Source organism: Dendrobates tinctorius, unplaced genomic scaffold (genome assembly GCF_039654945.1).
Source record: "Dendrobates tinctorius isolate UK_male_01 unplaced genomic scaffold, ASM3965494v1 ptg000070l, whole genome shotgun sequence".
NCBI classification, from domain to species: domain Eukaryota; kingdom Metazoa; phylum Chordata; class Amphibia; order Anura; family Dendrobatidae; genus Dendrobates; species Dendrobates tinctorius.
In genome coordinates this window covers 62,734,217-62,841,279 of record NW_027361738.1, presented here as the reverse complement: position 1 = coordinate 62,841,279, position 107,063 = coordinate 62,734,217, and the positions used below count along the sequence as shown (strand labels likewise).

Sequence of the window (107,063 nt, the reverse complement as noted above, 5' to 3'; positions counted from 1 at the left end):
GGGGAGTTTCTGTTAAAATACCATTCCAACTCCATCCAAGAGGGCTTATAATCAGTAGACCACCAATACAGGCATTGCTTTATTAAATTGGAAAAATAATAGGCTGATATATTGGGAAGGCCCATACCACCGCGTAACTTGTGCTTACTGTATATAATTGATTAGTAGCTATTCTAGCTTTCTTGTTGCTCCAAACAAAGAGATTGAGATGTACTTGCAAACTAGTCAAATAGGATGTAGAAATGAATAATGACAGGGACCTAAAGACATAGAGGATCTTGCGAAGAATAATAGATTTAACAATTAGGGACATTCCCCACCAAGACAATTCCTTGTCTTCATAAAATTTAAGTTCTTTAGAAATAGAGGAGAAAAGAGTATACAAATTATAGGGAATCAGAGAACTAATGTTTCTAGAACATTTTAGGCCTAAATACACATTATCCCTCTCCACCCATCCCCAAGGGGAAATACTTTTGATAGTTTGAATTTGAGAACTAGTAAGATGAAAATGAAGAATTTTTGACTTAAAATCGTTTATTTTAAAATGCGAAAATGCTGAAGATTTGTGAAGAAGGGTTTGCAAATGTTTAATGGAACTATATGGATTAGTAAGGGTTAGCAGAACATCATCTGCATATAAACTAATTTTAAATTCTTTACGGTTAGTGCTAACACCCTCTATGGAGGGATCATCTCTAATGGGCAAAAGGCTCAATGGCTAAGGGACAAAGTAACGGGGAAAGAGGGCAACCCTGACAAGTACCATTAGAGATCCTAAATGGGGAAGAAAAATGTTTATTAACATAAATTTTAGCCTGAGGGTCATAATATAGGGCCATAATTTTAGTTATAATAGTCAAATCAAAACCAAATTTTTGAAGAAAACATTTGAGGAAAGTCCAATTTAAACGAACAAAATCTTTTTCTGCCTCTAGGAAGATTAGGGTGGAGCTGATTTTCTGTGAATTAATTTAATAATATTTATTAGCCTTCTCGTACCCTCATTGGATTGCCTGTGTTTAATGAAACCAATCTGATCAGTTGAAATCAATTTGGGTAAAATAAGATTAAGTCTATTAGCTAAGGCTTTAGAATATATTTTGAGATCAGTATTAATTAGGGAAATTGGTCGATAATTAATTGATTGGTCAGGATTTGAATTAGGCTTGGGAATAAGGATAATTGCAGCTTCCAAATTTTCTTTAGGGAATGAGCCAATAGATGCAGGGGCATTAAAAATATGAGTCAAGTGGGGAACTAGAATGTCACTAAATGATTTATAGTAATTATTATTATACCCATCTGGGCCAGGGACTTTATATGATTGCAGTTGTTTTATTGCTTTATCAATTTTATCCTCAGTAAAAGGGGTAGCCAGAAGGTCTGAATCTATAGCATCAATTTTTGGAAGATTAATAGAAGCTAAGAAGTTATGAATAGATTGCATGTCGGGAATGGGAAGAGAGGGATCAGGGCGTAAATTATATAATTGAGTAAAATATTTAGTAAATTCATTAGCTATATCCTGTGGGTGGGTCAAAGAAATTCCAGTAGAGGTACTAATTTTGTCAATTTTGTTACGGATTCTGAGCTTTTTAATTCTATTAAACATAAATCGGGTTGCCTTGTTTAAAGACGAATAATATTTAAATTTAGACTGCTTCACCGCAGAGTCATAAAACGAGAATATAGTGGCCTTTAATTCATTTCTAAGGTTTGATAATTCGTCCACTTTTTTTTGCAAGGGGTGATACTATTGGTTGATAATAATTCTGGTTCTTTTCCTTTAATCAGGGCTTGCAAATGTTTTATTTTTTGTCTATTAAAATTTTTAATCCTTGAGGAGATTTGAATTAGGGATCCATGAAGAACCGCTTTGTGCGCGTTCCACTGGAGGAAAGGTTTTGAAGGGTCAAATATATTTTCATTAAAATGGTGTTTAAGAGTCTGGGAGATTTCTTCATGATAATTAGGATTTTGGAAAATAGAGGAATTACATTTCCAAAGAGATTAGTTATGGACATAGTGGCCCTCTGTCAATTTGGCTATTACAGGGGCATGATCTGAAATAGACCTATGTCCTATAGATATCGAGGAGAATCTAGGAAGGGAGAATACATCTGGTAATATCAAACCAATTCAGGAGGCCGAGAGGTGAGAATCAGAAAAATATGAATACTCCTTCGAGGTAGAGTTTAAACACTTAAAGATGTCATAATAAAGTTTATGTTTAAAGATCCAATTACCGACAGAGGTGGATTTGAGTCTATTTGAGGAAGATGAATCAAGAAAATTATCAGGGACCGTATTGAAATCTCCCAAGATTAAAAGAATACTTTTTTTAATTAAATCAATTTTTTTCATTAATTTGTCGAAGAATTTGATTTGGCCCTTAATGGGAACTTAAACATTCACAATTGTATAAGTTTGTGAATTTAAGGTACAAATTAGAACATGAAAATGACCATTTGGATCAATCAATTCCTCCAAAGGTTCATATGATAAGGAATCCCTGACCAAAGTAATAACACCTGCTTTTTTGGAGGGGTTGGAAAATTTGAAACTATGGGGACAATTTTTCAGGGTAAAGGTAGGGTGATTATTTAGCTTAAATTTAGTTTCTTGCAGCAAACCACATCTGCAAAGGATTTTTTAATTTTTCTTTGAATGGAAAAACGTTTATGTGTGCTGTTGAGGCCCCTCATATTGTAGGTAAATAGGTTAATCACCATTATAGGAAAAAAGGTGGAGTAAGTAAACTATCGCCGGCTGGAGAAACTAACAAGATAAAACAAACTGCTAACAAAAACAAATAAAGAGTACTATAGAAAGTAAACTATAGACCACTAGAACACGAGAGTGAAACCAATACAATGGCTCTCCTACTTGCACACGGGGAAAGTCCATGAGGTGCAAGACTAAGGAGACCCTCTCAAGTTAAAATAACAAATGCCTAAAGTTCCTGTTACGCATAGCGACACACCAGCGATTCCGACAACGATACGACCTGGTAAGGATCGCTGGTACGTCGCTACACGGTCACTAGTAAGCTGTCAAAGAGGCAGATCTATTCAACGACACAGCAATGATACAGCGATCCATATAACAACCTCGGCGGTCGTTGGGACCTTGTCACACAGCAGCTATTCTGATGACTCACGCCTGCGTCCCTGAGTTCTGAGTCGCCAACGAGGTCGCTCATATGCAGCAAACACAGCGATGCATGCTGGCCAGCGGGACGCCAACGATCAAAAACTGGCCTAGGACATTCGAGCATGATCAGCGATATCCAGCGGGGGGCTGGTCGCCGCTATGTGTCACACGTAGCGAGATCGCTGGCGAGGTCGCTGTTGCGTCACAATATCTGTGATGTTTCAGCGATCTCATTAACGATCTCGTTATGTGAGATGGGGCCTTAACTCTATTTCAATCATAGAGTAAACAAGTAAATACCAGAAATACAATACAGTACTGTTAGGCGTCGGATTTCTGTGTTTACTCTGCAGGGATCCAGACCCTCACATTCTGCAGTCTCCTGCTGTTTATCTACTGCAGAGGAGATTGCCTTGCCGCAAATCTCTCCTGAGGCTAAGTCCTTCTGTCCTCCTACTGAGCATGCTCATGGGACGATCTCCCATTGGAGATCGGGAGTCGTGCTCATGTCCTGCTCCAGATCTCATTGGTCCCTCTCAGAGATCTGGAAGCTTGCAGAAGGTCCCGGCTGCTATAAAAGGCGCGCATGGCTGTTCCGCCATGCGCTAGTATAGTCTTACTTGCTGCTGTGTGTATGAGGACGGATGTATGATTCTGGTGAATGACTTATTATAAAACGCCTTCCCTCTGATATTACGTATGTGGTTAGGGGCTGAGTCTAGGATCTGCGCCAGCACTCCTCTGCTGCAACATCCACAGCTGCTAGCGTCCGACATTGCGCTTGCGTCTTAGCTTTGTCGTTTAGCGGCAGTGTCAACGCCGCGCTGCAGTAGCAGCCCTCCTTAGCGTCAGCAGCTGTGACGCCGCACACACGTTAGGTCTAGACGGAAGTAGTGCCGCCGTCTTGGGCTACTCCTGTGACCTAATACTGTGTGTGTATTTATACTGAGTACTGTGACCTCAAGAGGCTCAGTCTTTTGTGTTTGTATTTATTTGGCATTCCTGTGACTTAACAGAGATTGTTCTGCGCACCTGGGTGACGCTTAACCCTGTGCGCATCACCGCCATATTGCTCCTGCCACCACTTAGCAGCGGTTATATCACTGACTGCACGGTGGACCCCGAGCGGCGAACGCAATTTATTATTATTTTTATTTAGTGCGTTCCACTGTTCCTAACACAGTACAATATAGTATCTTTATCTATTATATAGAATAAAATACCCAGATAGTCCCTTCATGATATGGCGTATCAGATTCAAGTGACATGGTGTGAACCTATAGGTGTAGAGGTATGTATATGATACAGTGCTGTGCAAATTAGTTGGGACAAAGCATTTTTTTAAGTAAAATCGTAAGTTGGTTACCAGTCAGTGATTCAAACCAGTTTTAACTGCTTTGAACAGGCACTCACACCTGTTCAAAGCAGTTAGGCTATGTGCCCATGGTGCGTGTTAAAACGCACACCAAAAACCGGACTCCTTCCCAGAAATCGCACGTTTTTTTCCCTCGCGATTTCACCGCGATTTTACCGCGATTATGATCGCGATTTTCGTGTGCGATATTCAAGCACTTTCGCTTGGAAAGTGATTGACAGGTTGGTCACACTCGTCAAACATAGTGTTTGACAAGTGTGACCAGGTTTTTACTATTGAGGCCGCCTATGCGGCATCAATAGTAAAAGATAGAATGTTAAAAAAAATAAAAAAATCGGTGTATATTTACCTTCCGGCGTCCCGCGCTGCATTCCCGGCCTAAGCGTTCCCAGTAATGCCTTGCGAGACCTGTGATGACGTAGTCTCGCGTTGCTATAGCGATCTGGCGAGACCGCTAGAGTCACGCGAGACTACGTCATTACTGGACCGTGCCGCAAGGCATTACTGGGAACGCTTAGGCCGGGAATGCAGCGCGGGACGCCGGAAGGTAAATATACCCCGATTTTTTATTTTTTATTCTTTTTTTTACAGGGGTATGGTACCCAGGGCCTGGAGGACAGTCTCCTCTCCTCCACACCGTGGGTACCAACCGCACATGAGACGCTTAACTTCCCGCATGGTGGACATAGCCACATGCGGGAAGTAAGCGATTCTCATGCATTCCTATGGGTGCGGAATCGCGGCAATTCTTTGCGATTCCGCACAAAAGAATGAGCATGCTGCGATTTTTTCCGCGATGCGATTCCGCCGCGGAAAAAAGCGCAGCATTAGCACAGCATGTGCGGAATGCCATAGGAATGCATGGGGGGCATTCTGTACACGATTTTTAAACGTTTTCGCACCGAAAATCGTGGCAAAAATGCTTAAAAATCGCTACGTGGGCACACAGCCTTAAAACTGGTTTGAATCACTGACTGGTAACCAACTTACGATTTTACTTAAAAAAATGCTTTGTCACAACTAATTTGCACAGCACTGTACCATGGAATTTCAAGAAATTGAGACCATCTTCAGGAGCAAAAAGAATTGTAGTTGTACCCTTAAAATTTAAAATAAGCTTTAGAGGGAAACCCCACTTATAAGGGATTTCTTTATCTCTCAGTACGGAAGTGAGCGCCTTGAATTGCAAATAGTTTGAGATGTTGGTAGGGTTCTGGGAATCCCTTTTTTATTTTAACCAAATTTTGTATCCTTTCCTTGATATGGTAGAAGTGTATTCTTATTATCACATCTCTAGGTAATTCTTTAGGGACAGATGGGGTTTAGGAAGTCGGTGTATGTGATCTATGATTAGATCGGCCTCAGAAAGATTTGGGATCATTTTTCTAAATATTCCTTTAACGCCCTTCTGACATCAGACGTACTATCCCGTCCATGGGACCCGGGCCTCTATGCCCATGGACGGGATAGTACATCTAGCACGATCAGCTGCGCTCACGGGGGGAGCGCAGCTGATCGCGGCCGGGTGTCAGCTGATTATCACAGCTGACACCCGGCACTATGTGTCAGGGGCGGTCACGGACTGCCCCCGACATGTTAACCCCTTGCACACCGGGATCACAGTGTACTGGGGGTTAAAGGGAAGCATCGGCAGGGAGGGGGCTCCCTCCGTGCTTCCCTGAGCCCCCCACAACAGCGCAATGTGCAGCGCTGCTGCGGGGGGGGCTCCATCTCTGCAGGGAGCTGGCTTCCTCAGTGCCTGCAAAAAGCAGGCATGAGGAAGTCTGCGTCTATGCCTGTGACAGATCGCTGTGATGTGACAGATCAGCGATCTGTCACAGGACAGTGATGTCCCCCCTGGGACAACATAATAAAGTTAAAAAAAAAAAAGTGTAAAAATAATTTTAAAAAAAATCACTAAATAAATTAAAAAAATATATATATATATTCCCTAATAAATTCATTTTTTGGACATAAAAAAAACAAAAACAATAAAAGTATACATATTTGGTATTGCCGCGTCCGTAACGACCCGCCCTATAAAACTGTCCCATTAGTTAACCCCTTTAGCGAACCCCTTAAAAAATAAAAGTAAAAAACGAAGCAAAAATATTGATTTATTATCATACGCTGAACAAAAAGTGCAATAACGCGCGATCAAAAAGACACATATAAATATCCATGGTACCACTGAAAACGTCGTCTTGTCCTGCAAAAAACGAGCCGCCATACAGCATCATCAGTGAAAAAAAATAAAAAGTTATAGCTCGCAGAATAAAGCGATGCAAAAATAATTATTTTTTATATAAAATTGTTTTCATTGCATAAAAACGCCAAAACATAAAAAAAAGATATAAATGAGGTATCACTGTAACCATACTGACCCGAAGAATAAAACCGCCTTATCAATTTTACTGCACGCGGAATGGTGTAAACGCACCCTCCAAAAGAAATTCTTGAAATGCTGGTTTTTGTTCATTCTGCGTCCCAAAAATTGGAATAAAAAGTGATCAAAAAATGTCACGTGCTCAAACACGATACTAATAAAAGCGTCAACTCGTCCCACAAAAAATAAGACCTCACATGACTCTGTGGGTCAAAATACGGAAAAATTATAGGTCTCAAAATGTGGTGATGCAAAAAATATTTTTACAATAAAAAGCGTCTTTTAGCGTGCGACAGCTGCCAAATATGAAAACCCGCCATAAATAGTAAATCAAACCCCCCGTTATCACCCCCTTAGTTAGGGAAAAATGAGGGCTAGGGTTAGGGCTAGGGTTAGGGCTAGGGCTGAGATTAGGGTTAGGGGTGTGTTGGGGTTAGGGTTGGAGTTAGAAATGGGGGGTTTCCACTGTTTGGGCACATCAGGTGCTCTCCAAACGCAACATGGCGTCTGATCTCAATTCCAGCCAATTCTGCGTTGAAAAAGTCAAATGGTGTTCCTTCCATTCCAACCTCTGCCATGCCCCCAAACAGTGGTTTACCCCCACATATGGGGTATCAGCCTACTCAGGACAAATTGCAAAACAACTTTTGGGGTCCAATTTCTCCTGTTACCCTTAGGAAAATAAAAAATTGGGGGCAAAAATATCATTTTTGTGGAAAAAAATATGATTTTTTTATTTTCACGCCCAGACGTTATAAACTTTTGTGAGGCACATGGGGGTTCAAAGTGCTCACCACACATCTAGATAAGCTCCGTGGGGGGGTCTAGTTTCCAAAATGTGGTCACTTGTGGGGAATTTCAACAGTTTAGGCACATCAGAGGCTCTCCAAATGTGACATGACACCCGCAGACCATTCCATCAAAGTCTGCATTCCAAAACGTCACTACTCTTCCGAGCCCTGACGTGTGCCCATACAGTAGTTTTCTCCCACATATGGGGTATCAGCGGACTCAAGACAAATTGGACAACAACTGTTGTGGTCCAATTTCTCCTGTTACCCTTGGGAAAATAAAAAAATTGGGGACTAAAAGATCATGTTTGTGGAAAAAATATGATTTTTTCATTTTCACGCCCGGGCATTATAAACTTCTGTGAAGCACTGGGGGGTTCAAAGTGCTCAATACACATCTAGATAAGTTCCATGGGGGGGGTCTAGTTACCAAAATGGGGTCACTTGTGGGGAGTTTCAACAATTTAGGCACATCAGAGGCTCTCCAAACGCGTCATGACACCCGCAAACCATTCCATCAAAGTCTGCATTCCAAAACGTCACTACTTCCCTTCCGAGCCCCAACATGTGCCCATACAGTAGTTTTCTCCCACATTTGGGGTATCAGCGGACTCAGGACAAATTGAACAACAACTTTTGTGGTCCAATTTCTCCTGTTACCCTTGGGAAAATAAAAAAATTGGGGACTAAAAGATCATGTTTGTGGAAAAAATATGATTTTTTTATTTTCATGCCCGGGCGTTATAAGCTTCTATGAAGCACTGGGGGGTTCAAAGTGCTCACCACACATCTAGATAAGTTCCTTAGGGGATCTAGTTTCCAAAATGGGGTCACTTGTTGGGGGTTTCCACTGTTTAGGTACATCAGGAGCTCTCCAAAGCAACATGACACCAGCAGACCATTCCATCAAAGTCTGCATTCCAAAACGTCACTACTTCCCTTCCGAGCCCCAAAGTGTGCCCATACAGTAGTTTTCTCCCACATATGGGGTATCAGGGTACTCAGGACATATTGTACAACAACTTTTGGGGTCCAATTTCTCCTGTTACCCTTGGGAAAATAAAAAAATTGGGGACTAAAAGATCATGTTCGTGGAAAAAATATGATTTTTTATGATTTTCATGTCTGGGCGTTATAAGCTTCTATGAAGCACTGGGAGGGGGTTCCAAGTGCTCACCACACATGTAGATAAGTTCCTTAGGGGGTGTAGTTTCCAAAATGGTGTCATTTGTGGGGGGTTTTCACTGTTTAGGCACATCAGGGGCTTTCCAAATGCGGCATGGCGTCCAATCCCAATTCCAGCCAAAAAAGTCAAATGGCGCTGCTTCCCTTCCGAGCTCTGCTATGCGACCAAATAGTGGTTTACCACCACATATGGAGTATCAGCGTACTCAGGACAAATTGCACAATAACTTTTGGGGTCCTGTTACCCTTGGAAAAATAAAAATTGAGGGTGAAAAGATCATTTTTGTGGAAAAAATGTGATTTTTTAAATTGTACGGCTGGACGTTATAAACTTCTGTGAAGCTCTTGGGGGTTCAAAGTTCTCACCACACATCTAGAAAAGTTCCGTGGGGGTCTAGTTTCCAAAATGGTGTCATTTGTGGGGGGTGTCCACTGTTTTGGTCCATCAGGGGCTTTCCAAAAGCGACATGGTGTCCGATCTCAATTCCAGCCAAAAAAGTCAAATGGCACTGCTTCCCTTCCGAGCTCTGCCATGCGCCCAAATAGTCGTTTACACCAACATATGGGGTATCAGCGTACTCAGGACAAATTGCACAATAACTTTTAGGGTCCTGTTACCCTTGGGAAAATAAAAATTGGGGGTGAAAAGATCATTTTTGTGGAAAAAATATGATTTTTTAATTGTACGGCTGTACGTTATAAACTTCTGTGAAGCCCTTGTGAGTTCAAAGTTCTCACCACATATCTAGATGAGTTCCTTGGGGGGTCTAGTTTCCAAAATGGGGTCACTTGTGGGGGTTTCCACTGTTTAGGTACATCAGGGGCTCTCCAAACGTGACATGGCGTCCGATCTGAATTCCAGCCAATTTTGCATTGAAAAAGTCAAATGGCGCACATTCCCTTCTGAGCTCTGCCATGCCCCGAAACAGTGGTTCCCCCCCACATATCAGGTATCAGCATACTCAGGACAAATTGCACAATAACTTTTGCAGTCTAATTTCTCCTGTTACCCTTGGTAAAATAAAAAAAAATTGGATCTGAAGTAATTTTTTTGTGAAAAAAAGTTAAATGTTCATTTTTTTAAAGCATTCAAAAAAATTTTGTGAAGCACCTGAAGGGTTAATAAATTTATTGAATGTGGTTTTGAGCACCTTGAGGGGTGCAGTTTTTAGAATGGTGTCACTTTTGGGGATTTTCTATCATATAGACCCCTCAAAGTGACTTCAAATGTGATGTGGTCCGTAAAAATAAAATGGTGTTGCAAAAATGAGAAATCGCTGGTTAACTTTTAACCCTTATAACTTCCTAACAAAAAAAAATTTTGGTTCCAAAATTGTGCTGATGTAAAGTAAACATGTGGGAAATGTTGCTTATTAAGTTTTTTGTGTGCCATATCTCTGTGATTTAAGGGAATAAAAATTTGCCAAATTTCCATTTTTTTCACAAATAAACGCAAGTGAATGAATGAAATTTTACCACTAACATGAAGTACAAAATACGTCGCGAGAAAACATTGTCAGAATCACCAAGATCCATGGAAGCGTTTCAGAGTTATTACCTCATAAAGGGACACTGGTCAGAATTGTAAAAATTGGCCCAGTGTCAGTATCTAGTCCTGGAATCTGTTTCTCTTGCCCTTAAACTTGCCCTTAGTTAACATGGATCTTGATGTTTTCACGTCGGCCATCTTGCTTCCTGCCAAAGCTGTATATAAAGCCAGCACCTGCTCTGATTCATTGCTTGTGTATTATGTATTGGACTTTGTGCCTCTGCAGTCCCAAGCCTGGACTTACTATCCCTGTTGGTCCTCTCTTAACGGCGGAGTCCTCTGCCAACCTGCACGTCTGGATCCCTGCCTGCTGACCGAGTGATTGCTGAACACTTGACTTCAGGAACCTCTGCCTGACTACACCTGCGGTGAAGTAAGAACTCCAGCCAGCTAGTGTGTTCCTCTGCCCTGCAAGAGTCTGGGTCTTGTGCACTCATTGCTCAGTGACTTTACATGCTGTGTCGCAGAGTATCAGCTCTGCTATTACCATTTATCATATCGACTGAACATTTATCTGGACTTATATGCTATATTGCATTCAGATCATTAATACAATATTGCTTGCGCAACCCACTGTGTCTGCAGTCTCTTTGACCTAGCCACTGGTGTCCAGTTGTATCCACTAGTATCGTGACACCCGGTCATGAACGTGCAAACCACCCTTGGGGGTAAAGGGGTTAACAAAATCTGGGAGTCTAATGGGAGAAATATCCTCAGGTATGCCTCTAATTTTGATGTGGTTTTGGCGAGACCTATCCTCCAAATCTGCCAATTTGAGTTTTAATTGCTGTATTTCTGACCTGGAATCAGTTTTTTCCTTCAGAATCAATGCACTCCTCTTTTCCAACTCTCCTATTTTGACTTCATGGTTGCCTAACCGAGAATTGAAAATTTCAAAAGTCTCCTGAAAGATTTTTGTCTGTTTGTCCATATCAACTCGCAATCTGGCGCTAATCTTATCAGTGATCTTATTCATACATGCCTCGAGTGAATCTATGTCATGAAAGTCATAGGAAGATGGGGAAGGCACAGATGATTCCTCAGTCCTTGGTTTGGATTTTTTTTGGACTGGGATTAGGGGAGTAGTTATTAAAATCTTCTTCCGAAGAATTATTTATGGAGGACTGAGTTCCTCCCCAACCCGAGTGACCCTTCCTCTTTGAAGAAGAAAGGTCCATGGAATCTGTATGAGTGAATTAGGAAGAATGATCTTCCAAGCAGACATTATGCATAGATGAGGAAGGAGTTAGGGCCTTGACAGAGGACTGCAAGTGATCTCTATTTATAGGAGACCGAGATTTGACTGGGCTTAACAAGTTAGTAGAGTCCTGTGAAGAACCACAAGAAGTCTTGAGTTCCTTATTTTGACTTTGAAACTTAGAAGTTACCTGAAGATTTGGTATTAGGTAGTTTTGAATTGAGATGACTCAATTTGTCAGATAGTCTTATAAAAAGCTGAGAAGTGTGAAAACAGTAAAATCAACCAAGCAAGAAAATCACACTAATAAATATGATAAATATGAGAAACACTCTATAAATTTTACTAAAGCAGAATTAACCTATAATAACAACCAATGTCCAGTTGGAGTGAGATCTGCTCCACGCAATTATAAATTTAATGCAAAACCCCAACTTTCCAGTTATTAAATAGATCAATAAAGCAATAGAACCAGGTATAGCCAATAAAGATCTACATAGAAAGCTGTAGATATGTTCAAAGGACGTTCTGCAACTCTCCAAGCCCTTGCCAGATACTTATCAACACTTAAAGAGTTAACTGTAGCCCAATTGCCAAGGGAAGGGCTGAGGAAGCAAGCATTGTCGACCGCGATGCAATGCGCATGCGCAGAAGATCCTGGACCACAGGCAACAGCAGAGCTCCCCGAGTCACAAGCAAGAATCCTCCTAGGAGATAGGAGCGTCACACCAGAAAGGTAAGCAAGAAAGTAGCAATAAGGTATTTGCTTTAGGCTATGTGCACACGCTGCGGATTCACCTGCGGATTTTTCCGTGCGGATCCGCAGGTAAAACTGCAGGTAAAGTGACCTGTGGTTTTTCTGCAGATTGGCCAGTGGTTTTCCCTGCGGTTTGACACCTGGACAATGGAATAGGAGTCAAACCGCAACGGAATCCGCAGAAAGAATTGACATGCTGCGGATTTCAAACGGCAGCTTTTCTGCAGGGAAAAATCCACAGCATGTGCACTGCGGATTTGAAATACCATTGACTAACATGATACTGTACTATGTCTGCAGAACTGCTGCGGATCCGCAGAGGCTGATCCGCAGCAGAATCCGCAGCGTGTGCACATACCCTTACAGGGATTACAGGAGGAATCCACTACTGCAGTATCAACTATGAAAGAGTTCGGGTGATGTACAAATGAGCAGCATCAGCCCGGATACAACCCACCGCTGTTAAAATAAATAAATGGACTGCGATGCAGTTATATACTGTATATCAGGAAAAGAGCAGTATAAAAGCAATCAGAGAGCAGCAAACACAATATTGAGTGTAACCATAAAAACCTATAAATATTTGAACAAAATAATGAGCGTGAGCGCTCTATCAGGAAGGCGAGGGACATGCGCACGCGCAGAAGAATCCGCTCTCAGGAAACTGAAATAGGTTATATATGACTGTATATTGTGTTATCAAACTAAACAATTGCACATTAAAGGTGCCAAAAGGGTTTCTATATTAAAATCAAATGAGGTGAGGATTGTTAGTTGTAGCGCCGTGTCACCGCTATTACCCCCAGAGACTCGGGTGTTATGAATGAGTCACCGTAGGAGGCAAAAACAGAAATACTAGCTAAGTCCAGAAAACCAGAGAAGTTGGCAGCTATCGGATTGCAGACCCCTGAACCTAACAACAACAACTAGCAGTAGCCGTGGGGGATTCCTACGGTGCCCTAGACCCCTCGATCACAGCCGGAGAACTACATAGCCTAAAGACAGAAAGGGAAATCTAAACTGCCCCAGAGCAGACCCCAAAGCAATAGGCAGCCCCCAACATATAATGACGGTGAAGCAAGATGAAAAAACACTCACACAGACAGAAAGATAGGCTGAGCAAATGATGGGGCCCAAGCTAACTAAATAGGACAAAATAGAAAAGCTGCTGTCTGCAATCCGCCAAAACCCTCTCAAAAACAAGAGCCAACAGACTGATAGGGAAAAAATCCCTAAAAACGCTAGGCTTCAAAAAGACTATATCAGTACTCAGGTATTTTCTGAAGACAGAGCAAAAAGGAATTCAGCTCACCCAGCAGGGGAAGGCAGAAATCCAGAAAAACAAGGCAAAACAAAACCAAAACACAAATGCAAAAAACAGAGCAGAAAACTTAGCTTTTGAAGAGCAGGAATCAGACTGGTCTCCAAGAATCCCTCAGAGAAATCACCCGCAAGGCAGAAGGGTGTCAGCTGCCTTATATCCAGTCAGCAATTCCAGTCACCCAGTCATCATCATTCTGCTCAGGTGCTTTGTAATCAGCCTTACTACCTTCCTTCACCAGAAGAGGGTGTTCATCAGACCTCAATGGTGAAGGGGAAAATGAACTCACAACAGTACCTCCCCGTTGAGGAGGGGTCACCGAACCCTCATCCACGCCACCAGGGCGATCAAGGTGAGCCCGATGAAAGGCATGCACCAATCTTTTGGCATGAATATCAGAGGCAGAGAATTATCCTCCTGACCATAACCCTTCCGCTTAACCAAATACTGGAGTCTCCGTCTAGCCAGATGGGAATCCAGTATCTTCTCTACCTCATATTCCATGTTACCTTCAACTAATACAGGGTCCGGAGGTGCCACCCTCAGGAACAACTGGTTCAAAAAACCTCTTCAACAAGGACTTATGAAACACATTATGAATTTTAAATGTGACAGGAAGAGCCAAACGAAAAGAGACCGGATTAATAATCTCCAAAATCTTGTAAGGTCCAATGAATCTAGGCTTAAACTTAGGAGAAGCCACCTTCATAGCGATATTTTTTGATGATAACCAAACCATATCACCAACCTTAAACTGGGGACCAATGGTCCTATGTCGGTTGGAAAACCACTGGGCCTTTTCCTGGGAGAGAGATAACTTATCCACCACTTGGTCCCAGATCTGGTGCATTCTCTCCACCACAGTGTCAACACCTGGGCAGGCAGAAGGCTCCACCTGCCCTGAAGAAAATCGAGGATGAAACCCAAAGTTACAAAAAAAAGGTGACATCAAAGTGGCAGAACTAGCTCTATTATTTATAGCAAATTCGGCCAAGGGCAAAAATGAAACCCAATCATCCTGATCAGCGGAATTAAAACATCTCAAATACGACTCCAAGGTCTGGTTTGTTCTCGCCGTCTGCCCATTGGTCTGAGGGTGAAAAGCAGAGGAGAAGGACAACTGAATTCCCATCTTGGAACAGAAAGTCCTCCAAAATGTAGACACAAACTGAACTCCTCTGTCAGATACAATGTTCTCAGGAATCCCGTGCAAGCGAACCACCTGTTGCAAAAACAGGGGCACCAACTCAGAGGAAGATGGCAACTTAGGGAGTGGTACAAGATGAACCATCTTAGAGAACCTATCACAAATCACCCAAATAACAGTCATTCTCTGAGAGACAGGCATATCAGAGATGAAATCCATTGAAATATGGGTCCATGGCCTCCTGGGGACCGGCAAAGGCATCAACAACCCACTAGAGCGAGAACAAGGTTTAGACCGGGAGCAAGTCCCACAGGACTGCACAAAATTCCTGACATCACGAGACAAGGTGGGCCACCAAAAAGACCGAGTCACCAGATCTCTAGTACCAAAAATACCTGGATGACCAGCCAATGCAGAGCAATGAACTTCAGACATCACTCTCTTCTTCCACTGGTCAGGAACATACAGCTTTCCACTGGGACAATGCTCAGGTTTGTCCTCCTGGAACTCTTCCAGAGCACGTCTCAAATCGGGCGAGATGGCAGAAAGAACTACCACTTCGCCTAAGATGGTAGCAGGCTTGGTCACCACAGGAGAATCAGCAAAGAAGCTCCTAGAGAGGGCGTCTGCCTTGACATTCTTAGTGCCAGGAAGAAAAGAGACCACAAAATCAAAACGTGTAAAAAACAAGGCCCACCTAGCCTGTCTAGGGTTCAAGCGTTTGGCCGACTCCAGGTAAATCAAATTCTTGTGGTCAGTGAGGACCACGACTTGATATTTAGCTCCCTCCAACCAATGTCTCCACTCCTCAAATGCCCATTTCATGGCTAACAGTTCCCGATTCCCCTCATCATAGTTACGTTCAGATGGAGAGAACTTTCGGGAAAAGAAAGCACAGGGATTCATTTTAGATGTTACAGGATCCTTTTGGGACAAAACAGCTCCTGCACCAATCTCAGAAGCGTCCACCTCTACCTGGAACGGGAGTGAGACATCAGGTTGCCGCAAAACCGGGGCAGAAGTGAATCTTCGCTTCAGCTCCTGAAAGGAAGAAACAGCCTCCGGAGACCAATTCAACACATCAGCACCCTTCTTAGTCAGATCAGTCAATGGCTTGGCCATACTAGAAAATTTTGCTATAAATTTCCGATAAAAATTAGCAAACCCCAAAAACTTCTGGAGGGCCTTCAAAGAAGTGGGCTGAACCCAATCATAAATGGCCTGTACCTTGGCCGGGTCCATTTCAATAGTTGACGGAGACAAAATGAATCCCAAAAATGAAATCCTCTGCACCCCAAAAAGGCATTTCGATCCTTTGACATACAGGGAATTCTCCCTCAAGATCCGGAACACAATCCGAACATGTTCCACATGAGAATCCCAATCCTTGGAGAAGATCAAAATATCATCCAGATAGATAATCAAAAATGTATCCACAAAGTCTCGGAAAATGTCGTTCATGAAGCACTGGAAGACAGAAGGGGCATTAGTGAGCCCAAAAGGCATCACCAGGTACTCAAAATGTCCCTCCGGAGTATTAAACGCCGTCTTCCATTCATCCCCATGCTTAATGCGGATAAGATTATACGCCCCCCTGAGGTCAAGCTTGGTAAACCAACAAGCACCTTTAACTCTGGAGAATATATCCGAAATAAGGGGTAACGGATACTGATATTTAATAGTAATTTTGTTGAGGGCACGATAATCAACACAAGGCCTTAATGAACCATCCTTTTTGGCCACAAAAACAAAACCGGCACCTAAGGGTGAAGAGGATGGTCTAATATGACCCTTCTCCAACGCCTCCTTAATATAGGATCGCATAGCCTCGTGCCTCGGGTACAGATAAATTGAAGAGCCGACCCTTGGGAAATTTACACCCCGGGCTCAGTTCAATTGCACAGTCATAACTCCTATGAGGAGGCAAAGACGCAGACTCATTCTCACTAAATACATCATAAAAGTCCGCCAAATAGTCAGGAACATCATGCGACTGGAGAAAACAGGAGCGTCAATAAGGGCACACCGACAACCCCAACTCACCACAGATAAAGATTTCCAATCCAAAACTGGATTATGAATTTGCAACCAGGGAAACCCCAGAACAATGGTATCATGTAAATTATGCAACACCAGAAATCTGCAATTTTCTTGATGGTCTGGGGTGACCCGCATTACCACCTGGGTCCAAAACTGAGGTTTATTTTTCGCCAAAGGAGTAGCATCAATTCCCCTCAAAGGGATAGGCGTCCGCAGAGGTGTCATCGGAAATCCACAACGTTTAGCAAAATCCAAGTCCATTAGGTTCAGGGCTGCTCCCGAATCCTCAAAAGCCTTGGCGGAAAATGTGGACAGGGAGCAGATCAGAGTAATTGCCAGAAGAAACTTAGGTTGAACACCACCCACAGAAAATGTGTATGCAAAACGTTTCTCTCGTTTAGGACAGACAGAAATAATATGCGAGGCATCTCCACAAAAAAAACACAGATTACTACTAGAGTTGAGCGACTTTTGGTTTTTCAGGGTCGCGTTTCGTTTCTTGAAACCCGACTTTTCCAAAAGTCGGGTCGAGCAAGATCGTCCGATTATAGGGAAAAGTCGGGGTCGTCCCGAAACACGAAACCCAATGTAAGTCAATGGGGAATAAAAGTCGGCAGTGAGAGGAGGACAGGAAACACACCTACAGTGCCCATTTGAATGCCAAAAGCATCAATTCTTCTTACTTAAGCTTGTCAACCTTAATTAACTTCATAATACAAGTTACGCACTGAAAAATGGGGGTTATTTGGCTAAAGTTGTGGGGGGGGGAGGGCTGGCTGCAGGTTTTCATGTGCCCTGGGCGAAAGAGCGCCCCTTTAACACATACCACAACTCATCATGCTCCGATACGGCAGATAAATAGCGGTATAGTACAATGAAAAATACCTCACTTTTTACATCTCATGACGAGGCCCATCTATTTCTCCATATAGAATCATTGGTCCCATATAATGTTTGAAACAGTATATGATGAGCTCCACATAATGCTACAGTATATGTTGGTCCCCATGGATGAAGCTCCACTGTCTTATGGGCCCAAATAATGCTCCAAACATAATGGGCCCCATTTCTAATGCTCTAGTGTATAATGGGCCCTGTAAATGCTGCTCCAGTGTCTGATGTCCACCTTTGGAATGTTCCAGTGTATGGTGGGCCCCATCTATCATTCTCCAGAGTATAGTGCTCCCCAAAAATTGCTGTCCCAACATTGAAAACAATCAAATAAGTCTCCTCGCAAGGGAATCCCTGTACTTGTCTGGACAGGTGCTGTAGCTTGCTTAACAGCTCGCCAGCCGTTCTCACGCCCAGTATGGATTGCACGTGATTGCACAAAGGTTAGAAAGGGTACCGTATCCCTGGATAACATGTATGGATAGCGTACACATTCAAAATATATGTCTCAGGAGGCAGGCTCAGACGGTGTTAGGCCCAGTATGGATTGCACGTGATTGCACAAAGGTTAGAAAGGGTACCGTATCCCCGGATAACATGTATGGATAGCGTACACATTCAAAATATATGTATCAGGAGGCAGGCTCAGACGGTGTTAGGCCCAGTATGGATTGCACGTGATTGCACAAAGGTTAGAAAGGGTACCGTATCCCCGGATAACATGTATGGATAGCGTACACATTCAAAATATATGTCTCAGGAGGCAGGCTCAGACGGTGTTAGGCCCAGTATGGATTGCACGTGATTGCACAAAGGTTAGAAAGGGTACCGTATCCCTGGATAACATGTATGGATAGCGTACACATTCAAAATATATGTCTCAGGAGGCAGGCTCAGACGGTGTCAGGCCCAGTATGGATTGCACGTGATTGCACAAAGGTTAGAAAGGGTATCGTATCCCTGGATAACATGTATGGATAGCGTACACATTCAAAATATATGTCTCAGGAGGCAGGCTCAGACGGTGTCAGGCACAGTATGGATTGCACGTGATTGCACAAAGGTTAGAAAGGGTACCGTATCCCCGGATAACATGTATGGATAGCGTACACATTCAAAATATATGTCTCAGGAGGCAGGCTCAGACGGTGTTAGGCCCAGTATGGATTGCACGTGATTGCACAAAGGTTAGAAAGGGTACCGTATCCCCGGATAACATGTATGGATAGCGTACACATTCAAAATATATGTCTCAGGAGGCAGGCTCAGACGGTGTTAGGCCCAGTATGGATTGCACGTGATTGCACAAAGGTTAGAAAGGGTACCGTATCCCCGGATAACATGTATGGATAGCGTACACATTCAAAATATATGTCTCAGGAGGCAGGCTCAGACGGTGTTAGGCCCAGTATGGATTGCACGTGATTGCACAAAGGTTAGAAAGGGTACCGTATCCCTGGATAACATGTATGGATAGCGTACACATTCAAAATATATGTCTCAGGAGGCAGGCTCAGACGGTGTCAGGCACAGTATGGATTGCACGTGATTGCACAAAGGTTAGAAAGGGTACCGTATCCCTGGATAACATGTATGGATAGCGTACACATTCAAAATATATGTCTCAGGAGGCAGGCTCAGACGGTGTCAGGCACAGTATGGATTGCACGTGATTGCACAAAGGTTAGAAAGGGTACCGTATCCCCGGATAACATGTATGGATAGCGTACACATTCAAAATATATGTCTCAGGAGGCAGGCTCAGACGGTGTCAGGCACAGTATGGATTTGACGGCCCAGATTACACAGAGGAGGAGCAGGGAGAGGTAAAGATTGCAAATGCTGGGGCCCTGCCCAAGCAAGGGGGGCCCACTCGTGGGCGTCGGTACTGGCACTGGGCCCCTCATAGTACAGCGGTGTGTCTGACGGCGGGTGTGCACCACCACCGTCAGAGACACTTGATTGCACTATGAGGGACCCTGTGCCAGTGCCCGCGCCCAAGAGTCGGCCTACCCACCTGTCCAGGGCAACGGCACTCGCACGGTGTCGTGCGGTAGGTGGTGACCCCGGCCATGGGGGGGGAGGCAGCACAGTTAGGGAGTTTTAGAAAGTGGCATATGTTGATGTTGGACATTCAGCTGATGCAAAAGGCGAAATAGGTGAAGTACCAGGAAGAGGTGGACCAAAGCAAGCCATTTTTCTGTCACCTTATGTGTCATCAGGGGAAGGTGGGACAAAATCCTTGGAAACCCATGCGTGGTTCATTTTAATGAAGGTTAGATCATCCACATTTTGGGTTGACAGACGGGTCCTTTTTTCTGTCAGGATTGATCCAGCTGCACTGAAGACTCTTTCCGATAGCACACTTGCAGCTGGGCAAGCGAGCTCCTGTAAGGCATATTGGGCCAATTCAGGCCAGGTGTCCAGTTTAGCGGCCCAATAGTCAAAGGGGAATGACCTGTGTGGGAGAACATCGATATGGGAGGAAAAGTAGTTTGTAACCATAGTTGACAACTGCTGTCTCCTGTCACTTTCCATCGATGCAGTATTACCAGTTGTGTGAGCGGTATTTGAAAAATCAGTCCACAACATTGTCATGAAACCCCTGTCTCCAACGCCACTTCTGCTGTGTGCACCACAAACACCTCTGCCAAGCTGCCCCCGGCCCGTACGGCTCGTGTGAGAACCATCACCGATGCTGTGTGCTGGGAATGCCTCAAGCAACCGATTTACCAGAGTTGCTTGTTTATTAGCCAATATTAGGTCAAGGTTCTCCTGTGGCATGATGTTTTGTAATTTGCCTTTATAGCGTGGATCCAGGATGCTGGCCAACCAGTAGTCGTCATCGTTCATCATTTTGGCGGGGGTCCCTTTTTAGGATCCGCAAGGCATAATCTGACATGTGGGCCAATGTTCCCGGTGTCAATGATGCACTGCGAGTGCTGGGTGGAGGAGCACTTTCTGGCAAATCCACATCCCTCCAGTCACGCACAAACCCTGTACCAGACCTTGCCACGCCAACATTTTCACTTGCCCCACGAGATGCATCCTCCTCCCCTAAGTAATCATCCCCATCATCCTCCTCCTCCTCCTCTTCTTCCTCCACCTCGTCCAGGAGAGGTCCCTGAGCAGACAATGGCTGAATGTCATCAAGGATTCCCTCCTCCTCTTCCTCCTCATCAACATTGGCTGCAGACGCCTGCTCCTTAAGGTGCGTCAAAGTTTGCATGAGCAGACGCATAAGTGGGATGCTCATGCTTAGGATGGCGTCGTCTGCGCTTACCAGCCGTGTGCATTCCTCAAAACACTGAAGGACTTTACAAAGGTCTTTCAGCTTCGACCACTGCACGCCTGTCAACTCCATGTCTGCTCTCAAAGTGCCTGGCCGTGTATCCTCCCACAAATGCATTATGGCCTGCCTCTGCTCGCACAGCCGCTCCACCATGTGCAGGGTGGAGTTCCACCTTGTTGCAATGTCGATAATGAGGCGGTGGTTGGGAAGGTGGAGCAATCGCTGCAGCTTCTGCATACGAACGGTGTGTACAGGCGACCGGTGGATGTGCGCGCACAGTCTTCGCACCTTCTGGAGCAGGGCTGTTAACTCCAGATAATTTTTGAGGAAGCACTGCACCACCAGGTTCAAGGTGTGAGCCAAGCAAGGTATGTGGCTGAGTTTTGAAAGGGCTATGGCTGCCACAAAATTACGGCCGTTATCACTAACTACCTTGCCTGCCTCAAGATGTACACTGCCCAGCCATGACTCAGTTTGTCGCTTCAAGTACTCGGCCAGCACCTCGGCGGTGTGTCTGTCGCCCAAACACATCATCTGCAACACTGCCTGCTGACGCTTTCCACTAGCTGCTCGATAGGGGGACACATCGTGTGCAACAGTGGCAGCTGCAGATGGAGTGCTCGTGCAGGAGGAGGAGGAGGAGGAGGAGGGTCGAACGCCTACAGCCAACTGTTTCCTATACCGTGGGCTAGGCAGCACTGTCCCACCACCGCTGTCCCCTGTGGACCCTGCATCCACCACATTAACCCAGTGCGCAGTGATGGACACGTAATGGCCCTGGCCATGCCGACTGGACCATGCATCAGTTGTGAGGTGCACCTTTCCGCTCACTGACTGCTTGAGTGCATGGACAATGCGGTCTTTCACATGATGGTGGAGGGCTGGGATGGCTTTGCGAGAGAAGAAGTGGCGACTGGGTAGGTCATAGCGTGGTACTGCATAGGCCATGAGTTCGCGGAAAGCTGTGCTTTCCACCAACCGAAAGGGCATCATCTCAAACGAGATTAGTTTGGCAATGTGGGCGTTCAAACCCAGTGTACGCGGATGAGAGACTGAGTACTTTCTTGACCTACTCATAGTGTCTGGGAGGGTGAGCTGGACTTGAGAGCTGCATATGGTGGAAGTAGCAGTGGACAGGGCGGACTGAGAGAGGGTTGATGATGGTGATGGAGTTGGTGTTCTTTCTGATGGCCTAGAATCAGTCTTTCGTTGATATAACAGTGGGATTCCCTGACTGCTGTGGTCTTGCAACGACACCTCAACATTTGCTGCTGTGCTAACCGGTGGGCTTACAGTGGGGGAAACAATGTAGCGTTGCTGACTACCTTCGTTGTGATCAGTTGCACATGTGGCACTTGAGGTTTGGTGTTGTGTCCACGCTTGCAAGTGCATGCTGGTTAAATGTCTAAGCATGCAACTGGTATTCAAATTTTTCAGATTTTTCCCTCGGCTAAAGGTCTTTGCGCACTTCTTACAGATAACCTTGGCCTGATCATGAGGATTTTGTTCAAAAAAGTGCCACACTGCACTCTTCCTACTTTGGCAGACATTTTGCGGCCTAGCACGCTGTGATCTTTTGACCCTCTGGACAAGCTGTCCAGCAACTCTTTTGATGTTTGGAACCTGTCTTTGGAGTGCTCCGGGCCTGCCAGATAACAGCTGTTGCGATGTCGATGTCTGCTGTGGATGCTCCTCATCTGAGCTATTGGAAGCAGCACCCTCTTCCCCCAATGGATGCCAATCTGGGTCAACAACTGGGTCATCCATCACCTCCTCTTCTATGTCATGTGCACCTTTCTCTGTGTCACCGTGTATGGTGGTATAGTGTGCGGGAAGGGGCACCTGAGTCTCATCAGGGTCAAAATCTGGCTCTGTACACTGCGAGGACAATGTAGTGCTGAGTGAATGTACCAGCAGAATCATCCATCAGCGGCTGTGCATCAGTGCACTCCATGTCAGATTCATCTTGGCCTGGGTAATTCACCATTTCACTTGATAATCCAGGCATGGTATGTGAAAACAGCTCCATGGAGTAATCAGTAGTATGGCCTGCGTCATCCTTCAATCTTGGTTGGGGTGAAGGACACAAGGAAAGGTGTGGTTCATGAACATGAGCCTCCAATGACGACTCAGTGCTTTTACTTTTTACAACTGAAGAAGAGGAGGCGATAGAGCTGGAGGCTGAGTCAGCAATGTAAGACAAAACTTTTTCCTGATGCTCTGCCTTTAAAAGCGGTTTGCCAACTCCTAGAAAACTAAGCGTTCGAGGCCTTATGTAGACAGCCGATGACGCAGGGTCAGCACCTCCTGCATTCGGTCCTATTTTGCTCTTGCCACTACCATCAGATCCACCACCAACACCATCATTACCAGCTGCCAACCCCCGCCCAATTCCACGGCCTCTTCCACCAGCCTTCCTCATTTTTGGTAGAAATGTAGACAAAATCCAACAAACTATATAGTAATGTAAAACAAGGTACAAGGTGTCTATAGGACAGGGGAGATTTAGAATTTCTGCACACACTTGTGGACAGTGGACACTTTTGGATTGTGTGAGGCCCACTGATATCTGAGCGCTATGTGACAGGCTCGATGGCACAGCTGCCTGTGACCAAAGTGACGAGAGGATAATGGAGATTTTGAATCTCTGCGCACACTTTTGGACACTGGACACTTGTGGATTGTGTGAGGCCCACTGATATCTGAGCGCTATGTGACACGCTCGATGGCACAGCTGCCTGTGACCAAAGTGACGAAAGGATAATGGAGATTTTGAATCTCTGCGCACACTTTTGGACACTGGACACTTGTGGATTGTGTGAGGCCCACTGATATCTGAGCGCTATGTGACACGCTCGATGGCACAGCTGCCTGTGACCAAAGTGACGAAAGGATAATGGAGATTTTGAATCTCTGCGCACACTTTTGGACACTGGACACTTGTGGATTGTGTGAGGCCCACTGATATCTGAGCGCTATGTGACACGCTCGATGGCACAGCTGCCTGTGACCAAAGTGACGAGAGGATAATGGAGATTTTGAATCTCTGCGCACACTTTTGGACACTGGACACTTGTGGATTGTGTGAGGCCCACTGATATCTGAGCGCTATGTGACACGCTCGATGGCACAGCTGCCTGTGACCAAAGTGACGAGAGGATAATGGAGATTTTGAATCTCTGCGCACACTTTTGGACACTGGACACTTGTGGATTGTGTGAGGCCCACTGATATCTGAGCGCTATGTGACAGGCTCGATGGCACAGCTGCCTGTGACCAAAGTGACGAAAGGATAATGGAGATTTTGAATCTCTGCGCACACTTTTGGACACTGGACACTTGTGGATTGTGTGAGGCCCACTGATATCTGAGCGCTATGTGACAGGCTCGATGGCACAGCTGCCTGTGACAAAAGTGACGAGAGGATAATAGAGATTTTGAATCTCTGCGCACACTTTTGGACACTGGACACTTGTGGATTGTGTGAGGCCCACTGATATCTGAGCGCTATGTGACAGGCTCGATGGCACAGCTGTGACCAAAGTGACGAGAGGATAATGGAGATTTTGAATCTCTGCGCACACTTTTGGACACTGGACACTTGTGGATTGTGTGAGGCCCACTGATATCTGAGCGCTATGTGACACGCTCGATGGCACAGCTGCCTGTGACCAAAGTGACGAGAGGATAATGGAGATTTTGAATCTCTGCGCACACTTTTGGACACTGGACACTTGTGGATTGTGTGAGGCCCACTGATATCTGAGCGCTTTGTGACAGGCTCGATGGCACAGCTGCCTGTGACCAAAGTGACGAGAGGATAATGGAGATTTTGAATCTCTGCGCACACTTTTGGACACTGGACACTTGTGGATTGTGTGAGGCCCACTGATATCTGAGCGCTATGTGACACGCTCGATGGCACAGCTGCCTGTGACCAAAGTGACGAGAGGATAATGGAGATTTTGAATCTCTGCGCACACTTTTGGACACTGGACACTTGTGGATTGTGTGAGGCCCACTGATATCTGAGCGCTATGTGACACGCTCGATGGCACAGCTGCCTGTGACCAAAGTGACGAGAGGATAATGGAGATTTTGAATCTCTGCGCACACTTTTGGACACTGGACACTTGTGGATTGTGTGAGGCCCACTGATATCTGAGCGCTATGTGACACGCTCGATGGCACAGCTGCCTGTGACCAAAGTGACGAGAGGATAATGGAGATTTTGAATCTCTGCGCACACTTTTGGACACTGGACACTTGTGGATTGTGTGAGGCCCACTGATATCTGAGCGCTATGTGACAGGCTCGATGGCACAGCTGCCTGTGACCAAAGTGACGAGAGGATAATGGAGATTTTGAATCTCTGCGCACACTTTTGGACACTGGACACTTGTGGATTGTGTGAGGCCCACTGATATCTGAGCGCTATGTGACACGCTCGATGGCACAGCTGCCTGTGACCAAAGTGACGAGAGGATAATGGAGATTTTGAATCTCTGCGCACACTTTTGGACACTGGACACTTGTGGATTGTGTGAGGCCCACTGATATCTGAGCGCTATGTGACACGCTCGATGGCACAGCTGCCTGTGACCAAAGTGACGAGAGGATAATGGAGATTTTGAATCTCTGCGCACACTTTTGGACACTGGACACTTGTGGATTGTGTGAGGCCCACTGATATCTGAGCGCTATGTGACACGCTCGATGGCACAGCTGCCTGTGACCAAAGTGACGAGAGGATAATGGAGATTTTGAATCTCTGCGCACACTTTTGGACACTGGACACTTGTGGATTGTGTGAGGCCCACTGATATCTGAGCGCTATGTGACACGCTCGATGGCACAGCTGCCTGTGACCAAAGTGACGAGAGGATAATGGAGATTTTGAATCTCTGCGCACACTTTTGGACACTGGACACTTGTGGATTGTGTGAGGCCCACTGATATCTGAGCGCTATGTGACACGCTCGATGGCACAGCTGCCTGTGACCAAAGTGACGAGAGGATAATGGAGATTTTGAATCTCTGCGCACACTTTTGGACACTGGACACTTGTGGATTGTGTGAGGCCCACTGATATCTGAGCGCTATGTGACACGCTCGATGGCACAGCTGCCTGTGACCAAAGTGACGAGAGGATAATGGAGATTTTGAATCTCTGCGCACACTTTTGGACACTGGACACTTGTGGATTGTGTGAGGCCCACTGATATCTGAGCGCTATGTGACACGCTCGATGGCACAGCTGCCTGTGACCAAAGTGACGAGAGGATAATGGAGATTTTGAATCTCTGCGCACACTTTTGGACACTGGACACTTGTGGATTGTGTGAGGCCCACTGATATCTGAGCGCTATGTGACACGCTCGATGGCACAGCTGCCTGTGACCAAAGTGACGAGAGGATAATGGAGATTTTGAATCTCTGCGCACACTTTTGGACACTGGACACTTGTGGATTGTGTGAGGCCCACTGATATCTGAGCGCTATGTGACAGGCTCGATGGCACAGCTGCCTGTGACCAAAGTGACGATAGGATAATGGAGATTTTGAATCTCTGCGCACACTTTTGGACACTGGACACTTGTGGATTGTGTGAGGCCCACTGATATCTGAGCGCTATGTGACACGCTCGATGGCACAGCTGCCTGTGACCAAAGTGACGAGAGGATAATGGAGATTTTGAATCTCTGCGCACACTTTTGGACACTGGACACTTGTGGATTGTGTGAGGCCCACTGATATCTGAGCGCTATGTGACACGCTCGATGGCACAGCTGCCTGTGACCAAAGTGACGAGAGGATAATGGAGATTTTGAATCTCTGCGCACACTTTTGGACACTGGACACTTGTGGATTGTGTGAGGCCCACTGATATCTGAGCGCTATGTGACACGCTCGATGGCACAGCTGCCTGTGACCAAAGTGACGAGAGGATAATGGAGATTTTGAATCTCTGCGCACACTTTTGGACACTGGACACTTGTGGATTGTGTGAGGCCCACTGATATCTGATCGCTATGTGACAGGCTCGATGGCACAGCTGCCTGTGACCAAAGTGACGAGAGGATAATGGAGATTTTGAATCTCTGCGCACACTTTTGGACACTGGACACTTGTGGATTGTGTGAGGCCCACTGATATCTGAGCGCTATGTGACACGCTCGATGGCACAGCTGCCTGTGACCAAAGTGACGAGAGGATAATGGAGATTTTGAATCTCTGCGCACACTTTTGGACACTGGACACTTGTGGATTGTGTGAGGCCCACTGATATCTGAGCGCTATGTGACACGCTCGATGGCACAGCTGCCTGTGACCAAAGTGACGAGAGGATAATGGAGATTTTGAATCTCTGCGCACACTTTTGGACACTGGACACTTGTGGATTGTGTGAGGCCCACTGATATCTGAGCGCTATGTGACACGCTCGATGGCACAGCTGCCTGTGACCAAAGTGATGAGAGGATAATGGAGATTTTGAATCTCTGCGCACACTTTTGGACACTGGACACTTGTGGATTGTGTGAGGCCCACTGATATCTGAGCGCTATGTGACACGCTCGATGGCACAGCTGCCTGTGACCAAAGTGACGAGAGGATAATGGAGATTTTGAATCTCTGCGCACACTTTTGGACACTGGACACTTGTGGATTGTGTGAGGCCCACTGATATCTGAGCGCTATGTGACAGGCTCGATGGCACAGCTGTGACAAAAGTGACTAGAGGATAAGGGAGATTGGATTGCTTTTAAAAAAGCAGTTTGCGGAGCAGTGGGTAAACAGCAATGCCAGCGTGTCAGGAAGCCTTAAAAGGCAGCCCAACAACCAACACCACTGATACACCACAATATAGCCTCCCCTTGCACTGCACACACAGTGACTTGTGTGTTGTGCAGGCCAAATCGCTAGCAGCAGAAGCAGTTTTTTTGTCTTCTTCCCTGCCTAACGCTCTCCCTACAGAATCAGCAGCAACCTCTCCCTATACTAAGATCGGCAGAAGTAAGATGGCGGTCGGCGTGCACGCCCTTTTATACCCCCTGTGACGCCCACCAAAGCAAGCCAATCACTTGCATGCCCTTCTGAAAGATGGTGGTGACCCGTGCCTAGGTCATCACGTTGCCCACAGTGTCCGTGGATCCTGATTGGCTGAAAAAGAGCGCAAAACAAACTTTTGAAACGCGACTTTGTCGCGTAAGTTGCCGACCTCGTGGCCGACCTCATCCTAGGGTCGGGTTTCGTTTCATGAAACCCGACTTTGCCAAAAGTCGGCGACTTTTGAATTTTTTCGACCCGTTTCGCTCAACTCTACTTACTACGCCTTCTGAACTCCTGACGTTGCTCCCTGGACAAAACTCTATCACATTGCATAGGTTCAGACACTTGTTCAACAGGTGGCAACACCTCTCGTGCAGTCCTGCGTTCACGTAAACGCCGATCAACCTGAATGGCTAATGACATAGAATCGTCAAGACCAGAGGGAACAGGAAATCCCACCATAGTATCTTTTATGGCTTCTGACAAACCCTTCCGAAAGAGAGCTGCCAAGGCATTATCATTCCAGGTAGTAAGGACCACCCACTTTCGGAATTTTTGACAGTACAATTCTGCAGAATCTCGACCCTGGCTCAATGCCAACAGGGTCTTTTCAGCTGATTAATAGCATTAGGTTCGTCATACAACAACCCCAAAGCTTGAAAAAATGCGTTCACATTAGACAGAATAGGATCATCTGGTTTCAAAGAAAACGCCCAATCCTGGGGATCGCCACGCAGCAAAGAGATGACAATTTTAACCTGCTGCGTGGAGCTCCCTGACGAGTTAGGCTTCAAGGCAAAAAATAATTTACAATTATTTTTGAAATTCAAAAATTTAGACCGATCCCCAAAAAACACATCAGGAGTAGGGATCTTTGGTTAAGCAGCATGTGAATGAGCAAGGTAGGTGGAAATTCCCTGCACTTCCGCAGCGAGCTGCTCCACACGATCAGACAATTGCTTTATCTCCATTGAAAGAAAAAAAATTCCCCCTACGGCCTCAGAGATATAGAGGAAAAAATATACATACTTTTTTTTTTTTTACAATTCTTTCCTGCTATTGAGTACCCTAGGATCTGCGGTATGGCGGGTGATTCTGTTATGAATGAGTCACCGTAAGAGGCAAAAACAGAAATACTAGCTAAGTCCAGAAAACCAGAGACGTTGGCAGCTATCGAATTGCAGACCCCTGAACCTAACAAAAACAACTAGCAGTAGCCGTGGGGGGTTCCTACGGTGCCCTAGACCCCTCGATCACAGCCGGAGAACTACATAGCCTAAAGACAGAAAGGGAAATCTAAACTGCCCCAGAGCAGACCCCAAAGCAATAGGCAGCCCCCAACATATAATGACGGTGAAGCAAGATGAAAAAACACTCACACAGACAGAAAGATAGGCTGAGCAAATGATGGGGCCCAAGCTAACTAAATAGGACAGAATAGAAAAGCTGCTGTCTGCAATCCGCCAAAACCCTCTCAAAAACAAGAGCCAACAGACTCATAGGGAAAAAAGCCCTGAAGACGATAGGCTTCAAAAAGACTATATCAGTACTCAGGTATTTTCTGAAGACAGAGCAAAAAGGAATTCAGCTCACCCAGCAGGGAAAGGCAGAAATCCAGAAAAACAAGGCAAAACAAAACCAAAACACAAATGCAAAAAACAGAGCAGAAAACTTAGCTTTTGAAGAGCAGGAATCAGACTGGTCTCCAAGAATCCCTCAGAGAAATCACCCGCAAGGCAGAAGGGTGTCGGCTGCCTTATATCCAGACAGCAATTCCAGTCACCCAGTCATCATCATTCTGCTCAGGTGCTTTGTAATCAGCCTCACTACCTTCCTTCACCAGAAGAGGGAGTTCATCAGACCTCAATGGTGAAGGGGAAAATGAACTCACAACACTCGGGGTTGTCAGCCAGACAACCACGCAGGCGCAGAGATGAGGAAATGGCCACACCAAGTCCAAGTCACCGGGGAAACACAGCAAACTGAGAATTATGACAGAAAGACGATTGTACAATATAATCCTTAAGTCATAGGCAACTAAACATATCCAGAACCTAGCACTCACTTGCGCTGCGCTAATTGAATATATAAAATATTATAATGAATGGAAGCGCTTTACAAGGAAGGAGAGGGACCTGCACATGCGCAGAAGAGACAGCCGCCAAGGTACTAAAATAGCCTTCTAATACCTATATATTATTTATATATTACTTAGCTAGACAATATAAGTCCATAGTGAAGATGCCAAAAAGGTTTACTGTATATTTGGGCGCAACAAAGCACTTTATTGATGAAGTTGAATCAAGCCTATTACCTGCAGAGCCTCGGAGTTGTCAGCCAGTTATCCATGCAGGCGCAGAGATGAGGAAATTGTCGCACCGATTCCAATCCACCGAAAAAGCACATTAAATTGATCCAAAGTTGCATAGGTAGAATTTACGTCAGCAAGACAAACTCACAATATAATTTTTATGTTCCAGGTGTTGAAATATGTCCGGCTCTCAGCATCCACTTGCGGTGAATCAAAAGCGCCAAATACAGCATAAGGGCAATGAAATTGAATTGATGAAGGCTCCTCCAGAGGCCCATGCTTTACAAAAATCTATTACCACCTCAAGCGATATCAAAAGGAGGCCAGCCAAGACATCAGGTGAAACTCTTCCGTTATAGAAAACGACAATGTCACAATCGAGGCACTAATATCTCACCTCTGACTGTCAGTAAATTCTGTCACCAAGTAGGAGATAAATAATAATTGTAAATTTCTTCTTCTGAATAAACTTGAACCAAAATTACAATAGTCTTAAGAGTTTAAACATTAAATTAACGAAGTTAGTGAAATTAAGTCTGTCAGAAAAAAGAAAAATGGACTTCAGGCCGACGGCCTATTCTCTGTGTAACAACCATTAACAAGTCCTGACAGAAAAAATTCCTCAAAAAGGGAAATATTGTCCCAAAAATTATAGTAGAGCAAGTAAATAATGTCTTTTAATAGATATGAGGAAAAATTGAGGTCAAAGGCAACGATTTTAGTTGATTTTAAGAGAGTCACCTCAGAGCACCGCAGACGTGCGGCCTACTCCATCGCTGTCCTAAGCCACGCCCCCATAATAGGCATCTTCTGGCATCTAAAGTATGCAACCTTTCTTCTTTATAATTCTTATGATTAGAACAAAATTATCGCAACACTATCTCATGTGACCTATGGAATCTGGAAACTACTTTAGAGAGATAACCTGGGTCTAATTATCTAATCCTCCAGAACCTGGGTAAGGCCGGGGTCACATTGCATTATGGCTGTCCGTTAGATGGACTGCGTTACACTGTGGCATAACGCAGTGTAACGCAGTCCGTTAACGCTGCCATTGACTCCCCATTATCTGGCGCATTGCAATGCAAGCCGTAAAGCGGAATGCGTTCACGATGTGCCGTCATTCTGTGATGGAGCCTCGGATGCGGGCTGCAGCATCTGAGGCTCCGTCACCGCTAGCACAGATGAATCATCAGCGCTAGCGAGTATAGCATAACGCGATCGCGTTATGCTATACCGCTAATGCAGCCTGTCAATGCTATGTGTTGAACGGGCTGGTTAAACGCAATGTGAACCTAGCCTAAATGGGGGATCCTCTTACGAGACCTTGATGTTACTTACACTGAGAGCCGATGTCAAGGCTACTAACAGGGCTGTTTTCAGGGAGATTATTTTTGCTGAAACTGAATCTAAAGGTTTGAAGGGCGATTCTGTTAATGACATCAGAACTAAATTTAAGTCCCAATGGGGAGCCCTTGAAGAAGGGCAGGTCTGGACTTAGTACCTGCTTTTATAAATCTAAAGACCCACTTGTCACTTGCCAGGTCACATTTACACAATGCACCTAAAGCTGAAACCTGAACTTTATAGCTCCCTCAGTGACCTGCCCCCTAGTTTGCATAATAAATATACTAATGTGTGTATTTGGAAAAAATATGTCACTTCATCAAAATAGTGGCGCCTGCGCACTATCACTTGTCGGTTAGTGCCTATTATCATGCGCTGTTGAAAAGAAACAAAAATCACCATCAAAATGGTGCCGTTGGCTGCGTCTGCGCATTAGCATCTATTACGTTCTGATAATTGCTACTGTGCAAGCACCTCCACCGGCTCCTAGTTGCTGCAGACAAAATGAAATTACACTACATCAAAATGGCGCCTGTGCATTGGCATCTATCGCATACCAATAGATCCTACTGTGCATGCGTTGCCTCCGGTGCCATTTTGTTGTAGTGTAAATCTTTTTAGCTGCAGCGACAAGGGGTGGGTGGAGGCGCTTGCGCAGTAGCATCTTACGGTACGCGACAGATGCTAATGCGGTGGCGCAGTCCACGGTGCCATTTTGATGTAGTGTAGTTTAGTTTTGTCTGCAGCAACTAAGAGACAGCGGAGGCGCTTGCTTAGTAGCATGCATTAGCACCACTCCCGGCTGTAAACTATTTAACTCCTTCAGATTGATTGCGACGTGGGACTTGACTGGCGGATAGGTATGGGATATTGTTGCTTTTTTATTTTGGATTTTTTTTACAGGAGAACAAGGGCTTCAATTGGATTGGGAGTTAAATAAAGATGGCAAAATATGTGTTTATTTATTTCATTAAAAGTCTTTATTCTTAATGTGTGTGTGGTTTTTTTTAACCCTTTCAGACTAGTGGATTAATAATGGATAGGTGTCTTATTGACACCTCTCCATCATTAAACAGGCTTAAAGTCACCTTACAATAGCAAGGTGACATTAACCCCTTATTACCCCATATGCCACCTGCTACAGGGCAATGGGAAGAGAGAGGATAAGTGCCAGAATTGGCACATCTTACAGATGTGCCTTTTCTGGGCTGGCTGGGGGCAGATTTTTTTTAGCTGGGGGGGGACAATAACCTTGGTCCCTCTCTAGGCTATTAATATCTACTCTCAGTCACTGGCTTTCCCTCTCTGGCGGAAAAAATTGCGCGGAAGCCCACGCCAGTTTTTTCTCTGAATTAATCTTTAATTTAACACCTACAGCTCCAAAATTTTACACACACACACTACTAACATTATTAGTGAGGGACGTATATACCGTAAATCTAACGGATATGCAATGGTTTACTTGATGTAAACCATGTCCTATATCCTGTCGGGTTCTATAATGATTTTACAGATGCCGACAATTGAATTATCCCCTATTCTGCTATCTATTTCTCTATGGAATATATATATATATATATATATCTATATTGTGGTGTAATGACCACTGTGTCCACGAGGGGGCGCTGTGTGGATGTCCCAAGAGTGTGAGTGGTTGAAGAGCCATTATGTATCTCAAGGTGGGTGACCTTGAGATAGAGACATATGTATGTTTATGAATGCTATTGTAAAGTATATATGTCTGTGTGAAGGACCTGTGGTGAGGTCATAGTCATGTGACCCGGTGGGCGTGGCTATGGACCATATAATGTGGCCAGGTTAGGTCACATGGAGTGAATGCTGGGACCTGATTGGTCCAGTTTGGAAGGTCCCGTGAGGAGAAGGATCTCCTCACTAACAGCAGCCTGTGGAGCGGCTGTGTGTGTAATGGCGGCCAGTATCTGAGAGTCCCTGAGGAGTGAGTGGACTTCTGCGGCCTGGAGAAACAGCCATATGGGAACCCTGACGTGGGTGAGATAACTCTGGGGCTAAATAGCCTGTATAATGGACGCTCTCCTGTAATGCTGTGTATATTGCTGCTGGAGGTTTATGAAGGATGAATAAACCTCATAGACTATGATTTGTTGGAAAATCCTGTGCCGGATGTGTTTTTCGATCGCTGCAAGCGAGAACCCCTTACTTACATGACAGCGCTACCTCACATATGGTGGAGAAAGCAAAGGGCAATATTGTAGCCTTGTTGCTAGGGGCAACGGAAAAGGACTGCAGATTCGGTTGCTGGGGGCAACGCTGAGCCAGGAGGGCTGACGGTCTTAAAGCCATGTGATGTGCTGACAGGAGTCAGTGGCAAAGACTTATAGGATACCTCTGCGGTAGAGAGGTCCGAGAACCTGCGCGGCCAGCAGGTGCCGGTCGGGAAAGAAGGGGAAAAAAAAAGTGTTTTACTGACCTGGGTCAGTGGTAAAGACTGTGTTCCTGGAGGGTTCAGTGAGCAAGGTCCTGGAGGGTCAGTGTTGGGAAGAGCCCTGGAGCACATGGTAGGACCTTGGACCTGGTGAGGCTTAAGTGTTGGGCAGTCTCAGGCCGAGACGGAAGTCCTGAATAGCACCCGCTGAGCCCCTGGACCTGGTGAGGCCGGTGTGTGGGGAGACCCTGGGAGGAGGGTCGCTCCCTGAATCTCACCCGGTGCGCCCTGTGTGTTGGACGGTCTCAGGTGGAGACAGGAGCGTCCTGAATAGCGCACAGTCAGGACACGTGAGTTTTTTTTGTGGTGTGTTTTTTTTTCTTTTTTCTCGACTCAGCCTGCGGTGGCTCAGTGGGAGTCAAGAAGGTGACAAGCGGCTTGATGTGGCTCAGTGGGGTCACGAAGGTGACAAGCGGCTTCCGGTGGATCGGCGGGTCCATGAAGACGGCGCAGCAGGAGCTGCAGTGACTCCAGCCGCTGTGTGTGTGAACAGCAGCCGGTGGTGCCAGTGATCGGTGACAGCAGGAGCTGTGGTGGTGCCAACAAGGACTTGTCTGGTATCGTGAGAGACATAAACTGTGTGGTGTGAACTGTGGTCTGAGAAGACCGGTATAACAGACATGGGGAGATCCCGAAAGGGGGTGGAGTCCCAAAAGGGGGCGGTGACCCAAATTGGGGTGGTAGCCCAAAAGGGGGTGGAGTCCCAAATGGGGGTGGTAACCAAAAAAGAGGTGGAGTCCCAGAAGGGGGCGGTGACCCAAATTGGCGTGGTAACCCAAAAAGGGGTAGAGTCCCGGGAGGGGGCGGCAACCCAAAGTGGGGTGGTGGTCCAGAAAGGGGCCAAGTTTGAAGAAGTGACAGCACTGGGTGACTCAGTGGGTATGTCTGGGAAACTGCAGTGTACGTGTATGTCGTTTCCAGAATGTGGGATATACTTTCCGGAGCATGACGGGCCGCAAGTGTGTACAGTGATGCTGCACCGGGAAGGAATCTCGGGACGGTTGGACTCCAAGAGTCAGGTGACTCTGATAGGAACTCCTCTCACTTTCTGTCTGACCGAGAAAATGGCCCAGGTTCGCTGTAAACATGGGGTCACGGTGAACTATATGCTAGACAGAGTGGTGTTTGAGGGGCCTGGAGGCAGTGAGTGCCAAGGTGGCAGGATACCACCAGACTTGGTGTATACCTTGGAGGGCGGCCGGGACTTTGTCATGTTGGATGACCTATGGTACGAGGAGGGAGACGTTCCTATAGTTGGGCTAACAGATATTAAGACGGTGACGTTCCTGACGGGGAGAGGTCAGAGGTGGAAGTGACTGGGAAAAGGGGTATGTCAGCCCAACGGACGGACCTGACATCTCGTGACAAAACTGACGCTGACCTGGTGGGTAAGACGGCGGAAGTAGTCACACGGTTAGTGAGTAACTGGAGGGATGACTTAATCTCTGGGGGTGACTGTGGCTCTGAGAAAGAAAGGGAGCACAGAATAGAAGGGCTAGAGAAAGAAGTCTCTGAGCTCAAAGGCCACATGGTAACGTGGCAAGGACTGAATAAGGCCCTCAGAGAGGAGGTGGATGAATGTGTCAAACAAGAAAGAGGCCTGAGACAAACAGCTGAGCACAGAGTGGATGAGCTGGAGAAGGAAGTCTCTGAGCTCAGGGGTCACCTGTCAGCGTGTCAAACTATGAACAAAGCTATAGTGAAGGATATGGAGGTGCTCAGAGAGGCCCAAGAGAAGCATCAACAGGAGATTCTCAGGAGAGAGGATGAGCGTCGCTACCTGGCAGAGGAGCGAGATAAAGTTCTGCAAGAACTCAGTGGAGTAGTAAAAGGTCTTCTGTGGGAGAAGAAGTGGATGGGCGAAGATGTACAGCGGCCGTCCCCGACTGATAGCAAGGCAGAACTGACAAAGCCCATCTTGGAAAAGGGTCCTGAAGACTGTAAATTTCAGGAAGATGGTGAGCCAAGAGCTGCACAAGACAGTCATCCGGTCATGACAGATATCTTGAGGGAAGTGTCCGTGGGGAACCCAGAGCCATCTGTCCAGGATGAGAGCAAGTCCACGACCTTCAAGGTTGTAATTGATGTACCAGAAGACATGCAAGAAGCCTGTGCTGAGGAAGGTGTGCATGAGGCTTTCAAAGAGGCGGTCAAAGTGTGTAAGGTGCACTGGGCACCTGAGACTCGGCAGTTGGTGATAGTATCAGCTAGGGAAAACACATCAAACCGAGTAGCTGTCCTGAAAGAGATGCATTTGCAGTGTCTACGTGTCAAACAATTGGTTAGGCGGAGTAATATGAAGGCTGCTCGACGCCTAGAGATAGCAAGAGAGGCTATGGATCGGTTGGGTTTGAGGAAAGATGTGGTTCCGGTACCCAAAGCTCTGATTGGGAGAATCATTGGAAGGTGATGCAGGACCTTGTGAATGTCTCCGGTGTGGTGAGGGTGAGGATCCCTCCTGACGACGAAGACCAGGTGTCTGGTGAAGTGGGAAGGATTCCCATGATGGTGGTTGGCTCCATGGAAAGCCTGAGGAACTTTCAATTGCTCTTGGAGTATAGAGTGGGGTACCTGCAAGAGATTGAACAGTTGAAGCTGGACCGCCAGCGGATTAATAAAGAAGTGCGGAATACCAGGTGGCGGACGCCTTCATACCAAGATGTAAGGACCCCAGGGGTACCGCCAAGAAGTGACATGGCAGATGGCCGAAGAATGTCAGCGAGTGGCAATTCGACAGACCGTACGAGGTTGAAGGGCTGTAGTTCCTGTGAGACGTTGACTGAGTCAGACTCGTGCCAGACAGCAGGATCGACTAAGACTTATGACCGCACCAACCGAGAGAGACGGTCAATGAGAGAAAGATCAGGTGACAAGGGGCACTGTAACAGTGTGGTGACTAAACAGTGTCTGATGATGCAGACAGACCGTGACTGGAGGGTCAAAGACAATGACCGGTATTATGACCGCTGGGGGCGGGGGAGGCCTAATGTAGAGATGAGGCCGTATGACAAATGGAGACAGTTCTCTCGACCTGTGGGGCAAGGTGCAATACGTGCCCGGTCTCGAGACCCTGGTGTGATGTTGTGTGTTCAACCCCACAAGTTTGAACATAGGGGGGAGGTATGTGGTGTAATGACCACTGTGTCCACGAGGGGGCGCTGTGTGGATGTCCCAAGAGTGTGAGTGGTTGAAGAGCCATTATGTATCTCAAGGTGGGTGACCTTGAGATAGAGACATATGTATGTTTATGAATGCTATTGTAAGGTATATATGTCTGTGTGAAGGACCTGTGGTGAGGTCATAGTCATGTGACCCGGTGGGCGTGGCTATGGACCATATAATGTGGCCAGGTTAGGTCACATGGAGTGAATGCTGGGACCTGATTGGTCCAGTTTGGAAGGTCCCGTGAGGAGAAGGATCTCCTCACTAACAGCAGCCTGTGGAGCGGCTGTGTGTGTAATGGCGGCCAGTATCTGAGAGTCCCTGAGGAGTGAGTGGACTTCTGCGGCCTGGAGAAACAGCCATATGGGAACCCTGACGTGGGTGAGATAACCCTGGGGCTAAATAGCCTGTATAATGGACGCTCTCCTGTAATGCTGTGTATATTGCTGCTGGAGGTTTATGAAGGATGAATAAACCTCATAGACTATGATTTGTTGGAAAATCCTGTGCCGGATGTGTTTTTCGATCGCTGCAAGCGAGAACCCCTTACTTACATGACAGCACTACCTCACAATATATATACCTATGCTATGTGCATACATGTATTCTATCTATTCTATTTTAACCTGTCAGTGTGAATTTACAGTATAGCGCACTGAATTGCTGGCATTTCTAAAGGACACCGGTGTGTATTTCTCGCAAGTCACACACATGGTCCGTGTGTAATCCGTTTTTTTCTCGCATCCATAGACTTGCATTGGCGAGTCTCAGGCATAATATGGAGCAAATAGCAGCATGCTGTGATTTCACCCGCACGTATAATAAGGGCGAGAAAAAAATGGATGATGGCAGCTGCCCCATAGATTAACATTGGTCCGAGCGCTATGCGATTTTCTGTATTTCTCTATAGTGTGACTCCAGCCTTAAGATAAGTATATGTTGTTTTTTTTTTTTTACATTTATTATAGGAGACAAGGGCATTGGGGATTTGGTGTTAAGTGAGTATAAGGCTATGTGCCCACGTTGCTTTTTTGATGCAGAATATTCCTGAGCGGAAACGCACACCCCCTTCCCGCATGCGTTTTATGATGCGCTTTTGTAAGAGTTTTTGACGCTTTTGTTAAGCATTTTAGCATGCGTTTTCCTATGCGGTTTTGCAATACAACTGTATGTATGCGGAAACAGGAGCGTTTCTGCAAAATAAATGAACATGCTGCGTTTTTTTCCGCTAAGCATTTCCACAGCGGAAAAAAACGCACCATTAGCACAACATGTGCAGATTCAATTATGACAGCACGGGATGCTTTTCTTAAGCGTTTCAGCGGCAGAATCGCGCAACGTGGGCACACAGCCTAATGTGGTTTTTATTTGAATATGTATTTACATATTTTACGGTGTTTTTTTTTTAAAGTTTGAGCACAGGTGCCAGCTGCCGAGAGACTACGTCCCCCATCAATGGCTCCTGCTATCACTGTTATCAGAGACAGCTGACGTAACCTGATGGGAGCAGTATTTTCTTAATCATGATTAAGACCCACAGGTCGAAACGCGTTGATCATTAACGTCATTGAGCCAGTGTGTGTATCGTGCTGGACATTATTTAAATGGAATTTTAACCATTGTTTGCATTAAAAGTTAAATTTTATCCTTTGAATATTCGCTGGACGTTATTCTTCATTACTGACACCACCATCATTGCCCATTCCACCAAGTCCATCATTTTCTTCTCCCCCACCATCCCCATCCTTTCCCATTTCACCACTTGCATCAGTTCCTCCTCCCCCCACCAACCCCATATCATTGCCCTCTGCATCACCCCATCATTGCTTTCTCCCCATTACCCCCATCATTGCCTTCTCCTCCACCTACACAGACACACACAGCACCATTCACCTCTCTGCACATTCCCCCCGCAGCGCTACACATGCACACACACATACCACCACTCATCGCTACACACAACACACACATACATACAACAAAACACACACAGCACCTCTCTGCACAGCTCTCCCACAGTTGAAGCATCACTGTCCCAGCAGCTTCCTCTCTCTGGCACAACCGCGCTGAATGATGACGTCATCCAGCCGCGCTGTGTCAGAGACAGGAAGCAGGACGGATCCCTGCAGCTCCACTGCCATTTTCTCTTGTAGGCATCGGAGCTGCAGGGATCACTCCCTGCCCGCCGCACGAGGGCAATCTGGCCAGGGACCCCCCAATGCCTCGGGGCCGGATACACAGGCCAGATTGACCTCACAATTAGCCACCCTGCAGGGCCCCCCTCCACCTCCGGGCCCCGGTGCAGCCGCACAGGCTGTACATGCAGTATGTCCACCCATCAGTGGCGTAGCGTGGGGGGGCGGTCCGCCCCAGGCGGCACGTGTGTGGGGGTGGCGTGGCAGCAGCAGCAAGTCCTCTCCTCTGTGGCCTGTGGGAGAACAGCGCGGACTCCGCGGAGGCGCACAGTGCAGGCGCTTTAAAATTCTTCTACTACCTGGCTTGCTGGACTGGAGCCTCGGCTGCTGTCCACTCCTGAGCCGTTGCTGGGCGGCGGGCGCACTCAGAGACCCGTCCGCTCCTGGAGGAGGTGTTCGCGCTGAGCCAGTGACGCAGCAGGACTCAGAGCGGATCCCGGGACACAGGAGCCGGTGAGTGAGGGGGACGGCGGGAAGCGCTGCCGGGTTGCCCTTGATATCTGTGAGGGGAGGACGAGGGAAGACACGTGATCTGCCTGCGGTCTGCCACACACACCGCCCGGTCAACCCTGACAGCCTCAGGCCTTGAGTCCTGGAGTCTGACAATGCTGAAGTTGGTTTCTTATTCGGCTATTTTTTATTTTTTTCAGGTTTCTCAATAAAAATAAAAGTATATAATAAATATGCAATCATGTGTCCTTTTGTGAATACACTTAAAAACAGATAAAAAAAAAATTAGAAGACTGGCACAAAAATGGGCATCAAAGTGGGCACTGAGGTATGGTATTGAAGGGGTTAAATGGCTTTGTGCCACTGATCTGACACCTGATTTACATACCTACTGATGCCCCACATCACGTTCATGTTAATCCAGCCTGGCACAAATGGGTTATGGGCATCAGACCTGGCATCAAAGTGGGCAATTTGCCCATTTTCACAGATTTGAATAAGTAACAGCTATTTTGAAGGGGTTAAATAGCTTTGGGCCACTGATCTAACACCTGAACTGGCATCAAAGTTCTGATGCCCAGAACCCATTTGTGCCAGGCTGGAGTGACATGAATTTCATGTGGGGCATCACTAGGTATGTATATCAGGTTACGATCAGTGGCCCAAAGCCGTTTAACCCCTTAAATTTAGCTGTTACTTATTCACATGTGTGAAAATTGGTTCTCTGCCCACTTTGATGGCAGTTTTGATGCCCATAACCCATTTGTGCCAGGCTGGATTAACATGAACGTGATGTGTGGCATCACAAGGTATGTAAATCAGGTGTCAGATCAGTGGCACAAAGCCATTTAACCCCTTCAATACCATACCTCAGTGCCCACTTTGATGCCCATTTTTGTGCCAGCCTTCTAATTTTTTTTATCTGTTTTTAAGTGTATTCACAAAAGGACACATGATTGCATATTATTATATACTTAGAATGTTTTATTTTTATTGAAAAACCTGAAAAAAACAGAAAATAAAAAATAGCCGAATAAGAAACTGAACGAATAAGAAACCAACTTCAGCATCGTTGGAGATTGGCGTCTTCTACTACTCCAGCTGTAATGTAGACTGTAGTCAGTGCTGGATACAAACGCCTCCATCAAGAGCAGATATTAGCGTCCTAAAAAAATGCCACAACTTTTCAACTGCTCTGGCCTCCACCAGTCACGTACGTGGCGGCGGCACGCCTGTCATATTCGCCAGTCATGTAAGCCATCATATATGCCAGTCATGTCATGTAATGTAAGCCAGTCATGTAATGTACGCCAGTCATGTCATGTAAGCCAGTCATGTAAGCCAGTCATGAGTCATGTCATGTACGCAAGTCATGTAATGTAAGCCAGTCATGTCATGTAAGGCCTCTTTCACACATCAGGTTTTCGCCGTCAGGCGCGATCCGGCGCTTTTGACAGAAACCGGATCCGGCGAAATGCAATGCCGGATCCGGTTTCCCCCCCATTGACTTGCATTTGCGCCGGATCGCGCCGGATGGCCATGCGTCTCATCCGGTTTTCGCCGGATCCGGCAATGTGTCGCGATCCGGCGTCTGGAAAAAACGTCTACTGTAACGTTTTTTGTCTCCGGCGAAAAAGCCGGACACGCCGGATCCGGCGCGTCCGGCTTTTTCACACAATGAAAGCCTATGAGCGCCGCAATGCGCCGGATCCGGTTTTTTGGTCTGAGCATGCTCAGTAGCTCTGCCCACAAGACATATATAAAAGCAAGACAGTGGGACCCACAGCCACACCCAACATGCCACCCAAGACAGCAACCAGGCGCAGGAGACATCTGCAGCAGCACCATCAGCACCACCCCAATTGGAGCAGCATGCTGAACAACGGGAGGGGAGTCCAGCAGCAGATGAGAGACGGTAATTATCAAATCACCCATTCCTCCAAACTAGGGCTATTGAATATCAAGATATTCATTGGCCCTTTGTTTCTCTTTATTCAACAGCCGCCCAATAGATGCAGCAGCAGCAATGGCAGCAGCTGGAACACCACCCACAGGCATGGAGTGTGGCCACCAGGAAGACAGCACATCATCTTCTGGGAGCCCTCCCTCGCATCGTCAGCGTTTGACGGTAAGTTTTTATTTCCAAAATCCATCTTCTCTGTAATATATGTCTATTCATGGCCTTTTATTTCAAAACAGGAATCACAAGATGAAGAGGAGCTCCCAGAAGAAGAAGGAAGGGGTGGACAGACACCTGGAGTGGGCTCACAATTGGTAAGTTTTTTGCATCAAACGCAGAAACACAACATCACACTACACACAACACATAGAAAACAATGTTCTGCAGACCACACACAGCAAACAAATGCCTACATCCAAAGACATAACATTTTTTGTTTTCTTCTCTAGTCTTCCCAATCTGGTGCTTGGCCAAGAGGTCCTCGCAGTGCCTCCCAGGGTCGTCGGCGACAGCAACGCGGCGGTCACCAGCGTGTAAGTATAAATATTTTTGCTTTGTTTTTTTGCACTTTTTATTTCATTTCTTTTGTGGAGGCTAATTATGTTATTTTTGTCTTTTTCTTTAACAGCCTTCACAGCGTGCTCCCGACTCTGACGGTGAGGATGGAGGGATTGATGTGGACCGCCTCATCGATCTCGTCAGAGAAAGGGAGCCGCTCTGGAATATGGCTGACCGCCGCCACGCTGACCTGATCGTTACCCGACGACTCTGGGAGGAAATCTGTTCGCTCCTTGTGGGCCGCTGGGAGGACCTCGATGTTCGGGCCCAGATTACAGAGCGTAAGTATATACAGTACCGGTTGCTTGATTTAAACCAGTGTTTCCCGAACTCCAGTCCTCGTGGTCCCCACGGATCATGTGTTCAGGATTTCTATTTACTATGGAAACCCTGAAAACATGACCCCTGGGGACCATGAGGACTGGAGTTTGGGAAACACTGATGTTGTATACTAACCACTCCTTTCTCGTTTCAGGGAACAGAATTGTGAATCGGTGGCGGTCTGTGAGAGATCGTTTCAAGAAGGAGTTCAATAAAGAGATGCGGGCCCCGAGTGGATCTGGAGGACGCAGGAGCAAGTACAAGTACGCAGAAGCCCTGTCGTTCCTCCGGGAAACAATGGTCACCAGAAGGTAAATATTACACACCACATGTGAAAAAAAATGTTAGATGTAAAAATTTTTTTCAGCCAGGGCCATACCATGTCAGTATTTTAATTATTTTTTTTTTTCTCTTTATTCCACAGCACGGTGAGCAGCACTCGGGAGCCGGCACGATTGGACCCTTCTGAGGCGATCCCTGAGGAGACCGGCACCGAGGGACACTTCGACCGCCCCGGTACATCTGCACCTTCCCAGCCTTCCAACACATTCGACCCATCTGTCCCATCCACCAGCACAGGAGCATCGTGGCCGCCTACATTACATGAAGCTGCTGGTGAGGAGATCGCTTTCCCTTTACCCCACCCTTCTGCCCCTGCCACCTCTAGTACACCTGCGGGTACTGGGCGGCAGCAGCAGAGGGGTCAGGAAAAGACTTATGCGCCAGAGTTCTTGCATCTGAATGCATCTTTCCAGAACTGTCTAAAAGTCTTGTCAGAGCAAATCTTCGCAGGCTATCAGCAGATCAACTCCAGCATTCTGGAGGTGAAGACACTTCTGCAAACCATGCATTCAGAAGCAAGATCTTCGCCAAACCACACCTTTTTCAGGTCTGTTGTGGAGCGCATGGAAACGCTCTCTCCTGCCCAGCAGATGCATGTAATGCATTCATGCCACGCTGCTCTCCAGCAAGTTACCTCCCAATCTCCTCCTCCTCCCACCACAGTAGTTCCTCCACCTGCACCCCCTCCAGCCACTTTCCATCCTCCCCCTCCTATTACATCTACACCCCCTCCAGCCACTTTCCATCCTCCCCCTCCTATTACATACCATCCACCTCCAGCCACTTTCCATCCTCCCCCTCCTATTACATACCATCCACCTCCCCAGCACCATCCACCTCCCCAGCACCATCCACCTCCCCAGCACCAGCAACCTCACCAGTACCAGCAACCTCCCCAGTACCAGACATCTCCCCACTTCCAGCAACCTGCCCCGTACCAGACATCTCCCCACTTCCAGCAACCTGCCCCGTACCAGACATCTCCCCACTTCCAGCAACCTGCCCCGTACCAAACTCCTTCCCCATACAACTTGCCATCAACATCATCTGCTCCTACAGTCCCTGCCCAACCCTCCACTCCACCACCCACCACCTCTTCTGCTTCCCACATGTCCACCCATTCTGTAGTTTTTTCCACACCTTCACCTCTAACTGTTCCTTCCCCACCACAATCCCAGTCCTCTCTCCACACTCCCAGTGTCGAAGTGTCCCGCAGCCCCTACAGCAGTATTTCCACCACACACTACACAGAATTATAATGTGTGTATTTAAATAAAAATGACCAGTTTTATGGTTTCAGTTTTATAGTTTCAAATTTTTATTAAACATGTTTATTAAAATTTTAAAAAAGTTTACTAAAAAAAACATTTTTCAATAAAAGTTAAATTATTTTACACTGGTTGTCTGTCATTTCTTTCTGCGGCGAAAAAGGTTAAATACAGGGTATTTAAAAGGTGAAATGGTATTCAAAACTAGGTATATAACTGTGGGTAAATTTTAGCTTTTTGCCACAGTTGTGTTCCTGGTTGTGTTTGAAGCAAAGTATTTCACCTAAAAAGTTGTGTTTATTGTTGGTGATTTCCTAACAATGTACACAACTTTTGTTAAAAGGTGAAATACTTTGCATAAAACACAACCAGGTACACACCTGTGGCCTAAAGCTAAAAATAGAGACCATGACAAGATAGCCAACTTTGGTTGGCAAAGGTATATACTGTTGGTACAGAAGGTACACAAGTTTGGTTGGGCACAAATCTTTCACACTCTGTCATCCTGCCAGTGTACTCTGCCTTGAGGTGACATAAAGTATAGTGCAAAATTGTCCCTCATTACTGAAACCGTCACAGAACTTCTAGTGGTAATGTCATGGTAATCTTGCAAGGTGGTTTCTTCAGAGGTGTCCTCAATGGAAATGGGTTCCTTGCAGATAACAAAATTGTGGAGTACCACGCACGCTTTGATCACCTCGTCCACAGTTTCTGTCTTGAGGTTGATCGCAGTCAATAGGACCCGCCATTTGGCTGTCAGAATACCAAAGGTACATTCAACCATTCTTCTTGCTCTTGTGAGGCGGTAATTAAAAATGCGTTTTGGTCTTGTCAATCCTCTGCTAGAGTACGGTTTCAAAAGGTGTTCTGACAGCTGGAAGGCTTCATCCCCTACACAGACAAATGGCATAGGTGGACCAGATGTTTGCGGCAGCAGTCTAGGTGGTGGGAACTGGAAGGTGTTTCCATACAGTTTACGCCCCATGGCAGAAAGTTTGAAAACTTGAGAGTCATTGGAGCGGCCATAGGCCCCAATATCAACCGCAATAAATTTGTATTCCGCGTCAGCGATGGCCATGAGGACAATTGAAAAATATTTCTTGTAATTGAAATATTCCGATCCAGCTGGCTTTACAATGCGGATATGTTTCCCGTCCACAGCGCCCAAGCAGTTTGGAAACTGACATATCTGTTGAAACTTGTCAGCAATTTCAATCCACCTCTCTGTTGTGGGCTCTGGTAAAAACTCTTCAGCTAAGGAGTCCCACAGTGCACGGCATGTGTACTTCACAATTCCAGATATGGTGGAAATCCCGAGTCTGTACTGGAAATGCAGTGACGAAAGGGATTCTCCAGTTGCAAGAAATCTGTGGGGAATTAACAAACAATAAATTAGTTTTAAATCACAGCATTACATACCAAAACTGAGCTATAACACTTGGAGATACAAATTACCACCAACAAGATTGCAGTGAAAGTGTGCTCTGATGCGATCACATCCAATAAATGTGGCTTACCTTAAAGTCACCATCAGACGCTCTGCGGGTGAAACTGAGAAGCGGCAATAGGTGTCCGCTTTTCTTATGAGGTGTGCAATGCGCTCCACCAAGTAATCAAAATTCTCCATTTTCATCCTAACATATCCAAAAAATTTATCCGTGTTTCGTCGAAGGTCCATGCATAGTGTAGAATAGACCCCACGCGTCATTCTCTTGGCTGTGATGGGGTGGATCCACAAACGTCGTCTACGATGCCTGATGCGCTGCTGTCTCGCTCTCTCCTTCTCCAGAACAATCACCCTCAAACGATTTGCCTCCGCTGTAAAATCCGCCAAATTCTTCAAAATATTTCCAATGACAACATCCATCTTCGCCAGTAACTTGCTCTTCTCTCCAACCTGCACTTTCTCCTCTACAACCTGTCAAAGAAGGGCTGTAGGAACACGCTATATATAGTTTTCCAGTAGCCAATCCCGTTCGGAAGGCCACAAGGGTCAATTTTAAAAACCGGATCCGGCGTAATCCGTCGAAAAACGGATAGAAAAACGGATGAACCGGATGAGACGGATCCGGTTTTGTCTGTCAAGAAAAAGACGGATCCGGCAGAAAACCGGATCCGTCACATCCGGTTTTACTAAACATTTGACGGATCCGGCGTTCCGGCACGACGACGGATCGCGCCTGACGCCGAAAACCTGATGTGTGAAAGTAGCCTTAGCCAGTCATGTCATGTCATGTAAGCCAGTCATATCATGTACGCCAGTCATGTCATGTACGCCAGTCATATCATGTACGCCAGTCATGTCATGTACGCCAGTCATGTAAGCCAGTCATGTATGACAATCATGTATGCCAGAAGTACGCCAGTCATGTGGGCCCATCATGAAAGACAGTCATGAAAGACAGACATGTATGCCAGTCATTTACGCCAGTCATGTGTACGAATCATTTATGTCAGTCTTGTAAGCCAGTCATGTACGCAAGTCATGGAGGGCACCAGTGAGCCTTATATAGAAGCTATATACACCTGTATACACCTGGAAGCCACCTATCGAAACTATATACAAGTATACACCCCTGAGAACACCTATATATGCTATATACCCCTATATACTCACCTGGGAGCCACCTATAGAAGCTATATACACACCTGGCAGTAGTCTACTTGGGAGTCAGCTATAGCAACGACCAAAGGGGCGGCAAATTTTTCGACCGCCCCGGGCGCCACAAACAGTTGCTACGCCACTGCCACCCATGTGCACAACACTTCAGGATTCTCACCGAATTACCCAGCATAAGGCTTCCATAGCGTTTTTGGCCAATATCCACACGGAAAAACCGCTGCGAAAACGCACCAAAAAGCACCGTGTGAACACAGCCTTATTGTTTGGTACAATGAGCACTGTTTATATGTGTAATTTTGTTATATTGGTGTGAGGGTATTGGCGGGAAAGGTCAGGAAGGTTTCAAAAGGTAGAGTATAGTATGTGGTGTTTTTGTTTTCACAAAGGCTTCTTTATAAATCCTAATAAAGTAGCAAGACTGATTATAAAATAAATTCAGTAAATCCACTGCGTTTTGTATGAGGGGAGCCACGCGTTTCCCTTCCCCCTCTCCGCCTGTGAGCGGCGCCCCTCTTCACAGTCACACTGCCATCTCCATAGCAGCGCAGGCTTTATACCTGGCCTGCCCTGCGTGCACCGTGCGCCACCTAGCGCCAAACACGAGCAAGGGCACTGTTCCCGGAAGCGATGACTCCGGGTTCTAAGCCGCAGCAGCGACGCGGAGTCAGTGACGCAGCTGCCGTGACGTGAGCGCGCACGCAAGGGGGAGGAGAACTCCGGAAGTTCTTTGGCCGGGAGCGCGCTTCCGTCAGCTGTTCTTGTGCGGACTCCTGTTTCTCGTGGACGCTCACAGGGTAAAGAGTGCGGCGGGAGCGCGCAGTGTTGTGCTGTGCAGAGCCGGAGCGGCGGAGGCCCCAGGATGGAGGAAGATATACTGACCACCCTGAAGATCCTGATCATCGGGGAGAGCGGGGTGGGCAAGTCCAGGTGAGGAGAGGCGTCACAGGGGGTCAGCGAGGACTGGGGCCTGGTCACTGGGACATCTGTCAGCGGTGTGCGCGCGCGCACTGCTTAGCTGCAGGGGGACTACAAGTCCCAGACTGCCAAAGTACGCTGGAGTTGTAGTTCCCCAAGTTGTACTTTCTTGATTTTGCAGGTACCAGCACTCTGTGCCCCTCAGTTTATTGGCGGAGGGGGGGGGAATGATTTAATTAGGTATTAATACCAGGATGCAGCAGAGCTGGATGTCTTATTTGCCCCTGTGGCGATGGCCAGAGACCTAGCAATGCGTTTATTCCACCTGCAGTCCTATGTAAATACCCCTCTTAGCTGAATTTTCATTGTAGGAAGTGACATCATCATTTGCTGCCCTTGCTCCGCCCCCGGGCCCGGACTCCTTGCGGCCACCCCTTCACACGCATACCCCACCCGGACTCCTTTCGGCCACCCCTTCACACGCATACCCCACCCGGGCTCCTTGCGGCCACCCCTTCACACGCATACCCCACCCGGGCTCCTTGCGGCCACCCCTTCACACGCATACCCCACCCGGGCTCCTTGCGGCCACCCCTTCACACGCACACTCCCACCCGGGCTCCTTGTCTCTTTGTGGCCACCCCTTCACGCACACCCCACCCGCCCGGGCTCCTTGCGGCCACCCTTTCATGCACACTCCCACCCGGGCTCCTTGCGGCCACCCCTTCACGCACACTCCCACCCGGACTCCTTGTCTCTTTGTGGCCACCCCTTCCAGCACACTCCCACCCGCCCGGGCTCCTTGCGGCCACCCCTTCCAGCACACTCCCACCCGCCCGGGCTCCTTGCGGCCACCCCTTCCAGCACACTCCCACCCGGGCTCCTTGCGGCCACCCCTTCCAGCACACTCCCACCCGGGCTCCTTGCGGCCACCCCTTCCAGCACACTCCCACCCGGGCTCCTTGCGGCCACCCCTTCCAGCACACATACCCCACCCGGGCTCCTTGCGGCCACCCCTTCCAGCACACATACCCCACCCGCCCAGGCTCTTTACGGCCACCCCTTTCTCGCACACTCCCACCCGGGCTCCTTGCGGCCACCCCTTCCAGCACACTCCCACCCGGGCTCCTTGCGGCCACCCCTTCCTGCACACTCCCACCCGGGCTCCTTGCGGCCACCCCTTCCTGCACACTCCCACCCGGGCTCCTTGCGGCCACCCCTTCCTGCACACTCCCACCCGGGCTCCTTGCGGCCACCCCTTCCAGCACACATACCCCACCCGGGCTCCTTGCGGCCACCCCTTCCAGCACACATACCCCACCCGCCCAGGCTCTTTACGGCCACCCCTTTCTCGCACACTCCCACCCGGGCTCCTTGCGGCCACCCCTTCATGCACACTCCCACCCGGGCTCCTTGCGGCCACCCCTTCACACACATACCCCACCCGCCCGGGCTCCTTGCGGCCACCCCTTTCTCGCGCACTCCCACCCGGGCTCCTTGCGGCCACCCCTTTCTCGCGCACTCCCACCCGGGCTCCTTGCGGCCACCCCTTTCTCGCGCACTCCCACCCGGGCTCCTTGCGGCCACCCCTTTCTCGCGCACTCCCACCCGGGCTCCTTGCGGCCACCCCTTCACACACATACCCCACCCGCCCGGGCTCTTTACGGCCACCCCTTTCTCGCGCACTCCCACCCGGGCTCCTTGCGGCCACCTCTTCACGCACACTCCCACCCGGGCTCCTTGCGGCCAACCCTTCACACTCCCCTGCCCGGGCCCCTTGGATGAAAATTGGATCAGCGGACAGATGAAAAAACGTTCTGTTTTTTTTCTTGTACACAGAAATAACTTATCATGTGAATGAGACCCCCCCCCCCAGACATAAGATTACTGATGTCCCCACCATTACCATATGCCTTTATGGGAAAGCTGGCGTGAGCACATGGTGGGAGAGACATAATCAGCCAGCAGACACCGGCCAGTGCTTCTTTCAGGAGCACAAACAATAGGATGAGGTCACCATAGAATTTATATTTTCAAGTTTGGGATAAGGTGTTATCTGAGCATGCTCGGGTGCTAACCGAGTGTCTTTGGCGAGTTCGAAAAATATATCCGAGTCATCGCACCTGCATGTCTTGCCGCTGTTTGCTCAGATAACACCTCATCCAAGCACGTTCGCTCATCACTAATATCCATTATTTCTTCTTCTGTGTTCAGAATGGGGAGAAGGGAGTAAATATGTGAGACATTTCCAGCATCAATTCATAAGAACAAAGGATCGGGCATGAAATCCAACATGTCTGATGGCGCCAATCCTACCGAAATTTCCAGGTTTCTTGCACCTATTTAGGGTAATAGACCGGCCTCCTAGAAGATTCATCATTTGTGAAGGGTCCAGGGTACTTGACATGGTGGGAACATGGGCTCCGTGCCCTTTATACTATTGTGATAGTATTATCTTGGTAAGATCATTCATTGCAGTGTTCTGTAAATTTGTCCCAACTTACATGGGAGATGCGGCGTCAGTGCCCCCACCGGCCCTCACATCTTGCGCCCCCACCGGCCCTCACATCTTGCGTACAATGGCCTCCTTTGGATGTCTGTGTTTTCCGTTCATGTCCTTTCCGTGTTTTTCACAGAACATGTACTCGCTAGAGCTTATAGCTTTTATTTGGAATTCCATTGTCTGAAACACATGGTGTGTCCCCACCAAAAATGGTGACTTGTCTCTTTGATCTAAGTTTGCTCATTGGAGCAGGAGTTTTTTATACAAGAAAATCAGTCCTATAATGGTAAAGACAGACCTACTCATCAAAAGGAATTAATCGAAGATACCAACGAGGCCGGAGGAGGTGGCCATTGACTGATCCTTGTGAAGCAAAGCATTAGGTGGAAGCCATCAATATTGAGCACTGTAATCTTTGCTTTTCTCTCCATCTATAGCTCTCGGCCCAATACCCATTCGGGTGACGGCGATTCCTCCTGCTCCTTCTTCTACACGTCTATGCGCACAGGTATTCTGAATGGGGGGAGTTCACCTGCGGTCAGGGGTGTGCGACAGCGACATTCTTGGGAGCAAAAGGGTCAGCGTGTTAAAATGAAATGGACGAATCCTTCTTTCCTGCCATCTGGGTTTCTGCCAGATTCACAGGTCAATGTTTGGTCAGTACTAGTGATGAGCGAACGTGCTCTGATGAGGTGTTATCCGGGCATGCTCGTGTGCTAACCGGCGTGCTCGAAATATGTTTGAGTCTCAGTGCCTGCATATCTCACTGCTGTCCGACAGCCGCAACACATGCGGGGATTACCTGTTTGTTAGCCAATCCCTGCATGTGTTGCTTTGCTGTTGAACAGCTGCGAGACATGCAGCCGCGGGGACTCGAATATATTTATCGAGCACGCCGAAGACGCTGTTTTAGCACCCGAGCATGCTCAGATAACACCTCATCACAGCGCGTTCGCTCATCACTAGTCGGTATTTTGCATCACTGTATGCCAAAACCAGGCGTGGAACTAACCAATGAAAAGTATAATTTAAAGACTGACACCTGTTCTGCTTTGGAGACGCTCCTGTTTTTGACATATAAATACTGATCAACAATACTAATGTGTGAATAAAGCCTTAGGGAGAGTCCAGAGGCCTCCATTACACATTAGGTGATGAAATCTCCCGGTGTAGCAGCGTTGATCTAGAGTGCTTCTGGGGGGAACCTGAAGGTTGTCACTCCACCAGTCAAACTTTGGGGGCCCATTATATAAGCCTTCAGTGGAAGCCCCCATTAATCTGCGCTTGTCTATATTGTGCACAGTGCAGTTGATGAAAAGTGAGAAGCATAATTCCACGTAGTCAGTGCAGCCACTAGATATCACAGGATGGATTTGTGCCGCCTTGTAGGTATCCTCAATGAGTTCTTTATAGATGAAGTTTTCAGCCTCCTTGTATCTTTTTTCTTTGTATCTCTTGGTGCGGCTACTTGTGGTTCAGGCTGCCGAGTGCTGATGTGGGGGTCCGGTATCTCACATCTTGGCAGCGGTGGGAGTCTATTACTAGGAACCTTCACAGCCTGGTATGAATAGACTCTCTGGATAGCGACTGTTAGCAGTGATTACTTGGTATGTGATCCACCATGTGACGGCGATGTCACACATACAGCTGTCTGGCACATGTCATTACTAGTGTCTACAGAATCATACCTGCTGGGAATAAACCCTGCAAGGGGGGCCAGGCGATTCACAAAGCTACGAGTATAAGGGAGGGTAGTCGTGAAACTCCTGTAATCTTGCATCCAGCAATGCATAAGGTCATTTACCTTTTGGCTTTTTTTCTGGAGCGTGTATCAGCCAGCCTTGTGACCCTCACATGACCATGAATGGGTGGGATCCTAGTGCTGATCTCATGGGTTCCTTACCGCTGTCTGCCGGTGCGTGAGACCCCCATCTGTGAGCCACAGCGGGGAGACTGGTTGGCACCTGGATGGATTTAGCCTTGTAAAGGGCATCAAGGGAATAACCTTTAAATTATCAAAACTTATTGGGCAACATACCAATATCTTCTCCTTGTGCGCCTGGTGGCAGCCATGATTTAGCCGAGAGTCCCGCACTACTTAGTCACCTGCCAATCTTCTTGGAGAATTCTCTTTACGGAAGTATATAATCCCTAATAACAGTTAACCTATAAAAGGACGTGATAATTAGTATTATTTCCGAGCGGTCGGATCCAGCCGCTCACCGTGAGTCTCTCTCGTCTTTTATAAGGAGCCTACAAGCTGTGATTTCCATTGTAGTCTATAGTTAGTGGCCTCCAATGCTTATATACTGTAATCCCCGTTTCCAGCCTCGGCTGTTACTATTACAGAGCTCAGTGTCTCTTCTTCTGACACCTTTGTACTGCATTTGCAGAGAAAAGTTCATCTAGATCCGTCTGTCCTTTCACCGCACATCTGGCATATTATTCCAAAGTGCGATCTATATATATATATAAATTGCCAGCACGGCCGAGGTGGCGCAATAGTCTGCGATTACAGTGAATTCTCCCTGCACGTTGTCATGTTCAGTCCTATAAATGGCAGGGCAGAGGCCGATGCGGCTCACTCGCTTGTTTCCAAACCTTCCATAGCCTTAAGGCTGTGTTCACACACAGCGTTTTTTAGCGGTATTTTAGCGTTTTTTTCCAATAAAACAGCTAAAAATAAGCTTCCCATTAATTTCTATGCATTTTGCACTTTTTGTGCTCCCTGCGCCCCGGTCTCTGCAGCACTGGCGCCACAAGGGACCCTCCACAGGGCCCCAGTCACATATATGGCCCCACCGCCAGCCCTCCTTTCATTCTGGGGGGGTCTGGTTTAAATCCGACCCCCCCCCCCGCGGACGACCGCGCCGTCCTGGAGCCCTGCTGGGCAGGAGACCTCAAATTTAGGCCGCGGCTTCGGCCTAGCCGAAGTCGCCGCCCCATTCCCGCCCCCCGGATGACGAAAATGACACTGCAGTGTCATAGAAGGGGTGGATCGAGGCAGGAGGGGCGCGCTTTTACATGGCCCAGCGCGCCCTTTTCCAGCTCTCCGCCCCCTGTACCGCTCTCCTGCCCTTTAGCGAGCAAACTTGCTTCTGTTACAGCCAAATATTTTAACTCCTTTGTCCAGATTTTTTTTTTTTCGAGTTCATATAGCCTCTTCAGCGAGGTAGGGATCAGGGACTCTAGTGCCACTTGATGCAATCCTAAAAGTTAAAATTTTACCATTTGGGGGGCAAGGGTCATGAATGTGTGATTGTGTCATTCCCTTTACAATACGCTGCAATCACTATCAAGTCTCCTGTGAAGCCCAGCCATAGACTTGGCTTCATAGATGTACGAATACAGCAGCCATGGGAGCCTTCAGTGAACCCTGGCTACCCATACAACACATCAATGACCCCCTTCCTCCTCTCGTGGTCATGACTTACTAAATGCTGCTCAATCACAATTGACAGCGGCATCTTAATGGTTAATTTTCTGTGTTCGGCGCTAGATCCCAAACCTGCTCCATGCAGTAAATGTGGGTTAGGGCTCAGCTGACGGCTCCACGTTGTTTTGCTAAATGAATCTCTTTATATTGGCCTATAATATTCTCATCATGTCTCTTGTTTTCCAGCCTTCTGCTGAGGTTTACAGATGATACATTTGACCCTGAACTTGCTGCTACCATTGGTGAGTATCTGCTTTGTAACCGTTCATTTGGAAACATCACTAGCCTTGTCCATAATCTTTAGAGTAGCTTCTGTCCCTTCAGATACTGGATGTAAAGGGGTTATCCATTATCAGACATCCCCTTCTTAAAGGGAACCTGTCTCCAGGGTTGACCGACACGAGATTAGACCACCACCTTTCAGCACTGGCATATAGTCCCCCTCAGTGGTGGTCTTATCGCAGTCAAACCTGGTGACAGGTTTGCTTTAATAGCACAAGTTTACTGAACAAAAATGAAAGTTTCATACGTACGTGCCAGACTGGCGCCACTGTCCTCCCAGTTTGGCACGCAGTCTCCTGATGCATTGTGTCGTGTAACTACTCCTGCCAATAAGCAGCCGCTAATCAGCGGCAACCTGCTCCGTTCCATCAGTAAAGGTGTATAACATAGTCATCTCTACAACTTAGTCCAGTTTAACACGTCCATGAAACGCTTACAGCAGTCAGATCGCAATAACTGACTAAACCGCTGGGTTTCCGGGCCAGAGATTTTTTATCTCCTAGTCTTATATAGAACGCTTGGCTCAGGAGACTCGATGGGTGGGCTGGCTATTGAGATCCATACACAATATACTTCATCTACAGGTAACCTGACATGTAAAAAAAAAAAAAAAATCACCATTAATATGCTCATATGGAGTGAATGTGCAGGTTAATAATGTTAAGGCGCTAGCACTGAAAGCCCCACTGCCAGTAAGAATTGAACTTTATTCCTGGCAGCAGCCCTGGGCTGTCAGTCATAGGGCCGGGTGTGTATTTCTATGCACTTCTATGTCTGAAAGTCCGAGGCTGCCTGGGGGGGATACATTTCCTCCCGGCAGTGGGGCTCTCGATGTGGGCACCAGGCAACTTCAGAACTCTATTGACTTGCAGGTTGATAGTGTTTATTTTTACATGACCGATTCCTTTTAAAAAAGATGTCCTGATATCTGGATATTGACGCCCCTCCCGGCAGCGCCACTCTTTGATTTGGTTGTGACATAGGAGTGAGCAGCATGTCATCAAACACCTGTATGAAAGGGGCTGGCTGACTTTCTCATTTCAATAGCTCAGTCAGCCTTCTCTCTGTCTATACAACAGCTATGACAGAGAGAGGGGCTAGATTAGCTATTGGAATGGGAAAGCCATCCCCCTTCTTACACAGGACTGACGGCTCTGCTGCAGACATCTTGAGATTTGGGCCGCTGTGTGTGTAAGGTATTTTTTTTACCGTTTGACAACACTTTTAAGATGCTTATCTGCATTAACTAATTGGGGCTCACAATCCTTGATGCGATATATGCAAATTTACCCATCCTAGCCAATCAATTGGTAGCAGATGCCGGTGCACACTTTTGTTCTTTCAGACTCTTTCAGAAATGGAAGGTGCTGCGGTGTCGACCTTCCGGGTCTGATTAGTCTTTGCACACACAACATCTTCATCCTCTTCTGTTCCTCCGCAGGCTGATGTCATCCCTCGCAGCGATGCATGACCTGACTTGTCCCTTAATAAGATAGCAGCAGTTTAACCATTTATTGTACAGAAGACTCTATACCTTTTCACGTGCAGTAGATCAAGTGACTGATTTGTTTTTCAGGTGTCGACTTCAAGGTGAAAACCATTTCTGTGGACGGTAACAAGGCAAAGCTTGCTATATGGGTACGTATGAGAGCACCCGCAATGTTATCTACACGGCCCTCATATGTAGGCAGTACAGCGATGACAGGCATACTGTGTACATCTTGTCTAGATGTGCCTGGATGACATATTTTGTGGTCAGGCTCCTGAGACCTCATTCCTCTGCGGTTAGTACAAGGCTGGGTGTGCCACACGCCATCCTACATTGGTATCAGACACTGTTGATAGTTGCAAATTGTAGTAATGAATCCTACTAACATGTTACACCTAAAAATTACTAGTAGGCTTTTTACATGGAACACGGCTGCCATACAAAGCACGCTAAGTAACATCGGACGTCATCATGCACTGCACTGTTAACTTCGCATTTCCTTGGGCACATCTTTATCTTGAGGGTCGATGCCCATTTTTGCTTCACATGTAGTGAAAACTGCACAATGAGTACAGGAGCCGTGCAAGCAGAGCAGAGTCTTGTGTGCGGGATGGCTAGCACAGATATTTGTTCTCGTAGGGGACTGAAACGTGTTGGATCCTGGATCAATGATGTTCTACTTTCACTTAATGATAAACTGGTTTACTTTGTCGCCTTATTGGGGGACACAGAACCATGGGTGTTATGCTGCTGTCCACTAGGAGGCGACACTATGCATAATCTGAAAAAGATTAACTTTGGCTCCTCCTCTGCAGTATACACCCCTGGACGGCGTCAGCCTTCTCCAGTTTTTGCTTAGTGTCGCAGGAGGCACACCTAAGTTTTTTTTTTTTTTTTGTTTTTTTTGTTTTTTTTTTACACTCCGTCTTTTTCCTGGATTTTTTTCCGAAGGACTACAGATGAAGAAAAGAGGGTCTCCAGCGAGACTCCCGGCATGGCTACCTCCTCGGTCCCCTATTAGGGGTACCCGGTCGAGGTGGCTATTCCCCATGTCGCTCCCTCACCAGTCCCTCGGGTACTGGTTCGAGGTCGAGACCCCCCTCCTTCCTCAGTTCCGTCCGGCTCTGGGTCGAGGTCGAGGCGACGATGAAGCCCCCTGACGGTGACAGCAGCACCCTCCCTAATCCCCCCTCTGGGGGTATTAGGTTGACACCGCAGGTAGGGCCTGTACCAGGCACCAGGGACCCCAGTCCACCTGTGGGCTCCTTTTGGGACCAGGGGAGGTGCAGAGAGGCACGGCACTTATCAGAGACCGGGCTCCCTGCGCCCCGGTCTCTGCAGCACTGGCGCCACAAGGGACCCTCCACAGGGCCCCAGTCACATATATGGCCCCATCGCCAGCCCTCCTTTCATTCTGGGGGGGTCTGGTTTAAATCCGACCCCCCCCCGCGGACGACCGCGCCGTCCTGGAGCCCTGCTGGGCAGGAGACCTCAAATTTAGTCCGCGGCTTTGGCCTAGCCGAAGTCGCCGCCCCATTCCGCCCCCCGGCCCGCCCCCCGGATGACGAAAATGACACTGCAGTGTCATAGAAGGGGCGGATCGAGGCAGGAGGGGCGCGCTTTTACATGGCCCAGCGCGCCCTTTTCCAGCTCTCCGCTCCCTTCCCTCTCCACCTCAGAATCCGGTGGCCATCTTGCTGCACCTGGAAGAACGCAGCACAGCAGTCTCCGGGGGGCACAGGACGTGGGATTTATCAGCGCTGGACCTAAGGGGGAGCACCGGTGGGGTAAGATCACAGCTGGGTCCTTGGTACTCAGCTGTGAATTGCTATACCATATAGCGCTCTCCTCCTTTCCTCTGCGTAGATACCCCTGTAGGGCCTCCACTAATCAGCCTAGGTACTATGTCGGGCTCAAGGAAAAGAACCAGGCAAGACTGCTTTTATGCAGTCTGCACAGCCTGCAAGGCCACTCTCCCCAGCGGCAGCACGTACCCGCACTGCCGGGACTGTACCCAAAAAACAGGATCAGAACCCCAAGAAGTCCCTACCAACGCTTCTGCGACCGCTACTGCGCCGGAATGGGCGACTCAGATGTCAGTCTATGACACAGTCTATAGATAACCTGACCTCCACATTACTGCAGGCTCTGCAGGGTCATGTCTCGGCTATGAACGTTACCCAGCAAAGGGACGTCCGGTCTCCTGATCAGGGCGCTTCCGACAGTTCGAGGCGTAAGCGGACCCACAGGTCGCGTTCAGCTGCGTCCTCACATAGCAATAGGTCTTCCCCCTCCAGGGAAAGACACAGTGGCCTCAGGTCACCGAGGCCGTCCCCTGATAGAGAAGGACAATGCGGATCTCCACAACGATCCCAGACCACGGGAAACCTCCGCTCTAGTTCGCCCGCTAGGGAGCTCCTTAGCGATGCGCAGGACTCAGAGGGCATATGTGACTCCAATTCAGATAACGAAACAGAGAACGCTTTGCTCCCTTGTCCCCCTAGCAATACTGCGATAGTTGAGGATATCGTCTCTTCCATCCTTCGGGTGCTGGACATTTCAGATCCAACCCCGGAAGCACCAGAACACAAGATTTCCTTTGAAAGTGTTCAGAAACCATCGAAGGTCTTCCCTAATCACCCGGAATTTCAAAAAATCATTTCTAAGCATTTTTCGCAGCCTGAGAAAAAATTCGCCAATCGCAAGTATTTGGAAGCAAAATACCCCTTTCCACAGAAAGACACCAAGGATTGGACAGATCCTCCTGAAGTGGACCCTCCAGTCTCTAGGCTGGCAGCACAAACGCTTCTCTCGCTGCCGGACAGTTCAACCCTCAAGGACATGGCAGACAGACAAGTCGAACGCATGGCTCGTTCAATCTTTGAAGCGGCAGGTGCCTCTTTGGCTCCCGCATTTGCTTCAGTTTGGGCAGCCAAGGCCATCATGGCTTGGGCTGCTCTATTGCAAAAGGGCCTTCAAGCTTCAAATCCTCAGCTGGCGGACCAGGCGGTGCAAATTGCAGTGGTGGCAGATTACATGGTCCTTGCAGCGTTGGACTCTGCAAGAGGAATAGCGGGAATAGCATCAAACGCCATTACAATCCGGCGTATTCTCTGGCTAAGAGAATGGAAAGCGGATGCGGCCTCAAAAAAGTCCCTAACAAATCTCCCGTACTTCAGTGGCCGTCTTTTCGGTGAAAAGTTGGATACAATGATATCCAATGCTACCGGGGGCAAAAGTACTTCCCTCCCTCAACTAAGACCAAAACGCACGTTTAAAAGGCGTAATCAATCTCGTTTCCGATCCTTTCGGAATTCTTCGGGCTGGTCTGTCTCACACCCAGCACAAAACCGTAATCGTTCCCCCCCGCAGGGACAACACACGTGCGGCACAGAGGCCGGACAGGAACTGGCAAGCCAGGCAAAACCTAAAGGAGGAAAACCTCAGACTTTTCCCTCGTCCTGACTCATGCCCTCTGGAAGACACCCCACTTGTAGGCGGACGACTGCTACTCTTTCAGCACGTCTGGCTGCCTATTACAGAAGTACATAACCATAGTAAGGATAACAATCCCATTAAAGTAGATATAAATATACCAATCCTTTACTATAAAAGTAGAAAAATAGGATTAAATAGAGGATATCTATACAAGGATAATCGCAAAATGGATTAAATCACGGAGAAAAAACAAGCGATCAAAGAAATCCAAACAACTAAATATGTATGAAACATATAAAAGTTTATTCAGAAAAAAACAGGGAAACAGGGCAGGAAATTGAGTCATGAATTGACCATGGCAGCGTGCAAGCGACCAATTAGGGTAAGCATGGAGTGAAGAGACCTAATAGGAACATCAATACAAGGCATATAACTAGATGACATGATTAAAACCAAAAAATGCCAGTTCCTAGAAAAAGTAGTAGTGCAGCCAAACAGGACAAGTACATAAATATAAATTATAAACAAATGTCCAATGACAAACTTATTACCTGTTATGGTTGTGTATAGCGGTCCTCTCCAGCATACCCCCCCCCCCCCAACGCACGTTTCGGCAAATGGCCTTTCTCAAGGGGTACAGGGGAAAGAGGAAGTAAGGGGTATTTAAGACAGAGTCAACCAATCAGTCCAAAGGTCATACCCATGTGATCAATCACCAATAGTGCGAGTGTATCAAGGTTCCACCCAACCATAGCGTCCATTGTCATGGCTACAAGCCGTCAAACCTCTAAAAACAGACTCTTCATATGGGTGTTAGTAAACAGGCTATCTAGGGTAAGGAGCCAGCAAATAAGTAAACACCTCCAAATTAGATCTCTTTAATAAAAATCGCTGCTGACATAAGTAGAAACTACCGTTTTTGTATTTAGCAACGTATCATGATCTATGCGTCGTCCAATGGAAATAACATCATCATTGGTGGAATCACGTGAGTCACCCTGGCTCACAACTTGCACCCAATCCGGTGCAAGTGACGATATCGGCAGCGCTGGTCACATGACCATCATCTCGCTGCCGGGGCTCCTCCCCTATTTACATCACCACGCCGATGCGTCCACCAATGATGACGCAAACGTTGCCCCGACAACCAAGGCAGTGGGCGGCGGCGGCAACGGCGGCGTCATCATTGTAACTGCCCACAATGAGGTGTCAAAGGACGCCAAAGCTCCTACCTAGCTACAACAGCCACGACGACGCGTCCACTCATAATGACGCAGGCGTCACCCCAGCAACCAAGACAGCGGGCGGCGGCGGCATCAATGTGACGTCACCATGGTGACTGGCCACAGTGGGAGATGCCGAGAGGCGTCCGATGTGAAGGAGACAGCGGTGCGCATGCGTACAGAGAGAGCGTCAGTCAATGGCATAGAAGTATAACAGACATAATCCTAAAAAGGGCAATATAGAAAATACACAAATTAATAGCCTGCAAAGATAGTCCTTGTATAGATATCCTCTATTTAATCCTATTTTTCTACTTTTATAGTAAAGGATTGGTATATTTATATCTACTTTAATGGGATTGTTATCCTTACTATGGTTATGTACTAATTTTACTGTGTTATGCACAGGTTCTTTTGGTGTTTTGGATATGGATTTCCGAGCTAAAGAAAAGGCCTGGCTCGGACAAATAGACCAGGTATTTGGGACAGGTGGAGTCGAGTCACAGCCACCTGTGGATCAAACACTCGATAGCCAAATTCTTGAAATTGAGAAACTGTTACTAAAACGGACGAGGATATGGTGGAATAGGGCCTTCCTTGAGAAATATGTTTCATATAACATTATTCCCAGGGGTCTGAGAGTAAGGGTTACCCCCTCATTCCCAATCGATGATGACGATTTTATCAGTCGATGGGAAGAAGCATATGGTGTTTGCTCCTCTGTTTTCTTGAAGCTACTAATTGAATGGAATTCCAAGCTTATTGTAGCCTTGGATAAATCGATTGATGAGGCTGAACGTAATTTCAAAGCATTATGTCCATCTGAGAAGGTCGTTGAATATGAATCTCGTATTGAGAAAAATCTTGACACTTGTGTCAAAAAAATAAATGAAATACAGGCCTCTAAATTACATCGTGATACTAAAGATTTTGCAAATAAGAGTGTCTATTTTTGGAGAAAATTTAATACCAAAGCCCCCAAAATGCATGGAGTATCTTCAGTGAGTTCCCTTTCCTCTATGAGTGATTCTTCAGAATGGTCTACTTCATCGATAACTACACGATCTGGAGCAAGATCTAAGAGAGTGAGAGACGTGAATTTCCACCCTTACAAGCGGATGAAATTCAGGTCACCTGAACGTACTAATAACAACAATAAGGTAATTAACCTGAGCTCTCACATTTTAACTGATTCTGATCTTTCACTGTTGAGTAGGGGACTCACTTTTTCTCCAAAGTCTCATTTTAATGCATTTGTGGCTATAAAAGATTTACATCTTTTTGCTAGATCTTTGATCTTCAAGAGACATTTTTTCAATCCAGATTTGCAAAATCTTTTTCCCACAGAAGAGGAGCAAGTAGCCCTGCAGGATCTTGAGGATCTTTCCATCGAACATACAACTGGAGAGGGAGGTAAGATTCCTCAATCCATCAGAACGAAATCTAAAAAATTTCCTCCCTTAGCGACATGTGCAGCTATTGACCTTTTTGTTCAGGTTGTTACGAAGGACTTTATGAATATTCCTGGGGGTGTAGGCAGGGATAATCTTAGCCGAGAAGAACGCATGAGATTGGACGTCCTGAGGGGGCTCCCTGATATTGTGTTAAAGCCAGCTGATAAAGGGGGCAACGTGGTAATATGGCCTAAGTCCCTTTATGAGAAGGAGGCATTTAGACAACTAAACAACAAGACATGCTATAAGCGTTTGACGTTTAACCCCCTTGCATCATTTATGTTACAGCTGAATAAAATCCTCAATACAGCTGTACAAAATAGGGCTATCACCAAGGAACTGGCCCTTGCTATGCAGGTACAGGAACCTGCCATTGCAACATTTTATTTATTACCTAAAATACACAAGTGTCTCGAGGCCCCCCCCCCCCCGGTCGTCCAATTATTTCCGGCTCTGGCAATTATTTAGAAAGAGTCAATCGTTGGATTGACTCTAAATTACAGCCCCTCGTTGAAAGTCTGCCCTCCTTCTTACTTGATACCGGTGAATTTCTCAGGAGGGTTGATGGCCTCCATATTGGGAGTGACAATATGCTGGTGACAGGTGACATTGAGTCCCTTTACACCAGCATAAGGCATACCGATGGGTTGGCTGCTACCAGATATTTCCTAAATATGTCAAACTTACCTATAGAAATTATCTCCCTGGTCATTGAATTGCTCGAGTTTTCCCTGACTCATAATTTCTTTACGTTCATGGGGTCCTTCTACCTACAGCTCCAGGGGACAGCAATGGGGGCATCTTTTGCCCCATCGTATGCAAACCTATTCCTGGGGCTGTGGGAGAGGGACCTCCCCCTGTCTGACCAGTGTCAGTCGATGGACCACATCCCCTTTTGGGTGCGGTACATCGACGACATTTTTCTGGTCTGGCAGGGGAATGAGCTTCAGCTATCAACATTTATGGAGGGAATCAACTCGAACAATATGAATATTCATATCACATACCAACATGATTTGACCAGGGTGAGTTTCTTGGATGTTAATGTCTGGAAAGACTCTGATAATACACTGCAGACAGGAATATTTAGGAAGGAAACTTCTTCTAACGTGTTACTTCATGCCTCCTCTGCTCACCCTAAATCATTGATTAACTCTATTCCTATAGGGCAGTTCCTGCGGCTACACAGGATCTGCTCTAATGATCAGGATTTTTCAGTCCAAGCCCAGGACCTCTCGGAGAGGTTCCTTGAGAGAGGCTACAGTAGGAGATCTATCAAGAGAGCCTTTAACCGTGCAAGATGGTCTACACGTCAGTCATTACTATATAAGAAGAGGGAAATTAAAACTGACAATAAGATCAGATTTATTACAAACTATCATGCACAATTTGCAAGAATGAGAGGTTGTCTCCAAAGAGCTTGGCCCATTCTCCAGACAGACCCTATTCTTAACCAATTTATTTCATCAAAACCAAGTGTTACTATCCGCCGATCAAGGAATCTTAAGGATTATCTCGTCCATAGTCATTACCAACCTGAACCTAAACAGAATTTTCTTAGTTTGGTTCGTCCTGGGTGTGGCTGTGCTCCTTGTGGCCGCTGTGTCGCTTGTCCCAATGTCGAGCGAACGGACACGTTCTTCAATTCTTCAGGGACTCGGACATTCAATATTCGTAACCGCATATTATGTACCTCACGGTATGTTATTTATTTTGCGTTATGTCCGTGTAACCGGATTTATATAGGTATGACTACGCGGCAATTGAAGACACGTGTCCATGGCTGTTGTAGCTAGGTAGGAGCTTTGGCGTCCTTTGACACCTCCTCATTGTGGGCAGTTACAATGATGACGTTGCCGCCGCCGCCCACTGCCTTGGTTGTCGGGGCAACGTTTGCGTCATCATTGGTGGACGCGTCGGCGTGGTGATGTAAATAGGGGAGGAGCCCCGGCAGCGAGATGATGGTCATGTGACCAGCGCTGCCGATATCGTCACTTGCACCGGATTGGGTGCAAGTTGTGAGCCAGGGTGACTCACGTGATTCCACCAATGATGATGTTATTTCCATTGGACGACGCATAGATCATGATACGTTGCTAAATACAAAAACGGTAGTTTCTACTTATGTCAGCAGCGATTTTTATTAAAGAGATCTAATTTGGAGGTGTTTACTTATTTGCTGGCTCCTTACCCTAGATAGCCTGTTTACTAACACCCATATGAAGAGTCTGTTTTTAGAGGTTTGACGGCTTGTAGCCATGACAATGGACGCTATGGTTGGGTGGAACCTTGATACACTCGCACTATTGGTGATTGATCACATGGGTATGACCTTTGGACTGATTGGTTGACTCTGTCTTAAATACCCCTTACTTCCTCTTTCCCCTGTACCCCTTGAGAAAGGCCATTTGCCGAAACGTGCGTTGGGGGGGGGGGGGTATGCTGGAGAGGACCGCTATACACAACCATGACAGGTAATAAGTTTGTCATTGGACATTTGTTTATAATTTATATTTATGTACTTGTCCTGTTTGGCTGCACTACTACTTTTTCTAGGAACTGGCATTTTTTGGTTTTAATCATGTCATCTAGTTATATGCCTTGTATTGATGTTCCTATTAGGTCTCTTCACTCCATGCTTACCCTAATTGGTCGCTTGCACGCTGCCATGGTCAATTCATGACTCCATTCCCTGCCCTGTTTCCCTGTTTTTTTCTGAATAAACTTTTATATGTTTCATACATATTTAGTTGTTTGGATTTCTTTGATCGCTTGTTTTTTCTCCGTGATTTAATGCCTATTACAGAAGACAAGTGGGTCAAGGAAATAGTGTCTTCAGGATACAAAATTGAGTTTACTACCAGCCCACCGCACAGGTTTTTTCCCTCTGTCCCTCCAAAATCCCCGCTCAAAGCTCAGGCCTTCCGTCAAGCGGTTTCTTCCCTCCTGCAAGCAGGAGTCATAGTGCCAGTCCCAGCAGAAGAGCCCTTCAAGGGTTCTACTCCAACCTGTTCGTGGTGCCCAAGAAGGGAGGCAGCGTCCGACCCATACTAGACCTCAAGCAACTCAACAAGTACGTTCGAGTTCGTCACTTCCGCATGGAATCCCGGTCAATCGTTGAGTCTATGGAAAAAGGAGAATATCTTGCCTCCATAGACATACAGGACGCATACCTGCATATACCGATTGCTCCCGCCCATCAGAGGTTTCTCAGATTCGCAATCAACCAAGACCATTACCAGTTTGTGGCCCTCCCGATCGGTCTGGCCACGGCCCCCAGAACATTTACAAAGGTCATGGCAGCTACCATGGATGTTCTGCACTCCAGAGGCATAGTAGTCGTTCCATACCTGGATGACCTTCTCATCAAGGCCCCCACCCTCAAGGACTGCGAGGTCAACGTCTCGATCACAATCGACACTCTGACGCGCCTGGGATGGTTAGTCAATTTACGGAAGTCCTCGACTACCCCGAGTCAGTCTCTGACCTTCCTGGGGATGCTATTCAACACCTCCAAGGGTCTGGTGATCCTCCCGAGGGACAAGGCACTGGCTCTCCGTCTGGGAGTTCACACACTCTTCCGCAAGTCCCCCAGATCTCTCCGGTATGCCATGAGAGTACTTGGCAGGATGGCAGCAGCAATGGAGGCGGTACCATTTGCCCAGTTTCACTTCAGACCCCTTCAACTGGCCATCCTCAAGTCCTGGGACAGGAATCCGTTCTCCCTCGACAGGGAGTTCCGGTTATCAGCAAACACCTGGAGGTCCCTGCACTGGTGGCTCAAGCCAACCTCGCTTGCAAGGGGAAAATCCTTTCTGTCCGGTCAATGGAAGGTTTTGACCACCGACGCAAGCCTTATGGGTTGGGGCGCGGTGCACCTACATCACAGAGCGCAAGGCAGGTGGTCACCAAGGGAATCGACCATGCCCATCAACATCCTGGAAATTCGGGCCATCTTCCTGGCGTTGAAAGCCTTCCATCACTTGCTGGCAGACTCTCATATCAGAGTACAGTCGGACAATGCCACGGCAGTGGCATACGTGAACCATCAAGGCGGCACCCGCAGCATCCAGGCGATGACCGAAGTAACGCGTATCCTACAATGGGCGGAGGATGCAAGGTCGGTACTCTCCGCGGTCCACATTCCGGGTGTGGACAACTGGGAAGCCGACTATCTCAGCCGACAAGGAATGGTCTCGGGGGGAATGGTCTCTCCATCCCGAAGTCTTCGGTCAGATCTGTCATCGTTGGGGGACCCCGGACGTGAATCTGATGGCATCCCATCTCAATGCCAAGGTTCCCAATTTCATGGCCAGGACGCGCGATTCGCGATCGCTCGGAGCAGATGCCCTGGTTCAGGACTGGACCCAGTTCCAGCTTCTGTACATTTTTCCACCCCTCCCCCTGATCTCCAGAGTCCTGAGGAAGATCAAACAAGAGGGTGTTCCCACCATTCTGATCGCTCCAGACTGGCCCAGGCGTACATGGTACGCCGACGTCGTGCAACTCACAGCAGACGCTCCCTGGTGTCTCCCCACACGTCCCGACCTCCTGTCACAAGGCCCGTTCTTCCACCAGAACTCAGGGGCTCTCAATTTGACGGCGTGGCCATTGAGACCTGGGTTTTGACCAAAGCAGGTTTTTCACCGGACGTTGTTAAAACCATGATCAGGGCTCGAAAGCCAACTTCAGCCAGGATTTACTATAGTACCTGGAAGGTTTTCTTCACATGGTGCGACTCTCGTGGGCAGATTCCACTTCCCTATTCTCTTCCAAAGGTCCTCGGGTTCCTTCAGTCAGGCCTGGACGCCGGGCTATCCCTGGGCTCGCTGAAGAGCCAGGTGTCAGCGCTTTCAGTGCTCTTTCAGAGGCGTATTGCTAACAAGCCGCAAGTGAAGACTTTTCTCCAAGGGGTTTCCCGATTGGTTCCCCCCTACAAACGTCCGTTGGAGACATGGGACCTCAACCTGGTCTTGACAGCACTACAGTCACCTCCTTTTGAACCCCTTAGGGTGGTCTCACTCCGCTTTCTATCACAGAAAGTGGTTTTCCTGGTGGCAATCACCTCGCTATGCAGGGTGTCTGAACTTTCAGCTCTTTCCTGCAGACAACCCTTCCTGGTTTTTCATCAGGACAAGGTGGTTCTCCGTACAGTACCATCCTTCCTTCCAAAGGTCGTGTCCAGCTTCCACCTCAATGAGGAAATATCACTACCGTCTCTTTGCCCGGCTCCCGTTCATAGGGTAGAGAAGGCTCTGCATACGCTTGACCTTGTCAGGGCATTGCGTATTTACGTGTCTAGGACTGCTCCCTTCCGGAAGTCTGATTCACTTTTCCTTCTTCCAGAAGGCGTTCGCAAGGGCCTACCGGCTTCCAAAGCCACCCTTGCTAGGTGGATCAAGTCCACCATTCAAGAGGCTTACCGCCTCAACAATTCTCCCCTTCCGGCCGGTATCACGGCACACTCTACGCGGGCGGTAGGGGCCTCTTGGGCCATTCGGCATCAAGCCTCAGCACATCAAGTGTGTAAGGCAGCCACTTGAACTAGCCTGCACACATTTACAAAACACTACAGAGTGCATACCCAGTCCTCAGCGGATGCGAGCCTGGGTAGACGGGTCCTGCAGGCGGCAGTACCCCAAGTCTAGGGGACTGTCAGCACAATATTCGTCCACTGCTTCCCACCCAGGGACTGCTTTAGGACGTCCCACGGTTCTGTGTCCCCCAATAAGACGACAGAGTAAAGGAGATTTTTGTGTACTCACAGTAAAATCTCTTTCTCTTAGCCTTTAATTGGGGGACACAGCTCCCACCCTGTAGCCCTTGCGGGCCGTTGTTACGGTTGGGTTCTCATATTGTTGTTTGAGCCTGTTTATAGTAGCCTTTTTTTTTTACAGGCATTGTTATGTTTCTGGTATATTCCTCCTAATGCTTTTGCACAAAACTGGAGAAGGCTGACGCCGTCCAGGGGTGTATACTGCAGAGGAGGAGCCAAAGTTAATCTTTTTCAGATTATGCATAGTGTCGCCTCCTAGTGGACAGCAGCATAACACCCACGGTTCTGTGTCCCCCAATTAAAGGCTAAGAGAAAGAGATTTTACGGTGAGTACACAAAAATCTCCTTATTTAGAGGAAACCTCTGTCTTCTGTACCGAAACATTGCTTACAGGAAGAGACGGAGGCAGCACTATCAAAGTCTATATTCTTTAGGGACACAATACTATCTATCACTACATAATTTATAGTTGGAGGCAGTAGTATATGGGACTACTTCATTTACAGGTAGAGCAGTGTTTCTGACTCTAGCTGTGCCTAAACCATTTACATGGAGAGGCCTGTCTTCTTGTATCTCTTTTAAAGTGATGTTGGCATAGATAGTACTTTTTCCTGGTTTCTCCCGGTGAATGATGTAGGCATGTATAGTATTGCCTCTCTCTCTCTCCCCATACATTGCAAAGACATATGCAGCACTGACCTTTTTTTTTTTTTTTTTTTTCCGTTTTTCTTTCTCTTTGTAAATGATCTATGCACAGATAGTACTGCCTCCCTCTTTTTCCTTGTAAGTTATGTAGGAATAGATATTATCTCCCTGTAAAGGATGTAGTCATAGATAGTAGAGCATGTCTGACTCTTTTTATATGGTAAGTGATGTTGGCGCTGACATTACTGCCTCCCTGTTTCCCCCCTGAAAATTATGTAGATACAGATGGTTCACCCTGTAAATGACGTGAGCTTAGATGGTAATGCTTTCCTATTTATGCATATATTGTTTACAGGGAGTGGTGGAGGCAGTACTATCTGCCCACATCCTTTTTCAGGGAGGCACCACTGTATGTGCCTATATTATCAATAGGGACAGGATAGCAATTACTATAGGTGCGTCATTTATAGTGAGGCAGTACTATCTATTTCTAGAGAACTACCAGGGAGAAAGACAGACGCAGTGCTATTTCTTTTTAAATTAATGGGATAGACTAGGCAATGTTTTGTTTGTGCCTGTATAATTTACAAATGGATAGGAAGACAGTACTACCTATACCTACATCATATACAGGGAGAGATGGAGCCAGTCCTATGCATGCTTACATAAGTCTCACAAGATGTCTAACCTCCGATCCACACAGGGAAAGAAATCAAACAATAGATGTCTATAAATTGTCTAATAATGAGAAATGACACAGAGAAAAAGTCTTGAACACTCTTTCTAAAATTTAATATTTCATACAAAAGACTTCACTGTTAGTATGGTATTTTGGAGGTGATATGCAGAGCCTTTTGGCCCCCAAACATGGTGTGTATTATTTCATAGAATTCAATTTTGGTCTCATCTGACCAGACTTTATACTCCCAGTATTTTCCAGGCTTGTCTAAATGTGAGCAAGCTTTAAACGTGCTTGAACATGCTTTTTGTTCAGCAATGGAGTCTTGCATGGTGAGCGTCCATACAGGCCATGGAGGTTGAGTGCATTACTTACAATTGTTTCAAAGAAAACTATCTGCTGGTTCCAGGTTTTTCTGTAGCTCTCCGCATATGGTCCTTGTCTCTTATACAACTCTTCTGATAATCCTTTTCACTCCTCTCTCTGAAATCTTGTGGGAAGCACCTGGTCAAGGCTGGTTTATGGTGAAATGATATTCTTTCTATTTTTGGATTATGGTCCCAGCAGTGATCACTGGAGCCTTCAGTAGTTTAGAAATTCTCCTCTAAAAAATGCCATAAGTATGTTTTGCAACAATTAGGCTGCAAAGGTCTTGAGACAGCTCACTAGTTTTACCCATATTTTTACCCAAATGTTTCTTGTGACTCCTTGGTAATGAGACACTTATTTCTAGGCCATCAGTTGAACCAGCTGATAATATTTTTCACTAAGTGACAGTATTGCCTTCTAATTTATGATAGATTTCAGCTGGTGTCATCACTGTCCATGTATTTGTGTACCCCTTTTTTCATTTGTTCAATACTTTTTCCCTGTGCCATTTCTCATTATTAAGAAATGTAATCCACCGCACACTGAAACTTGATACTTTGCAAAAATAGGTAAATTTTTATTCAAAGACATCCAGTCTGGACAAAAAGTGCCAAAATTTCAATCACAGTATATACAGATTGGTTATCCAGTTAGCTACCCAACATTTCGATCCTCCCAGATCTTACTCATGGGGTACTTAGTAGCAGAAGTGTCAGTATACGGCACTTGAAAGAGAGAGTAGGCCCCCTTAAGGTAGTCCCAGGTGCTGTTGTGTAAGTTTGCGACTGTAGACAGGTTACATCTGTTGCTGCATGTTGTTCTAAACCTTGGAAGTCCCTCCAGAATCAATTAGAAGCTGCGGTTGCAGTCATATGGTATTTTACACCTTGGAATTGTCTCCAGAATCAAGCAGTGTCACTGGCACATCCGGGGACACAGGGCGAGGAGCGGGAGCACCGCCCTTACCCCAGTCTCTTATCTGCCCCCCCGGTAACCTCCCAGGTCTGCTGGCAGAGACGGCCACAATTACACTTACTCTGCCCCTGCTGAATGTACAAGGTTTGCCGCTGAAGACGATTAATACCTACACAGTGGATTTGAGCAGCCCCTTACATGCATTTCTTTGTGACAACTATGTTGGGACCAATTCCTCTTGTCCTTCCGGTTCAAAATACTGTATAACTGCCACCGCAGCTTCTGCTTGATTCTGGAGAAAATTCCAAGGTGTAAAATACCATATGACTGCCACCCCAGCTTCTATTTGATTCTGGAGGGACTTCCAAGGTTTAGAACAACATGCAGCAACAGATGTAACCTGTCTACAGTCGCAAACTTACACAACAGCACCTGGGACTACCTTAAGGGGGCCTACTTTCTTTCAAGTGCCGTATACTGACACTTCCGCTACTAAGTACCCCATGAGTAAGATCCGGGAGGATCGAAATGTTGGGTAGCTAACTGGATAACCAATCTGTATATAATGTTATTGAAATTTTGGCACTTTTTGTCCAGACTGGATGTCTTTGAATAAAAATTTACCTATTTTTGCAAAGTATCAAGCTTCAGTGTGCGGTGGATTACATTTCTTACTTGTATCTGGGGCCTCCACGGTCCAATCCACCAGCACCTAACCCCTTCAAATGACCTGAGTGCACACCATTTTTCTATTATTTCTCATTATTACACGCCACATAATTTCTGGACATATATGTTTTGATTTCTTTGCCCGTGTGGATTTCAGTGGGTTGTTACTGACATCTTGTAAGAATTTCATGTCAATACCGCATTTAGAAATATATTTACTTCGAATATTGGTGACGTATTCATTACTTATTTCACCCACTGTAATTTACCTCGTCAAGGGATACAGTTCTATCTATTGCTACATTATTTACAGGGATGACAGGGAAGCAATACTATTTATACTTGCAAGTCTACTTATGAGACAGTACTGCCTACTTAATTTACTGGGAAAGCCAAGCAGGCAGTAATATCTGTGCATAGATCCTTTACAAAGCGACACAAGGCTAGTATTATCTATGCCTTTATAATTTAGAGAGAGATGGAGGTAGATACAGGTGCTTCTCACAAACTTAGAATATCGTTAGAAAGTTAATTTATTTCAGTGCTTCAATACTAAAAAGTGAAACTCCTATATTATACTAGCTGAAGAGCCCGGCGCTGCCCAGGCATAGTAACTAACTACGATTAGTTATATAAAAATTATATGTATGTGTGTGTATGTATATGTAGAGCCACTCCGCATAGCCACATTCACTCTAAAATCCCACATCATCCCGTCAGCGAGAGCTGCCGGACTACTACCCCTAATATCCCACATCATCCTGTCACCCAGAGCCACCGGACTACTACCCCTAATATCCCACATCATCCCATCAGCCAGAGTCACCAGACAACTACCACCAATATCCCACATAATCCCGTCACAGCCGCCGGGCTACTACCCCCTAATATCCCACATCATCTCGTCAGCCAGAGCCACCGGACTACTACCCCTAATATCCCACATCATTCCGTCAGCCAGAGCCACCGGACTACTACCCCTAATATCCCACATCATCCCATCAGCCTGGGGTCAGAACCAGAGTGCTGAGTGGAACAGTCCTAACTTCCATACCGGGGATCCCTTTGAGAGGCCTGGCGTCATAATCGGAGCGCTGAGTGGATTTGCCCTGACTTCCATGCAGGAGATCCCTTTAAGAGAGCCTGGAGTCAGTACCAAAGCGCAGAGTGGATTTGCCCTAACTTCCATGCAGGAAATCCCTTTTAAGGCTGGTTTCACATTAGCGCTTTTGTGCGCAGCGCAACATGCGCAATAATAACGCATGCAAAAACAACGCATCATGCATTTTTGCATGCATTTGCGTTTTTTAGGCGCATTCGTTCTTTATGGGTAAACCCAGTGTCTACACATTTTACGACAAAAGCGCATGTTCATCAAAACGAAAGCGTGCGCATTTCCATGCGCACGCCTGCATTCACATAGACTGTAATGTTAAAGATAGGGGCGCATGTGCATGGATGCGCCGCAAAAGCTGCGCACAAGAACGATAATGTGAAACCAGCCTAAGAGAGCCTGGGGTCAGTACCAAAGTGCAGAGTGGATTTGCCCTAACTTCCATGCCAGTGATCCCTTTAAGAGACCCTGGGGTCAGAACCACAGAGCTGAGTGGAACGGTCCTATCTTCCATACTGGGGATCCCTGTAAGAGCTGCCTGGGGTCTAAACCAAAGTGCTGGATGGATTTACTCTGACTTCCATACCAATGATCCCTATAAGAGGGAAGATGTGCCTATAGTATGGAGGATGTGTGACGTGTATATGGGCACGGGAGGGGGGATTCATTTCTGTCATGTGCTCTCTGCTCCTTTCTGGGGGGCAGACAATGGCTGGGAGCTTATGTTCCCAGGGATGCAAGATTTCTTCCCACCATGTCAGTGTCTGCTGAGGTGTTGTCAAATGGGAAAACTTGCTCATAGCAACCAATCACAGCTCGGCTTCTTTTGAACAGCTCTGGTGAAATGAAAGATGCTTCGTGATTAGTTGGTGATACACACATACATACATTCAGTTTTATATAGATAGTCATTACACACAGAGTGATCTATTTCACATGTTTATTTCTGTTAATGTTGATGATTATGGCTTACAGCCAATGAAAAACTAAAATTCACTATCACAGTAAGTTAGAATAATTAACAAAAAACACCAGCAAGTGCTTCCAAAGTGTTTAAAAAGGTCCCTTAGGGTGATTTCACATTAGCGCTTTTGTGCGCAGCGCATGCAAACAAACGCATCATGCGTTTGCGTTTTTTAGGCGCATTCGTTCTTTATGGGTAAACCCAGTGTCTACACATTTTTCGGCGCACCCAAAAATGGAACATGTTGCGTCTGGAGTGCAAAGGCGCACACAACTAAAAAACGCATGCGCACGAAAACACATACGAATGTGTGCAAACGCAAGACCATGCGCCCCCATGTTAAAGATAGGGGCACATGCACATGGATGTGCCGCAAACGCTGCGCACAAGAACGCTAATGTGAAACCACCCTTAGTCTTTCAGTAGCTCCACAATCATGGGGAAGACTGCTGACTAGACATGTCCAGAAGGCAGTCATTGACACACTCCACAAGGAGGGTAAGCCACAAAAGGTCATTGCTAAAGAAGCCGGCTGTTCACAGAGTGCTGTATACAAGCATATTAATGGAAGGCTGAGGGGAAGGAAAAAGTGTGGTAGAAAAAGGTGCACAAGCAACCAGGATAACCGCAGTCTTGAAAGGATTAAGAAAAGGCCATTCAAAAATTTGGGGAGATTCACAAGAAGTGGACTGCTGCTGGAGTCATTGCTTCAAGAGCCACCACACACAGACGTATCCAGGACATGGGCTGCAAGTGTCACATTCCTTGTGTCAGCCACTCATGACCAATAGACAACGCCAGAAGCATCTTACCTGGGCCAAGGAGGAAAAGAACTGGACTGTTGCTCAGTGGTCCAAAGTGTTGTTTTCAGATGAAAGTAAATTTTGCATTTCATTTGGAAATCAAGGTCCCAGAGTCTGGAGGAAGAGTGGAGAGACCACAATCCAAGCTGCTGGAGGTCTAGTGTGAAGTTTCCACAATCAGTGATGGTTTGGGGAGCCATGTCATCTGCTGGTGTAGGTCCACTGTGTTGTATCAAGACCAAAGTCAGTGCAGTCATCTACCAGGAAATTTTAGAGCACTTCATGCTTTTCTCTGCCGACAAGCATAACACCTCAGCAGTGCCACAAGCTGATCGCCTCCATTCCACACCGCATTGATGCAAAAGGAGCCCCGACCAAGTACTGAGTGCATTTACTGAACATACATTTCAATAGCCCAACATTTCAGATTTTAAAATCATTTTTCAAGCTGGTGTTATAAAGTATTCTAATTTACGGAGATAATGACTTTTGGGTTTTCATTGGCTGTAAGCCTTAATCATCAACATTAACAGAAATAAACACGTGAAATAGATCACTCTGTTTGTAATGACTCTATAATATACGAGTTTCACTTTTTGTATTGAGGAACTGAAATAAATGAACATTTTGATGATCTAATTTTGTGAGAAGCACCTGTATGTAGAATCTGGCATTTTAGAAGACTCAATTTGGGGAGAGAGAGATGGAGGCAGTACTGTATATACCTACAGTGCTTACACGGCTGAAACAAGTAAACAGTACTATCTGTGCCTACATCAGTTTTAAGAGGCAGACAGGAAGGCAGTACCATCAGTTCCTAAATCATTTACAGGGAGAACTGGAGTCAGTTCTGTGTGTGCGTATGGAACTTAAACATGTGCTGCAACATCTCATTACGCAGAAAGTGATCGAATGCAAATCCCCTCCCCCCCAGGAATAAAGATGCTTAAATGCTATTGCAAATAGAACATTGTTATTTTTCTGGAGCAAACGGTTTCCTGTTGACCCAAGTCCACACTTCAGGAGATCAGGAATGATTTCTGAAGCATCCCCTCTGCTATGCAGGCTCCCTGCACCGATGTCCGCGATGGGCTCTGTAGTGGATAGCGCTAATTTGGAACCCAGGAATACATTTCTGGTTGGCCGGGTCTTTACAGCCTGTATAAGTCTTAAATCCACATGGCAAAACCAACTGTAGTTTAATAAATCTTTTCTGTCGTGTAAGAAAATGGACCTTTTTTTTTTTTTTTTTTTTTTTTTTTTTTTTTAAGAAAATATTTCAGACTAATTAAAATAGTGTAACTGTATCTGGTGAAGTACATTGCACTCTAACTACTGTGTAAAATCTAAAGCCAGGAATTACTATTTTATTGTAGAAGTAAAATAACTTTCCGAGCATGACCCCCATAAAGTAGTTAAAAAAAAATTAAGTTGTGCGGTCGGTTCACATCGAGATTTAGACTGGAACTGTACTCTGAAAAACTTATGACATGTCATAGAGGCCAATGAGAAGTTTTGGTATGTGGGCGTTCTGATACTGAGATCTACCCTCTACCCCTCTATTAATAATTAAGGGGGACACATTCATTTAGCTTACAGCTGCTCTTCTCTAAAAAAAAAAAAAAAAAAAACTTTCTCTCAAAACATCTAAAATATCTCTGAAGTGTGATAAGTTTTCTTAAAGGGAACCTGTCAGATTTCCGCACCCCCAACTGATCTAATCTGTGTTAGGTTGATGTAATGCAGATTAAATCTGGACCTCTTGTGACTTTTCAATCTTTTATTCTATTCCTGAGTAATCGCTTTGTCGCTGCTATAAAGCTCTCCGGCCTCTCCCTCTTTTGCCACCGCTGTCCTCTGGTCACTGAGTGACCTGCGTTAACCTCTGGAGATCTCGCACATGCGCTGTCATTCCCTGGGGCAGCGCATGCACAGTCAAGTCCTCATGAGGTTTTGAGAGTCGGTCTATGAATACCCACGTGCACAATCTTCAGCGAGGGATGAAGACAATGGAGTCTAATGGGCCCTGATGTAAGATTTCGACTGGGCCCTCCACCCCCAACTATCCTGATATATATCCCCCCATCCTTGACCCCATCCTGGTATACAGCTCTGGCAAAAATTAAAAGGCCACTTCCAAATGTTCAGTTTGTCTGATTTTTCTCTTTATAGGTATTTTTGAGTAAAATGTAAATTGTTCTTTTAGTCTTTAAACTTCTGACAACATATCTCCGAATTTCCAAGCAATCATTTTTTTTCTGAAAAGGAGAAATGAACAAAATTAAAAAAACCCCAGTGCTTTCAGACCTCAAATAATGCAAAGAAAACAAGTTCATAATCATTTAGACACAACAATACTAATGTTTTAACTCTGGAAGAGTTCAGAAATCAATATTTTGTGGAATAACCATGATTTTTAGTCACAGCTGTCATGCGTCTTGGCGTGCTTGCCACCAGTCTTTGCTTCTGGCACAAAAATGTAAGCAGTTCTTCTTTGTTTGATGGCTTGTGACTATCCATCATCCTCTTGATTACATTCCAGAGGTTTTCAATGGGGTTCAGGTCTGGAGAATGGGCTGCTCATGACAGGGATTTGATGTGGTGGTCTCTTAATTTTTGCCAGAGCTGTATATACTAGCTATTAATTGGGCCCGTTCTACGCCTGGGTGGCGAGCATTTTATATTAGTACATTTTTCTTTCTCCTTCTTTCTCTTTTTTTTTTTTTTTTTTTTCCTTTCTTTTTTTTTTCTTTTTCCCTCTCTTTCTTTTTTCCCTCTTTCTTTCTTTTTTCCCCAACCCCCGTGAAGCTGCTGCTACAACTGACATCCTGTAGATAATGATGCCGTAGTGCGGCATGCGCCTGAGGCTTTGGACAGGAGGACACCTCTCCGGTTATATTACAGATTCCCATCACCTATGAGACCCATGCCTTCCTTGCCTTCTGTGCTGTGGATTGGAGCTGAAGACCACGATGCTGTTTCCAACCTACAGAGAGGATCCTGCAGGTGTGGTTTATACTTTCCCCAGCGCCCCCGCCTGCCACTTCGGTGGTCCTTTCGGAGAAGAACAAAAGCGAGACATGGAACTAACAGATGAAGGCGTTATCAACACTAGAGTACATTGGGAATGGTGACCAAACATCAGAAGTGTACAATCAGAGTTAACCCCTGGGGGTGTGGGTCGTACATATTGTATGTGAGTGGGTAATGATGAGAGTATGGGACATTAGTTGCTTTGACCACAATGGTTTTTTTACAGTTGGCTTGATGCAGTTTCGATTCTCTGGTTTTGTGTGTGGCTTCTCTTTGGTTTGCGTTCTTTTTTTTGCCCACAGGGTGGTGCTATAGCACAGCGTATTTCGGGCTCTGTACACGTCTCCGTGTCACCATGTAACATGTGGTTTGTCTGCAGGACACTGCCGGACAGGAGCGGTTCAGAACACTAACTCCCAGCTACTACAGAGGTGCACAAGGAGTTATATTGGGTAAGCGTATTACTAAATGTTACTGTTAGATTTACTGTCCAAATTATAGAATTTTGGGAGGAGAGTTGAGCCTTCTCCTGGATCAGTCCAGCATCATCTATGGCCGCAGTGGTCACCTCCAAACTGTATAAGAATATGCTGCTAAAATGCTGGAATATATCGGTAATTTTGTGTCTAGCATTCAGATATGTCCTCATTATTTAACTTCATGAATAAAAGCTTAAAAATCAGAATTATAATCAAGATTCCTTTTAAAGAAATTATTTTTGTTTAATATAACTGACAGATTGCCTTCATGAAAGAATCTGATTTCTGCATACTGAAATCTTCGTTCACATGCAGTTTTATCATGGATACCTTACGTTCAGCTGCTTTCACATTAGCGTTTGGAGGCGCAGCAGACGCTCGCTGTGAAGCTCCGCACCCCTGCCGTGCCTCCTCCGGTCAGCTCCGCCTATGGGCGCATGCCGCTGAATGTGACCTGCATACCCTGTCATTAGCATTGGGTACACAGGCCGTGCGCAGGTATGCTTTTGCTGCTGCATGCGTCCTTTTGACGGTGCGGCGACCTGCGCCAAATGCAACGTGTTGCATTTTTGTGCTGCCGCCGCACCGTCAAAAGGACGCTTGCGGCGGCAAAAGCATACCTGCACACGGCCTGTGTACCCAATGCTAAAGATAGGGTACGCAGGCCACATGTAGCTGCATACGCCCATAGGCAGAGCTGACCGGAGGAGGCGCGGGGGGCGGAGCTTCACGGCAAGCATCCGCTGCGCCTCCAAACGCTAATGTGAAACCAGCCTTCTGTCTGATGCTACCTACAAGACTACACAATGAGGCTGATTTTTTTTGCAATCTTTCTAAATTTGAGACCGTGCAAAATGAGGATTGACAGATTTATCACTAGAGAATTCTGGCAAATTTTCAGACTATCTAATCTTTTTGTTTTGTGTTTTTTTTACGTTTACTTCGTTCCAGAAATGTGCATCAAAATTTTGGTGAATTTTTTGGTGCACAGTGTCACAGTTTAGGCTTGCCCTTTTTCCAATAAATCACACCCCTTTCCCGTGAGGCTATGCGCCATGTCAGGGTGCTAAAAGTGTCTAAAACTCAATAAATATAGTGCAAGTCATAGATTTTGATCAGATTTCTGCCTCATTTAGCTCAATAAATCTCTCTACAGAGTCAAGGAATAGATTAAACGATTAGTATGTATAATCCATATTTGTCTGCAATAAAATACACTGTTAATACTTTATATACCGTATGATTATAAATTGACTTGCTTTGATGTTTACCCGTTTTTGTCTTTTAGTATATGATGTCACGAGAAGAGACACGTTTGTGAAGCTGGACAACTGGTTAAACGAGCTGGAGACATATTGCACAAGAAATGACATAGTAAAAATGCTCGTTGGAAACAAGATAGACAAGGTAATGCGTGAGGCCGATATAAAATTCTGCAAAACGTAGCTATTTATACAAAGTCTCACCCAGAGATTTGCTTCAAATGTAGAACACCACAAAAATAATGTGCTGGATATTAGTAATAAAAATTGTAAAGGTCTTACCCAAGATGAGCACAATCTGGCTCAGTTTGCGCCATAGGACTAGTGGGGATGTGACAACTGGGGTACTGAATGTCATGGAATGAGTCTGAATGGAAGTGTATCCTAAGGCTACTTTCACACATCAGGTTTTCGGCGTCAGGCGCGATCCGGCGTCGTGCCGGAATGCCGGATCCAGCAAATGTTTTGTAAAACCTGAAGTGCCGGATCCGGTTTTCTGCCGGATCCGTCTTGTTCTTGACAGACAAAACCGGATCCGGTTCATCCGTTTTTCTATCCGTTTTTCTATCCGTTTTTCGACGGATTACGCCGGATCCGGTTTTTAAAATTGACCCTTGTGGCCTTCCGAACGGGATTGGCTACTGGAAAACTAGATATAGCATGTTCCTACAGCCCTTCTTTGACAGGTTGTAGAGAAGAAAGTGCAGGTTGGAGAGAAGAGCAAGTTACTGGCGAAGATGGATGTTGTCATTGGAAATATTACCACTAGAAGTTCTGTGACGGTTTCAGGGACAATTTTCCACTATACTTTATGTCACCTCAAGGCAGAGTACACTGGGATGACAGAGTGTGAAAGATTTGTGCCCTAAACTTGTGTACCTTCTGGACCAACAGTATATACCTTTGCCAACCAAAGTTGGCTATCTTGTCATGGTCTTACTATTTTTAGCTTTAGGCCACAGGTGTGTACCTGGTTGTGTTTTATGCAAAGTATTTCACCTTTTAACAAAAGTTGTGTACATTGTTAGGAAATCACCAACAATAAACACAACTTTTTAGGTGAAATACTTTGCTTCAAACACAACCAGGAACACAACTGTGGCAAAAAGCTAAAATTTACCCACAGTTATATACCTGGTTTTGAATACCTTTTTACCTTTGAAATACCCTGTATTTAACCTTTTTTTAAAACATAGTTCGCCGCAGAAAGAAATGACAGACAACCATTGTGAAACGAATTTAACTTTTATTTAAATTTTTTTTTTTTTTTATGTTTTTAAAGTGCAAAAAACTTTTTTAATAAACGTTTTAAACCCAATGGGCATTTTTATTACAACAAAAAAACATTACAAATCTGTGTACTGTGGGGTGGAAATACTGCTGGAGGGGCTGCGGGACACTTCGACACTGGGTGTGTGGAGAGAGGACTGGGATCGTGGTGGGGAAGGAACAGTTAGAGGTGAAGGTGTGGAAAAAGCTACAGAATGGGTGGACATGTGGGAGGCAGAAGAGGTGGTGGGCGGTGGAGTGGAGGGTTGGGCTGCGACTGTAGGAGCAGATGATGTTGTATGGGGAAGGAGTTTGGTACGGGGAAGGAGTTTGGGACGGGACAGGTTGCTGGAAGTGGGGAGATGTCTGGTACTGGTGAGGTTGCTGGTATGTAATAGGAGGGGGAGGATGGAAAGTGGCTGGAGGGGGTGCAGATGTAATAGGAGGGGGAGGATGGAAAGTGGCTGGAGGGGGTGCAGGTGGAGGAACTACAGTGGTGGGAGGTGGAGGTTGGGAGGGGTAACCTGCTGTAGAGCACCGTGGCACGAATGCATTACATGCATCTGCTGGGTAGGAGATAGTGTTGCCATGCGCTCCACAACAGACCTGAAAAAGGTGTGGTTTGGCGAAGATCTTGCTTCTGAATGCATGGTTTGCAGAAGTGTCTTCACCTCCAGAATGCTGGAGTTGATCTGCTGAAAGCCTGCGGCGATTTGCTCTGACAAGACTTTGAGACAGTTCTGGAAAGATGCATTCAGATGCAATAACTCTTGCGCATAACTCTTTTCCTGACCCCTCTGCCGCTGCCGCCCAGTACCCGCAGGTGTACTAGAGGCGGCAGGGGCAGAAGGGTGGGGTAAAGGGAAAGCGATCTCCTCACCAGCAGCTTCATGTAATGTAGGCGGCCACGATGCTCCTGTGCTGGTGGATGGGACAGATGGGTCGAATGTGTGGGATGGCTGGGAAGGTGCAGATGTACCGGGGCGGTCGAAGTGTCCCTCGGTGCCGGTCTCCTCAGGGATCGCCTCAGAAGGGTCCAATCGTGCAGGCTCCCGAGTGCTGCTCACCGTGCTGTGTAATAAAGAGAAAAAAAAAACAATTAAAATGCTGACATGGTATGGCCCTGGCTGAAAAAAAAAAGTTACATCTAACATTTTTTTCACATGTGGTGTGTAATATTTACCTTCTGGTGAGCATTGTTTCCCGGAGGAACGACAGGGCTTGTGCGTACTTGTACTTGCTCCTGCGTCCTCCAGATCCACTCGGGGCCCGCATCTCTTTATTGAACTCCTTCTTGAAACGATCCCTCACAGACCGCCACCGATTCACAATTCTGTTCCCTGAAACGAGAAAGGACAAAGTGGTTAGTATACAACATCAGTGTTTCCCAAACTCCAGTCCTCATGGTCCCCAGGGGTCATGTTTTCAGGATTTCCATAGTAAATAGAAATCCTGAACACATGATCCGTGGGGACCACGAGGACTGGAGTTCGGGAAACACTGGTTTACATCAAGCAACCGTTACTGTATATACTTACGCTCTTTAATCTGGGCCCGAGCTTCGAGGTCCTCCCAGCGGCCCACAAGGAGAGAACAGATTTCCTCCCAGAGTCGTCGGGTAATGATCAGGTCAGCGTGGCGGCGGTCAGCCATATTCCAGAGCGGCTCCCTTTCTCTGACGAGATCGATGAGGCGGTCCACATCAATCCCTCCATCCTCACCGTCAGAGTCGGGAGCACGCTGTGAAGGCTGTTAAAGAAAAAGACAAAAATAACATAATTAGCAAAAGAAATGAAATAAAAAGTGCAAAAAAACAAAGCAAAAATATTTATACTTACACGCTGGTGACCGCCGCGTTGCTGTCGCCGACGACCCTGGGAGGCACTGCGAGGACCTCTTGGCCGAGCACCAGATTGGGAAGACTAGAGAAGAAAACAAAAAATGTTATGTCTTTGGATGTAGGCATTTGTTTGCTGTGTGTGGTCTGCAGAACATTGTTTTCTATGTGTTGTGTGTAGTGTGATGTTGTGTTTCTGCGTTTGATGCAAAAAACTTACCAATTATTATTATTATTATTATTATTATTATTTATTGTTATAGCGCCATTTATTCCATGGCGCTTTACATGTGAGGGGGGTATACATAAAAACAAGTACAATAGTCTTAAACAATACAAGTCATAACTGGTACAGGAGGAGAGAGGACCCTGCCCGCGAGGGCTCACAATCTTCAAGGGATGGGTGATAATACAGTAGGCGAGGGTAGAGCTGGTCGTGCAGCGGTTTGGTCGATCGGTGGTTACTGCAGGTTATAGGCTTGTCGGAAGAGGTGGGTCTTCAGGCTCTTTTTGAAGGTTTTGATGGTAGGTGAGAGTCTGAAATGTTGTGGTAGAGAGTTCCAGAGTAGGGGAGATGCGCGAGAGAAATCTTGTATGCGATTGTGGGAAGAGGAGATAAGAGGGGAGTAGAGAAGGAGATCTTGTGAGGATCGGAGGTTGCGTGCAGGAAAGTACCGGGAGACGAGGTCACAGATGTATGGAGGAGACAAGTTGTGGATGGCTTTGTATGTCATGGTTAGGGTTTTGTAATGGAGTCTCTGGGCAATTGGGAGCCAGTGAAGGGATTGACAGAGGGGAGAAGCTGGGGAATAGCGGGGGGACAGGTGGATTAGTCGGGCAGCAGAGTTTAGAATAGATTGGAGGGGTGCGAGAGTGTTTGAGGGGAGGCCGCAGAGCATGAGGTTGCAGTAGTCAAGGCGAGAGATGATGAGGGCATGGACTAGGGTTTTTGCAGATTCTTGGGTGAGGAATGAACGGATGCGTGAAATATTTTTGAGTTGAAGTCGGCAGGAAGTGGAAAGGGTTTGGATATGTGGTTTGAAGGAGAGATCAGCATCAAGGATTACTCCGAGGCAGCGAGCTTGTGGGACTGGGGAGAGTGGGCAGTCATTTACTGTAATTGATAGGTTCGTAGGGGGGGTCACGTGAGATGGGGGAAAGATGATGAATTCTGTTTTGTCCATGTTGAGTTTCAGATATCTAGTGGAGAAGAAGGATGAAATAGTGGACAGACATTGAGGGATTCTGGTTAGTAGGGAGGTGATATCTGGTCCAGAGATGTAGATCTGTGTGTCATCAGCATAAAGATGATACTGAAAGCCATGAGATTCTATGAGCTGTCCCAGGCCAAAGGTGTAAATAGAGAACAGCAGGGGCCCTAGGACTGAACCTTGTGGGACTCCGACAGATAGGGGGCGAGGTGAGGAGGTGGTGTGTGAGTGGGAGACGCTGAATGTCCGGTCTGTTAGGTATGATGAGATCCAGGAGAGGGCCAAGTCTGTGATGCCGAGGGATGAGAGGGTCTGTAATAATAGGGAATGGTCCACTGTGTCAAAGGCAGCCGACAGGTCCAGGAGGAGGAGGACAGAGTAGTGTCGCTTGCTCTTGGCAGTTAAGAGGTCATTGGTGACCTTAGTAAGGGCAGTTTCAGTGGAGTGGTGTGACCGGAAGCCAGATTGTAAGCGGTCGAAGAGGGAGCAAGAAGAGAGATGGGAGGACAGTTCAAGGTAGACGTGTTGTTCCAGTAGCTTGGAGGCGTATGGGAGAAGTGATATAGGGCGATAGCTAGATACAGAGGATGGGTCAAGAGAGGGCTTTTTGAGGATAGGTGTGATGGAGGCATGTTTAAAGCTTGAGGGGAAAACACCAGTTGTTAGTGATAGGTTGAAGAGATGGGTTAGGGTTGGGATGAAGACTGTGGTGAGGTTTGGGATGAAGTGGGATGGGATCGGGTCGAGTGCACAGGTGGTGAGATGTGATCTTGAGAGTAGAGTGGAGAGTCGATCTTCTGTAATGGTGGAGAAGTTGGTTTTGAAGGTGGAGGGCTGGGAAGTCGGGAGGAAGGGCTCTGGGGGTTGTTGACCAAAACTGTCCCTGATGTTATCAATTTTCTGCTTGAAAAATGAGGCAAAGTCTTCAGCTGAGATGAGTGGGGAGGGAGGAGGTGCTGGGGGGCGGAGGAGAGAATTGAAGGTGTTGAATAACTGTTTAGGGTTGTGAGACAGGGAGGATATGAGAGATGAGAAGTAGGTTTGTTTAGCTGTGGCGAGTGTGGTCTTGAAAGTAGTGAGGGACTGTTTGAATGCGATGAAATGCTCGTTGGAGTGGGATCTTTTCCATCTGCGCTCAGCAGCCCTGGAAGCTCGCCTCAGCTCTTTGGTCAGGCTGGTGTGCCAGGGCTGTCTGTTGATTTTGCGAGTTTTGGTATGTGTAAGTGGGGCAGCGGATTCCAAAGCTACAGCTATTGTGGTGTTATATAGAGCGGCAGCGTCATCCGCATTGTGTAAGGAACTTATATCTGTAAGAGGGAGGAGGGATTCGGAGAATGAGTGTAGGTCAAGGTGTTTAAGATTCCTGCGAGGGTGTGAAAGTTTGTGGGGTGGGGATTGTAGACATGGAGTGAAGAGGGAAGAGAATGTGAGCAGGTTGTGGTCAGAGAGAGGAAGAGGTGAGTTAGAGAGGTTAGATAGGGAGCAGAGGCGGGTGAAGATGAGGTCCAGTGTGTGGCCATCTTTGTGGGTGGCTGTAGAAGACCATTGAGTGAGGCCGAAGGAGGAAGTGAGAGATAGAAGTTTAGTGGCAGCTGAGAGGGAAGTGTCAATGGGGATGTTGAAGTCGCCCATGATGATAGTAGGGATGTCCGCGGAAAGGAAATGAAGTAACCAGGTGGTGAAGTGGTCAAAGAAGGTGGTGGCTGGCCCTGGGGGGCGGTAGATGACAGCCAGTTGGAGGTTGGAGGGGGAGTAGATGCGCACAGAGTGCACCTCAAAGGAAGGGAGGGTAACAGAGGGTGGCAGTGGGATTGGGGTGAAGGAGCAGGTATCTGACAGGAGAAAACCAACTCCTCCACCATGTTTGCTGCTGGGGCGGGGGGTGTGAGAAAGGTGGAAGCCGCCATACGAAAGTGCAGCAGGAGAGGCTGTGTCAGAAGGGGTGAGCCAGGTTTCGGTGATGGCGAGGAAGGAGAGTTTGGTAGTAACGAAAAGATCATGGATGTAGGAAAGCTTGTTGCAGACAGAGCGAGCGTTCCACAGAGCTCCTGTTAGTGGGACTGGGGAAGCGGGGGCTGGGTGAATGGGTATAAGGTTGGAGAGGTTACGGAAGGTTGTGATAGAGCGTGGATGGGAGGTAGAAATGACTGTGGGAATGTGGTGAGGAGGACCAGGATTTGGAGAGATATCACCAGCAGTGAGAAGGAGCAGAGAAAGTGTTAGCAGGTGGGAGCAGGAGAGGGCATGAGGGGGCTGTCTGTGTTTGGAGACAGAGGATTGTATGTTAAGGAACAGTTTTGAGGCGGAGGTGAGGTGGATGGGGAGGATTGAAGAAGAGATGAACAGTTCCTTACTAGGAGTAGGGATTAGGGGAATTAGCAGAAAGTGAAGGATTATTGGGGTGAAAGTGAAAACAAACAGAAACATTGTTTACAGTGACTGTGTCCAGTTACCTTCAGTTCCATTCTGGTTTTAATTCTTAAATTAATCTTCACACTTCTAGCACACACTTATAGCAATCACAATGCAGACTGAAGTCTATGCAGACTTGTACTCTGCAATATATGTACAACTAAGTGCAGTCAGGTGTGAAGCAGAGAGGAGTGGTCTCTGCTCATCTTGGCCAGACAATTAAGAGTGGACCAGATGTATATGATCAAGCCAGAGTAAACAAGGTCGTAAATAACACTGGGGTAAGCTGGGGTTAGCTGAAAGGCATACCATGTGAATGCTAGGTGCAGAGGCAAGTCTATGTGCAAAGCTGGGTGACGCACTGTGTGTCCTTCATAGACAGACAGCAGGAGAGCAGGAGAGCTGGGTGGATGGACATACCATGTGAATGCTAGGTGCAGAGGCAAGTCTATGTGCAAAGCTGGGTGACGCACTGTGTGTCCTTCATAGACAGACAGCAGGAGAGCAGGAGAGCTGGGTGGATGGACAGCACACACAGCACAATTGTGAGCCCACTCCAGGTGTCTGTCCACCCCTTCCTTCTTCTTATGGGAGCTCCTCTTCATCTTGTGATTCCTGTTTTGAAATAAAAGGCAATGAATAGACATATATTACAGAGATGATGGATTTTGGAAATAAAAACTTACCGTCAAACGCTGACGATGCGAGGGAGGGCTCCCAGAAGATGATGTGCTGTCCTGTTGATGGCCAGACTCCATGGCTGTGGTTATTGCTGCTGCCAGTGATGCCATTTCTGCTGCTGCTGCATCTCTTTGGCGGCTGTTGAATAAAGAGAAACAAAGGGCCAATGAATATCTTGATATTCCATGGCCCTAGTTTGGAGGAATGGGGGATTTGATAATTACCGTCTCTCATCTGCTTCTGGACTCCCCTCCCGTTCAGCATGCTGCTCCATTTGGGGTGTTGCTGATGGTGCTGCTGCTGCAGATGTCTGCTGCCTTCTCCTGCTCCTGGTTCTTGGCTTGGGTGGCATGTTGGGTGTGGCTGAGGGTCCCATTGTCTTGCTTTTATATATCTCCTGTGGGCAGAGCTACTGAGCATGCTCAGACCAAAAAAACCGGATCCGGCTTTCGCCGGATCCGGCGCATTGCGGCGCTCATAGGCTTTCATTGTGTGAAAAAGTCGGACGCGCCGGATCCGGCGTGTCCGGCTTTTTCGCCGGAGACAAAAAACGTTACAGTAGACGTTTTTTCCAGACGCCGGATCGCGACACATTGCGACACATTGCCGGATCCGGCGAAAACCGGATGAAACGCATGGCCATCCGGCGCGATCCGGCGCAAATGCAAGTCAATGGGGGGGAAACCGGATCCGGCATTGCATTTCGCCGGATCCGGTTTCTGTCAAAAGCGCCGGATCGCACCTGACGGCGAAAACCTGATGTGTGAAAGAGGCCTAAGTATACTTCCAGATAAATGCAAAAAAAAACCCTTTTTTTGCCATTATCAAAAACTCAAAATATTTAACTCTTTGAATACCATACGTGAAGATGATGTCATAATGTCACATCCCCAGCAATCGGCTGTTATCGGCTCTGGCGACATTCGATGGTGAGCAGAATACCACATCCCCGTATGCTGTGTAGTGACCTCTGCCGGGTCCTGCCAATCAATTCCGATTTACTTCAGTAGGAGATGATCCGCAGTTCCCCAAAGCAGCAACTACCCTACAAGCATGTCTGAGTGGTTCTGGCTCCGTTCACTGCTTATATTCAACCAGAGCTACCAACAGTTGATCAGTGGGGGTGGCAGATGTTGATGATCTATCTTCAGGATGGCTCATTAATATACATACCGCATGTTGTGAGGTTTTGTTTTTGTTTTTTTTTTTTAAGGACCTCTCGTGCTCAAAATAAAAACTAGATAACGTAAAAATCCTTGAGATTTGCGACTCTTCTGCTTTGTGCTACATTAACAACTGCAGAGACGTTCACATTTGTTGCTTTTGGAGTGCACTATCTGAAATCTCTGCTTTGCAGTCCAACTGGGGGTTTCTTCAGTCTTTGGGGACATGCGCTTTCACTCCCTCCCAGACACTGCCAATCACAGCTCAGCAGCATCTGAGACTGCAGTGGCAGGGAGGGAGGGGTTAAAGGGCACGCCCAACAAGAAGACTCCAAAGAAACGCTCTGTTGTGCTTCAAAGCGGAGATTTCACATAGTGTGCTTCTGAAGAAACAAGTGTGAATATCTCTGCAATGGAGTAAAATGCATACATATAAAAAATACAGCGTAAAAAGGAAAAGCGCAGTAGAATCAGGAGACTTCAGGAACTTTTCTTTACAATGTATTTAACGCAATTTTTATTTTTTTTTTATTTTACTGTTTTCTTTCTGCAGGATAACCGAGAAGTCGACCGAAATGAAGGTCTCAAGTTTGCACGAAAGCATTCAATGTTGTTCATAGGTATGAAAAGTGTGATATTTCTTATGTTGAACCAGCTTTTACCTTCTCTCAGCCTTAAACACTCGGTCTTCATAGTGCTTGGTTTATACTGTAAAGTCTGAGATCATTTTTATGATTAACAGCCTGCGTTGTGATCTCGTGTCCCCCTTACTGGAGGCTGCAATTTTTCTGCGTTTTGAATCTTAGTTGATGGGGGGGGGATTAGTTCTTTGTGAGAAACAATGCCCTGGTTCCTATTCAGACACATTAACAAATTAATAAGCTTGTAATTTTAGATCTAGGAATGATGTGTTCATACATGGTAGAAGATTACAATATATCCTAACAGCTAAATTCTATAAAGAAAGAAAACCTGACAAAAGATGTACATTCACGTTTCAACCCTGAGCGAGGGTCTTCCATCAGGTGTTATAAACAAGGGTTAAACGTCCTGTTTATTGTTGCGTATAAAAGCAGCGTAATGCCAGCCCGTGTGGTTGGTGGGAGAACTGGGTTCGACAGAAACCTTCCAGTAGTTTTTGGACCAGTTGGGCTTTACTGTTCCTGGTATCTGATTCATCCTCTGCTCCTGAGATCTTGGACTCTAAAACCTTTAAGTCATGGACGAGACAGGAAACAGTCTCTGTCTGAGACCGCAGCGTCTCGCTCTTCATTTGATGTTCTCTGCCGCTTTATTTAACCACATCTTAGAAGAGAAGCAATATGGTATTGATTGTGCTTGTACAACATGCGAATAACTGGTTACACGTATCGCTGCCTACAGCTCCTCCGAGACATTACTTGTATCTCTCCCCATAATAGATTTGACACAATGTAGCTTCACCTGTTCCAAAAATGGAATCATTTCCTGATGATCTGATATCCTTTTGCCCTTGAGCTGTGCTGGCTCGGTACACAGCTCCACGCCGAGTTAAGGATCCGCTCCACGTCTGTTGTGGTGGCCTCGATTATTGGTCAATAGCTGGGATTCATTTCCTATGAGTAACGCCATGTTGCTTTTTTATGTACAGTCTTTTGTTAAAGTATCTTGCCAATGCAAGATGCTGTCTTCCATTAACTTTTATTTTCTTGGGTGATGGTTGTGACTGGCGCTTCTGCCCGGCAGCTCTAGGGCTGATGTCCAACATCTGCCTAAGGTTTGCATGCACGGACCTTGTTCTTTTAGGCTTCCTCCAGGTTCTACAACCTCCTCCTCCTTCAATCTGAATATATGATTTGGCTAAGAAAGAAAAGGTATGGAATATTGTAAGTGACTACAACATTTCAGTTTGGAAGCAAAACCCAAACACTGTAGCCACTTGACTTTAACCACCATCATCCGTTAATTAGTCATGTTTAATGGTTATCTATAAGTCTCTAAATCATTCCATTAGAGCTTCCATTAACCCCCTAAATGGTTCTTCAGCCTTGAGGTACAAGTGTGTGGTTACTCTTTTTTGACTGCAGACTTGTGGATTCATACATTTGCGCTGGCTTTGAGGATTCTATGGTGCCGGCCCTGTGACCGCAGTAATGTGTTTTACCTACTTACTATCTAATCGACTGGATCTGACCTCGTTCAATATACTGGCATTGAACCAGGCCACACACGTCTAGTCTGCATGTATCATCATGTTAGCAAATCGCAAACTTGTCACATGTCTGGAGTTCCTTGCAGTGCGTAATTGTGTGGGTTCACAAGTCTGTAGTCACATAGTAGTCTTAGTGAGGATTGGCATAGAATAAGGACCTGGAAAGCGAGAAATGCCTTAACGTGGCTTCCAGGTACACATAACTTGGCCATTTTATGCGCTAAACTTTCTCAATTTTTCATACTCCTAATGCAGTAATGCAATTCATTATTCATATTTCATGTTTGCATGGTTTGGCGCTACAGTGTGCTTCCTTTTTTGCTTGAATGTATGAGTTGGTGACTCTAGGTTAAGCACCTGTTCACACTATGCTTATGCTTGGCTGTGACGGTCAGTTTTAGAAATTTGTAGTCACATAGTGACTGCAGACTTGTAGCCTAAGGCCGGACAACGCCTTCGACTCAAAATGATATATAGGTACTTGCGAGGGTGACTGTGTGTGAAGTGCTGAGCTTCCTCAACACACGGCTGATGTTGGCTAAATTAAATAAAATAAAAACTTTACAGGTCTCAGAAAATGTCGACACAATCATATTTTATTTTTTATTTTAGTAGCTTCATGTACCCCGTAAAAAAAAAAAATCTCTGTGCACGTTTGGTTTCGCATAATCGTACTAACAGGAAGGATCGTGTTGCCAAGCCATTTTTACCTTATGACTTTGTAATAATTTATATTATTTTTTCGTCCAAATTGGAATTTTTTTTTTTTTTTTTATTTTCGAGTACATTTTGTGGTAAAATGAATGGTTGTGTTCTAAACTACAGCTCGTCCTGCAAAACAACAAGCCCTTATAGGGCTTTGAGAATGGAAACTAAAAGTTATGACTTTTTTTTTTATTAAAGAAGATGAGAAAAATTTCAAACATCAAAACAAAAATGTTCCTCTCTGTAAAATGATAATGATGCAGACAATATTCATTTTTGCACTTTAGTTTTTTCCATCCCTTTAAAGAGCCTTTTTCTTTTTTTATTTTACTTTTGTGTGGAGACCTGTAGCTTTTATTGGTGCCACTTAGACGGACATGACATTTTAATTGCAGTTTATATTTGGAGCTGCTTGACTGAAAAATGCCATTATTTTTTTTTTTGTGTCTTCGGATCTTTTTTTCTATACGTCATTTACCTTATGGGTTAAATGTTATAGGAATCCAGGATGAGTGCAATTGGGGACCTTCAGTAGGTCTCCAGCTGATGTGATAATCCTTCAGTAGCCCATTGGGTCAGGGGGTCGATGGTGGGTGTGGAAGGAGCAAAAGGCACCCAAACCACTTTGAACAACTGGGTCAGACATGGTGCCGGCTCTGTTATAAAAGCCGGCACCTGCCCTTAATGGAGTGGGTACAACTCCAGAGCCTGCTCTATATACGCACACCTGGCATGGGTGGTACATGCATGCTGCTTGTCAGGAAGGGGTCATATGGGCTTATTGTGTATTATGTACAGGGTGGGCCATGTATATGGATACACCTAAATTAAATGGGAATGGTTGGTGATATCAACTTTGTTTGTGGCACATTAGTATATGGGAGGGACAAAACTTTTCAAGATGGGTGGTGACCATGGTGGCCATTTTGAAGTCGGCCCACCCAGGTGTATCCATATAAATGGCCCACCCAGGTGTATCTATATAAATGGCCCACCCTGTATATCTCATGCAAATAGGAAATTACCAACTGGTCTGCTTGAGTCCTACTCACACTGTTTCTACAGTCCATTCAGGGCTCCCACCAGAATTCCCTTAAGAACAGGATTTGGACAAACCCCGATGTGATCATATCTTTCATAATTTCCGACTGGTGGGAAAGAGGTAGCGTTTCTCTTTGTGGAGAGTGCCAAGCCTGGCATGTCAGAGTGAGGAGACTTCTAAGCCATGCATGCTCCGCTGGTAAATTGATACAGAAACGTAGCAGACTACCTTTCTGTGCTCATGAAAAAAGAAACATTATAAAAAAAAAAAAAGTTTTGTTTGAACTTCGTTCTTGTCATATAAGTTTGTGGCCCCTTAGTATTCAGGCAGAAGCTTTCATGCACTGTAGGATCGCAGTGTGAACTGGGCCTTACAAGCAGTTCACACAAGTCTCTTAATAAACAAACTCCCAAAGAGTTACAGGTTGGGTGAAAACTTCCAAAAAGTTGCTTATTATGCAACATTTCTTATCTAAAGCTGAAAACGATTGGGTGTTGTATCCAACAACGTTAAGACAGGCTTATTAGGCAGGGCGTCAGAAAACATCATACATTTTAGTGCAAATCTGCTGATAAGGGTTGTGATTTTCTGACTAAAGAACAGTAACAACTGTGCCAAAGCTAATGTGGCACAATTTTACTCCAGTGTATAAAACGCCAATCTTGAGCGTTGTCCAGGCTTGGGGTTCAGGTCTGCACTCATTCTATGTGACTACGGACTTGTGAATCCTCGCAGCACGCACACTGTATGCTGTTAGGATTTCCCGGGAGTGGGCTGTCACGTAACCGCAATAATGCGTTTTGCATACATGCGGTCATGTGCCAACTAGACGTGCGCGAACTCACTCGATATAAGTGAACGAAGTGAAGCCGGACACGTCTAGTCGAAATGTGGGCTGGAAATATGCACATCGCATACTTGCGGTCAAATGACAGATGAAGAGTCTTGACCTTGTGCACTGTGCACGTTGTGAGGATACACAAGTCTGCAGTCACATAGTGACTGCTGACTTTATCCACGAACTTGGACAATTCCTTTAATCTGTTCTATAGGAATACTAGTAAAAATTACCTTGTACCCATGTAAATGGCGACTCACAAAACATTATTATGTAGAAAACAGAGTCAAAAATGCAAAAACCTTTTTTTATTATAGAACAAATAGATGACCATTCAAAGATCATGTACAAATAATTTAATTAAATATAGAAAATTATTACATGGGTTACAGCATAGTGGATAAGTGAATCCATGGGTGTAAAGGGCAGCCGAAGTAAAGGTCAGGATGTATTAAAAAATGCAGAGGAATTGAGAAAAAATAAATGTTACTTTTCCCGTATATTGAGTGCATATGTCTTTAAGTATATGTAACTGGCATAAAGTGCATCAATATTAAGAAAAAGTGCCATGAATGTAGTCATCAGTACATCACTCTGTATGCATATTGTTTCTAAACAAACATCATATCTAGTTAAGCAGGGCCACGCCCCTGTGAGGAAGCGACACTATTTGAACGCAAAACGCGCGTCAGGGTACGTGGCCGAGGACTAGGCGGGACAAATCACGGAGATGGGCAATTACTCCCTGTTTCACTAATATGATAGCAGTTCACGAATCTGTAATGCATTTGTAAGGGTGGACACGCCAGTATGGGTAAACATATAGACTCGCCCTTAGCTTAGATGATGTATGCTGTCCCGTGGAGAAGGTGTCTGGGTAAATTATTTGAGATCTAATAGAAAAGTGAAGTCCTCAGGTTGATGCTGATACACACCATGAGAGCCTTCTACACACTGTAACTCCCATGTGGTTTTATAAAAGCTTTGTTAATTTGGTGACTCGCGTAGCGGCTATATACCTTTACGTACCCCTCCCAAGTTCTTGAGGTCAAGTAGTTAACCTCCATGTCCACCATCCACATATTACAATTTCATACTTAAAGTGCAGTCTGCCAAGAAACATAAGGCTTGACCCCTGGAAAGCGGAGCAGTAAATTTTAATGATACCTAATGTGTTTTCTTTTGATTATGGAGTGCAGCTCTGCGGGATTCAGGACCTGTCATTGCCCTTCAGTAAAATCTAGATTTAGTAAAAAGTCATCATAACGCCTGCCGAAAGGAGCGAGATCCGAAGATTTACACCCGATCAGTTACCGGTGATTTCAGGGCATATATATGTCAGTCTACCTCTTAATGATTCAGGTTTAATGAACTCTGGCTAATTATTTTATATAATAGAAATTGTATTCATTTTATTGGACCGCACAGCTAATGGATTATAGTCTCGCTTTTACGGCTGTGCCGGTGATTGTGTTTTATCAGGTTCTGGCATTTACAGTATCAAATTTTTTTTTTTTTTTTTTTTTTTTTGAAAAGTGCTTGGGATATATTATATTTTAAAAGCTGTTTTGCAGCTGGAATTTTCCAAGCCTGGCAGGAGCCTAAGTCGTGGGCAGATGCAGGCAGCCCAGGGCAACATGCGGCCCCTAGGTGCTCCACCACAGGACCCTAGCTCGCCTGTTCCATCTGCGGATCTGTTTTCCATCATATTCCTTTATGTGAGCATAGCTCGCCTAAGATTCACGCAGGACTCTACGCATCCCCCCCTGAACTAACAAAGTAACTACGCCTCCCCACATGGAGGACAATTGATTGTAATGTGCAGTCCCATGGATGGAGTCAGGAGCTGCGTCTAAACTCCTCGAATGTTATTCTATGTATTAAGTTAGACACCACTTTATCGCCCAATCCAGCCATTATATCTGAAAGCCAGTTCCTAACCATTTCCCTCCTCACAAGCATAAGGTGTGAACTAGGGGAAGAATCAGGCAACTGTTCTCTCCTTTTACATCTATTCACATTGGAAAAGTTTTCCCTTTTTTCTTTTAAAGGGAACTTGTCAGTAAAGATATCGCGCCTGCGTGTAGCGGAGGCCCCAGATCCTGCCCCTCCACGAAAGAGGCGGAGGGAGATGGGGACACGCGCAGAGTTCCTCACTGCGCACATGCCAGATTCCCAGCCCCGCAGTGTGAATTCATCATAACACACTGCAGGCAGGATCTGGGGCCTCCGCTACATGCAGGCACGATATCCTTACATCACCTGATGTAAGTACCCGGGCAGCGCACAAGGCGCATGCCCGAGAACTGATTGCAGAGTGCAGGCCCTGGTGACGTCACGAGAAAGAGAGGGGGTGGCGCCCGAAGGCCAGAGGGGGATGATGAATGGCTGCGAGGCAGTTGAGTCAGAGGGAGAAAACATACCTCCCTGACTCAATAGAGGCATGGCGGGAAATTTATAAAACTCATTATTTCAGTGTTCCTTGGCATAATAAACATAAGAGGCACCTTCACAGAATGCAGCCTTAGTGCTGCTGAAGGTGGCTCTTTTACTTTAATAGGCCGAGGGGAGGGGACAGGTTCTCTTTTACGCTTTAACGGTAAAATTGCAAAGTGATTGTACTGTAAAAAAAAAAAACTAGCAACTTGGCAATGTATTTCCTAAAAATCATCTTCGTTCTCAAAGTTCAGAACAAACCTGAACTGTGCAGATAATATATGTATAGATCAAAGTGTGTTTCAGAACAGTCTGCATAAATTATACATATATTTGCCGTATATGTCTTACTATGCAGACCATTTGGAAAAAATGTCAATAATTGTAGAAGCTAATAGCATATTAAAAAAACCTGTATTAATACAAATGGTTGGTACAATGGTGACCCTAAGAAGACAGTTTACACACACTCTACACAGAAGTGATCAACAAAAAAAGGTAAAAACAGTCTAAAATAGATATAGAACTGGAAAAAGGCAATAAACATGTATACAAGATAAAGATACATATTATGCATCCATAAGAGTTTAAGCAAAATACGTATACAGTACCATTGACGAAGGTGCAATGCAGAAATGCGCGTGGGAGTGGACGCCTCACACTGACAGGACTGTTAAGGTACTCTGCTTAACTTCTTACAGATTTTCTCTCTTTATGCTCTTTATTATGTAACTAGATGGAGGCCCGATGCTATCGCATCAGGAGGGCGGTAATGTCACGATGGGGGCAGGCTTTGCAGCGTTGAGAATCTCTCCCCCATGTGCTCACCCACCTATCCACTCTCTTTCCCCATGTGCTGACTTCTCCTGTCTGTGCTCTCTTCTCTTCTTCTCGGTGTACCCCATGGGCTATCCACCTTGTCTGCTGTCACTCTCCTTCCTGTGCTGTGTTCTCCCCTCATGTGCTGTCCTGTTTGAGCTGTCTCCCCCCTGTATGCGCTCCTCCTGTACAAAGATGGCGGCGGTCAGTCAATCATTCAACTGATCCCGGTGGCGGTGTGTTCCACTGGTGGCACCGCGCAAGAGGCTGCGTACGGCGTATACAGTGTGTGTGTGTGTGTGTGTTGCGTACGGCGTATATAGTGTGTGTGTGTGTGTGGTGCGTACGGCGTATACAGTGTGTGTGTGTGTGTGTGGTGCGTACGGCGTATACAGTGTGTGTGTGTGTGGTGCATACGGCATATACAGAGTGTGTGTGTGGTGCGACGGTGTTCCGCTGGTGGTACCGCGCAAGAAGCTGGTACCACCAGCATTTCCATATTGAGACACCCATCACTTGGGTACCCCAATATGGCGGTCGGTGAACTTCCGCCATATGGAATTCTGGGATCCGGACACATCTGGACGGAACAGGATGTGAAGACATTACAAGGTAAGGCCGGTTTCACATTAGCGCTTTTTCAGCGCGCGCACGGCCGGGGGTAGCTCCGCCCCCGAGCCGGCTCTCTGCCCGGCGTGCCCGCCCCTTGCTTGTAGCGCCGCCTACTAGCGGACAGCGGCGCCTGCGATCGGCGCACCCTATCTTTAGCATAGGGTGCGCAGATCGTGCGCAGGCCGTGCGCTAGTTGCGCTTTGACCTGCGCTGCGCACTTTTGACGGTGCGCCGTGCGCGCCAAAATCAAACTTTTCGGATTTTGGCGCGCACGGCGCACCGTCAAAAGTGCACAGCGCAGGTCAAAGCGCAACTAGCGCACGGCCTGCGCACGATCTGCGCACCCTATGCTAAAGATAGGGTGCGCCGATCGCAGGCGCCGCTGTCCGCTAGTAGGCGGCGCTACAAGCAAGGGGCGGGCACGCCGGGGAGAGAGCCGGCTCGGGGGCGGAGCTACCCCCGGCCGTGCGCGCGCTGAAAAAGCGCTAATGTGAAACCGGCCTAAGTATATATTAGATGCCAGATGGGATCTATTGTGTGCTTATATTTCAGTTATATGTCTGACTTTAGTTAATGAGGAAACGTTCAGTGTGATGTTCACATTGATACCATTATAGTGCAGTATATGGGACTATGTGCACACATAAATCCCGTTTATGCATAATCTATATATAACATATTTTCCGTGTAGATACATATACTTTGTGCACAGATTTCTATTACCATATTATTTACATGTATGTATACATTGACTCTGTCGATGCATAATATGTATATATTTATCTTATATACCGTACATGTTTATTGCCTTTTTGAGTTCTCAAAAAGTGTTCATTTCTCCTTCGCCTCATTGGGGGACACAGATACTGTGGGTGTATGCTTCTGCCGCTTGGAGGCTGACACTAAGTGGAAAAAAAAGAGGTTAGCTCCTCCTCCGTCGTATACTCCCTCGCCCCTATTGCTGGCGGAACTCAGTTTTTTGCTTAGTGTCTTTGGAGGCACACGTGTCTGGGTTTCTCCAGACTTCTTTTTTCCATGAAGATAAGACAGGGGCGACGGATCCTATTGAAAGGGTCCGATCTCCCCAAACCATCAACATGCGAGCACGTGTTGTGTATCGTCTCCACGTATCCTTTCCTGCACCGAGGGACATATCTGGGCCTTTTTCCCCAGGTTTCTATTTTTGTTTTTTATTTTATGAAGATAAGACAGGGGCAACGGATCCTATTGAAAGGGTCCGATTTCCCCAAACCAACAACGGGTGAGCACATGCGAGTGTCCCTCCACGTATCCTCTCCCGCGACGTGGGACATGATGCCGGACTTAGCCCTGGCCACCCCTAGGTATAGAAACCATGGGCTTGTACAGAGGCACAAGACTAGTCTGTGCGGCCCCCACTGCTGCACCAACGCTAGACGGCGGTGCTGCAAGGCGGCAGACGGTCCCTCTCCTCACCCCCTGAAGGGGTTAGACAGAGCTAGGGTGCCTGCACCGTCCAGAAATTAACCCCATCCCCTCTACCTGGTGTGCTAGATCCGGAGTCAGGTATGGAGGGCTGGGGAGGGCCCTGCGGCAGCGTTCCGGGGAATCCACTGCAGCTCCAGGCATCTTAGGGAGTGTAAGGCAATCCTCCTTCCCTCTCCTGCCTCCTTCCGCCAGGCGGGGATGCCGGAGTCAGGTATGGAGGACTGGGGAGGGCCCTGCGGCAGCGTTCCAGGGAATCCACTGCAGCTCCAGGCATCTTAGGGAGTGTAAGGCAATCCTCCTTCCCTCTCATGTCTCCTTCCGCCAGGCGGGGATGACGGGTTCCGCCGGCAGGGATCGCGGGGGAAAAGGCAGAGGCCGCCAGCGCCCATCCCCCCCTCCCCGCGGCGGGCATGCAAAATTTAGCCTGCGGCTTCAGCCGTGACTAGGCCCCGGGCGAAAGTCCCGCCCCCAGCGTGACGTCATTTCCGGCACCGCCCCCCGGACTAGGGCGGATGCCGAACAAATTGAGCCCCCGGCTTCATCGCAGGGTAGGCCGCAACCGGGAGAGGAACATCCCGGCCTACCCAGAGGAAAGGAACGCTGGGCAGCACAGTGGCAGCGGCAGGAACACATGGGGACACAGGACCCTAGAGGCGCGCTACGGACGATTAATGGTTTTTTCCTCCTCCTCCCTACCCCTCAACCCTCATATAAATTAGGCCTGGCAGCAATATGACCGAAAAGGGTAAATCGCACACATTCCTTTATGCCGCATGCATTTCTTGTGGGGTTAGGTTTCCACGAGCACAGAACCAGAAGCCTGTGACTCCGAACGCGCCCAGGAGCCCTCCCCTGCGACTAGCCAATGTGTCCCTATCTGTCACAGTCCATGGTGTCACTTACGAGAGCAATAGAGTCCCTTCAAGCCCCAGATAGGGGCAGGGACAATGGCTCCCCGGCCTTAGAGGGAACCTCCACCTCACAAAAGCCTCTGGCCTGCAGAGGCCGCTCTCACTACAGGCAGACCCGGTGGAAACGAATCCACACGGTGTCGCCCAGTCCATCCGGTGCCTTGGCATCCATAAGCTCTGCTTCTCGCTCCCCGTCACCAGTGGTTGGTAGCGAGCAGACCTCAGATTGCGACTCAGACAAGCCCCTTGACCTGGACACTCCAGGATCACGTGAAACAGTGGACAGCCTCATAGAAGCCGTCAATCAGACCTTGGGGATTGAGGATGATCCCGCAGCGGCTACGGGGCATAAAGTGGCATTTAAGCGAGTGAAGCGCCCGCACAGAATTTTTTCCTCTCACCCGGAGTTTGAGGACATAGTGTAGTAGCACAGAGAACGTCCAGACAGGCGTTTCTCGGGTCAAAAGGCACTCGAAACAAGGTATCCGTTTGCTCCGGACCTCTGTAAAAAATGGATGGAATCCCCATTGGGGATCCTCCGGTTTCGCGCCTAGCCACTAAGACCCTGCTATCCGTCCCTAGTGTTTCCTCAATTAAGGATCCCACGGATTGCCTTATAGAGAGCTTAGCTCGCTCGGTATATGAGGCGTCGGGCAGCGCTCGCTCCCTCATTCGCAGCAACTTGGGTAGCCAAGGCTATGATATCATGGTCAGAAACATTAAACAAGGTCGCGCAGGAGCAGGATTTACCTGCAGAGATTTCGGAGGTCGCAGATCAGATGGTGATGGCCGGAGACTGTAATCAATGCGTTTTTGGGATGCAGACAATTGCTCAGCACTTGCTGCCGCTAATGCAATTTCTATCAGAAGAGCCCTATGGTTAAGGACATGGCGAGCCGATCCTACTTCTAAGAAGTCCTTGACTTCCCTGCCTTATCAGTGTGGCCACCTATTTGGGGAGAAGTTGGATCAACCTTTCTCCGACTCCACGGGAGGAAAGAACGGGTTTCTCCCTCAACAAAAGGTCAAAACGCTTTTTCGTCACCCGTTTTCAGGCATGTTTTCGGGCCTTTCGCAACCCCGGGTGGACTACAGCGGCCAATTCCGCTGCCTCAGGCCACCCCAATCAGGATAGGAAGCGGCAGGTCTCGTATAGAGCCAACCCATTGGGGAGAATGCATACTCAGCAGCCCAGATCGAGGGGATCCAGATCCCAAAGATCGTCGGCCAAATGACTCGAGGCCTTTACCAGACGACACCGGCAAGGTGGGCGGCCGCCTACTCTGGTTTCACTACGTCTGGGTCAATGTCGCTCACAACGCTTGGGGAAAGGAATCGGTGGCCTCGGGTTACAGAATAGAATTTGTCAGATATCCTCCAAGACGGTTTTTTTCTTCCCGGCTTCCCAGGGTGGATACCCAGGCAAGGGCTCTATTGGGAGCCATCAAATCGCTCCAGCACAACGGAGTCATTGTTCCAGTGCCGGAACACGAAAGAGCTCAGGGGTTCTATTCCAACCTTTTTGCGGTTCCTGAAAAGGATGGGTCTGTCAGGCCTGTTTTGGACCTGAAGCTTCTGAACAAAGTCATCAGGATCAGACATTTCTGGATGGAGTCTCTCCGTTCAGTCATATCGGCCATGGAGCAGTGAAAATACTTGGCCTCAATAGACAACCAGGATGCATACCTGCATATTCCCATTTTTCCTCCTCATCAGAGGTCTCTACGCTTCACCATCAGCGATCAACATTTTCAGTACGTAGCGCTACCCTTCGGGTTAGCCACGGCTCCCAGAGTGTTCACAAAGGTTACGGCAGTTGTCATGGCCACACTGCATAGTCGTCAGGCCTTATCTGGACGACCTCTTGGTCAAGGGCCCGTCAATACGGGCATGCGAGGAAAAGGTCAACATCACTCTAGATACTCTTGCCCGCTTAGGATGGTTGGCAATGCAAAGAAGTCATCCCTTGTGCCAGCTCAGAGGATCTCCTTCCTAGGAATGTTCGACACTTGCCGAGGGTTGATAATTCTCCCTCAGGAAAAGTTGCTAGCTCTCCAGCAGGGAGTCCGGACACTTCGCCAACCAGTCCCTCATACCATCCGATCCGGGATGAGGATTCTAGGGAAAATGGTGGCAGCAGTGGAAGCGATACCTGTCGCCCAGTTCCACCTTCGCCCCCTGCAGCACGCCCTCTTGTCAGCCTAGGACAAGAATCCTTTCACGCTTGATTGGCGGTCTCGACTGTCCTCTCAAGTCAGGCAGCCTCTCTGATGGTGGATAACCAGTTCCTCTCTGGCCCAGGGGAAACCTTTCCCCCCCAGATCATTGGCTGATAATGACAACCGATGCCAGTCTCCCCGGTGGGGGAGCGGTGTTTCGCCACCACACAGCCCAGGAGCGGTGGTCGCCACAGGAGGCACGCCTCCCGATCAACTTATTGGAGATACGAGCAATTCGGCTGGCTCGGCAGAAGTTTCTTCACTTTCTAGCAGGCCGCCCCGTCTGGATTCAAATGGACAACGCCACGGCGGTGGCTTACATAAATCATCAAGGGGGGACTCTCAGCAGAGCAAACAGAGGGGGAGCTTGTTCTTCAGTGGGCCGAAGCAAACCACTCGGTGATTTTGGCTGTCCACATTCCGGGGCGTGGACAATTGGGCGGCATACTTTCTCAGCCGGCAGGGTCTTGCATCCGGAGAGTGGTCTCTACATCCCGAAGTTTTTCAGCAGATTTGTCAACTGTGGGAAGTTCCGGATGTGGACCTGATGGCTTCCAGAGTGAATGCCAAGGTGCCCACATATGTCGCTCAGGCCAGGGACGCGCAGGCATTCGCGGTGGATGCGTGAGTTCTGCCATGGAACCAGTTTCGCCTCCCATATCTATTTCCCCATTGCCACTACTTCCGAGAGTCATCAAAAAGATCAAGATGGAAGGTGTGCCGGCGATCCTGCTGGCCCCGTCGAGCGTGGGACGCAGATCTAATGCAGCTGCTTGCCGACGTTCCTTGGCGCCTGCCAGAGCGCTCAGATCTACTGTCCCAAGGGCCAATTTGCCACCCGAACTCAGGGACCCGGTGTTTGACGGCATGGCCGTTGAATCTTGGATTCTAACCCAGGCAGGGTTCGGGAGCGAGGTGGTCGCTACAATGATTGGCGCCCAGAAACCTGTTTCAGCATGAATTTACAACCACACCTGGAAGGTGTTCTTTGCTTGGTGTTGACACCGCGGTGTTTCCCCGCTGGGATTCACGATCCCCAACATCTTGGCTTTTCTCCAGTTGGGCTTAGAGAGCCTGGATAGCTCAGTCGGTAGAGCATTAGACTCGGGCTTTGCCCCAGGTTCCCTCAGGAGACAAATATCGGCCTTATCCGTCCTGTTCCAGCGCAGAATTGCTACTAATTTGCAGGTGAAGACTTTTCATTCAGGGAGTCTCCCACTTGGTACCTCCCTATAAGGCGCCTATGGATGCCTGGGACCTTAACAAGGTCCTAAGTGTTCTGCAGGAATAGCTCCATTTGAACCGCTTCAGAATATCTCTTTGAGGTGCCTTACCTGGAAAGTGGTGTTCCTAGTGGCCATCACTTCCATCAGGCGGGTTTCAGAGCTGGCGGCCCTATCCTGCAGAGCTCCGTTCCTCACTTTCCATAGGGATAAGGTGGTCCTCAGTCCAGCCCCTCTTTTTCTGCCGAAAGTCGTGTCCTCTTTTCACATTAATGAAGATGTTGTTTTGCCTTCAATTTGTCCAGCACCGGTGTGCCATGTGGAAAAGGCTCTTCACACGTTAGACCTGGTAAAAGCCCTCCGGAGGTACGTGTCGCGGACGGCACCCTTTCGTCAGATGGACACGCTGTTCATGCTCCCCGAAAGGCGCAGGAAGGGACTTGCTGCCTCAATATCGACCATAGCCAGATGGATGCGTTGGACGATTCAGGATTCCTACCGCATTAGAGGCACGCCGTTTCCAGCAGGGATCGGAGCGCACTCTACCCGGGCAGGGGGCGCCTTTTGGGCGCTTCGGCAGCAGGCGTCAACGGAACAGGTTTGCAAGGCAGCAACCTGGTCCAGCCTGCACACATTTGCCTAACATTATAATATCCTTGCTCGGGCCTCGGCGGATGCGAGCCTGGGTAGAAGGATTCTCCAAGCAGCGGTGGCGTACCTGTTAAACAAGAAGTGCATGTAGCTTGGATTGGTGAGTCAATATTCCAAACAAGGGACTGCTTTAGGACGTCCCACGGTATCTGTGTCCCCCAATGAGGCGAAGGAGAAACATGGATTTTTGTGATAACTCACCGTAAAATCCTTTTCTCCGAGACGCTCATTGGGGGACACAGCACCCACCCTATTAGCCAGTTGGCTCTGTTTCTGTTTAGTTAATATGTTGTACCTGTATTAAGGCTGATTTTGTTGTCCTCCTTCTGTTTTGGCACCAAACTGAGTTCCGCCTGCAATAGGGGCGAGGGTGTATACGACGGAGGAGCCAAACTTTTTTTCACTTGGTGTCAGCCTCCAAGCGGCAGAAGCATACACCCACAGTATGTGTCCCCCAATGTGCGTCTCGGAGAAAAGGATTTTATGGTGAGTTATCACAAAAATCCATGTTTTTTTGTCTTTATAGCTCGTTGCCTATCCGAATTACTGTCCACTTTTGCTAGAACACATGCAGTGCATACAAGCCTTTTTCCAGGAGAGCTTGTAAGCGCGGCTCTGAAGCTGGAGTTCAAGCTTGAGCTCCACTGTGCTTCTCTGATGCTGCTATGAAGCAGCATGATAGTAGTGGGCACTTTGAGCCAATGGCTTAATAATGCCGCTGGTCTGAACAGTCAGTCAAGCTGGAGCATACTTCTCAAAGTGAGCTTGAGAAGATGAGACAACCTTTTTAACAATTGCATGTATTACTTTTTGTGTGCTGCACACCACCTGCTAAGTTCAGCCTCGCCATTTACATTGTGAAAAATGCAGAATTTTTGCCCTTCTAGGAGTGAAATATTGGATGTTGATCTTAGGAACAGCTGCAAACCACTATTTTACTGGGACCTTTTTGTGCTTCTAACCTAAAAAGACTTGGTAATTGACCTAAAGGGTTATTCCCTTCTTGGCCATAAACGGGAGTAGTTCTGTCCTGGCTCTAAACACTTGGAGGTAAAGCATTGGAAATTCCGGGAGTGGCTGACCCATTCTCTTTACATAATCCCCATAGAATTGACTAAGACTTATGGAAGCAACGTAGCTTAGATGCTCAGAGCTGTTTCCATACCCTCACTTTTGATGGTCACAGCTTGGAAGGAACCATTAAAGGTTGAGATGGGATAACCCTTTAAAGTATTCACAAACATTAGATGAATGTTGGAGATCATATCATGTGTAAGAGAGTGTCAGGAAAGCAGAGTTCAGCTTGTTGGATTTCAACATATCCAATACTTTGTTCCCAAACAAGATGGAATCTCAGTCAGAGGTATCTGCCAACAATTTACTTGCTTCTCCCTATTGGAAACGTGGGCACTTCCTGGCCAAGCCAAGTGTGCATGTGTAGGGGGGTATCTGGAAGAATAGTAGTCTGAGATAAAGAAGTGTTCTTCTGTTCTCCAGTGCTAATTCATTTTTTTTTCTTCTGTCTATTTCAGAGGCTAGTGCGAAGACCAGAGACGGCGTTCAGTGTGCCTTTGAAGAACTTGTGGAAAAGATAATACAGACCCCAGGACTATGGGAAAGCGAATTTCACAACAGAGGCGTTAGGTTGTCTCATGAAGAAGGTGGCCGGGGAGGCCCGTGTAGCGGATACTGCTCCATGCTATAAACCAGTTGTCCGATCATCTTATGATCCACGTGTAGTCAGACCAGTTTTCCTGTATATAAAATCAATTAGTTAATATAGGGACCTTACCAGTTTGCACTTATTTGTTTGTATCATGAGGCAAATATTTGTAAGATACCGTTCAACAGATTTGCAGGCAGAGGGGTTAAGCGCATGAAAAATTTTGACTTTTTACCAGGGGCATGAAGGAAAGTGCGTTAGTTGCATTAACTACATTGCCACCTGTTCATGCTGTCCTTTTTAACTTTATTACATTGCAAAACATTCATATGCTGTGTCGCTAAGTCGTCTTCGCCATCCTCCTCGCAATCTCTTCTATCGCTCCTCACTTTACAATTGTGTCTTCTGTTAATATATTTGAGTGTTGCACAATCCCCAGCACAGAAATTGCCGAAGACGACCCCTCGCTTATCTCCGGATGCACACTAAAAGCATGTTCAAGCAGATGTCTTTTTATCTCTTTGCCACCAAATTTGCAATTTCCTCTGGTACTCTAGGTAATAACCAACGGCATATGGTGTTTATGTTTCTACGTCGCACATCAAATCCCTAAGAATTCATCACTTCTCCACACGTCTCCTGATTATGGGTTTATAGTCAGTGGAGGAGTCTTCCAGCAATTGCTTCCTGTCAATTTACTGTAGAGGTGTCACTATAACCAGAAGCGGGATCTTGTCTTCCTGTGCATGTTGCGACCATTTATTTTTCTCCTCTGCTTCCCTCTTTGTGATTTACAGTCTATTACAATGAATGTAAAATCAAAATATATATTTTTTTCTGTGGCTTTTGATGCTACTTTCTAATGTAAGTATTACTATGAAGTGTATATGCCATCTCCACATTTAAAGACCAGTCGAAAAGGATAGATTAGTTTTCAGCAGCATGTCTGTGCAGTAAACCAGAGGGAGTTACATGAAGTTGGAAAAAGTTTCCTATTTTTTTTTTCCTCAATTTTTAGCCCGTTTAGACACGCTAATTATCATTCCCGACTATTGGCCTATGTAAACAGGACATCAGATACTCAACAAGTGAGCAAAACACTTGTCAGGTGCGATTAATTTTTGTGCATGCATAAAAATTATCGTTATCAGCAGCACATTGCCCATTGTAAACAGGAGATTTGCTGCCAAAAACGTATTTGCCATTATTTTGTCCCCATCACTGTAAAGAGCCCGGTAAATTAACTAACATTCGATTGTATGTAGCCGGTCGCTGGTTGTTTAATGGCTGGAATCGATCAGTCCAAATTCACCATTAGAGACGGCTCCATCATCTTATGTCATCTTTTGCTGGTATGGCAACTTGGCCCCATTCAGTGACCTGCAATACCAGACACGACTTATAATAAACAGGAGTGCTGTTTATTTATCAAAAAAACGAACTTTTTTTCTAACTTCATGCAAACTCTTAGAATCATCTGGACTGATAAAAGGGCCAATGAAGACTGACCACACATATCCAACTAACCCCCTAAGGGTTATTCAGGGTTTTTAAAGTTTACCTGGTGAACCCTTAAGGTCGCAGTTAACGGTCCTGCATTGAATATGCACTGTCCATGCACATATGACCGCTGCAGACAATCTCTGTCCTCAGTAGTTCCAATGCCAGTGAGTTGCTGCAACGGCAACATATATGGTTGGTACGTTCTCACTGCAGGAGAGTTAAAACGGTCAAACAAGGCATTTACCAGGTTATTTTTAAGGTCTTTTTTCAAAAATTCTGGTAACCAAACAATTCCCTTCTTTGGTTACGTAGGATGGAAAAGTGAGATCAAATGTAATCAGAAGCTGCATACATGTAAATGTCTTTCTGGCCTCAGCTCCTTTTATTCATGTAATCTTGGAAGATGCTGCAGAACCCAATTTGAATGGAGTCTGTTTCCACTCCATATAACTTGAGTGGGAAGTGTACAAGTTGAGAGCTGGACGCCCTGTCTTTGGCTTAGCTGAGAATAGGTGCATAGATTGCAGTGTTGGAGCTTTTTTATACCCATCGCAATTGCGAAGAGTTATCACTCGCTTTCTTTTCAGTTTAGCCAACACCAATGAAAACGTACCTTTCAGCTTGAGTTTAACTTCGTCCTCATTTAGAATCCCTGTCGCTCCATGCAGCATTTCGTGAGACCTAAAATTGCCTTGAAATTACTAAACGTTTTATTCCACTTACCAAAAGCACATTATAACTTATTTGCAAAACTGAATAAATCTTCTATCACCATTTTCTTCTGTATGTGCTGGTTTTCTGTTTTCTGTCCGCATTTAATATTTGGGTAAATGCAGCTCTAATATCTTATATCGTGCGTTAAAGGTGTGTCTCAGTGGTAGCTTTTATAGCTGCAAATGAAGTCTAAATTATAAGGAAACCTCTCGTGTCTGGAAATGTTGTTGATCTACAAGTTAATGCGTTATAATGATGTTCCGATGCCTAACTGAATGCACGGCTACCAGGAAAAAATGTGCTTTTATCTTGTGGGAGCTGCTGACATTCAGTCATAGAGGCGCACCCGAAGAGGCTGCAGTCATTGGGAGCTGTGGCTGTACGCCCGTCTGCACCTTGATTGACGGCTTGCTCTGCAGCACATTTCTGGCAAGCGTGGTGAATCAAAGTGCCACGGTGTACTTACAGCCACCACTCACTGTACTGAGCCGTGACTGTATCTGCTCCAGGCACACCTCTGACTGAAAGCCAGCGGCTCCTGGGAGGAGCTACTTGACAGTCAAGGAGCTGGGCGAGTGATTAAAGCTCACTCGCTTCATAGGGAAAGCTGACTGTTCACGGTCTCCAGCCCTGATGACTGGAGTAGAGAGGCTGCAGGGAGAAGATAATCAAATTTTCTCCCTGCAGCCGCTCTTCCAGTTAGGCTGCCACATACATTTAAAACAACGGTAACCTATATAAATAATCAAAGTGCCCCCTTAAAAATCAATAATACCCTGAGTGCCCATTTATAAAAGTCCAGTGCCAAATATTTCTTCAGTAACTCTTATACAGCAATAATGCTTATTGAGAACCCCCCGGGGCGGGGTCTGCACGCTGAAGATGGAGGGAGTGTGATTCCAGAGCTCC

At 46.7% G+C, this 107,063-nt stretch overlaps 2 protein-coding genes across 2 annotated transcripts; both read left to right on the top strand.

Moving 5' to 3' along the window:
• The first annotated feature begins 47,840 nt into the window (after window positions 1-47,840).
• Window positions 47,841-106,214, top strand: RAB18 (RAB18, member RAS oncogene family). The gene is made up of 7 exons (XM_073581737.1): window positions 47,841-48,066; window positions 54,180-54,235; window positions 55,852-55,913; window positions 77,226-77,298; window positions 78,614-78,732; window positions 87,714-87,780; window positions 103,807-106,214. The coding sequence occupies exons 1-7, from the start codon at window positions 47,999-48,001 to the stop codon at window positions 103,977-103,979; spliced, it is 618 nt and encodes a 205-aa protein (XP_073437838.1). The 5' UTR covers window positions 47,841-47,998; the 3' UTR covers window positions 103,980-106,214.
• On the top strand, window positions 48,090-54,173 carry LOC141095619 (uncharacterized). The gene is made up of 2 exons (XM_073581736.1): window positions 48,090-50,903; window positions 50,995-54,173. Exon 1 carries the CDS (start codon window positions 48,744-48,746, stop codon window positions 49,860-49,862), a length of 1,119 nt encoding a protein of 372 aa, XP_073437837.1. The 5' UTR covers window positions 48,090-48,743; the 3' UTR covers window positions 49,863-50,903; window positions 50,995-54,173.
• Window positions 106,215-107,063: the final 849 nt, after the last annotated feature.

What these genes read in the sequence shown, in the direction of transcription:
- RAB18 (XM_073581737.1), top strand. Translation starts at nt 47,999, where the DNA reads ATGGAGGAAGATATACTGACCACCCTGAAGATCCTGATCATCGGGGAG. An exon ending in AGGCAAAGCTTGCTATATGG is followed by an intron (nt 55,914 to 77,225) that starts GTACGTATGAGA and finishes GTTTGTCTGCAG; the next exon opens with GACACTGCCGGACAGGAGCG. An exon ending in TTGGAAACAAGATAGACAAG is followed by an intron (nt 78,733 to 87,713) that starts GTAATGCGTGAG and finishes TTCTTTCTGCAG; the next exon opens with GATAACCGAGAAGTCGACCG.
- LOC141095619 (XM_073581736.1), top strand. Translation starts at nt 48,744, where the DNA reads ATGCACACTCCCACCCGGGCTCCTTGCGGCCACCCCTTCACGCACACT.